This window comes from Zalophus californianus, chromosome 3, assembly GCF_009762305.2.
Source record: "Zalophus californianus isolate mZalCal1 chromosome 3, mZalCal1.pri.v2, whole genome shotgun sequence".
Taxonomy (NCBI): domain Eukaryota; kingdom Metazoa; phylum Chordata; class Mammalia; order Carnivora; family Otariidae; genus Zalophus; species Zalophus californianus.
In genome coordinates this window covers 161,671,649-161,815,827 of record NC_045597.1, presented here as the reverse complement: position 1 = coordinate 161,815,827, position 144,179 = coordinate 161,671,649, and the positions used below count along the sequence as shown (strand labels likewise).

At 42.4% G+C, this 144,179-nt stretch overlaps 1 protein-coding gene across 2 annotated transcripts; it reads right to left on the bottom strand.

Moving 5' to 3' along the window:
* Positions 1-56,907: 56,907 nt before the first annotated feature.
* Positions 56,908-135,075, bottom strand: CDK15 (cyclin dependent kinase 15). Of its 2 annotated transcripts, XM_027590802.1 has the most exons (14): positions 134,947-135,075; positions 134,077-134,226; positions 133,769-133,866; positions 126,444-126,523; positions 116,883-116,977; positions 116,062-116,124; positions 110,141-110,264; positions 107,914-108,034; positions 95,938-96,031; positions 91,354-91,417; positions 76,833-76,881; positions 69,891-70,030; positions 59,443-59,585; positions 56,908-56,982 (listed from the first exon to the last, which is right to left on the bottom strand). In XM_027590802.1, exons 1-13 carry the CDS (start codon positions 135,073-135,075, stop codon positions 59,476-59,478), a joined length of 1,317 nt encoding a protein of 438 aa, XP_027446603.1. In that variant the 3' UTR covers positions 56,908-56,982; positions 59,443-59,475. The 2 variants fall into 2 exon arrangements, with proteins under 2 accessions (XP_027446603.1, XP_027446604.1); XM_027590803.1 differs by lacking the exon at positions 56,908-56,982 and having other exon boundaries at positions 59,476-59,567; positions 133,769-133,863.
* Between the last annotated feature and the right edge of the window lie 9,104 nt (positions 135,076-144,179).

The following is a 144,179-nucleotide window of genomic DNA, read 5'->3' as shown; positions in this document are numbered from 1 at the left end:
CACTCAACAGGTTAGAATGAATCACAAGAACTTTCTAGGTACAAGAATGCTGCCACTGAAATTTTAGTAAAATCAACATCTATTCCATGTAACTTGAGGGGTGAGAGTTGGTTGTGGCACTAAAACGTGATGGATTTTGTTTAAATCTTGCCTCTAACTGCATGACCTTGGGCAAGTTCCTTTCCTTTTCTGTGCTTTGAGATTATTTATATGTAGAGTTGGGGTAATAATTGTACTTAATTTATGGGTTGTGAAGATTAGGTGAGATAATCCACACAAAGTTCTTAGAATAGAATAGTATCTATAGTCAGTGCACAATACCAATTGTTATCATTTTTGAAGAGAAGGTAGTTTTGCATAGAGGGTGTTTCCTTCCTCTGGTTCAGCTGTGCTCATTGGTGGGGAAGAAGATCAGGAGAGAAGGCAAGTAGAGACTGGAGAGGTGTCCAAGTGTATGTGTGTGTGTGTGTTGAAAATGTAGACCAAAGGGGGCTACTACACTGTGTGAGTTATAAAAGGTCAGGAGGGGTGAGGAAGTGGGGAGCAGACCATGTTTAAGAGAGACAGCACCATGCTCAATGTCTTGGGAGGAGGCAGAACTGAAATGTGGTCCAGCTGTGAGTACTATACTGTAGAACAAAGGTCGTCAGTATGAAGGAGAGCATGGGGGGGGGGGGCAAAGGACTGGACAGGCTATCGACATGAAGGTTGAGGGCACCGAGGATGATAACAGGGAAAAGAGAAAATGTGCACCAGGAAGAACTGGAGACTTGGAGAAGGTGGTGTGCCCAGACGATAAGGATTTGACTGGCATGACCAATGGCACAGATGTGATGTGCTCTTCCTTCCTCTATGTGTTGAGGACTCCAGGAAGAAGAAAGGCCATGAGACGCAGCATGTTGACTAGTGTAAGCAGGTTGGGTAAGGTGAGGGAAAAATCCAGAGTAAATGGACAATGGAGTAGGATTCTATAGGGTACTGTGGAAAGGTGGGGAGTCAAGAGACCCCCTTAAGAAAAAACAAGTGGGAGATTAGACACAGCTAGTTGGGAAGGAGGATTTGTGTGGGGTGGAGGTGGGGTGGGGGTTCACACATGCAGTTAGCATGGGCAGAGGAGCTGAGACATAGTCAAGGAAGAGGTAGTTTATTATCTATTTATTAAAGATTCACCTATCTTTATTTCGGAGAGAGCGCATGCACACATACGTGTGCTTGTCGAGGGGGGAGAAGGAGAATCCTCAAGCAGACTCCCTGCTGAGTGGGGAGCCAGACATGGGGCTCCATTCCAGGACCCTGAGATCATGACCTGAGCCGAAACCCAGAGTAGGACGCTCAACCAACTGAGCCACCCAGGCGCCCCAGGAAGAGGTAGTTTAAAAGTATCTCTCCTTGGAGAGTCTATGGCTCTGCCATAATAGGCAAGAACAGCAACAAACAGAAAGAAAGAAAGACAAGAAAGAAAGAAAGAAAGGAGAGAGAGAGAGAAGGAAAGAGAGAGAGAAGGAGAGAGAGAGAGAAGGAGAGAGAGAGAGAAGGAGAGAGAGAGAGAAGGAGAGAGAGAGAGAAAGAGAGAAAGAGAGAAAGAAAGAAAGAAGAAATAAATCTGGATTATTTTCCTCCCAAAGAGGAGTGGAATGTTTTGTTCCCTGGTGGTCTGTGCAGTTGACCTGGCCTCTCCCTCCCAGGGGCCATGACCCCCCCCCCCCATGGCTTGGCTACCAGGGCTGGCATGGTGGCTTGTTGGTTCCGCGCAGGTGCTGCTGTCTGGTCACTCCCGATGTGCAGCGGAGACCCACCGGCTTGAGGGACACTCCATGGTTCTGCTAAATCCGAAGCGAGCTGAACGGCTAATGCGTTCCTGGCGCCACTAGGGACCGTGAGCTCATCATATCATTAAAGGAAGAAGAATAAACAGGAATAGGGGAGCTGAGCAAAGCGCTGGCACTCGCTGCCTCCCACACATCTTTGGAGAGGCAAAGCGGCCAGGACAGCCCACGCTTCCTGGCTTCCCCTCCGTTCTAGCCTTTCCACCTCCACAGCCCGCTCTGGGCCCGCACTTCCCGGCGAGCACTGCGCACCGAGCACGCGAGGACTGGAGAAGCGGCCCTCCTGCCGCTCTTTCTCGAGCATCTGAATCTGCTTCCGCGATGGCTTCCAGCGGCCTGTAGCCAAAGAGAAAATCGTCCTTCCTCATCTCGCTTTTCACACTTTTCATTTCTGAATCCTCCTTTTTCTCTGGCTCAATTGAACTCTTGCTCTTCGAAGACCCAGTCAGGAAAGCGTATCCTCTGCAGCTGCGTTGCTTTCTCTCACCTCTGAGTCATTGCCTGTCCTGTTCCACCTGCCGAGAATGTGCCCTGCCTTCTCCCTCTGAGGGGATGCCAGAAAGGACATCTTCAGGTGCTAGCTGATCTGTTCTGGTCCCTTCAAATCCGAATCCTCGCCTCCCTTTGCTGCTATCTCTTCAGAGACTGCCTCTCTTCTTTATTTTTTGCAGGGTCCCCCTCCTCAGTGTTTCTGGGTTTCTCTGCACCAGTCAGTGGCAAGTTATGCCCTCACTTCCAGGTTACTTTTTTAGTGAGGCATCCTACTTGTTATATAAATCAAGCCATTTACAATTTTAACTGCCCCCCCAACATTTTTATATCTTCCTGCCTTGCTTTATTATTTTTTTCTTAGCACTTTCTTCTCACATTATTTAATATACGGTGAGGCCCTTTAGCAGCACAGCCCACTTTGCTTTAATTTGAGCAGAGAGAAAATTTGGCGATTGGTTCCTGTCCTCGGTAGCAGGTTCAACCCTGATGTGTCATTAATCTCACAACCGTGTCGTTTGGACCCTAGTGTCACCTTAGGGTCTTATTTTACTACATATTTTCACTTATTGTTTATTACCTGTCTCCTCCATTGTAATACAATATCCATGTGGACAAAGATTTTGTCCATTTGGTTCTCTGTGGCACTACCAGTGTCTAGAAGAGTTCCTGGTCCTTGTAGGCTCTCAGCAAATGTTTACTGGATTTACTGGATGGATCAATGGATGGATGGATGGATGGATGGACCCACCCATCCACTCTCTCAGGGTGGAGGCCCCACCCTTGCTTGCTTAGTTTTCATCCATAGGGCCTCTTCTGGGGTTAGTGGGTTTGTAAATTTGACTCCCTAACTGGCTGGCCAACTGGGAATTTGGTGTAGAAAGGGGTCTGAGTGCCAAGAGCACTCTCATCTTCCTTCTGAGAGATGAGGAAAACCAGGCCCAGCATTAATTACTTCAGGGCAACTGCCGCTCTGAGAGAGAAACTGGGTGCAGCTAGGTTGAGGCTGTGTCCTGGGGCAAGTTTCCTCATTGAAGGAGAGCCATCAACTTGTCTGGAAGGGGCCTTTTTGTTGATGAACTGTCATGTGTTGGCTTTAATTTTTTTTAAAGATTTATTTATTTATTTATTTGAGAGAGAGAGAGAGAGAGAGAGAGTGCTGAGGGGCAGAGGGAGAGAGAGAATCTTAAGCAGACTCCCTGCTTGGCATGGACCCCCCCCCCCCCGCAACCGCCACATGAGGTTCAATCTCATGACCCTGAGATCATGACCTGAGCCAGGGGTGTTGGCTTTAACTTTAGTAACGTCCAGGGCCCAGATCTTAACTGTACTTTCATTTCAAGGGCAGATAAGATGGAGAGGGCTTGCTTCAGCTCTTTCTGACCTCTGTACCTGCTTCTGTACAGCCAGGCAGTGGAAACCCACCTGGCTCGGGCCTGGACCTTTGTAGAACCAGTGCCCGTGTGGGCCAGGCTGAGAAGGGACCAGCTGGCAAGCATGTGTACCGCAGGCTCGGGCAAGGGCTGGGGCCGGCTGGGAGCCAGATGGGACTCATTATTCAACAGTTCAGCTGAATCCAGGCATCAGGGCGGAGCAAGCAATTGACGGAGAACAGGAAAGGATGTCTCCTCACAACTGTTGGAGGGACCCTGAACTGTAGGGAAGGACAAAGTCAGCCAAGCCCTGCGACAAGTCGAAGGCCTGGTGTGAGGTGACCTGCCTGGAGGACACTGAGATTGAAGGATGAGAATTCTGGTCCCTCAGGGAATGGAGTTCCAGGCAAGGAGCCCAGTCATGGCAGACCGAGGCTGGGCTCAGTTACCAGGTAAAAAGGCACCAGAAACCCAGTTAGTGGGAACTGATAGATCAAGGCCCAACCAAGTATGCCAGCAGTGGGAGTAACGCCAGGGTCATGGAGGGATCCCGAATCCCTGCCTGCACACAGACGGCTCTCAGCCCATGTGCTGCTACAACAACCATAGGCGGGCATTACGAGGGCCAGCAGTGCTGTCTTCTGGATTTGTCCAGCAAAGGTCCACTTGTGTGGTTTACTGTAGTTGGGTGTCTCTGCAAGGGTAGACCTGGATTAGCAGAATCCTCATCATCTGGGAACTTGTTAGCAAGGCAAATTCTCAAGCCTGCTCCAGGCCTACTGAATTAGAAACTTTGGGGGTGGGGCCCAGAGTCTGTAGCTCCACAAACCTCCCAGATGATTCTGATACACTCTAGTTTGAGAATTCTCCTATAGCTGAAAAGCCCAAGCTCTTGTTTTAGAGGCTGTTTTAGGGGCTGGGGGATGGAAGAATACCATGTCTGTGCAAGACCAATAAGGCAGATGTTTATGGGCAGATGTTTATGGGAAATGTCGACCCTGCAAAACCAAGGCAAAGATTCTGGATTGAGGCTTGGAGAATCAACTTGTGGCTAGTATTTCTTCCCCCTTAAATAGCTCCGGGGGAGCTTTTCCTTAGCCCTGATTCTAAGCCTGAGGTATCATTTCTTATAGTCAGAGGGAGAAGCTTAGTATTAAAGATATCAAATAATTATTGTTTATTTTGTTGGGCATGATAATAATATTGTGGTGTATAAGAAATGTTTTTATTTTCTTTTGGAGATGCATATTGAAGTGTCTAGGACTGAAATGACATGTGATGCTAGTTTTGCTTTTTTTTTTTAAAGATTTTATTTATTTGAGAGAAAGAGAGAGCGCACCAGCAGGGGGAGCGGCAGAGGGAGAGGGAGAAGTAGACTCCCTGCTGAGCAGGGAGCCTGATTTGGGGCTCAATCCCAGGACCCTGGGATCATGACCCCAGCTGAAGGCAGACGCTTAAGCGACCAAGCCACCCAGGCATCCCTTGGATTTGCTTTAAATAAAACATTTCAGCAAAGGTGCAAAAGGAAAAAGCAAATGTGGCAAAATCCTGATAATTGTTGAATCTATGAGGTATATATTGGGGTTGATTATATTACTATCTCTACTTCTTTCCATATTTGATATTTTTTCATTTTAAAAAAGCATGAGGCTCTAATGTAAAATATGGTGACAATAGTTGATAACACTGTAATGTGTAATTGAAATTTGGGAAGAGAGTAGAACTTAAATGTTCTCATTAAACAAAGATAAATATGTGATGGGGCGCCTGGGTGGCCCAGTCGGTTAAGTGTCTGATTAAGCATCCAACTCTTGATTTCAGTTCAGATCATGATCTCAGGGTTTTAAGATCAAGCGCCTCGTAGGGCTCCACTTTCGGCGGGGAGTCCACTTGAGATTTTCTCTCTCTCTCTCCCTCTTCCTCTGCCCCTCCCCCCACTGCTTGTGCACATTCTCTCTCAAATAAATAAATAGAATATTTTTTTAAAAAGATAAATATGTGAGATGATAGATATGTAAGTTAACTAACCGGGGGAAATCTTTTCACAGTGTATATGTATATCAAATCACCACAATGTACACTCTAAATATCTTAAAATTTTGCCAGTTATACCCCAGTAAAGCTGAAATTTTTTTTAAAAACCTGAAATAAGCAGAGAAGCAAACAGTTGTTAAATGCCCAGCCGAAAGTAACCTCATATTCCTCAGCTGGCTACTGCCTTTGGGTGGGCGCACTGGAGGGGGCTGTCTTCGGGAGTGTGGTACCAGAGCAAACCTCAGCCTCTGCTGCCCACCCAGCCTCTTCAACCCAAGGAGGCACCTGCTCTGCTTATGTTCCAAATCCCTGCCTGAAGCTTTTACAGCAGTACAGAGTGGCTCAAACCTGTACACACCTGTGGGAACCAGAAATGGCCTAGTTGGAGTGCAGTATTAGGGGAAAGGGAAGTTCTGCCTCATTAAATAACATAGGCCCCAGGGAGGGGATCAAGTGTCGCAGAAGGAAAGGAAAGGGGACCTGTCTCTCAGGTCCCACCCAGCTCCGCATCCAGAGGTTGGCAAATGGGGCCTCTGCTCCAGGGAATGCTGGCTGGGCTCAGCCTGGTTTTTGGGAGTTTTCTGAGGGCCATTCTGAGCCATCTAGTACCTTTTTTTTTAAGATTTTATTGATTTATGAGAGAGAGAGAGAGCATGAGCAGGAGGGGAAGAGGGAGAGGGAGAGAGAGAATCCCAAGTAGACTCCCTGCTGAGCATGGAGCCTGACGCAGGCCTGGATCCCAGGACCCCGCGATCATGACCCGAGCAGACATCAAAGAGTCGGACGCTTAACCTACTGCGCCACCCAGGCTCTCCGAGCCATTAGTACATTTAAAATGTAGGGCTTTGTGGCTGTTGGACCATACAAAGTGGACTTCCTTATTTTCCTCCTTCGGTATTTTTTGGTGGATAATTCAGAGGCCTGGAGGTAGCTCCAGAAATTGAGCAAGAGCTCAACACTGGGTCCTCACATTAAGAATTTCTACTGTCTACTGGAAGAGTCCATTTTGTTAGTGTTGATTGGGAGAGTTCATTTCCTTTTGTTCACTGCCTGTGCTACAAGCAGAGCGTGAGGTTTACCCCAATTCTCGAAGTCCCACATGGGCACAATAACTCTCACAGAACACTCATCTTTATAGATTGACCCTAGAATCCTCCAGGCTTAAAGACCATTTTCTGTCTTGATGTCCCAGGCCGCCTCAGCATTTGCTCACGGGGTAGATCATCCATGCTGGCTTGAAGGGGGAAAGGCTCTTTATTTTCCCATTAAAAAAAAATTAAGGATCTTCTTTCATTACGGAGGTCAGGGAACAGACCACAATTAATTACATTGGCTGCATTTTTGCATTCCCTGAGCATTTTAGAGTTCCCATTGCTAATTGTCCATGATGTTTTGGTAAAATAGGCCACAGGTTCACCCCTTTGTCCCAGAAAAAGAAATAGCATGAGATTAGTCAACAGAACAAGGAGGCAAGGAGTTCTTAGGCAAGGATGCCTGGGATTCACATTCCTTGGTGTATTTGTTTGTTGGCTTGCTTATTTATTTCATATTATTATATTTAGTAATCTCTACACCCAACGTGGATCTTGAACTCACGACCCTGATATTGAGTCGCATGTTCTTCTGACTGAGCCAGCCAGGCAACCCTGTGTATTTAACACAGTTTTTATTGAATTTCCACACAAGTCAGCCCCTGTGCTAGCCCTCAAGGTACACAGGTGAGAAGATGTGGACTCTGCCCTGAAGTCTAGAGGGAAGAGAGACACCAACAGGTGCACAACACTCAGGATGCACTGTGATGGAGTGGGTGTGGAGCGGGTGGGTAGATAGGACCCTCCCCATACCTCTCTGGGAGTAGGGTAGGTGTGATACCACCTGGGCTCCGAGTTCAGCTTTTACTAGTTTCTTAATCTCTGTTTCTCCATCTGTCAACTGGGGATAAAATAATGCCTACCAGATGGGCTTGAGAGGAGGAGGAAATGACCTCATGCAGGTAAAGTGGCTTCGTATTATTATTAGCTACTTACTGTATTTACCACCCTGTGTCTGGTTCTGTATGCATGATTTAGGACCTTAGTAGTTTGTAAGCTCCTTGAAGACCACCACTCGGGTTCAATCATGTCATCCTTCTAAAAACCCTGAAGGCTCCCCCTTGCCTTCCAAATTAAGTACAAATGTCCCTCACAGACCTTTTAAATATAGTGACAATAACTAACGGTTACTGAGTACTTACTGAGTGGCAGGTGATTTTCTAAGCACTTTCACATGCTTATTTTATCCTCTTTCCCCCCCTTTTCTGTATTAAAATCTTAAATTTCCTATATGCCCCGAACTTTCCACAGAAGAAGGTTAAGGGAAAAGTATTAAACAGGGGAGTTTGAGAACCACCTTGAGCTACCCCCCCATCCCAACAATAAAGGACTGGGCTCAATTATTCTCCTGTATCCATTTGAATGGCAGTGAATACTGGAAAGAATTTGGCTTCAGTGGCCCCCTTGCCTCCAGGCGGGTTCAGATGAGAGATTATAATTGTTATGGAGCCAGCCCAGTCCCCAAGATTGAAACAGAGATAATTCTTTGCTCTTTAACATGAAGCTGGAGTCCTTTGGAGACAAACTGGAAAAAGAAGAGTGAGGTGCAGGGGAGAAGGGAGACCTGTTTAATCTCTATTTTCGGGAAAACAATCATTTTAATGATTCACCCTTTAATTTATAAAACAAACACAGCTGTGTCTTGGCGCCCTTTATCTGATTTCAAAGGTGCTAACCTTTCGGCACAGGGCTCCAGAGGGGTAGCCCAATGTGGAGACTAATAGAGGTCACATCGTGAGCTCAGCAATGCTGCCAGGAGTTGGGGGGACAGACACTGGGGAACCCAACTACCCTAATCCTGAGGCCCCTCTCACTGATAGCCGGTGAGCTGGCACACCTGTTTGCAATAGGATTCAGACTAAACACACTAGTCCTTGGTAATAAAGACTCCTCACATCTACGTAGCACAGAGCAGACAATAAGCCACTGTCCCCACAGTGTCCTCTATATGCCCATAAACCAGGACTTTTGGTTTCAGTGGCTCTCCAACACATAGGGTGGTGCCTGGTGCTTAGTAGGCCTCATGAAATCTTTCAGTCAGTCCAAAGACATGTATGTTGGGGTGCCTGCCTGGCTCATTCGGAAGTGCACAGGACTCTTGATCCTAGGGTTGTGAGTTTGAGCTCCATGTTGGGTATAGAGATTACTTAAAAATAAATAAACTAAAAAAAAACAAAACAAAACAGGCATATATGTTAAGTGCAATGTGGAGTCATGGATTGGATACTGGCACAGTAAGGGGACACTGGTGGAAAAACAGGTGGAATTTATTTATTTTTTTAAAGAAATGTCAAGTTCCTGATTTTTTTTTTTAAGATTTTATTCATTTGAGAGAGAGAGAGAAGAGAGACAGAGTGAGCACAAGTAGGGGGAGAGGGAGAGGGAGAGGGAGAAGCAGATCCCTGATGAGCTGGGAGCCCGATGTGGGTCTCGATCCCAGGACCTAGAGACCAGGACCTGAGCTGAAGGCAGACACTTAACCAACTGAGCCACCCGGGCGCCCCTCTTCCCTTTCTTTGATATATTCCTCATCAATAAGCGTTCTCCCTGTTTCAATAGCCTGACTAAAATCATCTGCTTAATTGTTCACTGCATTTTTTGGGTGCCTCTTTGAAAAATTAGAGATGTATGCAACACAGCCTGTCTCAGTGGTTGGTTCAGAAGAAGATGTTTGTTAATGTTAGTGAAAAGCATTAACAGCAACTGCTGTTAGAATCAAACTTTAGAGCTAGGAGACTTCAGATACTGTCCAGAACCACTTCTTTACAGCTGTGGAAACTGAGGGCCACAGGGCTTCGGTGAATTCACACAGCAGGTTAATAGTAGGATGGGACCCCCCAACTCAGGCCTTCCCTTACGTGGGGAAGCGTCCTTCCCTCTTTACCCCCTTATGTCATGTTCTGGGACTGGTGGTGTCCTGAGCGCAGGGACCATTGAGGCTGAGTTATTTCTCTAGGGCCCAGCAAAATGTGTGGCATGCAGGAGGCCCCTAAACAATGTGTTTTAAAATGAATATGTGATCTAAATTCTTCGCTTCTTCTAGAAGTTTGGAGAGTGATGTTTCTGAAATTCTTCAAGAGACTTATAACTAAACCCCAAACCAGCACACTTTATACTGTCTCTGGCCCATGGGTAAGAAAGTGGGCTGATACAGTTCCAGTGAATGAGTTTTCTCTGGAATTCTCAGGGGCTGGAGAGCAATACGATACCCTGCTTGGGACTCTGGGGTCTGTTTCCTCTTGCTCACATGGGATAGGGCCATCTGAGAGTTGTGTGCTGGCTGCTGGATGAGTATATAATACACGGTAGGAAACACAAACTCACAAGTCAAACTTCTGAGGTACAAGAACCACCTCTGCCACCTCACTAGCCGTGTAAGCTTGGGCAAGTTATTTATCCTCCACCAGCCTCAGTTTCCTCCTCTGTAAAATAGGGTAATGATAATATACTTACAGATGATTGTGTGTGTGTGTGTGTGTGTGTGTGTGTGTGTGTGTGTGTGTGAAGTGCTTGGAACAATACCTGACGCTTGAAAAATCTGTACAAATGTTAGCTTTTATTATCATTTTCTATGCTGGAGACAGGGCAAAGTGACCTCACCTCCCTATCTATTTGGTAACTTCTCTGGTTCCTCTTAGAAACATGCAGAGAGCCAATATAGACTTGGCTCCAGAACCAACCACCAGAGAAAATATCTTCCCTGACTTGGGATGTCTTCTACATCACAGGGGAAAAACACTTCGAAAGTTCCTCACAGACCTATCAGTATTCTTGGTCCCACTCTTCAGACCTGAGCTGGTAATCGATTAGGAGTCCCCACTGGTAAGAAGGATCACCTGTGAGGAAACTCTGCCCTCTGACCTCCTCTTTCTCTGCTGTGGCTGGGGAGCATCCACCTCCCCAAGGCCAGGCTTTCTCTCCTTTTCTCTTACAAAAGTCAGCTTGGGAAGGTTGTGCCCCTCTGGACCAACATTCCCTTTGGTTGATGTCAGCATCAGATTTGAAATCCCCAGAGGAAATTAAATAAACACAGGGACCCAGGATGTAATCCAAGGAGAGAAGTTTCTATTTTAACTAAGAGCTCCTGCCCCAAACCAAATTGCCTTCTGTGGTGAGGCCATTTATAGTTGGGACCAGGAGGGGTAGTTAACAGGCACGAGAGAAAATGTCTTAGACTTGCTTTTATTTGTGGAAGGGGTTGAGTAAGTGGCCAGAATGAGACGAGTGTCCTGTAAGGAATGATATATTTTTAGGAGGCACCCATTTGCTTCCAAAAAGGACTTCAGGATGTTTAATGTTAAAGACACATGTACAATAAAACCACATGTAGAAAGATGGTTATACATAGATACCCATAGAGCTATAGGAATGGTGATATATATATAAATAGAAGAAAAGTCAGATGTATACATATATACGGTAAATGGAGATAAAACAAATGAACTCTCTATGCTAATATAATTTGTTGTGATTGAATATTTAATATGGCTCTGGGATTTCTGGCAGCCAACACAAAGTAGGAACTACAATGGGATATGTAATTTTCATCTGGTAAAAAGAATATGTGTGAAATAATGGGATTGCCAAGATCCACAAGGCGGTATTAAGGAAAACAAATTTTCTGTGTTGCCAAATAATCCCACTAAAAGTATTCAGGTCAGAAAAACCTCTGTTTGTGCCTCCTTGTCACATTGGTTTTTGTGTTTATAGTTGATAAAGTACCAGGTATATTTTGTCTCAGAGTTAGAAGTGGCCAATGCAGGAAGTGAACAGCCTCGAAAAGGATAAAAACCTGAAGGCATCCCTCACAGGCCAGACTGTGGAGAAGTTAGCAGAAACATACCAGCATCCTAGAACAGCTTCAGCAATTTGCTCATTTAAGCAAATAATAAAGTCCTGGAGATGGTTTTGGATTCCATGAGGGATCCATTCCCGGTGACATCGATATCTTAACATAGGCTCAGAAACGCATCCTTTGCCCAAAGAGAATACAGAGTCAATGTAAAGTGCTGTTCACTCAGCTCAGCAAGCCTTAGAAGACTGATACACATTTTTCTTTCATAAAAGTGAGAAAGGACATCAAAAGGAATTCTTCTAACACACAGGTCAAGAGTGTAGCCGATCTGGAGGTCAGCCTGACTCACCTCTACACAATTCTGTCTTTTGACCTCTGCTCACCTCCTAGGTAGACCCATATCCTGCCCATGTTCTCAGGAACCCTGGTCACTGGCCACTGATACACGGCCTAAGTGCCTGCTGATGGAGGAGACCACCCCCTCTACCCAAACCCTACCCCCACCCCAGGGGCTACAGCTGCTGAGAATCTATGAAGAAAGGCCGGCTTACACACTCACCTCAGTTTGGGGTGGGGGGAGGTGATAAAGAACATTATTAGATCAATTAAAGAAAGGATTGTATCAATACTAAATTGACTGAAGTTGATAATATACTGTGGTTATGTAAGGGAATATTTTTGTTCTTAGTAAATACACACTGATGTATTTAGCGGTAAAGGGCTGTGACATAGGAATTTCCTTTCAAAAGATTCGGAAAAATGTTTTACTTAACATATGTACATTTATGTAAACACATAGATTTACATATATGCATACATATGTATAAAAGAGAAAGAGCAAATGATGAAACAAATGGGCAAAATGTTAACAATAGGTGGAACTGAGTAAAAAATAGGTCTTGTGTCCAATTTATATTCTTGCAACTTGTCTGTATATTTGAAATTATTTTCAAATAAAACTTTTTTCTAAATGTTATGTTCTTAGATTAACAACTCTTGGGGCCTTGTTACATACACTTAGGCTGCCTTCTCTCCTTTTAATCTTCAACAAACATCCTGAAAGAGGAGTCAGCGCTCCCTACCTCATTTCCCTGCCTCCAGTTCCTACCTCAACCCCGCAGGACTGTCCTCTGCCCACAACTCTCGCTTCGCTGTCACACCCCCTTCCCCCAGCCCCTGGTGTTCGCCACCTGGTAGTCTCTCAATAATCCACATCCTTATGCTTGGCCAAGTGACCTCTCTATAGCACTGTCATTGTCAACCATCCCCTTTGACTTAGATCTCTTTCCAGAGCTTCTGCTCGCCCCCCCCCCCCCCGCCCCAATCTCTGATGACCTCCTCACAATCATTCCCTGGACCCAGTTCCAGTAAATGGAGGCTGCCCCAAGATTTGGTTTTGGGTTTTCTCTTCTCTTTTCACTTTCTCTCTCTTCTTTTTCTTTTTATTTATTTATTTATTTTTTATTGTTATGTTAATCACATTTATTACATCATTAGTTTTTGATGTGTTCCATGATTCATTGTTTGTGCATAACACCCAGTGCTCCATGCAGAACGTGCCCTCCTCAATACCCATCACCAGGCTAACCCATCCCCCCACCCCCCTCCCCTCTAGAACCCTCAGTTTGTTTTTCAGAGTCCATCATCTCTCATGGTTCGTCTCCCCCTCTGACATACTCCCCTTTTCTTCCTCTCCTGTTAATCTTCTTCTTTTTCTTTTTTCTTAAAATATGTTGCGTTGTTTCAGAAGTACAGATCTGTGATTCAACAGTCTTGCACAATTCACAGCGCTCACCATAGCACATACCCTCCCCAGTGTCTGTCACCCAGCCACCCCATCCCTCCCACCCCCCACCACTCCAGTAACACTCAGTTTCTTTCCTGAGATTAAGAATTCCTCATATCAGTGAGATCATGTGATACATGTCTTTCTCTGATTGACTTATTTCACTCAGCATAACACCCTCCAGTTCCATCTCTCTCTTCTTTTTCAGCACCTGAACCAGAAGTGTGAATTCTGGCACTTCCAGAATTGTATCTTTAATCTTACCGTTCTTCCAGACTCCAGAACTCCATGTCCAACTGCCTTCATCTCAGCCCATACTCTTCCTCTTTGACTCAATCCCATTCTAATACCAGTTTGTAGATCATTCAGACTCATGACCCCAACATCTTCTCTGCATCCCCTGGCCCCATGTCCGATCTTGTTGGTCATTCTCCTCTGCGGTGAATCTCCGATCTTACCCTTCTTTTCCATAGCCACTTCTCTGACCTAGTCAGGCCCTTATCATTCCTGCTTTCACTGTTAGAACAGTCTTTAACTATTTTACTCACCTCTTATCCCTACATTTTTGTCCTGCCAGGAACCTGTATTTCTAAAACTCTGATCTGATCACTCCTATGGAGGTATCCCTTCATGGCTTCCCAATACCAACAAAATAAAATCCAAATATCTTAGCATTCAAAGTCCTCCATTATTTAAATACACCCTATCGTTCTAACCTTATCTTAATGTACCATACACTCAGTGCTGCTGGTCTGGGCACTGTGCCTTGAATCCTCTTTGCTCTTCTCTCTGCTTATAACACCCAGCTTCCTGTCATCCAAGACCAAGCTCTAATGCTGCCTGTGTTAAGAAGTTCTCTGGGGTCCTCCCAAGCTGAGTTAATCTCTCCCTCTTCTGGGTTCCCTTGTCTGTTTGTATCTCTGGTGCTTCTATTCTCCATGTGTCTCCACCACCCAAACCCACCGTTAACGGACTGCTCCCGAAGCAGGCTCCTCGCCTCTTACCTTTGGCACCTCACTCCTTGTGGAGGCATTCAGTCTATGTCTATGCTTTGTCAGAAACTCCTGCAGACTTAGAATCTAGATTTGAGAGGTAAAAACTTTCTTCAGCCTGTGGCATTTCCCCCTTGTTGATTAGAACATCTCAAGTTTGGGGATCAGATTTGCTTTTCTGGGAGCCTGGGATTTGGGAGAAGCCAGTGTAGGCACTAGTTGGGAAAACACTGGTTTGACATATTCTGTGGGACTGGGACAAGAGCAAGGAGGGAGGGGACATCTGTTGGGGAGTCAGAATAGGGCTAGGAGGAAATGGGGAGAAAGGAATAGCCCTTTAGGTGTGGGACATGCTCCTAGGTAGAAGGTTGTGTTGGTTAGTTCTTCTGGGAAGCGGATGGGAAGACAGAGTCAGGAATCTAAATTTATTTGGGGAGTGTTGTGGATGACATTGTGACCCTTCCAAATTCATATCTTGAAGCCCAAGACCCCAGTATAACTCTATTTGAAGGTAGAGACTTTAAGGAGGTAATTAAGGTCAAGTGAGATCATATAGATGGGGCCCTGATCCAATAGGATCTTATAAGAAGAGAAAGAGCGTCTCTACTTAAATAGAGGAAAGGCCATGTGAGCACAAAGTGAGAAGGTGACCATCTACCAGCCAGGAAAAGGGTCCTTACCAGAAGCCAACTCTAATGGCACCTTGATCTTATATTTCTAGCTTCCGGATCTGTAAGAAAATAAATATCTGTTGTCTAAACCACCCAGTCTGTGGTGTTTTTTTAGGACAGCCTGGACAGACTGGACAGATGAGTTCAGGGGGTAATACCTGTGAAAGATAAAATGGTGAGTAAGCAGAATTGGGTAGGGAGAGCCTCAGCACATAACGTCGATCTGACGGAGTCTCAGCCAACCAAACAGGGAGCTCTGGAGCCAAGGGTGCCCATTAGAGGAGTCCCACCTTAGCAGAGTCAGCCAAGCCCTAGTACTCCTGGCGGCTCAGTCACCGCCTGGGGCCTCCCAAGGAAGAGTTGGCCTCAGAGCTGAGGTGGGGCCTGAAGGCTCTAACATGGGGCAGCTGTTAGCTCACTGCGCTCCGTGCAGCTCAAAGGCAAGTTGTTTCTTGAGGGGGAAATCTGGAAGGCGCCCTAATGCCCTAACTACGTCATTGGTGAAGTAGGCAGACTGGCCAGTCCCAACTAGGTGTGGAGGCATTATTGTCTTGTCCTCCACCCGAGCTCCCTATTCCACTGTTTTCTAGGCTCACATGTCTTCTGAATATGGTGCTCCAGGTACTTTATGAAGAAAGTGTGGAGGGGACCACGCAGCTCCCTCATCATTGTGCTGGTGGCAAGAGTAGAGAGGAAGGAGAGGTTTTCAAATTGTGTGTGAGCTCTCTGGAAAGTATAGCCCAGGCTCGTGCCGTTTCCCGCAGGCTCCTGCCTCTGGCACTGTCCCCTAACCCCTGTTAGAGATACGGCCCCGAGTCTGGGGCTCCGGCCTGTTTGGAAATGTTTCATTCAACAGGCACGGCCTTGTCCCTTCGTCATCTGCCTGCTACCCGTGGGCTACAGCCAAGAGGCTGACGACCCCTGCCCAGCTGTCCTGTGCTGGAAATCACTGAATCCTCGCTGCTACTGTCTCCTTAAGAAAGAAAGAAATGGGAGTCTCCTCTTGCCACTCACCCTCCCCTCACCATCCCATTCTTTCTCCCAAACCCAAACTGGTGAGAAACTGCTGAGAAACAACATCCACAATTAAGTACGAGGTCACGTTTAGTTCAGCACCATTGGCTGCTTAATTGGCTGATTCTATTGCTGCTCTCCTCATCTGCCAACACAGTCTCTAACAAGCTGCTTGCAGGGCAATTAATCCTCAGGTTCCCGAGACCGGCTGATGTAAGCAGCTATTCCCTTCCTGGGCATCCATTTATCTGTGAACCTGTTGGGGGTGGCGGGGGAGTAGGTTCTCATCCAGAGGTCCTGCATGTAACTTAGTGGGGGTCCAGAGGCCCGGTCACCTCAAGGAGGAGGTGCCAGGATCCAGGAAGGAAGCTCTAGCCTTTCTTTAGGGTCCAGAAATGGCAGGCCCTGACTGTCCTTCTTAACCTGCTGGGGACCTCCCTGCAATCTGGGCAAAGGGAACAGAGAGGCAGTAAAGTTCAATGGTTAGAGAATGCACCGTCAGGCAGACCCTGGTAGTTTTAAAACATGGCCCTGTCTCTTTTGAGCCACGCGATCCTGGGAAAGTTATAGTTAACTATTCTTTTCTGGGCCTCGGATTTTTTCCGTGTAAAAAATGGGATAACAACAGCAACTATTATTATACTGTCACCTACAAATAAGGATTACATAATGTTTTATATGTAAAGTGCTCAGCACAGTGCCTGGTGTTGATGGGGTCATAACGAGACTGGAGAAGCAAATGAAATCATACAGCCCAAGACAGATGTTTTCCATCCTCAGTTGGCAGACGGAGCTGTAAATGCTGGGCAATGGGAAGATGACATGTCCCGCAGTGGGGATGAGAGGCAGCTGTGAAGTCAACCAAGTTTGAGCAGAGTCAGAACTTGGATTTTTGTGGGGCCAATTACACACATGAGGGAAGGCACCCATGGGTGCTCCAGTGTGGGGTACGCCCTCCCCACTCTCACTCACTTATTGTTTGTGGCCATTGGAAGGCAGGTATGTATGCTGACATCAAGATTGTCATTATCATTATCCACCTTTGGAGCACAGTTTGCGTACATTTCTGTGCATTAGTGCATTTGAGCCTCAGATCAACCGTGTGAGGTTTATTGACGTTCACATTTCCAGAGGAGAAAACGAAGACTCAAAGAGGTTGTCACTTGCCTCAGTTGGCCACAGAGCTGGGCACAAAAGTGGATCTGGAGTCCAGTTTTTTCTGTTTCTGAGCCTAGCACCACATTATGCTGCCATGATAACAGTCACCTCTACCTTGCCAAGGTCATGGGCTGCTGGGAGACATTGTCAATGCATGACTTAACTCTGCCATAAATGTGCCACTCACTTGGGCCACGCCCCACTGCCAGTGAAAGGAAGTGACAGCTCCGCTACAGCCCGTGTGTGTGGCGACAGAATTCATAGGTTGAAGCCTATTCCCAATATGATGGTATTTGGAGGTGGGGCCTTTGGGAGATGATTAGGTCATGAGGGTGGAGTTCTCATGATGGGATTAGTGGCCTTGTAAAAGAGACCCCAGAGAGCTCCCTTCCTCTTCTATCCTGTGAGAACATAGTGAAAAGCCAAAGGGACAACCATCTATGAACCAGGAAGTGGGCATTTGCCAGACACCAAATCTGCTGGCACCTTGACCTTGGACTTCCCAACCTCCAGAAATATGAGAAATAAATTTCTGTTGTTTATAAGCCACCAGTCTATTTTGTTATAGCAGCCGGAACTGACTAAGGCAAGTCTCTGGCTCTCATTTCCCCCACCAAGACTTACAGGCTGACTGTGGGACTATCAGTTTGGATTTGAAAACACTTACCCTGGTTTCATTACTGAACCTACTTTGAGTTAGTCTCACATCATGGTATGAAGGAGCTGGATTCTTCCTCTTCTTCTTCCTCCTCTTCTTCTTTAAATAACCTGTTTTTGTTTTTTAAGATTTATTTATTTATTCATTTTAGACAGAGAGAGAGAGAGAGAGAGCGCGTGTGTGCACACAGGGGGAGGGGCAGAGGGAAGGAATCCTCAAGCCCTCAAGCAGACTCCCTGCTGAGCAGGGAGCCCAACTCAGGACATAACCCATGAAATCACGACCTGAGCCAAAACCAAGCGTTGGACGCTCAACCAACTGAGCCACTCAGGCGCCCCAGAGATGGATCCTTCTAATAACTACCCTTATCTAGTAGCCGAATCAGAATTCTCTGTTCCACCAGGTGTAGTTAGGAGAAAGACATATCCCAAAGGGAAATGGTGTGTTTTTAGATACTGGGAAAATGTTCTTTGGAAGAATAGAAAGGATATCCTTTTTCTTTTTATTTAAATTCTGCTGAGGAGATTGAAGCCCTAGGAGGTCATCATCATTCTTGTCCAGCCTACCAGAATTAGAAGGGGTTAGTTAGATGTGAGTGGTGAGTGGTAATGGTGGCCAGGTGCTTGGTGAAGGTGATGGAGGTGCTCTGGCTAGCTGGGACGGGTGCCCAGTGGCCCCACCTCGCCCGCAACCCCCTTCACTTTGTTCACCCGACTTAGCAAGGGCTACTTTGCTTATCTGATTCCTATTCACTAGGAAACAGATGTGGGGCCTGAATTCTCAATTTGGGCAGTAGGGTTGAGTGTTACTCTTCCAACAGATCTCAAAGCAATTGTCTTGATTTAAAAAAAAAAAGTTTATTTAAAGAAGTTATTGAGATACTGGGGAAATGAGAGAACAGGAGTAGAGCTATTTGAAATGTCTGGGTGTCTAAGGAATGTGCCTTTTCTGGAGAATTCAGCTGTTTTCACTATGGAGGATGGGGGTAGAGGTGGAAGGGGCTTGGGGAAGGAGTCAATAAAATTATCACAAATCATAGAAATTCAAGATAATCTCATGCCATCATTTCTTTTCAACTTCCCCTGCAAAAAATTTTCCAAGGTCTGTTAAGTTGCTAAACTGGCTGATTTGGAGCTCTGTTTTCTTTTTCTTTTTTCTTTTCTTCTTCTTCTTTTTTTTTTTTTTTACCCTATTTTTTTCAGGCAGGCTTGTTAATGAAGAGGGGGATGGCTAAGAAGCAGGGAAGAAAAAGGAGGAGTCCTGATAATCCACAAACTAGATAATTGGCCTGTGATTAATCAAGGGCAATATTTCAGCACTGCTTCTTTTAGGGGAAGCACGGAGACCGAACAGAGGGAAGAGCTGACATCTAAAAGCCCTATAGCCTTAATGAAGAAGAAATCTGTTCATTGGAGTGTTAAGGTGTATGTGATATCATAAGTACCCAATTAAGGAAGCCCTTGCAAGATTATTCATTTCAAGGAAGTATTAAGAAGGGTAGAAAATCTGTTCATTTAAGATGAAAACAACAACAAAATGCTATCAGTTTTACAGACATTTCATAGACATTTTGGCTGGTTCCCCAGTATCTCTCCATTCTCCCCTTCCCTTCTTAATAACATCCCCAGTTTCTTGTGGGGAGTCATCCTTCCTTCCCTTCTCAGCTGTATGCACCTAGGTGATTCCACCCCCAGTCCTAGGAGGGAGTGTGTGATCTGCTTTCAACCATCAGTGAATTACATTTCTCCTGGCCTTCTTGGTTGGCTCCCAGTTGGGAACATCATCCTAGTCAGCACATTGAGGCCAACAAGACTCAGTGTGGGAGTCTTGGTGGCCATGTTGGGGGTCATGAGAAGAAAACCTCATGTAGGAATAGTCAGATGAGGACATGAAGCTGAGAAAGGAGAGGGGGAAAAAAAAGGTCTGGTTGCATTGTTGGAGGCACTAGAACAAGCCTCCCTAGAAGCCAGCCCTACTCCTAGACTTTTCAGTTAAATGGAGCCAGTAAAGTTTCTTGCTTATTTGAGTTGATTTGGATTGGATTTTCTGTTGTTTGCAACTGAAAGCATCCTCTCTGAAACAACAGCAGACCAAATGGGACACAAAGTGAGCATCATTGCTGGGCAAGGATATGAAGAGAGGAATACCTAGTACGAACTCAACAGTGCTTGTCTGTTATACCCCAGGTACAGAGCAGCTGACGTAGGTGCAAGTTTTAGGACCTGTCCTTGCCTCCCACAGAGCCAGATGTGATAGAAGTCAGTCCACGCTAAACTTTGTATCGAGTTTAGCAGAGCTGTTCCCAGCCATAGCCTGTATCCCTAAACTGGCCAAGCATTAACCAACACCCACCCTTGGTGTGCAGGGTGTGTTGGGGCCCGATGCAAACTTATTTACACCTCCAGGAAAACTCTCTGATTGCAAACCAGTGGTTTCCCCTTGGCATGAAGAATCCCAGTTCTTCCTTCTGTTCTGACAAGTCACAAAGACCAAGCTTTAGCTCCTCCTTGGTAAAATAAAATAATTTTCATTGTGGCTCTGCATGATCCTCTGTGCCAATTGTCCTTGCCTGAGGTGGGCAGTGGACTTTTTAGAGGGAAATACTCACATAACTTGTCTTGTGAATGTCTGTTCCTGGCTTGTAAGTGACCCGAGGCAGAAGGTGACCCTTTCCCACGGCACAGGACCTAACACTGGTGAATGAATGAATGGGTGAATGAATGAATGAACTCCTTGGAACTACAGCCATAGCAACTGCCTCATCCAATCTCTTACTAGGGAGGATTCCTAAGGAAGGGGTACACAAGGCAGGGTGTACAACTAAACATCCCTGGGGAATGCTGACCAACTGTGTGACCTTGAGCAAGTGACCTGAAGTCTCTGAGCTCAGTGTCTTCATCAGAAAATGAAGTGCTAGCATCTTTGCTATGAGGGTTAAATAAGATAATACGTGAACAGTGAAGCACATATAGATGCTCAACAGATGACAGTTTCCTTCCACCATCCCTGCCCTGAACACTCCCAGTGTTGACCAGAGATGCAGTGCTCAGGCTGTGGGAATATCTGCCCAGAGTTGCACTGATGCTCCTTTTTGTCATTCAGGAGTCCCTCTGCCATAAAGGGAGACCTTGCATCTGGAGCATCCCCCCTCCCCCCCCCCCACCACCACCTCCACAGGAACTTTCTGAGTTTCCTATTACCACTGACACAAATTACTACAATTTAGTGGCCTAAAACAACACAAATTTATACTCTTATGGCACTTCCTGGAGGCCAGAAGTCTGAGATCAGCTTCACTGGACTAAAGTCAAGGTGCTAGCAGGACCCGTTCCTTTAGGAGACTCTGGAGGAGAATCTCTTTGCCTTTTTCAGTTTCTCTTGGCTGCCTTGTCATCTGGCCTGTGGCCCCTTCCTCCCATCTGCTTCAGTCCTCATATCGCCTTCTCCTCTTCTGGAGTCAAATCTCTCCCTGCCTCCCTCTGATAAGGATACCTGTGATTGCATTTGGGGCCCATCCAGATAATCTAGGATAATCTCTCCATCTCAAGTTCCTTAATTTAATCACACCTGCCAAGTCCTTTTTGCCATATGAGGTAACGTTCACAGGCTTCTGGGATCAGGATCTGGATATCTTTGGGGGCCATTATTCAGCCACAGGAACCAAGCCCTGGGAGAGCCTGGTTGGTCCAGGCCACACTCCGGGGCTTGCTTCTTTCTGCCGTGGTGATGGCCATGCTACTAGGAGAGACAAAATACACTTCTCGAAGGGCTCCATGGCTGCTAAAGTTGTGTTTTCTTTGCTGGCGAACTCATTCTGCTACCCATTGTCGTTTGTCAAAGGCAACGGGCAATAAAAGTCCTGGCCACATTCATTTTGCCCTTCCTCTCCTCCCCTCCCCCCCCCTGCAGGGTGCAGCTCCATGAATGCCACTGTCCCCGCACAGCCCCACAAGATGCCTCTGAGGATGAGCAGTTGTTGCACCTGGCTGTGCTCCAGGCTGCCAGCCCATCTGTTCCTGAGGGACAGGTCAGAGCTCCTTCCAAGCCTTCAAAGACATTGTTCTCCTCATTGGGTGGGACTGGCAGTGTTTTGAGCCTATGGTAGGTGTCCAAACTCCAGGAAAGTCTTTCTCACACAGGCCTGGGCTGGGCTTCATTGAGGAAGGGCATTTATGTCCGTGAAAACAAAGTGAAGCTGCAGGCCCTGCTTGGTGGGACTTTGTTCTGCCAAATCCTTTGGGCCACATGTCTCTGCCCTAACTTCCCTCTGCTAGGACATTCTGGTGTGGCTTTGCAAGAGCAATACAGCTGGTTTCCAGGAGGTGTGAGAAATGGCTGCAGAGGACCATCCTCTCTAGAGGATAGGGTAAATGGAGAGCAAATTCTCAACCCAGAAGGTGGGAGATAGTTCTTGTCACCATCAGGATTAAATTGAGACATTGCTCTGGCTGTTATTTCTGCGTGACTATTTGGGCTAAAATATTAATTTTTAACAGCAAGAAGGATGTACATGTTGTAACCACCTCTAAATAAAACAGGCTTAGGAAAGAATAATCCCAGATGCTGGGAAACGGCATTTTTTAAAATTGTATTTCTCATGTATGAATATAAACCTGTGTGTTTTATCCAATGATTTCTGAGCAGAAATGAACATGCTTTACTAATTCAGATTAATTGGGTGGGAGGAATAAGTGAGATGTCTGAATTACTGACTATTTTTAAACAGAGATGCAGTTTTATTATTTTCAAGAGCTTTGAGTAACGAAGCTAACAAGATGTTACCTAGGAGACGTATTTACAGATTTATTCTTGAGGTTAAAAAGGCTCCAATTTAGAATTCAGCTATTGGGAGGGCAACATTGGCAAACTGAAGTTCTTACTGCAGGTGGGGATGTGTTGGTGTGTTTTGATTCACAGTAAACATTAACTTGTTTTGTGTTAATCATCCTAGACACTGGTGCTGCACATTGAGGCCCTAGCCACCAGGCACATACATACCATACTGTGTAATTCTGTACTACAGAACAGCCATGACATATTAGAGCAGAAAAGACCTCTGCAGCCATCTGGTCAACCATCATCTCTCAATCCATGGGGGGCATGAAGTCCAGAGAGGTGAGGTGACATATCCAGCAGCAGTCCACCTGGAGTGGGTGGAAGAACCAGAGCCGTATTAGGCTCCTTGCTCAGCGGGGAGTCTGCTTCTTCCTCTCCCTCTGCCTTTCCCCCCACTGCTTGTGTGCTCACTCTCTCTCTCTTACTCTGACAAATAAATAAATAAAATCTGAAAAAAAAAGAACAGCCCCATGAAGTACTATTATTAACCCCATTACATCTATGAGCAAACTGAGACACCGAGAGATTAAATAACTCAGCCAAGGTCACCAGTGACTAAGCCAGGACTCAAATCCAAGCCATCTAACCTCAGTGCCCTCTCCCACCTGGCACTGTTCTACCCTAACCATTTTGCTCTACTCTAGAGCCTCCCAATTTGTGGTATAAAATATTGGCCCTTCAGTCACTGGGTGTCTAGAGAAGGTCTGGAGTGGCTGGAGCCACCTGGTTGGTTGCAAATAACCTCATCTGTTTATCACATATTATCTTTGTGTTATCATTATATTGAATTGTCGTATCCGTGTGCCACAGGGTGAGGTGCTGGGAAGCACTGCTCTGTTCTGTAATATAGTCTTGATGGATGAATCAATCGCTTATTGTTCATGCTGTCTGGCTAGTTCAGGATGAAATAAGGTTGCAGGTTTAGCTGTGCAGGTTGGTGATTCAGTGCCCCCAGCCTCCGCTCACTCATCTGGGAGCCATCTCATAAACACAAGGGAGAGAGAGCAAGAAAGAGTATGTGTGGATCTGTGTAAACGCATCCCATCCCAGAAAGGCTGTCGAGCACATGCCTCTGGGTACAAGCCAGCACCCTCATCTGCATACATGAGGGACAGGATCTGCCCATCCAAGGAGGAGAAAGCTTCAAGGTTCAGGGTCACAGAATGTCCTCATTTCTCCATTTTTTTTTTTTAACTTCTCCTCCTGTCATATAGGGGCACCTGACTTTTGTCCTGATACTGTAATGAAATGTTCTTTGAAGAAGAACTACCTGTTCTGGAGATGTCAGGGTTAGAGGAGTTGGCAATTACGAGCTGATGAGACAATGACATGTGTGTTTAGTGTGATGGCAAATTATAACATAGAAAAGATTTTAAGATTCAGAGTGAACCATTTTCCCATATAAACTTACTGCCTCAGGGAAACTGTGGTTAAAATTATAAATTACCAGGAAACTTCAAATTTCCCCTAGAGAGCCAAAATAGAAGTACAAGAAGCAGCATTGTTGAAATCATCCCAACTTGGAAGCAATAATTATTCAATTAAAAATAAGTGTAGTTACACTTTCTGTTTATATGGTGTCTTCTAGCAGTTTTTAGCCACAAGGCTCAAAGGGAAATCTAGTAATCCTACACCTCAATCTTCTCATCTCCATGATGGGTATACTACACTACCCAGCGGGTAACCTATTTCCTACAGCTCTCCAAAGAAGTAGCTTCCTCTCCTCTTATGAATCTGCTTCAACTCCTTGTGGCCTTTGTGGTCAGAAAGTTCCTTCTAATGCTAATCCTGAATTTTCCTGCTATGATTTAAACCCACAATTTCTTGCTAGTCCTAGGGTAAATGACAGACACAGTTAACCCTTCACATCCTTAGAGAGTATAACTAGGTCAATCCCTGACCTCTCCCTCCACCTACAAAGACAGCTAGAGCTTGCTTCTCCTTGCTTCCATTTGGGAGGGAGTTGTCTCTGGGTTCTCTCCAAACCCACATCATAGTGGAGTTCCAGGGTCTACACCCGAATGCAACATGGTAGTGGACAGGGTGGTCTCTGTGGGTTCTACCAGTCTCCATGATTTACTGTTCCATCTGCAGAGTCAAGGGTTGGCCAGTGCCTAGCCTTATGGGAGGATAAACTTGTGGTTGCTTCATTCCATACACACGCAGGAAGTGCAGGGTCTGCAGGAAAGAGTGGAAGAGCCACCATTCTAAAAGGAAAAGACTGGTCCGGATACCACTGCTTGCTGGCCTGGGATCCTGGGCAACTCAGTTAAGCCTTCTGGATCTCTCAGCATCCTCACCTATGTAAGGGAAAATGGCACTTACCTCATACAACATCACAGGGTGTCGTTAAGAACAAATGAGATGTGATGTGAATGTTATTGAAAAGCTTACGGTTCCTTTAGCTCAGCCGAGAAAGGTTAAACTGGCCCCCTTTGGCCAGATCCCAGTGGCTGAGCTAGCTGGAAAAGAAAATGAGGTTACGTCTAGAACACAGAGGCCCAACCATCGGGCTATGGTCTGCTGAGTTAAAGATCACTGACAACTTTACAATTGTGTGATGCCTCCCCTTTATTTCATGTGGCCATAGCACAGTATGTGTGACAAGTCTTCTACATAGGAGGGAAAGGCAGTCATCCAGGGTGTTAATGTAATTGACCACACAAGACCTAAAACTCCCCATTATAGTAAATCCTTTGGGTCAAGGCTAGTCAACAGAAAACTACCCCCCCACCCCATCCAAATACAAATATTTTATCTGGGAGAGGTAACCCACTGACAGCTGTTTCTACATTGTCCCAGGTGAGTAAGCTAATTCCCTAGCTGATAGCTCTGGGACATGGGGCAAGGTAAATGTTTAGGGGGAGGGAAGGTGTTTATCTCCCTGCATGGGCAGACTGCTGGGGGGCAGGAAGTTTGGAGTGGGACAATGAACATTGAACTTCAGTCCCAGATCTGTCATTTGTAAATTGTGTGACCTTGGGGTACCTCAATTAACCCCTCACAGCCTTAGCTTTCTCTTCTGAAAAAAATGAAGATACACATATGCCCTACAAGGTGGTTCTGAGGATTAAATAGGGTGTGGGTGTCTGTGTTTTATAAGCCAGGAAGGGAAATGCAAATGTTGGTTGTTGTCATTACTAGGACATCCATCTGGTTTCCCAGGATCCGGGGCCAATGAGAGACAAGTGTAAATCATAAACTAGTTACTTTGCTAAGGGACGCTAGGTGTGTGGGGCAGTGTGTGTGTGCGTGTGCGTGTGTGTGTCGGGGGGGAGGTCTGTGAAGGGTGCCAGACACCAAGATCAACATGACTGTGATGGCTTTCATCATGGAGCCCCCACTGGTTGCCAGGCACTGTGCTAACCATCTATCCACATTTCTTTGAGCCCTCATAACAATCTGATATTATTAGTATTTGTGGTTTTTTGATGAGAAAACGAGCTCAGCGAGGGCAAACCATGGCCCAAGTTCACACAGCTCATGAGGCATGAAGATAAGACTCAAACTAGGGCTGGGTGACTCCAAGGCCCGTGCTCTTTGCACTCATTCCCCTATATGTCTTTTTGGATTCTGTCACCTTGAAGCAATGGAGAGCTCGCTAGTCATCTCAGCTGGTGAAATGCTGAATGGCTTCAAAACCAACTCATAACTGATGCCAAGTAAAAGCCCTGGATACCCATTAAAACATGGTATGCTTGAAGAAATAAAGTACATTTGAAACCCTCAAAAACACACAAACAGGAGACGGGCAGATCCCCAGCCATCAAACCGGTCCTCCCCAGATGTTCCCTGGGAGGGCTGGGGAATGGCAAATGAGAAGCGACCGACCCGTGTTTGATGTTACCCCAAAGTACCTGTTCCTCATTCGGGCCATTCGTGGTTGTAACAGAAGTAGTAATATTTCAACAACAGTGGTGATTAGTTATGGAAGGAGCCAAGTGGCCGCTCATGTCCATGTGACAAGCGCTGGGGGCCGCTGGGGCATCCTGGGCAGTGCTGTCCCATGTCAACAGGGTGCATGTTCCCTGCCTGGAGCCCAAGCGGCGGCAGCAAGGGTGCTTGTGACACAAGCCCCTTCAAACCCAGTGTTGTGCATCAGCCTGCAAGAGAGAGGACCACAGCCGCAAGCGAGTGGGGGTGGCAGAATCCCCCCCACAGGGAATTAATCCTTCATGCACACAGGTCTCAGCTCGTGTGGCTCCCGCTCATGACTTTCCCTACCGAGAAGGTGTAAGCAGGGAGGGGGCGAGGAGGTGGAGACGAGCGTCTGGAAGCCCACACACCTATTTTCACATCGTGGGGTCTCAGCCCAGCCTTGATTTCCCACCACCGCTTCCTTAACTCTCAGCTGCTGGGCTCGGCTGGTGTGACTGGGAAGAGGAAAGAGGGTAGGATTTGTTTCAATCACGTAATTCTTCATCCACAGGAAATGGAGGGACTGTTGGTTTCCTCTTGGGGCCCCCTGAACCAGAAGGCCAACTTTGGAGGTGTGCGCTTTCACACCCCGGGCGTCTACTGTCAGGGGACCGATGGGGCAGACGGGAAGGAAAACATCCCGCTCTTTGGCTGGGGTCGCCTCTTGCTCGTGGGAGGGTTGGGGACCAGCCAGGGCAGGGAGGGCTGTTACTGTGTGGCAGGAGCCAAGAACAAATGTGGGTGAAGAGGATGAGTTTTAATTTAGTAAGGGAAGTGCCATAACTGTCTCTTCAGTAACCACAAGGTACAAACTCTGGGCAAGATGACTGTCTGCAGCCCTTATTTAAAGATCTGTGTGTACCTGTGAGTATTAAAGTATTAATAATGCAAACAGGACTTGTTTGTTTGCTTGTTTGCTTGTTTGTTTTGGTGCCAAGATTTTTGGCCTAAAAATCACTTTCATGTTCACGATTTTTCTGAAGCTACCCAGTTGAACTCAAGATTAAAAACAACAATATTCTGCCTTCATTTTTCCAACTTCTGAGCTCTGTTTCTCTTGTCCTAAAGCTCGGATCATGCCCATGCTATAGTTTCTGTACATTTTCCCCAAGTGAAGATCTCAATCATTCAACAGTCTTTATTGGTCTAATAGAGACACCTCCAAGTTGATTGCATGTCAAAGCAGAGGGTGCCTGCATTAAAACCAAGTGATGCCTGTGCTCCAAGTGATGAGATAGAAACAAAGTATACGAGGTAAATGCTGAGATGACCCAAAGTCTGGCAAGATCCAAGCTCCCTTCTCTGCCCCCCAGGTGCTTTCTCTGTGACATCCTTAGTGACTTCCCACATTTAGCCTTATTTATGGTCTTATGTTTTATAACATTAATGCTAATTGCTAACACTATCGGGTGTTCACCTGTGCTAGGCACTACACTAAATGGAATACTCACATTTTCTCTCTGTTTTCATGTTAAGCTAGTACTCCTCTCCCATTTTTCAGATGAGGAAATAGAGGTTCAGAGGCACCAGCTGACTGGCTTGAAGGCACATGGCTCATAGTTTGGTGAGGCCTGTGCTTGATCCTCGGTGGCACCTATTCTCCAAATCCTATGCACTTTTTACTGCGCAAATACCTCTCCATGGCAACTTGGTGAAACAGGTATTGTTCATCCTGTTAGCCAATAGAGAAACTGAGGCTGAGAGAGTCCAAAGGATTGATTGTGCAAAGTTCTACTAGTAGGAAAAGGCAAAGCTGGAACTGGAACTTGGGTTTTTTGACTCCAAATTCAGTGCTCTCCCACTGACCCTTGTAGCAGCCCCGGGTCACTGGCAAATTAAGAAAGGAGAGTAGGGTGAGTTCATAATTCCTCCAGAGACCCTTGCCTTGGCCTGTCACTACTTATGCCCTGAAGTCAGGTGCCTGGGCCTTCTTAGGGCTTGGCAGAGCAAGCTAAGTCATGTGACCCTCAAAGACACCTAGCCTCAAAAACCACTTTCCAGTGCAATTTAACCACAAGCATTGACCTTGGTTTGGCTCTATTATTTATGTCTTAGGGTCCCTCTTGGGTCCTTTTCCATTAAGATTCCCCTTCAAAGTCCCACTTCTGGAGGCCTTCTTTCTCTCTTTGGCCCAGATTACTCTACTTGAAACCACCTTACCAAATTGGCTGTTTCCCCCTTCACTTTTCTGCCCTCAGTCCTGCACGAGAGTTTGTGCTGCATCCTGGACGTGACCTCCCTACACTACAAAAGCTCCCAGCACCCCCTTGAAGACCCACATCTCTGGTGAAGTAGATAAGCCAATGGCATTCTCCCCCTGCACATGCTCTGGCCTGTCCCCTACTTCTGTTGCTAGCACCTTGGGTTCACCATCCTCCTGAAAAAAGGTTTAGGGTGACGATAGAGTTAACGCAACCCAATCCTTGCCTGTGAGGGAGAGCTTGGTACTAGTTATAAACCCCATCCTTGCCAGGGCAGCCCTGTTCTCCATCATTCCCCGCTCCCTCTCCCTAATAAAATGACCCATTTAAACCAGATTTTTCTTATTAACAAGCTTCCTACTAAATGGCTTCAGCTGTGCTTGTTGATTTATAGGGCTTAGAAAGCACTGCTCGGCTGTGCCCCTCTCCGTCAGTCCAAGGGCCCGACTGAATCATCTTGTCCTGGTGACACTGTGGGAGGGCGGAAGCTGCTCTCCAAGTGGCAGCTCCAGAGGAGGCTTCTTTTTTCTTTCTTAATATTTTAATTTTGGGAATGTTCAAACACACAAAATTAGAGAGAATAATATAATGGAGTCCCTTGAACTCTCCCCTTGCCAATCTTGTTTTATCTCATCCCTGTTTCCCAAACGGCCCCCACCAGCTAGATTCTTTTAAATTAAAAAATCCAACACATTTTATCATTTCACCCATCTCAGTATATTTTTTTAAGAGATAAAGACTATCTGGTCTTTTAACATAACCACAATGCCATAGTCACATCTGAAAATATTAATAAGTCCTTAATATTATCTAATATCCATTTGGCCTTCACATTTTCTTGATTGTCCTGTAATGTTTAAATATTTGTTCATTTAAGTCAGGATCTAATCAATGTTCCAGTTGCATTTGATTAATGTGACTCTTATGTTTCTTTTTAATCCATAACAGTTCCTCTCCACTCTCTTTTGTTTTTTTCAGGGCATCTTGATGTAGATAAGTTCCCCAAATTTGTGTACACCGCGCCATCCCCGATAAGGAAATCCTGAAAGCAGAGACCTTCCTTAGACCATGGGTTAAGTTATTTATTCCCTTGGGTATGGCCCTAACCCACAGGCCTCTGCTCACTGTCCCTCAGAACATCTTAAAAAGGTTAATCATCTTATCCCAGTACTGCTTGCGATAATGGGAGCCCCAAGTGCTGAGTTGTTACCAACCTATTCACCCCAGTAATAACTCAGATTTATTAGCATGTGTTTACTACAACCCACTCGGATTGGTTCTTTACTCTCCCTATTTTCCAAATAAGGAAATAAAGGGATCGAAGAATCTGTTTATTCTTTCCGCTCAGTGGATTGGGCTTTGATGAGGCTGTCTGAAGGGTGCATCCACTTGTCCAACCATGGAGAGCCCTTGTGCGGAGATGCAAGGTTTTATTTCCCACCAGGGGTTTTTCGGGGCTTTTAGGCACCTCTCAAGCAGGGCCAGCTGTGAAAGATGAGTGATCAGTAGGATGTGCTTGCAGTTCTGGGAAAGTGTTGGGGCAGGGAGACAGTGGAAGAGGCAGGGCTGACACAGAGCTCAGGATCTTCTGTGGATTCCCTTTGTCCAAGCTGGGCTTGTGCTCATCACCATGAATTCCCGGAGGGAGGCTCTGAACAGGTCTCCCCACCTCCTCTCTTTCACAAGTCCACACAAACCCTCATTACCACACACTCTCAAGCCCACACAAATACCACATCCACATGCCCTCAGACCCACACCACTCACGTCCCAGGCCATCCCCCACAGGACTCATTCCTACAAGCACAGACTTGCCTGCACACACACCTCATTGTGCTGAGTAAACACAGGCCCTGAAGGTGGTGGGGGAGGGGAGGAGGGCTGGTTATTTCCGAGAGGCAGAGCCGGAACTGAAGGCTATCTGACTTTAGATAGAAAGGTTGCTTATTTATCTATTATCTATCTATCTATCTATCTATCTATCTATCTATCTATCTATCTATCATCTATCTACCTATCATCTATCTAGCTATCAATCATCTATCTATCATCTATCTACCTATCACCTTTATTTTTTTAAGTTTATTTATTTTTTTAGTAATCTCTAAAACCAGTGTGAGGCTTGAACTCACAACCCCAAGATCAAGATCTTCCAACTGAGCCAGCCAGGTGCCCCTCTATCTATCATCTTTAATAGGGCTTTAGTTTTGGAAAACGCAAAGGCTTTGGAGCTCCTGGTCCCTGCAAGCCCAGGGAGTATGGAAGGAGCTTAGGGGTGAGTGAAGCCAGGGTGGGGAGGCTGCAGTGGGGTGCAGAGCTGGCTGGTTAAATAGGGCTAAATCGAATTCCCCCCATCTGAAGGTGAGGAGCTCTCATCTGTGGTTCTGAGAGCTAGAAAAACACCAACTGCTAGCTAGATAATCCAATTTCCTTTCCCCCTCGCTCTGAAGGGGACTGCCCTGACCCTCCTGCTTCAGCTTCACGCTGGGGCTCAGTCTGGCTAGAACTCTTTACCCCTCCAGCAGAATTCATATCAAAGCCTCAGCCCCCCGGGGTTCATTAGGAGGCATTTATTTCTGCATATTCTTGGAGAGCAGGAGGGAGGATAACTTGATTCGCAATGCAAATTGCTTGGTCGTAATTTCAAGCTCTCCCTCCTTTCTCACAGGGAGATTTTGCAGGTCATTAAAAATCTATGATTGCCTCCCAAACAGCGGTGACAGCTGCCGTGCGGGGCAGGGCCAGGGGCTGGTGCCGGAGGGCCACCGAACCGTGTGGAAGGGATGCCCCTTCCAGCCCCTGTGCTCCAGATGGCAGGGATGGTGGCCCAGTTCTGAGGCCAATTTGGGGACCCAGACCTACTCTGTCTCCAGTTCAGTTCTGCCTTCTACCGCTGTTGGGCATCAGGTTCTTGATTTCCTCTCACCGAGCTCTTGGTTTCCTCCTCAGTAAAAATGGGGAGAAATAAGGCCCTGGACCTAGAGCAGTTGGCACATAGGTGGTAGGCAGTCAGCTCTGCAGGTTAGCCCCTTCTCACTCCAGACTTGCTGGCTGGCTCAGTGACACCTTTCTTCATCCCATCGCCCTCCCCAACCTGGGCTTCTGGGACCCAACCATCAAGCAAGTATTGCCCGGATCTTCTGCTCATGATGAAGGTCTCACTTGGTGTTTCCTTTCCTGTGTAGCTTTGGGAATTCAGAAGCCCCAAAACTATGTAGGCCTTTGCCTTCAACCTAACTGATCCCATAGACATTGGTCCAGTGTTAGAGGGAGGAAAGATCTAATGGGTGTGTGTGTTGATCAGAGCCCGTACCTCTATATAAAACCAAGAAAAGAGTTTAGGCCAGGCAGGAAGGGAACTACTTCTCCATGAGTTTGAGGCACTGACCTGGGATTTCCCCCGGGAGGATGGAGATCCCTTTAATCTTAGCCCCACTGAGTTCCATGATGCTCCAACCCTGAACTGCAGGAATAAAAGATGTCTTGCTGATAGAAAGATAAAGCTAATTTTTATACTGGAACTCTCAGAAAGGAGGCCTGCCCAGGGCTCAGCCCACATCACAAATCTAAACCTGAATCAGCCTACTCTTACAGAGAACGCTTCACTGTCAAGGAAAACTAACGCCAATCACAACCCTCCAACTCAGCTTTCACTAGCTTCCCTACCCTAGCAAATAGGACCTGCTAGCCTTATAAGGAAATTCTCGACCTCCTCCCCAGTCATGCCCTATTTCCACAATGCCTCTGTGGCTTCTAACATATGGGAAAGCTCGCTCTTGCCCAGAATCCCTCAGGAAGAGCACTCCACTGTTGTGAGGCCCTGTACTCCCCCAACCCATGGATTGTTTTCCCTTGAATAAAGGACATCAAACTCATTACTAAATTGTTCTGGTTTTGCTATTTGACAATGATAAACACATAATCCTTGAGGAGCACAGATTGCTGTGCATAATTGTGAGAGGAATGTCATATATTTTGAAGGTTTAAAGTTACCTTTAAATTCAGATCTTAAAAGGTATCTGGAAAAACAGTTTGGCAGTTCCTCAAAATGTTAAACAGAGTGAGTATATAACCCAGCAATTCTACCTCTATGTCCATGCCCTGAAGAAATGAAAACATAGGGCCACATAAAAACTTGTATATAAATGTTCATAGCAGTATTATTCATAAGAGCTAAAATGTGAAAACAACCCAAATGTCCCTCAAAGAATAAATGGATAAATAAACCTGGTGTGTCTCTCTCTCTCATGCACACACGTGCACACGTGCACACACACACACACACTCACATCCCTGCCTGCATTCATGGGTTAGTTTCAGCAGTTTGATGAAAAATCCAGGAGTATTCTTCACAGAAGGGGTCTGGAGCCGGCTCCCCCAAGGAGCCTGGGAAGAGAGGTCCCTTCTCTCAGCTTCACTTCCAGCTGCTCTTCTGATGACCCTCCTCCATATCCACCTCATGCTTCAGCGTCTTCAACTTTGCAGTTCTGGAAACCTTCTGTGCCTTTGTGCATCCTGACCATGGACTGCCTCTCTCCTGCTTCTCTGCCCATTGACTACCCACTAGCCTTCCAGAGCCTTCCTGACCCTCTCCTTCCCTGGAGGCAGTTGATCTCTGCCTCCCCCTTGGGCAGTAGGAGAGCTTGTAACCTTAATCCTGCTGGATGGAGCTCCTCAGGCACAGGAACTGGCTCACTCAACTGGAATCCTGACATAATGCAGGACCTTGAATAGATGTTCAAGCCATGATGGGAAGAAAAAAAGAAAAAGAAGGTAGAGGGACAGAAAGAAAGGAAAATCATTTTCATATTATTTCTCTTTTTATACAATCACACTTAAGAAGAAGGAAAAGGAATTAATTATAAGAGGTCTCTGAGTTCTTCAATGTAATTTTTTGCTGGTGTATAATTTAATTCATTAATAAAGTAGAAAAGGAGAAATTCAGGCATATTTCACATTCTAATGAAATTCAAATAGATTTGAGAATTTAAGGAATGGTTTTCTTTTACAGTCAATATTCATTTCTCCCCTATAGAAAAAAATCACATTTCTTCCCCAGAATGACTTTGGGGTTTGATTGATCTAAGGACTGAATATGGAGCTCCTTTTTCTTTGTTCAAGTGGAAAGCACACACACAGTCATTCCCTTTCAAATCAGAAGGAGCTCAACTTCTTTTCTTTGGTCCAAACCCATCCCCCTCTACACTCCCTGTGTACAAATGCATCAAGTTTGTGGACTTCAAAGGGCGTTCCACATGATAGCTGCAGATATGGGGGTTCAGGAGGTGGGAATGGCCCCCTCTTTATTAGCTAGCGATTACCAAGACTTCATAATCATTAACTAGTTAACCCTGATGAAGTAATTCCCACAGGCATTGATGGGAATTGTCTGAACATAGCAGGATAGAAACTGACCTGCTGACTTGGTAATCCTATTCCTGTCCCTAAACTTACCCTTTATAAGGCCCTTTACAGAACTGGGGACAGTATGGTGCAGAGGAAAAAGTACTGAACTAATTCTTGTTCTAACTCTATCATTAACCAGCTGTGTGACCCTGGCTGTAGCCCCAGCTCTAGTGTGGCTGGCTTTAATCAGGGAAAGCAAATAGGTAGCATAAGCGCCAACATGGATGCCCTCCTGTCACTGGGGCAGACATTGCTAATCAATCGCAGCCCCTTTCCTGAGCCTGGACAGAGCTCCCTAATCCCACGCACCTATAATCGATTAGACTGCCTCATGAACCGCGGCTTACTTACCATGCCTGGACTAGATGGTCCCTTTACTGACCCTTCCAAGGCGGACGTTCAATAATTTTAAGTGTTACAGCTATTCATTTTGTTGTGGCAATCACTACCAACAGACTCCATCAAACTGTGCTATTCCATTCCAAGGATCACACAGAACTTCCCTCAAAACACTCCTAAGAAACAGGAAAATAAACATTTGATTCCAACCGTCCCAGAGATGGAAGCGACCTAAAACAAAGGAGGTGGCCTGGATCCTCTAAGACAAGCTCCAAGCGGGGCTGAAAGCAAAGGCAACCACAACAAACACTTCCTACTCCTTTCCCTCGGGATGCAGGGCCAGGAGCCAGTCCTTCAATCCAAGGGGGAATTCCTATAGGAGTTAATGAGAATTTGGCGTTAAAATGAAGAGGTTCCTCTCACACACTGCTGGTGGGAATGTGAAATGGTGCCACTGCTTTGGAAAACAGTCTGGCAGTTTCTCAAAATGTGAAACATAGAGATACCATATGACCCAGCAATTCTACTCCTAAGTGTACACCCAAGAGAAATAGAAATGTATGTCCACATAAAACTTATACACGAATATTCATAGGAGCATTGTTCATAAAAGTAGAAACAATCCCACAAAGGTTTTATATATACATATATGATATTTATATAACTGTCATATGATCTTAAATCTATGTATTTAATAAATATTTCTATTTACTAATATGTATATAATAGTATTATAATACCATATAAATGTGATGATATTCCTCTATATTCTAATTTTTTTCCAGCAACTTAAAGAGTCTCGCTGTGTATTACTACTCCCTTCCCACTCAGCCCCCTAATTTGGGGACCATCGACGTAACTTAGCACAATTCCCAGAAGCAGAGCTCGTTCTCTCCACTGAAGGATGAGAAAAATAAGGCTTAGTGGGTTAAAGGAACAGCCCCAAGTCCCCACAGCTAGTAGACGACAGAGCCAGGCCCCCAATCTTCCTAAATAAAGTCTCATGCTCATTCCACCCACCCTGGCCGTAGGGGAGGGTGAGAAGAGTCTGTAAGAAGTTGGTAGGACAGCTGCAAGTTGCGCAGAGCCAGAAATGCTGTGTAAATCATTTAGGAACAAATAGGAACTGATCCTCATCCCCCCTTTGAAAAATATTAGAAGATGCTAGTGTAAGTGTTCTAGTGAAGCATCTCCGCTTCCTACAATCTCAGCGCCTGAAACCTTACATGCGGGAAGCAAGGTTTGATGGAAAAGCAGCCTTCTGTGGTGTATATAGAGAATAAGTAATGGCCCCATAAAACATGGATTTCTTTAATCTACTGAGGGAGTGCCCCTGACAAGACACCACGAGGGCACAGCTGTGTTTACTCGAGGGTCACCCAGTGTCATTTATAATAAATGCTTTCGCTTTTGCACTCTGGTGACCACCTTCTCCTTTCCAGGATATGAAGTATGTTACCACAGACCCAGACATTGTTAATGGGCCCACGCGGCTATGAACAGCCCAGCCAGTCCTCGATTTTATAGCATCCATCACAGGACACCAGGATTCTTATTAAAGAGGAGAGCTTTCACGGCTTTTTTCAGAGCGCCGTATTTTCTAGATCCAACCTGCAGGGAGAGAGCTACCATGACTGATATTGCACTGTAGGCTGTTAGATGGGGTCTGGGTCACAATGGCGAGGGAAGAAAATCACCGAATGGTATTTACGACGTGCTGTCCTATGTTGATGCAGTGCTGGGGGCTGTCTGAGGTGAGGTAGACCGACCTGATGCTTTTCCCCTAGGAGCTTCCATTCAGAAAGAGAACACTGAGGCATATGTAAAAATTATGACCTGATTCACCACGTACAGTGTGGAGCAAAAATGTAATTAACTTTGATTTACAGAGTGTAGTACAAACCTTGGTCTACTCAACCCTCTGGGCCACCAGAAGTTCTTTCTCACTTCGACCCTTGTTTAATATCTTATCATTTGGTCGCAGGCCCCTTTTCCTATTTAGGAAGCAGAGTTTACTGAACATAATCTTATCTTTCTTTGAGGGTCAAGAATCTTGCAGTGTCAGATTAATGTTTGTAAACGTTACTTCGCTTCCTGAGACCTTGCTCCATGTGGTCTGTGGTGGGCTGGAGATGAAGTGGCTTGGCTCTGATGTCAAAATCTGGCTCTGCCCCTTAATGAGCTGGATGGTCTGGGACAGGTTGCTTCACCAGGCTGGGCTTCTGAGCCTTTAGTGTTCTCATCTGTAAAATGCAACAAGTCATGGTTACTTTGCTAGGACTGGAGGGGATGCGTGCAAAGTCCTTAAGGACAGTATCTGCTACACAAGAAGCATTAAACACGTAATAGCTCTTCTTATGCATTGTATCAAGACAAAATGGAATATAGATGGATCTCAGATCTCACAGATCTGGAAATATTGCTTGCTTGCAGTGAATATCATAGTGCTTACACAGATCCCTTCCTCAGGGCTGATCTACCAGTCCCCCAGCAGCTGGGAGGGTCAGCAGCTGAGGACTCACAATTGTGTTCCTAGCTGGGCATTGCCCTCAGCCACTAGGAACGCCCTAGCCCAAGATACACAAATTTAGTCCCTTTGTCCCAATTTGGGACAATTGTGAAGGGCTGCCCCAGCTCCAGAGTTGCCTGTGGGATCTGCTAAGTGCTCAGATTCAGCTGCATTGCAGGCCAGCGTCTCCCTCTGCTGGGTCCTCACCCATTACAGGTCCATCCCCTGAGAGCTCTTCCTAAGAAACCAGGGAGTGGCTCTCAACTTTCCATGTCAGGGTCAGTTTCAAGAGAACCCCACGTAGGATCTTGCTTAAAAGTAAATTATTGAAAGTTTTCTTGAGATTTAGATTCGTCTCTTGGAAGCGATCAGCAGAAACAATGTCAGTGAATTGTATTTTCCGGTTATTTAGGTCCTAGCTAACTGTATTTTCTATCGCTGCGGTAGCAAATCACGTAATCATGAATGCAATGGCCTAAGACAACACGAGATTTTTATCTTAAATTCTGTAGTTTGTAAGTCTAAAATGGGTCTCAATGGGCTAAAATTAAAATTTTCAGCAGGATTGCATTCCATTTTGGAGGCTTTAGGGAAGAATCTGTTTCCTTGCTCTTTCCGGCTTCATAGAAGCGGCCCATTCTCCTTGGCTCATGGCCCTCTTCCTCCGTCTTCAAAGCCTGCAAGAGTGTGTCCGGTTCTCTATCACATGGCTCTGACCTCCTCTTCGGCCTCCAGCTCTACATCACATTGCTCTAAGCTCCTCTTCTGTCTCACGCTTTTGAAGACCTTGTGATCACATTAGGCCTCCCTGGATAATCCAGGATAATCTCCCTGTTTTAAGGTCAGCTAATTAGCAACCTTAGTTCCACCCATAACTTTAATTCCCATTTGCCATATAATGTGACATATTCACAGATTCCTGGATTAAGATGTAGACATCTTTGGGGGGGCACATTATTTTGGCTATCACACGAATCAAAGTTTTACTATTTAATGGATAAGACAAATGGGGGCTAGGCCAAAGTGAGGGAAGATGGACTTACTTGGACAAGTACAATGTGTATACCTTTTGTCATCTGGGATAGTTCAGGGTTGTGAACATTTGGGAAGCACAGTATGGTTTGGGGGAGGAAGTTTGTGAGAAACGGGGCAGCAGTGTAGGCCAAACTGAAATGACAAGAACTTAAAGAAACCAGAGCTTAAAGAAACCAAAGCCACCCTGACTCATCAAGGGTTGATGCCTGAGAAAGGCTGTGGAAGGACAGTCCCACGCGTCTGACATCGAACTATCAAATGGGAGGCCACGTAAAAATCACATGGAGAAATTTTGTCAAAAATGATCCAGCACCGCCCAGATCAGATGCAACACCTGGTTTCTGGCAACCGACAGGCATTTAAGTTCAGGATAGCTCCATGAATGAGAGAATTGCTGACTTCCTATCCCCAACAAAAAACAACTCTACCGATAGTTTCATTTGTCCCTTCAGAGCCCAAGAGTCTCTCTCTAGCTACCAACTGCCATTTCTGGCTTAGGGCTCAGCACCGCAGAACAGAGTCCTGGTGCCAGGTGTATGTGTGGGAGAACCCCTGTTTAGGCGGGGGGGCCTTTCCTCAATGAACGTTTTCGCTCATGTTTATAATCCACTGAATAAACGTTTAGAAGTCCAGGAAAGACACAACTGAAAAGGACTCAGTGACCTGATGAATGTTCCCTTGCCTTAATAGAATCGAGTGTCTGGGGCTTCCAGGCAACTTACTTGTGAATGTATATGAGGAAATTTAGGGTATGTTTTAAATAAACATACCAGAGCTTATGCATCCCACATGAGTCTCCCCTTCAAAGCAGTCTCCTTGGAAGACGAATCGCTTATTCCAAAAATACTGGTAAAAAACACTCTGGTTCGTTTCTTTTTTAAACCCTTAAGTGCATTCTTTGGAGTATCTCGATGGGGACAAATATTTATGCTTTAAAGGTGGATTTGATTTTTAACAACAGCCAAAATTCATTTAGATCAAAGTCTGGGGAATAAGGTGAATAATCGAGGTAAGTAATACCATGTTAGATTAAAAGATGAGGCTGATATAATTGAATAAGACTAGTTTTCTCATGAGGGTTGTGGATGGTTCTGAGGGCCAAAGAGTAGGAACAATGGCAGCATTGATGGGATAAATTGGCACCTTTCAAAGCAATTTCTTTAAAAGATTATATAGCATTGAGTGTAGCAACTTTGGGGATTTTTTTTTTTTTAAAGTGTATTAGTTCAGAAAGACCTTGTGTATCTTAGTGACCAGAAGCATAGGTTATAGAGTCAGTCCTGGAACCAAAGTTCAGCTCCAACATTTTTTTAGCTGTGTGACCTCAAGCGAGACACTCAACCTCTCTGAGCTTCATTTTCTTCATCTGAATAGAACGATTACAGTATTAACTACTTCAGAGGATGGCTACAGGGAATAAATAAGGTCGTACATATAAAACACCAGGTGATACATGTAAAGTACCTAGTCCACTGCATGACACATAGTAGTGCTCGATAATTAGTGGCTATGGTTGTTTTTCATGGGCACACGGTATACATACAAACGCACATCCTTCTTCACCCCTAGGTGGGAACAAATCTGTAATTTTGATTATATCTGTGGTGAGGTAATAATACAAGTAACCCTCATTTATTGAATACCCTTGGTGGGTCAGACCCTTCAAGCCTCACTATAACCTCCTTAGAGGTAGGTACTGTTATTGGACCTATTTTTACAGATGAGGAAATTGAAGCCTAATGGGGGTTAAAGGACTTGCCCAAAAGTATTTAGCCACAATGCTGTGAAGCCAGGCGTCTGACTCTGATACTGGCATGTGTAGGCCCTTCTCACGTGGCTGCTTACGAAGGCCAGTTGGACCGCTTCACAGGGACATGAGGACAGCGTGAGGAGGGGTTCAGGCATGGACTTTGGAACCACATGGGCTGGATTTGACTTTGAAGACAGCTTGCCTGCTTATCCCTTATCTGTCAGGTTGCCCCCCACAAGATCTTCCCCCACTATAAAGTAGGGCTAATGAAGAGATGCTGCAGGAGGAGCGTCTAGCCCAGAGTCACTGTTCGGGAAACGGGCTGTAATTAAATGTGAATGAAACTCGCAATTACTAGAACATTCTGCACAGAGTGGTTTTGGTCCCACATCCCGCTACCCTTGAGATACACACGCCTCCCAGGGGGAGAGGAGTACTGCTGTTCTGAAAGCCTCTGGTGATAGCCTAAGTATGAAAAACAGCCTTACTGATAGTGGAAAAGTCTCCTGAAAGTAGGCAAAGTGTTTCCATCAGATTACGGCCAAATTCCAGTGGGGGTGGGGGAGGTGACAGACAAAACCACTTAGTGTTCCTACGCGGCCCACAAGTTGACACTCTGATCAAACACTCTTTCTAACACGTGTTCCTGGAGAGCAGCCCCGTTATCTGGGGCTGGGGGCTGCTTGCTGACCCCCACTCCTGCCTGGGGCCACCCCCCCAATAGTGCTTTTTTACATAGCAACATTAAGAAAAACCAGAGTAGCCAGAGAAAAACAACATTGTTTGTGACGTAGTGTCTGGCTGGTGTAGAGCATTCATTCATCATTCATTCATTCATTCATTCAGTCATTCATTTATTCATTCATTCTTCTGCACGAGAGAAGTCAGCAGCCAGTCTTGCAGCTAAGAGGACCGTTATGGGTGAATTGTGTCCCCTACAAAATCCATATATTAAAGTCTTATCCCCAATACTCCAGAATGTGACTGTATTTAGAGATAAGGTTTCTAAATACGTGATTAAGTTAAATGTGGATGGGCCTTACTGTCCTTTTAATAAGAGGACATGAGGGCACAGGTCACATATACCAAGAGATGACCATGTGAGGACACGGTAAAAAGGTGTTGTCTGCACGTCAAGGAGAGGCCTCCGAAGAAATCAACGCCGCACACAACTTGATCTTGGACTGCCTGCCTCCAGAACCGTGAGAGAATAAATAAAGCCGTCCAGTCTGTGGTGTTTTGTTATGGCAACCCTAGCAGCATAATATAGGGCCTAACTTTCATTTCTGGGCTTGCACACAAGAGTTAGGGGAGAGGGTGGGGACCCCCTAGGTAGGGTATCACGTGGAGATGCTTCCTGTGGACCAGGGCACCCATGCGAGTGGCGTGGGACGTTCGTCACAAAGAGCCCCCTGGATTTTCCTGCCACATACCTGTGACCAATGCTCCTGGATGTCACCAGAGCAGGCTTCTTGACTTCCAAGGCCAGTTCCTCTGGCTCACCCAGGAAACTCCACGCTAGATTGCCCTGGAAGCTAAAAGTAGCTTTCAGACCGCTTGGGAATGACTCAGATTTGGGGGGACACATCTATCGAGGTGATTTTTGAAAAGAGGCTTATTTCTGCAATTATATCTGCTCAACACTTTTATCTGTTTTGTTGTTGCTTAAATAAACACTTGGTTAAATGACCCAGATTGTGTTTTCTGCCTGCCTTTTGAAAGAACAGAGTAACATAAATTTAAATACATATTGGGTAACAAATGCTTTATTTTATTTTATTTATTTTATTTTATTTTATAGATAGTCTGGAATCAACAATACTCAAAGATGTCACTGTGATTTCTTTTTTTGCCCCTAAAATTCTTCTCAACCTTCCAGTTTCGCATCATGTAGAAAATCAGGTGCTGTCCTAGTTACTGTTCCCTCAGCAAGTCACTGGTAGGGCCAACTTCTACAAACATGGACTTGAATTCCTACTTGGTCAGCATCAACTCATAATCCAGAAATTCTGTAATAAATATTGAAATTAAAATAGCTTTCCTCGTTGGGTATCTGCATTTCCTCACCTGCAAATAAGGAATTTTAGAGATGTTCTCTAAATATCTTTCAACTGCCAAGATTGTGGATTCTGTTTGGTAAGTTGGGCAAATATGTGAGCCTATGCTCCCCATACAGCCCCCCTTCCTTCTAACCCAAATCTTATTTATTTCATTCATTAGCTTAATAAATGCTGTTGAGAAAGTGACTGAATTAATTAATGAATGCCTACTGTGTTCCAGCCCCAGAGAGCACACAGATAAATACGACAGTTCCTGCCTCTCAGGAGCTCACACTCTGAAGGTGGAGACAGATGAATAAACACATGAGCTCCTCAGTTCAACTTTGTTTTCAGTTAGTTTTACTTGTTATGATAATAAAAATTTTAATTTATTTCGTGCCTACTCTGTCAAGCATGCTGCTGAGTGTTACATGATGAATCCTCATGCTTATTCTACAAAGCAGGAATTTTTTTTTATTTTTTATTTTTCTAGAGTTTTATTTATTTATCTGACAGAGAGAGGGGGAGAGAGAGAGAGAGAGAGAGAGAGAGAGAGAGAGAGAGCACAAGCAGGGGGAACAGTAGGCAGAGGGAGAGGGAGAAGCAGACTTCCTGCTGAGCAAAGAGCCTGACGCGGGGCTTGATCCCAGGACCCTGGGATCATGACCTGAGCTGAAGGCAGACGCTTAACCATCTGAGCCACCCAGGCTCCCCCCAAAGCAGGTATTACTGACTCTGTCTTAAAGATGAGCAAATGAAGACCAGCAAGTGACAGACCTAGGTCTGGTTGACTCCCTGTCATATATATAAATCAAGCTATATGAACTTTATTGTTTCTGGAATGAAAAGCAGGATGGTGCTATGATTTGATCTCAGTGAAAGATAGCAAGTGTTGCTGATTATGTTTTCAATTCGTGCATTTAACCAACATTTGTTGAACATCTTCTCAGTGTCTATACTAGACAATGGGGATAAAATTAGAAAGCTAAGCATTCTTCTGACCCGCTCCTGATGCAGTCAGTTTTAGTAAGGGAGGAAGAAGTGTCAACTCATAATTACAATCCTATGGGACCAATACTCAGATGTAATAGCAAAGGAATGCTCTGGGATCCCGGGGGGAGAGCAACTAACTGTAGGCTGGAGAAGTCAGGGATGGTGACTTTTGAGCTGAGTCTTGAAGATGATTAAGAATCCACTAGGCAGAAGATAGAAGGATGTTCCAAGCAGAGGGAACAGAATGTGCAAAAGTCTAGGGCTGTGAACAGAATACTGCTTTTGGGGAATGATGAGAAATTGTGTGTGACAGAGTAAAGAGACTGCAGGATGATGGAACCGGCTAGAGACGTTGAAGCGTCTCATTAAGAATTATCCTGTGACTGATGGAGATTTTCCCAGGGGGATAGTGACAGCCTAACAGGAGAACCCTGGCTCCAGTGTGGATCAGTGATTATCAGCCCTGGCCGCACACCAGAATAACATGGGGAGCTTTAAAAACCCTGATGCCTAACGCTACACACCAGATTAAACAAGAATTCCAGGCACTGGGACCCAGGTATTGGTGTTCAAAAAACCCCTCTCTAGGTGAATCCAGTTCAGCCAAAGTTGAGAACCACTGGTGTGAAGTCTCCAGAGAAGAAAGAATTGGTGGCTGGGGGGCCAGTTAGGGGACTACTGGGCAAGGTCTGGAGAATACCACCAGAGCAGTGGTTCTCAGACTTCAGTGTATCAGCATCACCTGTGAGGCTTGTTAAAATGCAGACTTTCTGGGCCCCAGCCCCCAGCTTCCAATTATGAAGATCCAGGGTGGGGCCTGAAAATTTGCATTTCTAACCATTTCCCAGGTGATGCTGATGCTACTGACGCAGGGATCTTACTTTGAGAACCATAGGTCTGTGGTCTGGCAGTGGAGATGGAGAGGAGAAAACAGATTGGAAGTTATTTTGGAGGTAGGTAGGAGGGGGATCAGGCAACTGGGTGGATGGTGATGCTGTTAACTGAAATGGGAATGGAGAAGACCTGTTTGCTTTGTTTATGATATAGGGGAGAAGACATTTGCACCTATAGGACTTGACCTGTTTGTTGGAAACGTCTAGGTGAAGGCTCCTAGTTGGCACCTGGCAATCCTTTTCTATGAGGAAGAAGTGAGGCAGATTCTGGGACAAATCAGACTTCGGATTTAGCCTAATTCAAGGTAGATATGGACTGATTACTCTGTATAGCTTGAGAATATATTTTACTTCTATCTGAGCCATTTTTTTTTTTCTGATGACAATGTTTAATCCGTGAAGGACTATGATAGTGTTTCGTTGGTCACTCCACAAAAAATGATCCACATTATACACAAGGCCTTAAACTTGGTTAAGTATATGTAGGTCCAAAGGTTTAAAAAGCTTCCACCAGTGTTTTCCATTTATTTTCACACATGAATTTGAAAAGTAAATATAACCTCTATTTATTTATTATATTGATAGTTACTATGTTTTCTTCTTATTTGTGAGAAGAGTCCAAGGCATTTGGCTGAGCCTCAGTTTCCCCAGTGGTAAAAAGGGGGGGTTGGATTTAGTCCTGCCAAGGACCCTTCCAACTCCCGCATTCCATGAGTTTACCTTTGACTCTGTGTCAGTTTTGCCAGAAGGATCTCCAGGAGCTGCTCATATTGGAAAGTTTTTTTTGCCCATTTTAACTTTTTTAGAGTACTTTTCTATCAAAAAATAGTAAGGCCCTATTGTCAAAACTATGTCTTAAAGGTATTTCCAAACTTGTTTCTTATTCCTCACTTGACAAGTCCTGTCACAGGGCTCCATCACTCCTGGACTAACAGCTACCAATAAACAGAAAATTATTTCCAACCAGCTAATATGCTGTTTACTTTCCAGAAAAATTGCACTTTCCAATCTGACAGTTGATCAAGGGGTATCCCGCTGCTGTCAGCAGGGAGAAATGTTTAAACACAGAGATGGGAGTTTAAACATTTTCTCATTATCACAGAATAAGGGAAAAAAACACACAAATAAATAAATAAGTAAAAATGGCATCCAGACTCTAACCCCCTGCTGGGATCGTAATGAAGCTGTGTCATGTGACCAAAAGGAGTGGGCTTTTATCTCTGGCCCAGTACCGTTATTCAAGTGACACCTGTCACATGACCCAACTTCAGTCTTTTATCTGCCTTCCCCAGCCACCCTTTTGGGGAATTGTCTTTTCTAGAGACGTGTGGCCCTTTACGGCCATTGTAGTGGGCTCTGTTAGTACGATTAGCCTGCCTTATGCATTTCTTGCCTCGAATCCCCTAGATCTTTCCTCAAATATTGTTTGAACATACTAAATTACAAAATACCTATAAAACTAAAAAAAAGGACAAATCTCAGAGGACAAAAAAAAATCAGTGCCATTATTTCATACAAGTTTGCAGGAATTGAAATTTGTCTGGAAATAAAAATATTTATATTTTAAAATACCTATCTTTATTTTTGAATGTTTATCAGAGCAGGAGGCTAATAAAACCCAAGTACACTTCATTATAAAAGTGCCTGCAACTGTGTGGCTCAGTTGGTTGGGTGACTGCTTTCGGCTCAGGTCATGATCTTGGAGTCCTGGAACCGAGTCCCGCATCAGGCTCCCGGCTCAGCAGGGAGCCTGCTTCTCCCTCTGACCCTCTCCCCTCTCATGCTGTTTCTCGCTGTCTCAAATAAATAAATAAATAAATAAATAAAATCTTAAAAAAAAAAAAGTGCCTGCAACTCTAGCTAGCCAGGCTCACCAGAGTGAACCATAGTCACAGCCAACCAGAACCAGGTGTGGTCACCTTCCTCCTAACCCCTAACTTCACTCTAAACCCCAACTAACTCTTTTATTCTTTAACTTGATTTCTTTTTGCCCTCCTAGACTCCTGCCTTACCTTGTTAACTAGAATCCCATGGTCTTGGCACCTTTAATTTTCCTGGTCCCTTTTTCTTCCATTTTACTATGACTACTACCACCATGTAACTACTGTCACCATCACCATCACCACAACCATGACCACCACCTCCATGATCACCACCACCACCACCACCATCACCACCACAACCATGACCACCACGTCCATGATCACCATCACCACAACCACCATCACCACCACAACAATGACCACCACGTCCATGATCACCACCACCACAACCACCATCATCACCACAACCATGACCACCACCTCCATGATCACCATCACCACAACCATGACCACCACCTCCATGATCACCACCACCACCACAACCATGACCACCACCTCCATGATCACCATCACCACAACCACCATCACCACCACAACCATGACCACCACCTCCATGAGCACCATCATCACAACCACAACCACCATCACCACCACAACCATGACCACCACCTCCATGATCACCACCGCTACTACTATTACCATCACCACCACCACCAGTACTACCACTAGCTAATTTGTATCATGCTTGCTATCTGCCAGGCACTGTTTAAAATACTCTAAGTATATTCACTCACTTAATCCTCACAAACCACTCTATGAGGTAGATACTGTTATTACCCCCATTTTACAAAGGAGACAGTCAGCACTGGATGAAAGACTTGATATGGGCAAGGGAGCTGGCTGTGTGGATGTTTGGGAGAAGGGGAGGAGCCAGGCAGAAGTCCAAGGAGCGAGCATGCCTCGTGTATTTAGACTATCCACAGATGCTTCCAACTTCTTTCTTTTTCCTTCAGCCATTCCACACTTTAGCTAGTACTCCATCTTTTCCATCCTTTCATGACAGTTTCTGAAAGATATTCTCTGCTTCTATTTTCTTACCACTCACTCTTTCACTGTAGTTTTCTATGACTACCATTCCATAGAAACTGCTCCCTTATAGGTCACTGATGACCAGTATGCACCACAATCTATGGCCTGCCTTAGTTTATTGCACCCTGACATTTTTCTTTGTAGGCCATTCAGTCTTAGAACATTCTTCTTAACTTTTGTCACCTAGAATGACTCTCATTTTTTGTTTCATCCCTCCAACCCATCAAAATCTAGCAACTAATGCTTTGTCTCCTTTGGTGCTTCTTCTCTCACCCCTGCACTTCTCTTTGTATTTGTTCTCTTGGGCAATTGCATCTTTGAGACTTCAAGGACATTATCATGTAGGTGATGCCCACATATAGCCAGTCCTCATTTCCTGGTCTCAGGTCAGCAGTTATAATTGTCTGATGCATACCTCAAACTCAAGATGTCCAAAACGAACTCATAGCCTTGTCTCTCAAACTAACTACCTGACTCTAAGTTATATAACAAGTTATCCAGTCCCCAGACTGGAAAGCTAATAGCCACTCTTCACCCCCACCCCCACCCCTGCTGCTCCCTGAACTCCAGACCCCACAATCAACTGTTTCTTGTCTGTTCAACAGTTGTTCCCACTTCTTCCTCAGTTATAAGAAAGTCGTGACTATTCAGGAATTCGCCCCTCAGGAAAGGTGATCCTAGCCTCAGATCAGGAGTAATTCCTGACCATTCTAAAGCAGTCATCTCATTACCTTTGCTAGCAATTTAGGAGTGGAGATATGACAGTCTGATCACTAAGATGTGAAGACAATGGTGCTTTCTTTGCCTGGGTGGCTCAGTCGGTTAAGCATCTGCCTTCAGCTCAGGTCATGATCCCAGGTCCTGGGATCGAGTCCCACATAGAGCTCCCTGCTGAGCAGGGAGCCTGCTTCTTCTCCCTCTCCCTCTGCCTGCCACTCCCCTTGCTTGTGCACTCTCCCTCTCTCTCTCTCTCTCTCGTTCTGTTAAATAAATAAATAAAATCTTAAAAAAACCAAACCCTTCCAAAGTGTAAGAAATTAAATCAGATAAAATTTTATAGGAATAATATTGTATTAGTTTATTGTTCATTAGCTCTTTTGGTTTTTTATTTGCTTGTTTTTAATAGATTTTGGTTTTTAGAGCAATTTTAGGTTCACAGCAATATTTAGCAGAAGTTACAGAAATTCTCCCTAAAAAAGAAGTTAGAGTCTTCCCATATACCTCCTGTTCCCACACATGCATAGCCTCCCCCTACCAGAACCTGCTTTGACACATCATTATCATCTGAATATGATAGTTTACATTAAGAGTCGTTCTTGGTCTTGTACATTCTACAGGTTTGGATAAATTTATATGACATGTATCCACCATTATAGTATCATGCTAGTTTCACTGCCTTAAAAATCCTCTGCACTCTGTCTATTCATCCCTCCCTCCTAACTCCTGGCAACCACTGATGTTTTTTCTTAAATTATTTTCTTTATTTGTGGAGGATCTTGTGCATCACATTTTTGATCAGTGAAACAGTGATTATAATCAATGACCTACAGATAGTTATAAAGTACTTAGACTCCTGTATGAAAGACACTGCGCGAACAAAGCAAAATATTTATTATAGCTATTTTCTTACACACACACACACACACACACACAAAACCATAGTAGGATCAGGACAGTAGCAAACTGAAAGATAATGGCTTATTTAAGACAAAATGAAAAATTGTTTTTGTTAACTCAGATGACGTTTTTCACTCCCCAGATAAATTGGGAGTGGCTACATCTTTGAGGGTTTTTTTTTTTTTTTGGTTTCAGAGGTACAGGTCTATGATTCATCAGTCTTATATAATACCCAGTGTTCCTTACATCACATGCCCTCCTTAATGTCCATCACCCAGTTACCCCATCCCTCAACCCTCCTCCCCTCCAGCAGCCCTCAGTTTGTTTTCTATGATAAGAGTCTCTTATGGTTTGTCTCCCTCTTTGGTTTCGTCCTGTTTCATTTTTCCCTCCTTTCCCCTATGATCCTCTGTTTTGTTTCTTAAATTCCACATATCAGGAGATCATATGGTAATTGTCTTTCTCTGATTGATTAATTTCACTTAGCATAATACCCTCTAGTTCCATCCACATCGTTGCAAATGACAAGATTTCATATTTTTGATGGCTGCATAATATTCCACTGTGTGTGATACATATATCACATCTTCTTTATCCTTTCATCTGTTGATGGACATCTGGGCTCTTTCCACAGTTTGGCTATTGTGGACATTGTTGCCATAAACATTGGGGTGCAGGTGCCCCTTCGGATCACTACATTTATATCTTTGGGGTAAATACTGAGTAGTGCAATTGCTGGGTCATAGGGTAGCTCTGTTTTCAACCTTTTTTTTTTTTTTTAAAGATTTTATTTATTTGTTTGACAGAGAGAGAGACAGCAAGAGAGGGAACACAAGCAGGGGGAGTGGGAGAGGGAGAAGCAGGCTTCCCGCTGATCAGGGAGCCCGATCATGACCCTGGGATCATGACCTGAGCTGAAGGCAGAAGCTTAACGACTGAGTCACCCAGGCGCCCCTGTTTTCAACTTTTTGAGGAACCTCCATACTGTTTTCCGGAGTGGCTGCACCAGCTTGCATTCCCACCAACAGTGTAGGAGGGTTCCCTTTCTCCACATCCTCGCCAATGTCTGTCATTTACTGACTTGATAATTTTAGCCCTTCTGACTGGTGTAGGTGGTATCTCATTATGGTTTTAATTTGGATTTCCCTGATGCCAAGTGATGTTGAGCACTTTTTCATGTGTTGGTTGGTCATTTGGATGTCTTCTTTGGAGAAATGTCTGTTCATGTCTTCTGCCTGTTTCTTGATTGGATTAGTTGTTCTTTGGGTGTTGAGTTTGATAAGTTCTTTATAGGTTTTGGATATTAGCCTTTTATCTGATATGCCATTTGCAAATATCTTTTCCCATTCTGTTGGTTGTCCTTTGGTTTTGTTGACTGTTTCCTTTGCTGTGCAAAAGCTTTTTTATCTTGATGAAGTCCTAGTAGTTCATTTTTGCCTTTGGAAACATGTCTAGCAAGAAGTTGCTACAGCCGAGGTTGATGAGGTTGCTGCCTGTGTTCTCCTCAAGGATTTTGATGGATTCCTATCTCACATTTAGGTCTTTCATTCATTTTGATTCATTTTTGTGTATGGTGTAAGGGAATGGTCCAGTTTCATTCTTCTGCATGGGGCTGTCCAATTTTCCCAACACCATTTGTTGAGGAGACTTTTTTTTTTTAAGATTTTATTTATTTATTTGACAGAGAGATAGCACAAGTAGGCAGAGTGGCAGGCAGAGGGAGACGGAGAAGCAAATTCCCCACTGAGCAGGGAGACCGATGCACAGCTCAATCCCAGGACCCTGGGATCATGACCTGAGCCGAAGGCAGACGCTTAACTGACTGAGCCACCCAGGTGCCCCGAAGAGACAGTCTTTTTTCCATTGACTATTCTTTCCTGCTTTGTCGAAGATTAGTTGACCATAGAGTTGAGGGTCCATTTCTGGGTTCTCTATTCTGTTCCATTGATCTATGTGTCTGTTTTTGTGCCAGTACCATACTGTCTTGATGATTATAGGTTTGTAATAGAGCTTGAAGTCCAGGATTGTGGTGCCACCAGCTTTGGTTTTATTTTTCAACATTCCTTTGGCTATTTGGGGTCTAGTTTCTGGTTCCATACAAATTTTAGGACTATTTGTTCCAGCTCTGTGAAAAAAGTAGATGGTATTTTGATAGGGATTGCATTAAATGTGTAGATTGCTCTAGGTAGCATAGACATTTTAACAATATTTGTTCTTTCATTCCATGAGTATTAAATATTTTTCCATTTCTTTGTGTCTTCCTCAATTTCTTTTGTGAGTATTCTATAGTTTTCTGAGGGCAGATACTTTGCTTCTTTGGTGAGGTTTATTCCTGGGTATATTATGGTTTTGGGTGCAATTGTAGATGGGATTGACTCCTCAATTTCTCTTTCTTCTGTCTCGTTGTTAGTGTATAGAAATGCAACTGATTTCTGTGCATTGATTTCATATCCTGCTACTTTGCTGAATTCCTGTAGGAGTTGTAGCAATTTTGGGGTGGACTCTTTTGGGTTTTCCACATAAAATATCATGTCATCTGCAAAGAGTGAGAGTTTGACTTCTTTGCTGATTCAGATGACTTTTATTTTTTTTGTTGTTGTTGTTGTCTGATTGCTGTGGCTAGGACTTCTAGTACTATGTTGAACAGCAGCGGTGATAATGGACATCCCTGCAGTGTTCCTGACCTTAGGGGAAATGCTCTCAGTTTTTCCCCATTAAGAATGATATTTGCTCTGGGCTTTTCATAGATGGCTTTTATGATATTGAGGTATGTTCCCTCTATCCCTATACTTTGAAGAGTTTTAATCAAGAAAGGAATGCTATACTTTGTCAAATGCTTTTTCTGCATCAGTTGAGAGGATCATATAGTTCTTGTCCTATCTTTTATTTATGTAGTGTATCACATTGATTTGTGGATGTTGAACCAACCTTGCAGCCCAGGGATAAATCCCACTTGGTTGTGGTAAATAATCCTTTTAATGTACTGTTGGATCCTATTGTCTAGTATCTTGGTGAGAATTTTTGCATTCATGTTCATCAGGGATATTGGTCTGTAATTCTCCTTTTTGGTGGGGCCTTTGTTGGGTTTTGGGAGTAAGGTAATGCTGGCCTCATAGAAGGAGTTTGGACGTTTTCCTTCCATTTCTATTTTTTGAAACAGCTTCAGAAAAATAGGTATTAATTCTTCTTTAAATGTTTGGTAGAATTCCCGTGGGAAGCCATCTGGCCCCGGGCTCTTGTTTGTTGGGAGATTTTTATTACTGCTTCAATTTCCTTGCTGGTTATGGGTCTGTTCAGGTTTTCTATTTCTTCCTGGTTCAGTTTTGGTAGTTCATAGGTTTCTAGGAATGCGTCCATTTCTTCCAGATTGCCTAATTTTTTGGCATATAGTTGCTCATAATATGTTCTTATAGTTGTATTTCTTCAGTCTCTCCTCTTTCAGTCGTGATTTTATTATTTGGGTCCTTTCTCTTTTCTTTTTGATAAGTCTGGCCAGGGGTTTATTGATCTTACTAATTTTTTTCAAAGAACCAGCTCCTAGTTTCGTTGATCTGTTCTACTGTTTTTCTGGTTTTGATTTGATTGATCTCTGCTCTAGTCTTCATTATTTCTCTTCTCCTGCTGGGTTTAGGCTTTATTTGCTGTCCTTTTTCCAGCTCCTTTAGGTGTAGGATTAGGTTGTGTATTTGAGACCTTCCTTGTTTCTTGAGAAAGGCTTGTAGTACTATATACTTCCCTCTTAGGACCACCTTTGCTGCATCCCAAAGATTTTGAATGGTTGTGTTTTCATTTTTATTTGTTTCCATGAATTTTTTAAATTCTTCTTTAATTTTCTGGTTGATCCATTCATTCTTTAGTAGGATGCTCTTTAGCCTCCATGTATTTGAGTTCTTTCCAATTTTCCACTTGTGATTGAGTTCCACTTACAAAGCATTGTGATCCAAAAATATGCAGGGAATGATCCCAATCTTTTGCTACCAGTTGAGACCTGATTTGTGACCCAGTATGTGATCTATTCTGGAGAATGTTCCATGTGCATGCAAGAAAAATGTGTATTCTGTTGCTTTGGGATGGAATGTTCTGAATATATCTGTGAAGTCCATCTGGTCCAGTGTGTCATTCAAAGCCCTTATTTCTTTGTTGATCTTCTGCTTAGATGATCTGTCCATTGCAGTGAGGGGGGTTTTAAAGTCCCCTACTATTATTGTATTATTATTGATGTGTTTCTTTAATTTTGCTATTAATTGGCTTATATAATTGGCTGCTTCTATGTTAGGGGCATAAATATTGACAATTGTTAGATCTTCCTATTGGCTGGACCCTTTAACTATGAGACAGTGTCCCTCCTCATCTCTTATTATAGTCTTTGGTTTAAAATCTAATTTGTCTGATATAAGGATTGCCACCCCAGCTTTCTTTTGATGTCCATTAGCATGATAAATGGTTTTCCACCCCCTCACTTTCAATCTAGAGGTGTCTTTGGGTCTAAAATGAGTCTCTTGCAGACAGCATATAGATGGGTCTTGCTTCTTTTTTTTTTTATCCAATCTGATACCCTGTGTCTTTTGACTGGGGCATTTAGCCCATTTACATTCAGAGTAACTGTTGAAAGATATGAATTTAGTGCCATTGTATTACCTGTAAAGTGACTGTTATTGTATATTGTCTCTGTTCCTTTCTGGTCTATGTTACTTTTGGGCTCCCTCTTTGCATAGAGGATCCCTTTTAATATTTCTTAGAGGGCTGGCTTGGTGATCACAAATTCTTTTAGTTTCTGTTTGTCCTGGAAGCCTTTTATCACTCCTTCTATTTTAAATGACATCCTAGCGGGATAAAGTATTCTTGGCTGCATATTTTTCTCATTTAGCACCCTGAATATATCATGTCAGTCCTTTCTGGCCTGCCAGGTTTCCATGGATAGGTCTACTGCCAATCTAATGTTTCTACCATTATAGATTACAGACCTCTTGTTCCAAGCTGCTTTCAGGATTTTCTCTTTGTCTCTGAGATTTGTTTTTTTTTTTTTTTAAAGATTTTATTTTTTTATTTGAGAGAGAGAATGAGAGATAGAGCACATGAGAGGGAAGAGGGTCCGAGGGAGAAGCAGACTCCCTGCCGAGCAGGGAGCCCGATGCGGGACTCGATCCCGGGACTCCAGGATCATGACCTGAGCCAAAGGCAGTCGCGTAACCAACTGAGCCACCCAGGCGCCCCTGTCTCTGAGATTTGTAAGTTTCACTATTATATGTTGGGGTGTTCACCTATTTTTATTGATTTTGAAGGGGGTTCTCTCTGCCTCCTGGATTTTGATGCCTGTTTCCTTCCTCAGATTAGGGAAGTTCTCTGCTACAATTTGCTCCAATATACCTTCTGCCCCCCTCTCTCTTTCTCCTTCTTCTAGGATCCCAATTATTCTAATATGGTTTTGCTTTATGGTATCACTTATCTCTTGGATTCTCCCCTCGTGATCCAGTAGTTATTTATCTCTCTTTTTCTCAGCTTCTTTATTCTCCATCATTTGGTCTTCTATATTACTAATTCTCTCTTCTGCCCACTTATCCTAGCAGTTAGAGCCTCCATTTTTTTAAATTTTATTTTATTATGTTATGTCATCATACATCATTAGTTTTTGATGTAGTGTTCCATGATTCATTGTTTGCGTATAACACCCAGTGCTCCATTTAATACGTGCCCTCCTTAATACCCATCACCAGACTAACCCATCCCCCCGACCCCTCCCTTCTAAAATCCTCAGTTTGTTTCTCAGAGTCCATAGTCTCCCATGGTTCATCTCCCCCTCTGATTCCCCCCCTTCATTTTTCCCTTCCTACTATCTTCCTTTATTTTTTTTTAACATATAATGTATTATTTGTTCCAGAGGTGCATGTCTGTGATTCATCAGTCTTACATAATTCACAGCACTCACCATAGCACATACCCTCCCCAATGTCCATCACCCAGTCACCCCATCCCTCCCACCCCCCACCACTCCAGCAACCCTCAGTTTGTTTCCTGAGATTAAGAATTCCTCATCAGTGAGATCATATGATACTTGTCTTTCTCTGATTGACTTATTTCGCTTAGTGTAATACCCTCTAGTTCCATCCATGTCATTGCAAATGGCAAGATTTCATGTATTTTTTTTTTTAAGATTTTATTTATTTGACAGAGAGAGACACAGCGAGAGAGGGAACACAAGCAGGGGGAGTGGGAGAGGGAGAAGCAGGCTTCCCGCTGAGCAGGGAGCCCAATGCGAGGCTCGATCCCAGGACCCTGGGATCATGACCTGAGCCGAAGGCAGACACTAAACGACTGAGCCACCCAGGCGCCCCATGATTTCATGTTTTTGATGGCTGCATAATATTCCATTGTATATATATACCACATCTTCTTTATCCATTTGTCTGTTGATGGACATCTTGTAGAACCTCCATTTTTATTGCATCTCATTAAAAGCCTTTTTTATTTTGACTTGATTAGATTTTAGTTCTTTTATTTCTCCAGAAAGGGATTCTCTAGTATCTTCTATGCTTTTTTCAAGCTCAGCTGGTATCTTTATATTCATTATTCTGAACTCTAGTTCTGACATCTTACTTATGTCCATACTGATTAGGTCCCTGGCAGTCAGTACTGCCTCTTGTTCTCTTTTTTGATGTGAGTTTTTCTGTCTTGTCATTCTGTCCAGAGAAGAGTAGATGAATGAGAGAATACTAAAATGGCAACAACAACCCCAGAGAAATATACACTAAACAAATCCAAAGAGACCTGAAACTGGAAAAAAAAATAAAATAAAAATAAGATGAAGAAAAAAAAGAGAATATAATCAGACAGGTGAGCAGAATAGAGCAATAGACTGGATTCTGTGTATATTCTGGTCTGTTTTTTAGAAAACTAGACCCCAAGATTTTTAGGAAAGAAAAATTTACATATGTTCAAAAATAAAATTAAATACAATGAAAGGATAGAATGTAACCGTCAAAGTGGAAATTAAAAGACAAGAAAAAACAAAAGAGGAAAAAAAACCCCAGCAACAACAAAAAAAGAAATGGATACAAACAGACAGGTGAACAGAACAGAGCAATACACTATCTCCTGAGTGTATTTTGGTCAGTTTGTTAGAAGAGACTACATCTTAAAATTGAAAGAAAGAAAAACTTATATATACAAAAATAAAATGTGATTTTTGGAAAGATCATACACATTGGAGACAGTCAGACATGAGCTTTGTACCTTAACTCTGGTATACCACCATGGTTGAGTTATATAACTTCTTTGAGTCTCAGTTTCCTCTTTTGTAAAATGGAAGTAATAAATTAATAATAATTACTTACTTCAATGAGTTATATGAATAAATTGTGTACCTTCTCTGATTTTATTTAAGTGATTAATACAAATATGTATTAATATTTGTAGAATGGGGCTTAAGACTCTACCTTATACCATACCACAATTGGCTTTTGTCTAGGTTGAAAAACCACTTTCAAGACACACATATATTTGCCCCATAATCCAGCCCACACAGTTTCATCTTTCAGGTGTGTTTGGAGAAGTTTGGTCAAATACTAAGGTAGATTTCCTTGGGCTATTTGTATGCATTTTTCCTCTTCCCCATCTCAGACTTTGGGTGCATTAGTATTACTTTTTAATTCTTTCTTAATTAGTTCTTTCTTGTTCTTCTAAAGGATGTATAGAAGTCTCTGGTTTCTAGGCTGCTACATATCATGAGTAGATGATACCTAGGTGAAGTAATTTGAGTTTCCCTGGCTTCTTTTAGAAGGAGTCATTGTGGAAAATGATACGTGTTAGCTGAGACTGATCTCTCATTTATTTGAGGGTTGTGTGTGTGCACACGCATGTGTGTCTGATGGTGCAACAGGGCTTGAATTACATCTTTGGAACTCTTTGTTCCCATCTATTCAGTATCGCCACCATCAAATCAGAGCTTAGATTCCTCATCACTTTTTCCTATCATCACCAATAACTGGGATTCAGTAGAAGGAGATAGCCAAAAAATTTAAATCTAACCAGGATTTCAATCCAAACTTCTAAAATCTAACGGGAGTGGGGTAGTAGTGTGTTTTGATAATCCAGTTAATGAAGAAAGAAGCACCTCCTAGGAAATCTTAACAAAGCGTCTCAAGCAAGTCCTTTCGTTGACAATTTTATCCAAGAAACCATCTTCCCTGAGATTTTTCTGAACTTTAGACTAATCCTCTCCTTGCCACAGAAGTCCTTTTGTTGGGGGAAATTATAAGTGAACACAGGAGGGACAGGCCTCTGTAAGCACCAGCTCTGTCTCCAGATTCTTTTAATCATTAGCCTTTCATCTGGCCTGTAGTCCTTCTGGCCCAGGGATCTCTCAATCAAATCACAAAACAGACGAAATTATTCAGAAATCCTCTTCTCAGACTATTTCAATCTGTTGTCTAATTTTTGAGTCAATCAATGTTAAATTCTAGGCAAATGACAAGAGCAATAATCAATCATTGCTTTTTCTTCAAGTATCATGTCCGTTGCCTTGGACCTCATATTTACAATATTCCAGGTCACAGGTGATGGTATGAAAACCCTGGTCCATTGTGCAGTTAGATTTGAAGCTTCTTAGTAAGGCAAAGCAAATTAAAACTGAAACAGCAGTAATGTAGCCCTGTAAGTGAATGAAGAATAAACAAAATCAAAATATACGAGTCAGATCAAGTAAGGAAAACCTGTTAAACATTTAGTGCAAAGTTATTGATGGGATTATATATATAGATGGAAAAGGTAATAATAAATTATAACAGAGACTACATCTTACCTCTGGCAATAAGAACCAAAAGGGCTTTAAAAAATAATAAAAAGCAATCTCCAGATATGCAAACTGCATTTGTACCACACCATACCCCATTGTTCACAACATGTCAAGCTTTGAAATAACATGTGTAAAGTGCCTGGCACATGATATGTACCCAGCAAATTTTAGTTCCCCTCTATATCTCCATTGCAGACATCAGTATACATTTTTTTTTTCCATTCCTGAAACTGACATCTTGAGGCTCTTATAAGAGTTTTAATTTTGAGGCATTGCTGCCAGTTACACGTCCTAATATCCCAATTTACATTTTGAATCTCCAGGAAAGTGAATATTTTAACATAAATTCAATTTAGTGGAAAAGATTTACAGGCCCCAAGTGTCCATGTGATTACCTTTAGTCTGTTTAACTCCAGCACACCCAGATTTTGCTGATCCCAAGCCATTTATTAAACAGTTTAATTGCTCTAGATTTTCCCTATTGTGGTTCCTCTCCTACGGGTTTTATCTCCTTACATTAATACCAAGGGCCTAGGGACATTATGAGGTTACTCCAATAGAAGTGAAAATTGCCTCCTCCCTTTCTCAGTTGCTGGCACAGGTGCCAAGTTTGACAGGCTGAATTTAATTGACCTTCTATGATGACCATTTTATATATACAGGTAATAATCCTTTGTGGAAAGTCACTGAAGATCAGAGAGGCAGGGTTATCTCCTTATCTTTTGATTGCTTAGTAAAATAAAATAACAACAGAACTAGAAGTAATAGTAATGCTAATGGAACACCACCGTCTGAGGCCATTTCCATCAATGTCTTTGATAATTTTATGAAGGGCAAATCCTCACTTTATAGAACATAGATAATGCACATCCTATTCTCATAACTAGCGGGTTTAAAGTGACATAATTACACAGCAAAATCTCTGCTTTAGAAAATACGGTGTTTGGGAAATACCATATTATTGTGTTGCCTGTTGTAATTCCAATAGCATATTGTCAAAATACAAACCTCATTATTGCATAAAATGCTGAGGGACAGCTATAATTCTAAACTTCCCTGACTTTTCCAGATTTCTAAATACAATGATCTTAGAAAATCCAGAAGGCAAACATCTCTGATATGTACATGCCTTGAAATATCAACAGCCAAAGAGAGATCCAAGAGGAAGTGGCAAAGAGCTGAATCCTGCCTTTTGAATGATATTACGAGGGAGCAGGTGTGGGGGGCATATCTGTGGTTACCATCCAGGCCCCAAAATTTCTTTTAGGAAGCATGGCCAAGCTGTGGTTGCCAAAGGGGTGGTCAAATCATAGTCTAATTATTGTGGCTTGGGATATAGCCAGGGTCACCTACAGGGCCCGTTGACTGGCTGGCTTTGTGCATGGGTCTCACCTTGATTCCTCTATCTGGACTACTGTCCCCTCTCCCCGCCGGAGAAGGCCCAGTATGAGAAGTGCACTTGTAACATAGAGGGGTGTCTATATTATAATGGCTTTTGGGGTTGTCCCCCCGGGCTTCCTCTGCCTACCAGAACTCCTTTCAGGGTATGGTAGTTTCAGAAAAATTCTGCATAGCACCCTTCCTCCTCAAGATTACCTTGGAAGGCTGGGCTACCCTGGGCTGAGTGAGGAGAGTAGAGGTGTCTGAGACATTGTGGATGGCTCCCCATCCGGTCCTTGTTCTCCAGACTCACCCTGAATGAGAGAAGTCCCTGTAACCAACTGTGTAGAAGGGGTGGCCTAAGAAGTCTGGAGCAGTGATGACTAGATTCTCACAAGCATCGAAAACCATCCCCTGAGCAGGGCCAGGCCCTGAACCAGTCCTTCTCTGGCATTTGGGGTCAGGCCAGGTTTTATTTGCACCAGTCTGGGGAACAAGCACCCTGGTTTACCCCAGGCTGGGCCGATTTTAGCACCGAATGTCCCACATCCCAGGACACTCCTCAGTCTTGAGCAAATGGGGATGGGTTTTGACCCCTGATTTGTCCTATCAGCTGACAGAGAGAGCTACATAATTAAGGGACTGCAACCTGCCAGTGTGGTACTTTGTTCCACCTGTATCAGTTAAAGGCCTTAGAATGCCTTGTAAGTTCTGTCTTCAGAGTCTTACTACTCCTCTGGGAGTGAGAGAGACAGGTGATGCACATTATCATCCTCCTTTTGCAGCCCGAAGAGGCTAGGCCCCCGTCCCTAGAGTGGGAATGAAGAGCCGGACACAGAACAGAGGTGCTCTGAATCTATGAACAATGTCCTCTCCCCCTGGCGGTGATGGATTTTCAATTCCGTCCATAAGAAGACTCAGAGTTGGGATCCTTACCCGAAAGGATGTTGGTGATGTCGCTCCCTCTTTTCACCAACATTTGCTAAACTGGGCTGGGTGGTGACCTTTCTGGTAAGACACCAAAAGGTCACACATTTCTGGCTTTAGCCTCACTCCCGAAACTGTAAACAAAGACTCCTCTGTAGGGAGGAAAAGAGAAAAGCACCAACGTATTATTTCCTGGAATGTTTCACGGTGTATTTTTTATGTCTGTTGTAGTATTTGTCACCTGAAAAGACATCATAACATGAGGCAGACTTACCCACCAACAATTCATACTGACTCATGGATAACTCGCTTTACTGAATCTACTAATACTTGTCAAGTGCCTCTTATTTGATTCAATTCAACACATACTTACCAAATGAGCACTTGGGTAAAGTGTTACGCTAGGTGATGAAGATCCAAAAACAGGAATAGGACTGGGGACACACACACTAACAAACAAGGGCTGAATGTGAGGTGCAAGTAAAGAATTACCATAGCTCCTCTCTCACGTTTCCACGGAGCACAGGAAAAGCACGGACAAGTGCCCTTTGAACCGTGAAGGAAGACGATACTTTCAACAGTCAAATTCCAGGGAAGATATTGCTGGCTGGAGGATCAGCATGAGCAAAGGTAAAGGGGAAGGAAAGTGTCTGAGTGAACTGCAAAGTGTTCTTGCACGGTTAGAGCAAGACAGACTGGTAGAGGAAGTCGGAAAAATGAGTTGGAACCGGATGGTAAAGGGAGTAAATATCAAGCCAAGGAGTCTGGACATTAGCCCCAGTGATGGCAGGCAATGAGCATCATGCTGGGCCTAGATGTGTTTTGGAAAATTTTAAATCCTGGTGTATTAGTTACATTAGGCAATGTATTTAAATAGACCCTATGGTACAACTTTTATAAATACAAAAATTTTTTTTGCAAAAAAAATACACACACACACACCTTTGCCCTCTGATTTATCGGGTTCGTTCAGTATGCTGGCAGTTGGCATTTTTATAAATGCCTGTGTTCAAGTGTGTGTTGTTCCTGAGTGCTTACTACACGAAAATTAGAGGTCAAGTCCTCCCAAAGTTAATGTTTTAAGGAGCTCATCTGCAAAATGGGGATAGTAAAACTTCCTGGCAGATAAACTTATAGCAGTAAGTTTAAAGGAGATAATATATTCAAAACATCTTGGGTTGTTCTTGATACGCAATATATTTTCAATAACTAGTGGCCTTTGTTTTTAAAGATTATTTATTTATTTATTTATTTATTTATTTATTTAACAGAGATAGAGAGCATAAGTAGGCAGAGCAGCAGACAGAGAAGCAGGCTCTCTGCTGAGCAGGGAGCCCGATGCGGGGCTCGATCCCAGGACCCTGGGATCAGGACCTGAGCCTGGGATCAGGACCTGAGCCTGAAGGCAGACGTTTAACCGACTGAGCCACCCAGGAGCCCCTAACTAGTGGCCTTTGTTCCAAGCCCTCAGCATGCATACCATCTGGGAAAAACAACAGCCACGTTGTCACCAAAGCAATTGTCACCACAAACCTACTCAGGACCTCTTTTCACTTGGGCATTGCTTTTCCAAGGCTCACAATCTGCATGAACCTGGAGTGCTCTAAATATTGCACAATTTAACAAAATGAGAAGCGTCTAGCTTTGGCACACCAAAAGCCCAAGATGCCTTAATAATATTGTTTGCTGGAAGCTGCTCACCCAAAGAGCAGAAATAAACCTGCAGGGCCATCTCTGCCTCCCTTGGCCTAGACATCTGCCTTGGATGCCACGAGTAGTCTGGGGCCTTGAGTCCTTGGGTTTGGAATTACACATTTGCTAGGCTATAAAGGGGAGACGTCAAGTTTTGTTGGTATGCATAATACATCTTCACACGTACATTATAATACACAATTCTGTATTCTACTTTTGTCTAGCTCATGCCATAGCATAAATAAACAGCTAAAATAAACAGTGTGTAAACTTCACAGATTACTCTCAAATCAACTCAAACCCAAACCACTTTGGGAATTTCCCTCAGGGAGAAGTGTCCTCTTGCCTTGGGGACAGTGGCATGAAGATTTCCCTCGGGCCTCCTTATCCCTCAAAAGCCAGGGAGGAAGGAGAGAGGGAGGGAGGGAGAGTGTAGGAGGTGGGGAGAGGGAAAGAGGGAGAAATTCTCTGGTGGAACAGTGTTGGGAAAGCAACCAGTTCATCAAAGGGATTCCAATTTGGCCCGGCCCCCGGGACTGCCCGACTCTAGAAAAAGAAAACAAAAACAAGGAAAAAAAAAAAAAAAAGGAAGAAAGAAAGAAAAAGAGAGAAGGGAAAAAAGCAGCAGAGCGTTTCTCCCGCAGCAGTCCCACAAAAGCAAAACCTTCCATTCGACTGACTCCTCATTAGCTTACTGAATCTGACAGCATAATTATCACAGCTGCTTCGCACTTAGAATAAATAAATACGAAAGTGGGTGTTTAAAATTTTTTTGAGAAGGGAAATTCAGTCATCTAGACAGTGAGTAGGACAAGTTTATTTAAAACTTTTAGATTCTTATGTATTTAGATCATTTAGGAAGGAGATAATGAGATAGTTGTCTTTCAGTCTAATTGAGTTCCTAAGCTCCTGGCTGTTGGTTGTCACCCCTTTCAAACTTTGCTTTAACTTTCCTTCCTTTAGAAATCCGATCCTGGTGTCTCCATTTACTCTTCCTGGACTGATAACCTGGTGAAGGCTGGGGGCACTGGAGTGCAGAAAGTGACTTAATGGGATTGAGAAGCTAAGTAACCTTTCACAGGAAACAAGATAATCAAATCTTTTTTACTTGCCTGTAATGGCTAAAAGAGAAAGCGCAAGCTGAAAAGAAAGCTTGGAAATTAAACCATCATCTCAAAATGTCTTGTAATTTCCCTGTCACGTGGTTTTTGCACTACCCTTACAGGAGGTCAATCCATCAGCTGGAGTTGCTTTGTGTATTTAATTATTCAGCGTGCACACAGCCTCGTGACTACGCGGTAATTTTAGCTCATGTGTATGTATATATAGGCTTCTATCTTCAAAGCCCAGAGGATCACACAGTACCACTTTAAGTTGAAGTTGCTAACTAACACGGAGTGCACTTAAAACTCTGACTGGGGGCACAGCACATAAGCATTTCCGATTAAAGCAGATGATCTTTCCTTTTAAAATTAATTAGTGCCTATTTATCTTTTCCTCTCCCTCCCACCTCTCATTCTCCTAGGACCACATTTATGTGAACCCTTGCATTCAGTGAGTTAAAAGATTTATAAAATAAACATTCTGTCTATCTGGGGTAAAGGAAACTAATGTTAACCCATTGTGTAGACTGAGAGATTGAGGTTTTATGAAGGCCAATAACGCATGTCCCGCTGGAAAAAAAGACAACTCAGGTCCTTTAACTCTCAGTCCAGAGCCTGGACTCCCTGTACCATTTGCCCTACCTCATTCTTTTAAACAATAAAAGCAATATGACATCAACATTAAAGAAAACGTTGAAAAAGAAAAAAGTTACCCACAATCCCCCTAAATGGCAGGAGCATTTTTATTTTTGTATGCTACCTTTCAGTTTTGTTGATATGCATAATATGTTTCACAGGTAGATTATAATATGCAATTTTGTATCCTACTTTCTTTTAGCTCACATCATAATGGCATAAATATTTCCATACTACCTCACACTCCTGTGAATTATCCTAAATGGTTATATAGTACAATATGCTGAGTCAATATAACATTATCCAATTGGTTCTCTTAGTGTTGAATATTTAGATTCTTTTATTTTTGTTTTGTAATTTTTTAAATACAATTATAGACAACACTGCAATGAACATGTTTATGCATCTAGGGTTCTTTTTTTCTTTTTCCTGTTCAATTGTTTCTTTGAATAATTTCCAGAAACCAAAGTACAGGGTTGAAGGTTGTTACCATTTTTATAGCTCCTGATATGCATGTCATAAGGCTTTGCAAAGGTTGCCCCATCTTACAACATCACCAGCAGAAAATGATTTTATCACAATCTTACTAACACTGGGAGTCATTAGGTTGAGGGGGGAAAAAGAACTACTTATCAGTTATTTGTGTTTATTTAATCACTAGTAAGACTGTCTTTTTATTCCATGTGTTGGTATACTTTTTTTGTTTTCCTTATGTAAATCGCTATTTTATGCCTTTGCCCAATTTTTTGTCGGATTCCTGAAATTACCCTAGAAAATTGAATGAATTTCAGTAAAACAAAAAAAGAACCATCATGGATGAAGAAGTCTTAAAACCCAAAGGTGACTGTGTATTACAAAACAAACCCAAAAAGCAAAAAAAGAAAGAAAAGAAAAAAAAAAGGGAACAGACACTAAGACAAGGTGACATTGAGGATTAAGGAAGAGGTCGGGGGCAACTCTATTATTAAACAACAAATTGGGGGCGCCTGGGTGGCTCAGTTGGTTGAGCATCTGACTCTTGGTTTCTGCTCAGGTCATGATCTCATGGGTCGTGGGATGGAGCCCCAGCTGGGCTCTGTGCTCAGCAGGGAGTCTGCTTGAAGATTCTCTCCCTCTGCCCCGCCCCCCACTCACGGGCTTGTGTATGTGCATGCGCTCTCTCTCTCAAATAAATGAATAAAAATAAACATGAAATTGAACCTTCTTAATTGTGAGATATCAAGCATATTACCTGGGACAAGTGGAATCTTTCTTGGGAAGGCTCTAAAATAAACATAGAGCATAAGAGAGTAGAAAGGTCAGACTGGGGGGTCTAGACCTTGGTTCTAATCCTTGTTTTGCTACTAAGTTCCCATGTGATCCTTAGTAAGCAGCAATGAGTAGTGGGAAGAGTGGTTTAGGAGCCTGACTTGAAGTCAAACCTGGGCTCCCCCACTTACCGGTTGTGTGATTTTGAACAATCTCCTTAGCCTCTCTCAGTCCCAATCTTCTAATATATAATGTGAGGATAATAACTCCAGCCTCACCAGCTAGTTTACAAACGGAATGAGAATTTGTGTGAAGCACATAGATGCCCAATAAATGGCAGCCTCTATTCTTCCCGGGGTGGTCAGGGACTCAATCTATATAATGAAGATATGGAATAGCAAGTCCCTGAGATCCTCTCCCACTCAAAGTGTCTCTAACTTTTTCCTCTCTTTCCAGGATCTTCGCTAATGTACTGGAATCCCTTGAGAACATCTTTGAGCATGGAAGGTGAGGAAGTGTGTTATGGAGGACACGTCCAAACTCCTTGTTTCTTCCTGTACTGCTTAAGTACTGAATAATGGAGGATTTAAAAGGTCTGAATGAGGTTACAAACTCCTAAAGGCAGAAAAGAGAGGCATGGCTCAGAATCTCCCTTCCCTCCCATCCCCTGAAACTTGACCTCTAGAATGGCAAAATACCCCGGTTAAATTTTGAATGGACAATAAAAGCGAGCACAGAATGGATTTGAAATCATTAGCATATAAAGAATGAATTTCACTAGTATATGGTAAGGAATGTTTAAACTGGGGCACGTGGCTGGCTTAGTCTGTGGAGCATGTGACTCTTGATCTCGGGGTTGTGAGTTTGAGCCCCACATTAGGGGCAGAGTTTACTTAAAAAAAATGTTTAAGTTATTGCGAGAAGCCATACAATAAGGAGTAAAAACCATGATATGAGTCAGGATTGTGCCACTATTATTAAAAAGAGGACAACTTCACTATGATGTTAGATGTTATTAAGAGGAGGTTGACATTCCTCTCCCTGGATGTCCTTCCTCCCCAACCATCCACACCTCATAATCTTAAAGGCCCACTCACAAAGCCATCCTGTATCCCCAGAGCTGGATTTAATCTTACCTCCTTTGAATGCCCAGAGCACTTCACACCTGAACTGTGGCTGTTTATATACTTGTCTCATTTCCTTAAGGACTATAAGCTTTTTGAGGACAGACTCTCTGACTAATTCATTTTTGTATCACTCATTGTCATACTAATGACCCTCAGTAAATCTTTAATGAATGAACTGGAACAGAACTCTCCCTCTATGTTAGAAATCTGAGTCCATGTGGGTCCAGAGTCTCAGAGATAAGCAAAATAATTGGAAGGGGTTCAGAATAGAATAATGAAACAAAAATGGTTAAAGAGTGAGAGAAACAGAATCTATATCGGGCGGAAGAGAGGTCAAAGGAATTCAGCCTAGAGAAGTGAGCTTTGGAAAGTGATATCAAGGGATCTTCAAATATATTAAAGAGATAATTAAAAGAAGGCCTGAAATTCTTTTATTGGAGCAAAACAAAAAAATTACTCAGATGTTAATGGGGCAATATGGATAAGGCCTGCTGAAGAACTTGCGGAGTATAGACACTAGGGTGCTGTGACGTATGGGAGAGGTCAATGCCATGCCTCTATGCCTGCAGTAAGAAAGCATTTGATGATGAGAAAGACTCTGGTAAGTTGTTTTTGCAAAATTACATGTGAAACAATCGTAAGCTTTCAAGTTTTAGGATTTTTTTTTTTCTAAGATGCTGAAACCTGTTTTAAAGGAGAAGGGGGATTTAGTCCAGGAAGGAATGGGAAAGACTCAAGTCTGGGATTTGGAAAGTAAAATGGGACCAACCCACAGAGAGAGACAGCCTTTGATGTCCTGATGATCAAGGACCAGGGCTTAAGGACCAGACTCTTAAATCACGTGGCATTTACTGCCCCAGATTAAAAAAAAATACTTTCGTGGATCAGTGTCTATGGTTCAAAATGGCTAGCTTCCAAAATCAGTCTTAACTTTCCAAGGGTAACATTTGGAAGTCTCCCTGCAAGAACAGAGTGGAGCCAGTTTCTAGAAAGGGCAGCTTAATGATTTTCTACTCCCCCCACCCCCAAATCATTAAGCAGTGTTCCTTTCCCAGAGCCCAAGTTCATGCTGAGGGCAAAGGGAATTAAACGAAGAAGCTGAACCTGCAGCTAAGATTAGAGAGTTGCCAAGGACCTAATTTTAGGTCCTTGCTGCCCCAGCTGACATTCTGCGCTGCTGGCTCAGACACAAGGACCACAAGTGTGGCTGCAAGCCGATGACCAAGAGGGGAGAGCACCCCCCTGGCCATCTGCAGAAGCAATTAGCTTGCTGTTGGGTGTGTTTTGAGAGAGACTACCAATAATTTCTCCATCAACAAATGTTTCTTCAGGTGTTCAAGAGTCAAGAAGGGACCATGTCAGTGCTTGGCTGAAGTTCCCACATGCTTGCCGTTCTAATAGTGATGCTTCTCCGTATAAGAGTGTGCTCCAAAAGGGAACTAATCTTGGAAACCCTGAATTTGCATGGCGAGTAACCACCTGCTTTCCTCTGGCCATGAGCTTATTGCCACAACCCAGGGAAAGTCTCAGCTTTGGAGAAATAAACATGGGTAGATGGGACAGATTCTTGCACGTTGTGGGGAATTTCTCGGAATTTAAGCCATCCCTCCACTCTTCACGTATTTCCCAGCCACAGGTTTCATGCTCAGATTGTCTTCTTCAGAGGGCAGACAATAAGAGCTGGCATCTCCCAGATCAAAGGGGAAACAGAATATATTTTAAAGTGACAACTCTGTTATCCTTGCAACCAGAATAAAGCCAGAAGAATAAAATGATATAAATATAAGCTCCTAAATGCTTCCATACTGAAATGCCACCAGAGAGCAAAATTTCCTGCATAATTATGGCAGGGAAACTCTCTTTACAAACCACTCACAAGAGCATGTCTTATTTTTGCACAATTCTTATGCCTGGGGCAGCCCACCATGGAGACGGAGATTCTGTGTCCCTGAAGGTTGGGAACCGTGATAACTGTCTGGTGCTCTCTGTCTGCAAAGGAGGCTCTTAATAAAGGCTAATTGCCCTGGGCAATGAAGAAGTAGCGTGGCACTGACAGGCTAAGGGCTTGCATCCCTCTGTAGATGTGTCCTTGGTAAGGGCCACTGTTGTCAAGGTGCGCAAGCAACCAGCCCCGGCTGCTCTCTGGCTTCCTCTTTCTCTCCTATTTCCCTGGTAGCTTTGCTTTCCCTGTCTACTTGTCCCACGTCCTATCCATCGGTCTGTCTCTAAGCCTATTTCTGCACCCCCTCCCACATGCACACACACACACACCCAGTCCCGCCACCCCCTTCCCTGTCTCTTGGCGCTGGCCCTTTCATCTTCTCCCTCGGGGATTCGAGATGTCGCTGCAGGAAGTGCTTGTCGGCCGAGGCAGCAGCAGCAGAGCCCCGTGGCTTTGACAAACCTCATTTAATTGGGAGGAAGCCAGGAGAATTTGAAAGAACTGAAACATCCACGAAACTCCTTTTATCAGGCATAATTTAAACTCTGCATGGAAAAACCCCTATATGTATAAAGAAAAGTCAACTTCCCTCCTGCTGTGAGCACTCCTCGGCTCCCCCCCAGCGCAGGCAGGCTCCTGCAAGATTCCATCTTTTCATTTTTCTAGAAGTGTCAAAGTAGATTTGGGCTCTGTGGCTGGGTGAACAGAGAAGGAATGCAGATGGGTCTCTCTCTTACACCCGCACATTGGTGTGTGTGCTCGTGTGTGAGCGTGCACATGCGCACACACACACACACAGCCCCTCTGTTGGTGGCTCTGCTTCAGATGGCCAGGAAGAATCAAAACCCAAGTTTCTAACAACACATTATTTTGAACAGTGGCTGTTTCTTGCTAATTCCTTTTTATCAGGTCAAAGCTTATGCCCAGGACATTTTCAAGGTCCCCAGTGGTTCTCAGTATGTGGAATAATAGATCCTGGAGGAGGGCCAGTGAGGGAGGTCTCGTTAAGTGGAGAGTAGGGAGCGTGAGTGTGTAAGCATGTGAGAGTGTGAGTATGCGTGTGTGCGTGCACTTCTAAATGTGTATGTTTGCCTGGAGTGCTGGTTAGAAGTCTTAGGCCCCAAGGGAAGAAAGCTGAAGAGGGACCTAGGGGCTTAGACTGGGAACAGCATATTGGGGTGGGAGTACAGGGGTACAGTGGGAGTTGAGGTACTGGAAAGGGAGTAAGAACTGTAGGTTGCCTGGGATATCTTCTGTTCCACCCATGTGCCAAATAGTGCTCCTCGGCTCCTTCCAAATTCCAACCCAGATTCATCTCCAGTCCAAACTCTCTCAGTTGCTTATTCTAGTTCCTCCAAAGAACTGCCTTTAGCACACACATATCCTCTCAACATCTGTAGCTGATTATGCGCAGACTTTAGCTGTTGAGATATGATTTGTGCTAATATGTGTACAAGGGTGCCCTGTTTCCTCTTCCTCGCCCCGTTTTCCTCCCACGCCGGAGGATCCTTGAGGTCAAGGACAAGCCTCTTTTTTCCCTCAATTTTTATAGCACTTAATATGGTCCTGACACTTAATGGCAACTTAATAAATCCTGATGACTAACTCTTCCTACGGGGTTAAGTAAGACATTAACCCCAGTTGTATGATTATGGTTATTTTTGGAGATCCTAAATAACTCATTTTAATAATATAATGCCTCAAGAAGTCCCCAAGTCAGAGCTTTGGGCAGTGGCAGGACAAGGTCCTACATACAGTGGAGTCCCGTTTGTAGACCCTGGAGGCTTTGGCCAGACTGTAGGTCTCAGCCTCTTAGGCAGCAGCTCCCCACTCTACCCTCATTTTCACCCCACATGACATCCTTGGGCCCTCTTCCCAGTCTGAGCCCCTACACCTTCCGTATTAGCTTTCTTTTCTCCTGCTTAGGGCTTCAAAAAATTGTTTTCAGTTGCATGGTGATTTTTTTCCAAAGAAACCCCACCTAAGGATGGTCCCCCCCAAACAGCCAAGCCATGACCACCCTGCCCACATCCTCTGCCTGGCCCTTCCTAGGAGGCCACATTCTGAGAAACATGAGGAGAGCTCCAGGCACATGATCCCTCAGCAGATTTCAGATCTGGAGGATGACTTCAGGCCTAGGCAGCAAGGCTGATTTCAGGGTAACTTGTGTCTCCCTGTGGGCGATGGGCCTGCGAGGATGTGCCCCTCCCCCCAGCACCCCACGGGGCACTTCCCTCAGCAGCATCAAATTACCAATCAAGACAGGCCCGCCCTCCTCTTGTGACATCTCCATGTCACCCATCATTTTACTCTCTATAGAGAGGGAAGGGGGTTGTTGCCAACTTTGGTTGTGCTTCTCCTGACAGATGCTAGGGAAAACAAACAACTCAGAGGCAACTTTCATCTCATCCAGTTTCTCAGAGTGTCAATGTGAAATGTTTGGATCGTTACAAGGAGGTCTGTGTCACCTCAACCCACCAGTGTTTTTGAGTTTTAGGGACTCTCATAGAAAACTCAGGCAAGATTGGGTCCCCTCTTGCTTCTCCCAGCTAAATTGATCCCTAAGCTCATTTCCGGTTGCAAATACTATGATTCCCCAGTGCTTGGAGAAAACACTTAGACCGCGAGACTTACACATGTGCATGTTCACACACACACACACACACACACACACACACACACACACACACACAGAGGTCCCTCACTCACCATCAGGGAGCTGGTGCAGCTGAGATGGCAAGGCACTGAAATAGTCATGAATCAGGGCCTCCTGGGCAGAGACGCGGTCTCTAGGAAAGCCTCTCAGCATTTGGGAGGCCAGGTCTTCAGCTTCAGGAACCCTGCCCAACCTGGAAAAATAGAAGAGAAAAATAGTTTCTCCAAAGGCCTCCCTTCTGAAAAATAAAGGCGGAAGAAGAAAAGTAGAGAGAAGGAGATGGCTAGAAGAGCCTCAAGTAGGATTTTCCTGGGATGAGCAAAGTTGATGGCAAGTGGAAAGATAACCCCCGCCCCTGGAACTCTTAGCTATCCTCAGTATGCTCTCATTCAGCCTCCACCTCCCCATGGGCTCCGGGTACCATGTATACATACATAAAGGACCCAGAAATATAATTACAGAAGCAGAAATGTGTAACTAAGATACTGCTTTGAGGGACAGTGCCCACCAAACAGAAAAGCCCAACTGGATATGTGATCCCAGGGCTGCAAGCGTAGCATCCTGGAGGAGAGGGAGGGAAAGAGATAATTTTGGAGGGTGAAGCTTGGGTGGAAAACACCCTTATTTACAGTGTTTCTGCAGCTCAGCCCCCAGGGTATTACCTAAGAAGCTCTCTTGGTCCCCCCTGAAATGGAGTGTACAAAGAGAGCTAAGTGCCCAGGTTACAGTGAGGACAAATCCTCAAGTTGACCTGTGCTGACCTGTAAATTTGGAGATGAGCAAATCTATTAGTTGAACAATGACCATGTGATTGTAGGTCGTTGGCTCTGGAAGACACAGGGAAGACTCTGCCTTCTGGCAGCTTAGTCTAGGGGAGGAGTCGGACACTAACCAAATTATCATAGAGACACGTAAGTACGTGTGCAGAAAAGGCCCAGATATCTGACTCAGAGTGGGAAGAGCTGATCAGGGAAGGCTTCCCTGAGGAAGAAGCATTTGAGCTGAGTGCCGAGGGCAGGGGAGAGGCAGGTAGTGCAGGCTGTATGAGCACCATACAGACCCCAGGGATGAGGGGAGAAGAGTGAGTTTAAGGAGAAGAGGAAAGGCCAGTTGGCTGGCCTGGGACCAAGGGGGAGAGGGGACAGATATGAAGCTGGGAGGGTGGCAGGGGCTGATCTGCAGGACTTGAGAGTCTTAATTTCCCTATTTACTTATAATGTTTGAAAGTCTTTGCTAATCTAGTGCCAATCATTTAAATACATCTATCTCTAGAGCCCATAGTTGGGTTTACAAGTGGGAAGCCACGAGACACAAAACTGTGCAGGAGGCAATTAACCACAGGACTGATGTCTGACATTCAGAATTAGGTTGCACGGCCACGCAAATCCCCGACTGAGCAAAAATAAATTGACAAAGAACTGATACCCTTCCCCTTCCTGGGTGCCATGATGCAGTGATGCTGGAAATTCTGGCCCAGAGATGTAAGTGGTCTAAATTTTGCATAAGATTTACCTAAGAAACTTCCAGGTATCTGATTCCCATGACATAAAACTGTTTCTACAAACAGATAACTTTACCCTCAAACTTAGTGGTCATTGCTTCATAGACTTAAGATAGAGGAAAATTTGCAAATCCCCAGTCCTTGCCAATTTCCAGGCTAGTTAAAAGGGAACATGGGGTGGAGGCCTACTCATTAGCTTGCAGCCTGAGAAAAGGCCAGAAGGTATTTTCTCCATCCAGGGTGCCCTGCCCAGGCACAGGTTTTTCGGGGCCAATGAAAGGGGGGTTTGGAATGGGGAAGGTGGTATAGATCACTAGGGCCTAATATCAATCTGGAGGGACATTCATGGAAAATCTTGTGAAAAAAATTTTATCTAGTCCACCCTAGCTATAAGGGAAGGGGTGAACCCACTCTATGAAACTCCAGGGGGTGGGTGGGTGGGTAGGTGCTGATGGTCTGGCGGGGGGCAATGCATCTATCAGCTTTCACCTCCACAATCCCACCCCAATCAATGGTTGGTTCCCTCCACACACTCCTATCCATTGGCCCACAATAATGGAATCATTACAGAATTGCTCTGTAGATGGGGCTTAGGAGCTGCAATCTCATTGGACAAGGAAGACCAGGGGACCTATTTTGAACCTGTGTTAGCATGGCACACATACTCTTTGTATTTAGCCTGTGGTTATGTCGGGTGGCTGGGAAAGCCAGGGAGGGCTGATGGAACTTCTCACAGGGGTAGTAGGGACTCATCTAAGAAGAACTGGCCATTCCCACCAGGCAAATGAAAGAAAGGAGAGTAGGCACTGATCAGCAATATGAAGACTTCTTTTTTAGGACTTTCCTTTTCAACTAACCCAACTCTTCCCTCCAGGTTATATCAAGGCTTTTAATGGTGCCAGCATTCTGTTCCAGTCTCATGGCCTCTAGTCTGTGACTGCTACCACCCATTTCTCCTGCTCCTTCCTCCCATGGGCCAAGTGCTTGTTGGTCTTCCCTGTATAAACCACGTCTGTGCCCTCCTGAATATGAGCCTTTACTAGCAGCACTTAGAGTGGGACCACCCAATCTGGCCAAGAGTCCTGATGATCTCTACCTTGTGATTGGTATATTGCACTCTCATTTGGGAACTAAGAGCCCCAGGAATACAAACGTTGCTTCTTTGGGCACAGATGTTAATTTACTTCCATGTTTGTATCATTCTGTTTCTCTCTGCCATCTATAATCTTGCTTACTGTCCACTGCCTTTATCATCACATTTCTATAATTTGTCACCTCCTCTAACTCTTGCTAGGACAATTCTTCACTGGTTATAACCACTACTTCGGAAATGAAAGTTGGCATGAAAAGTGACATTAACAAAAGTTAATTTGCCACCAGCAGCTTTCCACATAGGCTAGATGTTAATAAATATTATATGTTAGAGGGAAACAAACCATAAGAAACTCTTAATGGTAGAGAACAAACTGAGGATTGATGGAGGGAAGTGGTTGGGGGATGGGGTAACTAGGTGATGTGGATCAAGGAGGGCACTTGTTATGATGAGCACTGGGTGTTGTATGTAAGTGATGAACCACTGAATTCTACTCCTGAAAACAATATTACACTGTTAACTAACTAGAATTTAAATAAAAATTTGAAAAAAAAGCAAAAAAATATTATGTGTTAGGATTGTGATGTTAAAAAGTAAACACACCAGGAGCATCTTGCATAATTAGGAGAACCCATCCACCCAATTAATGAGAGTCTGTTAATAAAGACCAAAAAATCTTTTGATGAATCCCTCCTTCTAGTAACATTTCTAGAAGCAAAAAGTGTTCCATTGCCAACACAATACATATTTATTGTAGAACACTTACAAAATGCAGAGAAAAAAAAATTAAAACTATCCCATCACTCTGAGATAAGCCCCTTCACTCAAAGATGATCACTATTGCTTTGATGTTCAGTTTTTCTTCTTTAGTCCCTTAATTTTAAGTGGATATATTTTTTGTTTTACCAGAAAAAGGGAGATCATACTCTACATGTTGTTATAACCTACTTTTTCCACTTGACTATCTTGATCATCTTTCCAGGACTTTGAACAGCCTTCTAGGATATAATTTTAATAGCTGCATAGCATTCTGTTATGTGGGCATACCATAATTTTCATAGCCAGAACTTTATCAGAGTTGTTTCCTTTTTGTTGGGGGTTGCGAGAGGCTACCATTAAAATCATGCTGTGACATCCTCAATAAGAAATCTATTTTCTGCACCTGCACAATGATTTCCTTAGTATAAATCCTGAGAATAGAAATCCCCGGGTTGAGGGACATACAACATGTTCAAGTTTTTGATTAAGACTACTAGCCAGTTGTACCAATTTCCACTTCCACCAGCAGTCTGGGAAAGTTCCTGTCTCTGTGTCATGGAAAACAAATTTATTCCAGCAGCCCTGGATTGCCACAGACCTCGTTGCTCATAAAAGTTGCAAAAAGAATTAAAATTATAAATCAATCCTACAGGAAGTGCTGGGTGTGAAGACATCCACATTTAATTTTAGAAGTCCAGAATAGAAACACAAACAATAAGAAAAAATGAAAATCAGGCTCCGTGGTTGTGTGAAGCTCCATCCACTGGCCATCACTCGACACATCTAAAATCTGGCGGGTTCGGGCGCCTGGGTGGCTCAGTCGGATAAGCGACTGCCTTCGGCTCAGGTCATGATCCTGGAGTCCCTGGATTGAGTCCCGCATCGGGCTCCCTGCTCAGCAAGGAGCCTGCTTCTCCCTATAACCCTCCCCCCTCTCATGTACTGTCTCTCTCTCTCTCTCATTCTCACTCTCTCAAAATAAATAAATCTTAAAAAAAAATAAAATAAATCTGGTGGGTTCTCCGGGGCTTGAGGCAATAACCTTGATTTCCCGGCATAGGCTGGCTCGGAGTATAAAATTCTCCACTGCCATTTACCTTCCCAGTGGAAGAGAGTTAACTGTTGGCAGCGCAAGGCTGGTCATCATCAGTTCACCTGGGTTCTTTGTTGTTTTCCCCTAGATCCATAGAAAGAGGAAAAAGGGCACGGATAGAGTGGGCTCTAGTTTTTTCCCCAATTTTTCAATTTGTTTTTATTTTGAAGTAATTTTGGTTTGCAGAAGAATTGCAGGAATAGTCCCCAGAGTTATATGTTTACCATTTCCCCCTAATGTTAGCATTCTACATAACCATAGTCAAATGATCAAAGCTGAGTAATTCATATTGGCACAACACTGTGAACTAAGCTGCAGGCATTATTCAAATATCACTGGTTTTTTTTTTCAATAATGACCTTTTTATTGTTGTTCCAGGAGAGTAGGTACTTTTTTAATGCTGCCAGTTTAAGACGTGGTAAAGCAGGCACCCACAATACGAAATATATCCAACGCTAGGAAGAAACAACATCAAAGAAGCTGTCCATTATCTTCCAATCCATCTGACAAATGAATGTGCACTTACTAGCCCATGTCAACCGGGTCACAATCAAACCCCAGGCATTGCCTTGAGGTGTATTTATGGCCCACGCACGGTTCTTCCATACCTTGCAGAAATCTTGTGATAAAGCCAGTGATGCCTCAGCTCCTCTTTATCCATCACACTTGCAACCTGACTCAGTTGACAAAGTCACAGAGCCTGTGTACCAGATGGATCTGGGCTCCACCTTACTTAGCTTGGTGACTGTGGCCAAGTTACTTCACTTCTTAGAGCTTTAGTTTCCACCTCTTGGAACTAAGACTTTGGTTTGTGAGGAATAAATGAAATAATACATTGCAAACATTGCACCTAGTGTTAGTTCAGTGACAAAGTCCTTCTCGGTTCCACGAATTTTCTCATGGGATCATCTAGACCAGTGTTGTCCAACAGAACTTTCCATGATGATGAAAATATTCTAGTTCTGCCCCCTCCTATGTGTTAGCCACTACTCGCATGTGGCTATTGGGCCCTTGAAATGTGACTTGTGCAACGAGCAACTAAATTTAAATTTTAATTTTAATTACTTTAAATAGCCACATGTGGCTAGGGGCTACTGTATCAGTCAGCACGTCTCTAGACATTATCCTTGATTCGAAGGTGTGAGCAAAGAGAAGCCAGAAGTCTGAGCTAAGGCACAAGTGTAGCTGGGATGAGGCAATGGGCGGAGGCGGCGGGTCTTGCGTGTGGCCAGAGAAGCCAGAGGGATACTCAGGGCATCCAAGTCCGGCTCAGCCCAGGAGGAAGGGCTGGTGCGGTGATAGCAGGAGGCTCTGGCACTTTCTTTGGCTTGTGCAACAATGCCAACAGCAGCTGCTTAGGGTATTGAGGTGGTTTGCAGGTTTGCAGTTACCATTTATTTTGGAAGCCAATAGTGAACTGGAAGAAAGCCTGAGAGCAGTGCTAAAATCCAGATATCTCTAGCGGGGGCTAGGGAGCTTGACTGTGCTGGCCAGAGAAAGTTTGCACATCTTGCATGAAAGGGTAAACAGTGGTTCTGGGGAACCTGTCTCCAAAACATGGTGGGGGGGTTTCAGGTGACACAGTGAGCTTGCAGATAAGAGCGGAGAGCATAGCCCTCCTGAGGAGACCTGTCCCTCCCAACAAGAGGTCCTTGGTAGCCCACAGCTCTATGATCTGACCTCTCTGTGCTCTGATATTCACTCTACATGGAGGCTTTTTTTTTAAGCACGTAAACAGTAAGCATGAAAAAATCAAACAAAATTCGGCTGGGTTAAACCCTACCACATTTTCAGGGAAGAACAACGTTCAAACGTTCAGTTAGGATCTCTTCCCCTCTCCCCACCTGCGAGAGTGTGTTTTTCTTTGACATTTGAGCTGTTTCCCCTGTCTCTGACGTTTTCCTCACTGCCCTTTTTGCCTCCTCACTGAAGCAAAAAGAACAGAGCCTCGGCTAATTACTCTCAGATCAAATAATACTGGTTATTGTAATTGGTCATTGTCCGAAAACACTGAGTTCTTCTTAGCCCTAAGGTTGCCTGGCACGGCTTAGTTAGCTAACTATTCCGGGAATGTCTCTATTATCTGTTTTACTTTGTAAAAGAAACTAGGGATTTGTTGAAAGCTGGTAATAAAAGTCTGCCCTGGTCTGAGCCGAGGCTGCGTGGAGAGGGCCTGGGAAAGCATGACCTCCATGAATCAAGCTGCCCGCCCCCTCCCCCCAATAGCCACTCAATGATGTTATTTGGTTTCTCTGTGTTGGAGAATAATAAACCCACTAGGTTTTCTTGCAGGCCAACACTCCCTCATTCTCAGGGCCTTGGGCATGGTCGAGGGGTACAAAACAATTTTAATGACCAAACTCACTGAAAGTAAAATGGTTCATAGAGAAAAACTGACACACTCACAGGTGGCTGGCTCTCCTGGAGGCATCTTCCTGGGCCCCATGGCCCCCAGAGATCCAGGTGCTCAGGGGCTGCGTGTTCAGTGGACTGAGGTCCAGGGGACTGAGGCCCTGCTTTTAAGAGAAGCTTTCCAAGGTGGTGCTTACCTGTTCCAGACATTCTGAAGGCTTTGAGGCTTAGGCAGTGGGAACCATTCTGGAAAGCATACACAGACACATTAAAAACCAAAAAACAACCCTAAAATCCTATTGCCAAAATATTATTAAAATTCTACATGTTCTTCTCGGCTTGGGCACAGGGTTCAGGCATCAGGTAGGCAGAGTGAACACTCTGAATTTTCATGATTCTGTGGGAGGTCACTATTATGGGTTGGATTGTGTCCCCCTAAAATTGATACATCAAGGTACCTCAGAAGCTGACCTTATATGGAAATAGGTCATTGCAGTTATAATTAGTTAAGATGAGGTCATGGGCATGGGCCCTAATCCAATATGACTGGTGCCCTCATAAAAAAAGGGAAAATTTGGACAGAGACAGACACATATAAGAGAAATGACACCAAAGGTCTCAAGGAGAAGACAAGCCAAGGAGAGAGGCCCTGAACAGATGCTTCCCTCAGGGCCCTCAGAACTGAAGCATCCCACCAACACCTCAACTTTAGATCTATCTAGCCTCCAGCAAATGAGGAGGTGGTACTTTGTCATGGCAGCCCTTGCGAGCTAATAGTCACAATATTCACTGAAGTCAACACACATTTAACATCTCCTGTGTGCAGAACATGTACCAAGCACTGGAGAAAATACAAAAGAAACCAACAGAAACCTCCCCACCCTTGCAGAGCCCACAATTCATTTGAGAACAAAGCATGCATGTGTGCACACAACACGCGTGAAAAGTCAGATGATGAGCAATGGGGCTGTCTCAAAGGCTCAAAAGTGGTAAAAAGGAATGGGACTAATTTTATATGTCATTTGCAGTAAAAATGGAAGTGAATTCTGGCTTGAATAATCCAAAATGGATGATGATAAGATTTGTCATTTTCTTTGGAGCACTCTTTACAACGTTTACATGTGAACACATCTGTTTCTATTATTCTTGGTATTGACACTATTTAACCCAAAATAAAACCACCATAAAAAGGGACAATTTCTCATTCATTCAAGAAGTACTAACTGAAAACTTACTCTATGTGAGGGTGTTAAGAGGAGCTGCAGGGCTATAAGACGATGCTCCCTATCAGATTCCTCTATTTCCCGCTCCAAATCGAGAGAAGCGTGTTTTAACTCTCATTTAAAATGATGTTTCTGGGGCGCCTGGGTGACTCAGTTGGTTAAGCGACTGCCTTCGGCTCAGGTTATGATCCTGGAGTCCCTGGATCGAGTCCCGCATCGGGGTCCCTGCTCAGCAGGGAGTCTGCTTCTCCTTCTGACCCTCCCCCCTCTCATGTGCTCTCTCTCTCTCTCAAATAAATAAAAATCTTTTTAAAAAAATAAAAAATTAAAAAATTAAATGATGTTTCTGCTTTATGCTTTTCTTGGGACTGAAATGTAAGTGTTTTGTTTTTTAAAAGATCTCTTCTTCCAGCTCCTATAGGAATGGAATACACCAATGCTGTTTATCCAACAAAGAATTTAATCCTAGTTGGGTAAAAAATGATTTTTTTTAATACTGGTATATTCATGTCTGTCTATGCATTAAAAAAGACCTGGAAGACTATCCGTCTGATAGTGATAATGGTTCTGAGGTTTACCTCTTTAGTTCCTTTTTCTTAATCTATTTTTTAAAATAAAAAACCACATTATTTTGTAAAAGAAAAAACCACATTATTTTGTAACTTCAAAAGTAAGTTCAATTAAAAATAGAACTTATAGTGCCAAGACTTGTAGAGTGAAAGGAGTGATCAAAGAAAGTGATTTCAGCGGAGTTTTCAAGGTCAGGTGTCATCAAATGAGAACCACTCAGTTGGCGGTTTCATAGTCCCATGTGGGTACAAAGGGGCGGGCTTGTAATATACAGCTTCTTTACCCTCTCTTCAGATGATTGTGCCTAAATTCAAATAATCAGTAAAGATAGATGAGAATATCTGGTATCTGTTTAGAATGTTTATTTCCAAGCCACTTTCTCCTGCCTATTTACGGTTCCTGCCTGGCCAAACAAAATTAAAGTATTTCCTCATTCAGTCATAAACCAATTTCCAGTCAACGTAATGAAATCCATTTCAGTGCTCTCCCATGTTTTGTTTTTCCCTTCCTAGAGCCCGTTGCTCTGTGTTTTGGGAGCCTTTAGTATTTTAAAACTATTTCCAACTTTAGCGTTGTTCTTGTGGTACATGGATTTGGGACTGGCTGAGTCAGGGCTTGAACATTGCACCTAGGGTTTGCAACGGTGGCTGCAGCTTCTCTGAGACCTCAAGCAAGGTGGTTTAACCATCACCACCTGTTTCCTTAACCCAAGTTGGAGGTCATATTCGCCACTCGAGGACAAAGTTATTCGTTGAATTTATTGGGATTTGTGAGATAATGAATGTCAAGTGCCTGCCTCTGAGCGAGAAACAAAATAATCCTGTTCTTCCTTTTCTTCCTTGGAGAAGTGGTGGGCAATGGAAAGCTCGTGCAGTTAGGACCCTGGAGCTGGGTTTTGAGCGTGTAGTGTGGCGCTTACCCGCTGTGTAACCTGGGGGTGTTGCCTGACCCCCCAGAGCCTCAGTGTATCTCATCCCGTCTACAGAAGGCGGATGATTATAGCTCCTGCTCATTGGGCTCTTGTGAGAATCAGGACGGCAAGGGTAACGTTAGTATTTCCTCACCCTTTGCCTCTTTCCTTTCTGCCTCTTCTCTGGTCTGATGTACCATGTATTCCTCTCTCTTCTCAGGTGTTTCTGCCCTATGGTTCTCCTCCAGTAACTTGCAGTTTCATTGCAGTGAAATTCTAACATGCTCCGAGCTCTAGTTCTTACAAGCCCCACCTGATTTCTCCCGAGTCTTCAGTGTGGGCTGGAGGGGTGCTTCTTAGCTGCGTGCTAGAGTAACACGAACAGGGGCCCAGGTTCAAATCTCCCTTCTGCCACTTGTGAGCTCTGAGATTTGGGGGAAATTAACCTCTCTGGTTTAGTAACTCGGAAGTTACAAATCTGTAAAATGGGAATGCTTTTCTAGTTGCTTGGGAGGATTAGATAAAATGAAGCATTTGGTATATAGTAGGGGCTTGACAAATGTTAGTCTTAATCCTTTTTCTTTTTTTTTCCTTGTTTTCATCTCTCACTTTGAAGAGGCAGCGTGGTCTAACACAGTGGTTCTCAAGCCAAGCTGCATATTAGCATCACCTGGGAGAGTTTTGAACGGAAAGGAAGTCTTGGCCCCACCCTGCAGAGTCTGATTCGGTGAGCCTGGGGACAGCCCAGCATTAGCCTGTCTTTGTATTGTCATTATTGTTCTTAATAATCTCCAGATATTTCTGGTGTGGTGCCAAATGAGGCAGAAAGTGCTGGTCTCGCAAGGAGGGTAGGGTCGACCACTCATAAGTGACTTCCACACACTTCTCTGGGGCCCATTGCCTCAAGTGAGCTAGTTGTGAAAATTCAACCAATCAACATATATAAAAATTGCAGAACAGAGTGTCTGATGCATACTTATGTTTTCAAGGAGGTGAAGGAGGAGGCATGACAAGGGAAAGATCAGTCCTCAGGAATTCTGCCATTAAAGGGTGACCTGTAGGAGTTGTCCCAGGAGGCAGTGTAACGACATTGAACTTGGGGCTCCATGTCTTGCCAGACTGTGTCTTCCACCATCTGGTTTGTAGCTACATTAGATCAGATGGAGGGATTGATGGGCCCAGGGCAGAGTCAGGCTGCTGTTTGTGCTTGTTTGTGGTCGGCCCTCCCCCGCTCCTGCAGATAACCTGATGCCGGATGACCTTGCCTCTCTCCCATTGATTTTTCCCAGTAGTTAAGCTGCAAGTGATCAATGAGAGAAAGATCCACAGATAGGCGGTTTCCACAGCACCATTTCAAGAGGTGTTTGTTTCTCTGGCTTCAGGAGCCTCAGAGAGAACAGGGCTCTAGGTAGCTTATTTACCCCCTCTTTCCAAAAATGATGGTGAATCAATAGACCGATTTTTTCTCCATCTCCTTCTGCCTTTCTTTTTAAAAGAGTTCTCATTTGAATTCAACTGGAATTTGAGGTAGGAATAGTGAAGTTGCAAAAGGAAACTTAAAAAGCCGAACATAGTAATTTCCGAACTAAATGGAATAAAATTAAAATGAGGGCAGAAGTGTGGCTCCCATACTAAAATAATGCATTTTTTCATAAGTCTCACTTCATAAGTGAAATAAGAAAGCTCATTTACAACAGATCCAAGTCAACAGAGATTTGCTGGTTGATTGATAAAACATCACCAGAACCATCTTGAGTCTTAGCTCAAGGTAAAACATTTTCTGGTTTCTATAGTCTTACCACAATCACCCTAAGGTTATCTTATAATGCAGCCTACTGAACTACACCTCTGGAATTTCCCAAATACAATGCATTCTTGAGATACCATATATTTAAATAGTTGATAATGTTGTTAGCCTTATTTCACTATCTCAGGCAGTAACTTTAAAACTGCACTGCAAAAATTTGTAGCTCTTCTACTCCCCGCCCCCTCCCCACAACTTAACCACACTCAACGCCCTCACAGCCGTGGACTTCCTCAGTCTTTGGCTCAAGAAGTCTAAGCTTGGCTCTTCTGGTGCTTTACCAGGCTGTAGATTCTTTTTGGCTGCCATCATCAGGATGCTGAAAGCCAGTGCTCCCCCGAAGTACGCGCCTTGGCGTTTGAACCTGGCACTCCAACTCACGTTTGTAGCTTATCACTTTTCTAACCCTGCCTCAAAACTTTCTGTGGATTCTAAGAAAATATTCCATCCTCTGAAGCCTCTTTCTAAGGTAATGGTCTCTGCAGAGGAAGGGGAGGCCAGACCTTGCTCCTGGTGGGTGGAGAAGGTGAAGGGAATGGGCATAATCAGAAATCTCTCGCTTGTCTCCAGGGGGCAGGGGGTGGGGGGAGTACCATGTTTAACAATCTGTCCACCCCCACAAAGGATGTTTGAGCTATAGCTTTTTTTTTTTTAAGATTTTATGAAGTAATCTCTGCACCCAATGTGGGGCTCGAACTTATAACCCTGAGAACGAGAGTCACGCGCTCTACAAACTGAACCGGCCAGGTGCCCCGAGCTATAGCTTGATCATGCATTTGGTGTGTATGGTGTTTGATGATGCATCAGGTGACAACATTTACCACTTCCCTGTGGTCTCCACAAATATTTAAGAGCTGTCACGTGTGCTCAGCACTGGGCCGACACAGACATGGTATTGCCCGTCCCCCAACGAGCTTATGGCCATATGATATTCATGGTATTATGATTACTATCATCTCCTTGTCTTCTCCAGCCCCTCTGGCTCTTCCTTCTTAGCCTCCAAAGACCCCTTTCCCTCTGCCTGACCTTTCAGGACTGGTGCCCCAGGGTTCTAGCCTAGTCTTTTTTTTAAAATTAACTAACTAATTAATTAATTAATTTGACAGCGAGAGAGGGAGCACAAGCAGGGGGAGCAGGAGAGGGAGAAGCAGGCTCCTCACCGAGCAGGGAGCCCGATGTGGGGCTCGATCCCAGGACCCTGGGATCACGACCGGAGCTGAAGGCAGCCGCTTAGCCCACTGAGCCACCCCGGCGCCCTGATCGTAGTCTTTCTCTTCACATTCTCCCTTGGGTAACTGAATTCACACGGGGGCTTCAAATACCTCTTTAATCAGGTTACTTCCAATTTTGTATTTTTACACTGGACCCTTATAATCACGGGCTTGTATTTCTGGCTGCTTTTTACATATCTTCATTTGGTGGTCCCATAGGTATCATAGTCTCAAAATGTTCCAATCGTGTACTCCTTACTTTCCCCACAAACCTATCCTTCCCCCTTTCTTTTCTGTGCCAGTGAATGGCCCTCCCATTCACCCACCGGAGATCCATCGGTTCCTCCCGCACAACTTGAATCCCATCAGTTACAACCCCCCCTTGACTCTAACCACCTAGGTGCGGTTTAGGTCTGTCCCCTCCATTCCTTCTCCATTGCCACTGCTCTAGTTGAGACTTAGTATTTGTCTTCTAGAATCTAAATCATGGCCACATTGCTTCTGATCTCCTTGCTGCATACCTGCTGTGCATGGGGCAGATGGACTTGGGTTCGGATACACTGCCAATTTAATTCTACATATAGTATTCCCAGCAATTTTTAAATTTAAATCCTGCCATTTCACTTCCCTGTTAAAAATTTTCCAATGCCTTCTCTTTGCTTATTGGTCAAAGTCCAAATCCTTAGGATGACTACAGAGCATTTCCCAATCTGGTCCCCATCTACCCTTCCAGGTTAACCTCCAGCAATGTACCACCACAAAGCTAACATTCTGGCTTCCTTGAGCAATTTACCTGGTTGATATAATATCAAGTAAACCTGCTTTCTTGTTCCTTAGTGTCAAGTTCTTTTGTCTGGAATGTCTTCCCCCTCTTGCTCACCTGGAGAAAGCCCACTTAGTCATCTTTGAGACCCAGCTCTGTCTCTCTCAAACAGTCCCTAAATTCCCCAAACTAAGGGGGGCTTTTTTTCTTAGTGTTCCCAGAGGCCCCCAAGGGATGCTGCTATTATAATACTTTCCACGTTGTATTATTTATATTTTTCCCCTCCAGACTGCATTCTTTGAAGGCAGGTATCGATGTCTTATTTATTTTTTAATCTCCTAGTCCCCAGCACCTAGCATTCATAAATATTTGTTAAATGAATGAAAAATTGATGCTTGGATACAAAATAAAAGTGAAATAAATTTACTAAACTTTATCCTTGAAAAGTAAAAGTACCCCAAGAGAGCCTGCTTGGCGTGTCTTGCCCTGTGCCTTACAGAGGTGGGTGCAACTGGGCACTGGCTGTGAAGGTGGGGGAGGGGCCTACAGGTGGAGCCATTTCCATGATATTTGGAATCTTAAGGCTCCTTTTCTTGAACTGGAAAGGAATCTAGTAGGGTTTTACTTTATTTTTTTATTTTATCTTATTTTTTTAAGGATTTTATTTTTATTTATTTGTCAGAGAGAGAGAGAGCACAAAGCAGGGGGAGCGGCAGGCAGAGAGGGAGAAGCAGGCTCCCCACTGAGCAGGGAGCCTGATGTTGGACTTGATCCCAGGACCCTGGAATCATGACCTGAGAGGAAGGCAGATGCTTAACGACTGAGCCACCCAGGCGTCCCAGGTTTTACTTTAAAAAAGATTTTTTTTTTACCTGCTTTCACTCATTTGCAATTTTTCCTAATCTTAACTACTTTAAGATCATCTAGTCCGCCTCAATAAAAACTAATAACTGCCACCAAATAAATTAAAGATGAGAAAACTAAAAATAAATGTAGAAACTAGAAGAAACTATTAATGAAGATCAAAGTAGGCTGTGTATCTAAATGAATTGCACTGACGGATTTGGGGGACGGGTTAATAAAGATGTTAATAGTAACTCCCCAGGAGCTTTCTGCAGCCTTGCAGAAGTGCAAAAGTAATGAGCCCAATCAGGGTTCACACATTAGCTCTGGCAAGCCAGGGCTGCCAGGGTCCCAGGATGGGGACTCCCCTCACATTACATTCCAAAAACATGTCCCCAAGCTCACAGACTCTAAAACCAAGTCTAGTTAGAAGGACATAGTCATTTGGAAATGAACTTGGAGAGTTCATTTTTAGCTGCTCCCCACTCTAGGGCATTGTTTTATTACCATACTGTCATCATATTTGCTCTTCAGTAGCTGGAAAGTAAGGTGGATGCAGCTGTGAGCATCACCTTGAAATCCAACAGGTCTAGCTATTCTGGAGCACCCCCTTCCTGGCTAGGTGACCCTAGGCTTCCTGAGCATCAGTGTTCTCATCTGTAAAGTAGGGATGATAACACTGTCCCTATCTGATAGGGCTGCTGTGAATCAAAGTAAAATACTGTAGGTAAAGTGCCTAACTCAAGCTAGTGCTCAGTCGACAGGAGTTATTATTATCCAGAAATAAGGTGACTAACAACTTACATGTACTTTCTTGGCCAAGTGAGCAGAACAAGGATTATTAGAGACCTAAGACGGTGTGATTAGAAGTAGAATTGCACGTTTTCTAACTCCTGGTCACTGATTTCATTTAATAGATAGGTATTGGCTCGCTACTATGTGCCAGTTAGGGGACATGTATCAATTACTAGAAACCCTAGAAGTGGTCAAGGTTGCTCTGTAGAAATCTTTAGCACTGTTGCTACCATGCCAGGCTTGGGGTGAAATCAACAAAGATAACACTGATGTCTTCTGTGATTTAGTAGCTTTTATTGGCCACCCATTATGTAGCATGTAGACACTCTGCCAGGGAAGAGACCATGTCATAGTGGGCAGGCTTCTCACAGCATTTTAAGTGGGGCGGGGGGTGTACAGAATGGAGCCTTCATCAGAAGAGAGAGCCTTAACAGGTGCTCACACTGACTTGGGTAGAAATTGGAAAACTGAGGGTCTGCTCTTAGGGACAGTGAATTCAGGCAAAGTTTAGGCCCAAGCAAGCAAACAGAAGTCAGTTCTAGCACAGGGACATGTGCCTAACATCAAAGAATCGAGAATTCTAAGGGAGCTCAACATTAAATACAGGCATAACTTCATGGGGCGCAGTCGGTTAAGCATCCGACTGGTTTTGGCACAGGTCACAATCTCATGGGGTGGTGAGATGGAGCTCCTTGCTCAGTGGGGAATCTGCTTGAAGATTCTCTCCCTCTGCCCCTCCCCCTGCTCTCTCTTTCTCTCTCAAATAAATAAATCTTAAAAAAAAAAAACAAAACAGGCACAACTTCAATTCTCACACACCTGCCTTGAGTGGGAACCCTGGCAAGTCACCGAACCACCGAATGAACTTCCATACTGGGCGAAACAACGGGAACTAACTTACTGTGTGCACCTACTAGAAGTTAGGCACCTTGGCAGATTAAGGTTCAATGATTTCATTTATTTCTCAGAACCACCCTGCAAAATGAGACTGAGGGATGCAGCATGGCTAATGCAAGGAGAACCAGGTTTGGCCAGGCGTTGACTCCTCTCCCAGCTAGGAAATGCCTCCGGGTGGACCTGAGAGGAAACCTGCTTCCTCATGCCTAACACCGCAGGCAGTAGCAAGAAGCAGCAATTATGTGTGTTCTGTGCCTGGGGCATGGAAACACTTAAAATGACAGGATTGCTCCCATTTTGCAGATTAGGGTACTTCCTCAAGTGCCCCAGGTAGTAAAAGGTGGAGCTTCGACTTGCCATTTTGTGCGGTGCTGATGTCCATAATTAAAACCTCTCTTATCCGTTGTTTTCCCTGTTGAGCCCACCGCATACCTCCCTCGGCTAACAGCTCGTGTGACACAGGGGATGCTGATGCAGATCTTACATCGTGCTCACAGCAAACACACAAAGACACACTCAGAACCCTTTGAGCCCAAAGCGTGGTAGCTCTTTGCCACCCCAGTAGGGACAAGGATCGTTTTAGATCGCAATCATCAGCTGTCCCATAGCGGTGTCAGACGAAGTGAAGCTCTCACACTGGATCTCAGGTCAAAAGAGAACATTCCGAGTCTAAGGTGAGATTGCTATAATGTAATGTCTGTATTCCACGCCCGTTATTTCTTGCTTCCACCTGGTGGTCAAGAGTTGAAAAAGCAGGCATCCTGAAGATGACTGGGCGTCAGCAGGATCCGTTTGCCTATGGTTTCTAGTACATCGGATTCTGGGTCCCCGCAGGGCTTTTAGTGCTGCTTTTCTGCCTTTTGATTTCCACTAAGTTCCTCCAGTGGAAAATCTTTCCATGTGCAGGGTTCTTTCCCGGGGCTGAAAGAACCAGGATAATCCCGGATGCTTCCCTGCAGCTGAGCTCATGTCACAAATCAGGCATGATTTTCAGCAGATATTTCTTTAAAAGTCTGCAGGCCTCTGTGGACTCTATTCCCTTCTCAATGGGAACAAGCATCAAAGAGACAGGAATAAAATGCTTTGCACGCACATCAGGAACTAATTGCCAATTTGGCAAATGCATTGACTAATGTCATGCACTGTTATTTCTAAATCCTCTCCTGTCCTTGACCCCCAGTATCTAGATGTAAACTTGGAACCATTAGTGGAGAAGGATAAAGTCTTCTGGTGCCTCAAATGGAATTGAGAGGGATTTAAACTCAGCGCTTTTGAGCGTAGTGAAATGAACCCAGCAGTACATTAATGCTAGGATTTGAGCTCACACAGCATGAGCGCTTTCAAAACCCGTGTTTAAGGAAGCAAACAGAGCCACGGCAGACCCTTTCATTGGAGCAAAAAGAGTTGGATGAAACAATCAATGACACATTACAAACCACAACTGGGCTGCAATCCTGTGGGCACACACACACAAAAAGTTTTTCTTTATCACAGGATCTTTGCATCTAATGAGATGGTGACTGGACAACCTCCAGAGGAATAAGGGCTCCGTTTACTTTCACCGAGAAACGTCTAAATATTTAGTTGGTGCTCCTAAAAGCCTTACATGATTCTGTAGCAAACTGGTCTCTAAGGTAGGATCGTATTAGCTCTATATTGCCATTGGAAAATCTATTTAAAGGGAATTCGGAAAAGAAAAGAAGGAAGATATTACCACTGAAAGTACAAATGTTGGCTTATTTTTTTTTTCTCTTTCAAAATTAACTCTTTTTTATGTCCTCCAAATACTTAGTTTAGGACCAATACCCTGCCAGTTAATATTTTCTCTTAATTGATTCTAAATGGTTCTCCACTTCTTATATATGCTTTATTCCTGTTAGTTTTAGTTGGATTCGAAGTGCTGGAGGCTCAAAAGGGGAGGGACTCCCGAGTGCATTTTTGGGGAGGGGGGAGGCAGGAGAGGAAGCTAAGAGGGCCAGGGAACTTTGTAAAATTGTCTATAGGGGTCCACCCTTTAAATTCACACTACTGTCTTGTATGAGCAGATTTTAGCCAAGACCAATATCCAGTCTGCTTTAAGCTTCTGGGATCCTCTCTGCCATAAACCTAGCACATCCCAGATATGGCATGAGCTGGGGCTTTAACCTTTTCAGGCTTTCTGTTAGTAGAATCCCCTCCAGCATGTTGCTCTTTATTATTGCTTCCTATGGACTCTTATTAAGGATCACCAAAACGCACGCCAACAGCCCCTCCTCCCCCAGAGGCCAGCACAGCCCCAGTTCACTGCCAGTTTGATTAATGTGTCTTGGCTAATTGTGTGAGAGATGGCAGGCCTTTAGCAAGTGTGACCAGTTTATTGTTCAGCCAATCACAGGCGCCTCAGTTAGCATGTGAAAAGGAGGTGTTTTGCCTGGGGAGGGTGAGTGTTCTGGCGGCTGAGTCAAAGGCAGAGCATTTTGGGGGGTCACAGAGCAACACCCACTTCTTTGAGGGGATGTTACTATGCTCTACTAAACCTGTAAACCTCGTACTCAAAGCACTTTTTCTCTCCTCCCTCTTTTTTCAAGATCTTTTTTTCCCATGGTGCAAGCAGGCAAGCCACTGGCTACCATGCAGATGGAGTTCACGTTCCAGGGTTTTTAATATTTCACTTTTATATTTCTGTTAGAGAATGATCCTGCTGAGAGTCTGGGAATCTGTGCTCGTCAGAACCCCCTTACTGACACTTGGATATATTGCTCTGAAAGCTATCCCAGGAGAAAAGATTAAACAAAAAAAAGCCTACTTTTCAAAGCCTACTTCTCAATCTGCCCACATCAAAATAAGACAACTGGCCCTTTGAAGTAGAGGACACAGAGTTCTCAGCCAGCTTGCTTAAAGTGGGGGGGGATGGGTGGGTAGGAGGAGGGAAGGAAGGAAGGAAGGAAGGAAGGAAGGAAGGAAGGAAGGAAGGAAGAGAAAAAGAAAGAGAGAAGGAAAGGAAGCCCAGTGTCTAAAATTGTATACCTCTTTTCCCTTGCCCAGATTTAATCAGGCACAAGAGTCTGAATTGATGGCTAGAAAACCTACAACCCTGCTCATCAGTGCCCCAAGAAAACAGGTAAATTGGCCAGAGAAACCTGTCCAGGTGGGTCAGCACCAGGTGTTTTTTTAAGCCTGTACAAACAGAAACTGTGTTCCCCTCATAGACATAGTCCAGACAAGGTCTGGGAAAGGGTAGAGTAGGCATTGATGGACATTGGATGGTTTTCCCAAGTTTTCAGCTCTCGTCTCCCTCAAATTAGTATATGGCTAAATTCAAAGTTTGGGAACTCTTACTACTACTGAATGAAAAGGAAAACAATGGAAGTCTCATCCAGAATGGTGTTACTATTCTCCTCTGTGATATTTTTCTGACTCCCATCCCCTCTTCTTTTCTCTTAATCCCTGGAGTTCAAACGTTGGGGAGCAGCAGCTCAGTGATGGGGGGTGGGCGGGGGGTGGTTCAAAGGGACTTCTCGATCGACATAAGGGGATGGTCCTAGAACACAGATGATGGCCCTTTTAAAACACAGTCCTTATGATTGAGTTATCAGTAGTACTGACCCCACGCTGAAGATTTACAGATACAGAGTTAGACATCTTCCTTGTAGCTAAGGAAGAGTTACAATTCTCTTTCTTTCATAAGCTTAGCTTGGCCCACAGCTACACACTGCCCAAGCCCATGGAAGCGGGGCTCACAAATGATCCTCCCCCCCCCCCCCCCGCCGCAATAAGGAGAGCTGGTGAAAGAGTGTGGATGAATGAATACAAACCCAAGCTCTCAGACATTGAAGAATGTACCAGATCTGTCTGTGCAGACCGAATACATAATATAGCACCTGGCAGATAGTAGGTGTTCAAAATTTTTTTTACTTATTTGAATTAAATTAAATCCCTACTAGAAAAACAATGCAGAATATGAACGCTATTGATGTTGGGCCTGGAGAATTCTCTTCATAAATAAAAAATTGCACATTACTTTGAAATGACAGCAAAATGAAAAATGCAACAAATTTCTCACTGTTTTATTGGGACCCAGTTTTCTTATTTAGTGCAGAATCTGGCAGGGAAGCATTTTGACCAAGTTTCCATCATTATTGTTCTCACCAAGGCATTCCCTGTTAAGGATCACTGCTTATTCGCCTGAACCAACTTGAAACCCAAACGTTTGAAGTTTGGAGGAACAGCATATGCTCACCATAGCAGATTTGTATCAACACCATCCAAATTGTTTTCTACAGCCCATCTGTGACCCTAAACTTCTGCTTGCATCCATGGTAGGAAGCTGAGGGGTTCCATTTTCATCTGGAGAGGAAGGTGGGTAGGGAGAGGTATAGATGGGCAGGGTGGGAAAATAGAACCAGGTTCTCCTAGAGACCATGACAGCTGGAGATAAAACTATTACAGACTAGACCATGGTCTCTACAAGTGGCCTGTTCTTTTTTCTGTTTCAGACCAAAAGGAAAAGGTACTATTCCAAGCCTTGTGGCCAAAGTGGCATTTTTCTCAGGTGCTACACTCGAACAAAATAGTTAGAAATGGTAAATTATTTTAAATGACACTAAGGCCATTTAGCAATGCATATGATCTTTCATAAGGCAGCTGAAATGACTTTAGCTTGCTATTGGGTTTTCATAATCCTGGTGGGTTCAAGATGCCTGATCCCTATGTATAGCTGTTTGAGCAAAGGTATTATATGCGGGAGTAAAGAGGAAAAAAAAAAATCCCTGGCCTTTTATCTCTTTTGTTATCCTCTTTAATTGCCTTTTAAATCTTCCTACAATTTCTTGCTCTCATGAGACCCTTCTAGGATAATCTCATACCAAATTTAGTAATGACAACAATTTGGGGAAGGTCCATATTTAGTGATGGGTCAGTATGAGAACTAGAAAATCTGACTTCAGTCATAATCACCCCAATCTTGTCCTTATCTGTTCACATCTACCTCCCCTTTAATCCTGCCAGCAAGAGTCCAGCTTTGGTATGGCCATCACTTGCTCCCCCAGCCTCTGATACAGTCCTTCATCCTGTAGCTCCCTGCTTATCTCTTCTTCTGGCTCAACATCCTTGAAGTGACTACTAGGTAATCTGATCTCTCTGACATGGCCTTAGGACTATTTCTCAAAGACTTCCCCCATGGGCAACATGTCCAACATTTCCAAATCCATTCCCAGGAGCCAGTCTTGGAGGAACAAATGGGTGATGAGCATGACCAAGTGTTAGGTCCAGAGACAATGGATGGACTCTTCTGTAATCTAGAGACATCTTACTTGGCCTGTCCTAGGTCTAATGAGCCTGTACTTCCCCTCTGTTGTATCAGCTTTCTTTTTATATTTTATGAGGTACAATAACCAGCAAATAAAGTCAATAATAGTCATGGGGCTCAAAAGTCTTTTGAGCCATTTAATATTTGGAAATGGATTTGGAATCCACAGTAATAGTCATTCCAAATTCTTCTGCAGCTTTGCTATTGCTGTTGTACAGAGTTGGGGAACTGATCTAACCTCAACCATTCAGTGTCCTTCTCGTAAAAGGGTTAGCAGGGAATACACGAATCTAAAAATTCATCTAGACCTATCTTCACTGTTGAGTTAACAATAAAAGAAGGGCACCGTAACTGTGTGGCAAATGCCTTCACATTGCTAATTTTCAGAGCATTCAGAAGCTCAAGTAGATGTTACCTGGATTGTAGTTAGGTAGCTTGGAAACTCCAGGCCAGGTATCCTCTGTAGGGACTCCCAACACCTATACAAAGCCAAAGAAAGACAAAGAAAGCTGAGGCGGGAGACATGAAGGACAGATTGGGAGGAACAGGGAAGAATTCATTATACACACCACATTATGCTAGCTGATACACACATGAAAGAAACTTTAGCGTTTCCTACGTTTGTAGCTTCATGGACAAAACTGCAGTATATTCTTACAGTCCTGTGATGGTTAACTTTCTGTGCCAACTTGACTGGGAATAGAGATGCCCAGATAGCTGGTAAGATATTATTTTGGGGTGTGTCTATGGGGATGTTTCTGGAAGAGATTAGTATTTGAATCAGTAGACTGAGTAGAGAGATATGCCCTCTCCAGTGTGGGCAGGCATCACCCAATTGATTGAGGGCCCATATAGGACAAAAAGGTGGAAGAAGGGCAAATTCCCTGTCTCTCTTCTTCAGTTGGGACATCCATCTCCTGCCCTCAGACATTGGAGCTGCTGGTTCTCTGGCCTTCAGACTCTGGGACTTACACCAGCATCCCCTCAGGTCTCAGGCCTTTGGCCTCAGACTGAATTACACTGGTTCTCCGGCTTGCAGACAGCAGATCTCAGCCTCCATAATCACACGAGCCAATTCCCATAATAAATCTCCTCTTAGGTATCTCTATATATCCTACTGGTTCTGTTTCTCAGGAGGACCCAAATACAGATCCTGAGCCTGTGTCTTCACTAACTCACTTGTTATTCTGAGGCAGATCATATAGCCTTGCTTAAAGTCATAGTCTCATCACTAAATCTCTGTGGCATGGTCACCATATAACATGGTGCTATTTTGGGGGTCGGGGATATAAAGAGGTAGGGGTGACTGTCCCTCTGCCTTACATTAGATTAAATACACACACACACACACACACACACACACACAAGAACGTAGCCTGAATTATGCCTCAGCATGAGATTCAGCTGTTCCCCAATGTGCTCAAATTAAAAAGGATTCAAATTACTGACCTTTAGACAGTGGAATTTTAGCCAAAAATGATGCCAAACCTAACTCTAGTCCTTCCTACCAAATTCATCTCATCCTGTTTCTTTGGTGGCCCTGCAGCTTGGAAAATAGTATTTGGCTTTTAACTGGTGGACTGTAAAAGTAACAGCATCACTTGAGAGAGAGCTCACTTATACTGTGGATTACCAAATGGAAGCTCCAGTTTGTAATTAATATGAAAATAAAAGTCTTTTGGAGTACAAAGTCAAAACACTTCTGATCTGGAATGGTGCTTTTACTTCGAGTTCTTTTGTAGACATCATTTTACCATTCTTTTACTATAACCATAAAAGTCCAATGTCAGTTATATCTGGGAGCTAGAATAGCATGGTTTCTGTGAAATATTAGCGAAATACTAGTAGCTTTCACTACACCACTATACAATATAACTCTTCTTAGAAGCATCTCTCAACATAACTCTTTTTAGAAGTGTCTCTCATAGAAAGAATCTAATAACTGCAAAATGCTGGATATAGATGCCAGCCCAATTGTTATGGCAGGAAGTCAACTGCCCAACAATGACTAATAATAATCAATGAAGAATCCAGAATCTTTTTTTTTAAAGATTTTATTTATTTATTTGAGAGAGAGAGAGAGAGAGAGAGAAACAGCATGAGAGGGGAGAGGGTCAGAGGGAGAAGCAGGCTCCCCGCCGAGCCGGGAGCCCGATGCGGGACTCGATCCCGGGACTCCGGGATCATGACCTGAGCTGAAGGCAGTCGCTTAACCAACTGAGCCACCCAGGCGCCCCAAGAATCCAGAATCTTAATGTCTACCAGCTTGCTGACTAGGATGCTGACTGAGGGGTACATTTTGTGGTGCCCGCTAAGATTGTCCTCAAACAAAAGACCCTGAAGTACTATTTTCTCTCATACAATAAAAAAATCATGCCACCCAGGAAAATCTTTCTTTGATCCATTCCCTAAACAAACTGAAAAGCTACTGAGAGGATTATAGGCTTTTCCTGTCAACCACCCTGAGCCTGAGGGAACACTAAGAATCCTGGGATCCATTTTGAAAAACCAACTGGACTAATTCGTCTTTTGTGGGAGAGGGCCAGAGGATAGGAAGCTGATTCTTCTTTTTCAACCTACTATCTTCTGTATTTGTACAGATGTGCACGTAAACAGGGGATTCACAGGCACCCATATGTCTTCTGGTGGCTGGCGAAGCACAGTGAAAATGTAGCAAAGGTAATAAAGAAAAAGCAACAAAGGAAATAAATAGCGACCACATCCATATGTTCTCTAAGGTGATAGGTACTAGAATTATTGGTTACTTTGTATTATGTTTAAATAAAGCCAACAAAATGGATACCAAACATTTTTAAATATTATACTGAAATCTTTAAGCTTGAGATTTTTAACGTTTAAATAAAAATCCAATATCCTTTATTTGGCAATTTGATGCTCAGTTTCTATCTGGAAGTTATTGAATTCATTTTCACTTGAGAAAATTACCAAATCTCCACTTCACTATCTGGGAAACTGAAAACCAAAAATTGTTGATCTACTCTCTCCCTGAAGGCTTTTAGAAGGCAGATAGTGAGTGCTATGTTTGAAATCACAGTGGGCTGCACAGGGCTATTTTCTGCCTTTGTTGGAAAGGAAACCAAAGGCATTTTGATTAATGGATTTAAAGTCTGCATAGTTTATTTTATTCTGGTTTTAGAACTGCATCTGGGATTATTTGCTAAAAAACACTACAAGAATTAGATTTCTAAAAAATTGATCAGAAAGACGTGACAGTTATTCAGATGAAAACGCAGACACACAGACACACACACACACACACACACACACAGAGGCATTTTAGAAAGTTGGTAAAATAAAGATTCAGGATTTCTCATTATGTCTTCATTCCTAAGAGTGAGATCTCAGGATAAATGTAAATAACAGTTATGGTTAAAGGTTGGGAGAGTAGAATGGACCCATTGCTTTCAAAGAGGCAATTCCTACATCAAATATCATAGAACCCAAAATAGCTTTCCTATTTTCATCTGTGTAGAACATGTTTAATGAAACACTAATTCAGGATTGGTCTGTAATGCTGAAGTTTCTACCCTGCTTGAACTGTAATAGTATAAAAGATAACACACCGCTGAATGTAGTGACGTGCTCTCACTTTGTCCTCAGAGTTTGGAACTGTGGTTGTGTTAACAAAACTGTGTTTCTGCCTCATAATTGTAAAGGAGTTCCAGAGAAGACGAATTTCCTCACCAACACAGAAAACCCCCACTCTGGCCATATCTCCCAAGAAACCCCTTATCAGAGGCTCTTAACAAGAACGCTCCAGAAGCAAGCAAGCAAACTTGAAAGGGAGCAGGATCCAGGATAACAACAGTGTAGTTTAAAGCACTTTGACACACACTACAACATGGATGAACCTTTAAAATATAAGTGAAATAAGCCAGACACAGAGGAGGAATACTACAGAATTCCACTAATATGTGATACCAGGGATAGGCAAATTCATAGAGTCAGGGAGTTGATGAGAGCTTATCAGGGGCTGGAAGGAAGGAAGATGGGGAGTTCATATTTCATGGGTACAGAACTTCTGCTTCAGGTGATGAAAAAGTTTTGGAACTGGATGGTGGTGATGGTTGCACAACAAGGTGAATGTACTTAATGTAGCATATACTTAAAAATGGTTCGACAGTAAATTTTATGTATATTTTACCACAATGGAAAAAAATCACCAAAAAAAGTAAAATATACACATGACTGTAGTACGTGCAACATAAGCTACAAAGAGGAAGGAAAGAAGTACATCATGGCAAAAAAGAGGCAGGGATAGGGGATCCCTGGGTGGCTCGGTCCGTTAACCATCTGCCTTCAGCACAGGGTCCTGGGATCGAGCCCTGCATCCGGCTCCCTGCTCTGCGGGAAGCCTGCTTCTCCCTCTCCCACTCCCCCGGCTTGTGCTTGCTCTCTCTCTCTCTCTCTCTCTCTCTCTCTCTCTCTCTCTCTCTCTCACACACACACATAAATAAATAAAATCTTCAAATGAGGTAGGGATAGTGAGTCCAGAAAGGGAACCACACAGAAAAGCACGTTCACACCCTAGGGATGTGGTTTTGGAAGAGCATGATAAATAGTATGCTTCTCTCACACTGACACGGTAAGCCTTTGTTTAATCAGAGTTCTGTGGAAATTTAGTGTCTCATCTTCAGTTGACAAGGACCCAGGGCCAAATATATGATAGAGTTAGAGCTGAGGGTGGTGAGGCGGAGACGTGCTTGCGCAGTAACGGCAGAAATTGCCCTGGGAGGTTGAGAAAATTGTGACAGGGAGCAGGTGGATTCAGGGGCCGCTACGGGGCAACAGACGGTTTCCTGACCCCGCCTTCATTCCCAGGGTGTTTATACCTGTGGCAAATACCCCGGTTTCCGCAGCCTTAATACACAGCATAAAATCTCAAAACAGATGGACTACTTCATAGCCTCTAAAGCCAATTTGGTTCAAAGTTTGAAAAGTAGGTATTTCTTCTTCCTCAGAGGAATTCTCCTCTTACCTCCCAGATCTTCTCCAGCTGTTCAAGGATGTTGGAAACCCCAGGAAACAAAGGTTGACCCTGGAACATTTCAATAAAGATGCAGCCTGCACCCCTAGCAAAGGAAACAAGAGTCAGCCCGACAAGTTCAAGGAAACAATACATGTGAAAGTGAACCACTAGTATTTCTCCTCCCAGTAAATATTTGGGGGGGGGGGTTAAATAGGGGCCACATGCTATTAAAAGTCTTGGGAAAGAAAAAAAGAAAAAGAAAAGAACAGCCTGCAGCTTTTAGTTAAAATGATATGCAACCAGCGTTTAGGAACACAGTAAAGATAGCAAACATTTCGGCTCGTTCAAGTTCATTATCCATTTTATGAGAAGAAGCGAAAGTACTGAACCTCCAAATTGAATGCTCTCTTTCACGGAATCTAAGATGCTATCATTCATTGTAAGAGGCACCCTTAGTGTAAATAATTTATTAAGAAAAACTCCTGCAAGTTTAACCATGACACAATCAGAATGTTCCTTTTATAGCTATTGAAAGGGCTATTATAAATTTAATTAGACAGATTATTTTACCACATATCATACTTGTACATGCAACAAATGGAACATTAAGTGAAATAAATTGGTTTGGGTGCTCCCAAAATTTTTTACATTAGCATTTGACTCAGACTCTTTGATGTCTCTTTTTATCCATGGGATCATCTTCTATATCAGGAGTTTGATGATGCAGCATTTCTTAAAATAATCCATAAGAAAACTAAGAGTCATCGGTCCTGGGTTCCTAAGCTGACCTTGTATTTACGTAGAGTTAACCTACTTTTGACTCCTGCTTTAAAGAATGTTACTAAACGTGTCTGATTCACTCCCTCTCCATAACCGTTTGGTTCCTAGTTAAAAAAGAAGAAAAAAAAGCTCTCCTGTCTGCAAGACTTTCTTCCAAGTCACTGACGACCATTCTGCAACCTTTGAGGCTGGCATTTGATGTTCACACATGTGCAATGGTACCTGCAGTCCCAACAGCAGCCTGGCTGATGGCCTTGTAAAATGCTACTGATTATAAGGTGTATCCTATTTAGCAGAGAGTGGGCATCTCAAAATGGGTGAAATATAAAATTTATTTCCTCTGTGGTCGAACTGGAGTGTAATTCCTGAGGGACAGTAAGAGGTAAGATTTATTTTGCTAATAATACACACATTTTTATTCATATAAGTCTTTTGAGAGATAAAAGTGGTCCAGGTGACGGATTACCCTCATGGTCCCACCCTTTCACTCCAAATTCTTTGCACTTAAAACACATAATTTTGCAAACTCCCTTAATCATCCTGACATTTTCTTGTGTGGCATGATAAAGAAAGATAGTTAAGTAAAATACTTTATTATAGATGATCGTATTATTAAAAATTTATTACCAAGTTCATTTTAAATACGGTCTTTAATATTATTCATATGTATTTATTACATATGATAACTTTTCATTTTTTCCATCAGATTGCAGACACATGCTATTTAATTTCACTTTAAATTGCTTGTGGAGGAGAAAGCAGATTTCTTGGTAAACAAGTTTAAGAATGTGTCTGGTTTGAGGATGGAATTTATATTAAAAAGAAAATTGAGGGGCGCCTGGGTGGCTCAGTCGGTTAAGCGTCTGCCTTCGGCTCAGGTCATGATCCCAGGGTCCTGGGACTGAGCCCCGCATCGGGCTCCCTGCTCTGCGGGGAGTCTGCTTCTCCCTCTCCCTCTGCCCCGCCCCCCCAACTCATGAGTGCTCTCTCTCCCTCTTAAATAAATAAATAAATAAAATCTTAAAAAAAAAAATGAAAATTGAAATATCATTGTATCTTATGTCAAAAAGATAAAAACTGTTTTCATGACTATTTGGTTTGCATTTAAAATAACCGACTGGCTTAATTTTCAGAATTTTGCACATATGTAAATAAAAGATATCACATTATTGGCAATTTTTAAAAAGCCAATTTGGATACAGTGGCCACCATATTTACTTTTTAATTATTTTTCATGTGTTAGAGACATCTTGATATGTGATATAAGAATTTTGATCAGACAAATATAACTTAAGAATCTGGCGAATAGTATCTTGAGGTGAATTTTTAGAATTATTGCCATTGTAAATCTCCTCACTAGCTTGTATTTTAAAAATCCATTTTTTGTTTGTTTGTTTGTTTCTTGTCTTTAAAGCAACAGATATAAAAGGTAGGAGTTAAACAATATACGGAGGAGAATAAAAGTAATAGAAAACTGTCAAATGGTCAAAAACCATCCTGATTGCTAGCAATGGTCAATTATGAGATAAGCCAACTAGGAAATCGAGTTGGTGAATGCCATCAAATGGTCTCCACCCACTGCTTTCTCTGTATGTGCTTGAAAGGTCTCAAACCACTTCATTTTGAAATGAAAAAATGTGTGTGTGTGTAAAACATATATGTAATTGTATATTAACTGCTCTGAAATAGAAATGGACATGTGCTGGTTTTTGAAGACTTGATCCAACCCTCCATTCAGTACCCTAACACCTACCAGAAACACCAGGGGCTCACAAGCCACCAGAAGGCCTGATGGTATATTTTAAACAAGGTTGAAAACCAAGGTCATTACCAGGTTTAAACCTGCAGTCCACTTTTTTCCTCTCTTCAAAAGGTTTTCATTGCTTGGGAAAAACTTGTTGCTTTTTCATAGTAGTGGCCTTAGGAAACCAAGAAGGAAGTCCCTTTGTGAGCAACTTCTCAGTGTCCTTTGTCTTCTACTCCCCTAGGACAGTGTACAGAATTATGTAAAATATTGGAGACATTCAGGCCATTATGCAAGTAGTACAAGGTGTTTGTGTTGCAGAACAATACGCTAATATTTGGTTGAAATTCTCCATTTGCATGTGTATGGTTGGTGCCTTAGAAAGAGACTTTCTTTTTAAGTTCCACCTAGGGGTAGATTAAAACCTTTCTCACCTAACAAATATAGAGTCTAAGGTTACTTGTTTATATTTTTAATATTTATATACACATATATATATATATATACAGTCTGTGTGTGTCTGTGTACGCACACACACGTGGGTGCCCATGTGCTTACTTGGACACTTGCAAGACAAACAAAATTCCTAAATCAATTATATTTCAGTACCTGGAATACCCATAAGTACCATAAATATCAATGCATTGGTAAGAAAATAAATCCGTGCAATTTAAGTTTGAAAAACAAAAGAGGCTTTCTAGACGTAAGCTTTGTTCTTTAAAAACTATACAACTCGTCTTCTGATTTTTTTCATTTGTTCTTCAGAGCTATTGTATTTTTTAATTTGCTTTGTAAACAAGTTGAGTGGCTATTGTCTGTTTTGCCCACTCCCAGCCTAGCCTTAAGCAAACATTTAAAATATTGTGAACAGGGCGCCTGGGTGGCTCAGTTGGTTAAGCAACTGCCTTTGGCTCAGGTCATGATCCCGGAGTCCTGGGATCGAGTCCCACATTGGGCTCCCTGCTCGGCGGGGAGTCTGCTTCTCCCTCTGACCCTCCCCCCTCTTATGTGCACTCTCTCTCTCATTCTCTCTCTCAAATAAATAAATAAAATTTAAATAAATAAATAAATAAAATATTCTGAACATTTAGGTCCAGATAGGAAGCCAGCTCCGATTTTCTTCTACTCCTCTGCTTTGTTCTCAAATCTTCATCCTGTGGCTCTTCTTACCCCCTCTTCGTCCCCTTCCTATCTTTAGGCTGCTCAGAGGATTTCTGCTCTGTGGAGATACCCTTGGGGCAGACCGTGTAGATGAAGGGGAACTTCCTCTGCAGGGTAAAAAGACCCAATGGGGTCAACCAGTGAATCCTTCCTGAAAGGAGAGATGCACTGGGTCATTTTATTGCTCCAACTGTGTCTCTTCAGTCAAGTTAGAGGAAACAACTTATATGTTTTTTACTTCTTCTGGCTTTCTTCCTAACTTCTCCTCTATTCTGAGCATGAACAAATTCTTCCCTAAGAGAGTAAAAGATTCTTCAAATTCCTTAGGCAATCTCTGGGGAAATCAACCATCTCAGGAGTTTTAGGTTTTTCAGAGGTATAAAGAACATACAAAAATGTTGTTGGGAGAAATGGATCGGTATTTCATTTTTCACTGTTGAAATTAATTCAGAACAACATAACGTATGAGAGTGACATGACATTTCCATTTGCTTTTCCCTGGGCCACTCTTTATATTTGGAAGTTGCAGCAGGAAAAATCTGCAATCTCTCAGGCAGGAACAACTTTTCATAGTCCTAAAACCAGCAGCTGCCTGAAGTCAGTTTTGAATAGTACACGTCGTGTGCCAAAATAAATCCTTCTTTAAAACCCAGTTTACCCCAACACGGATGAATCTTGAAAACATCATGCTAAGTGAAATAAACCAGACATAGAAGAAAAATATTCTATGACTGCACTTACATGAAGTACCTAGAAGAGTTAGATTCATGGAGACAGCAGGTAGAATAGTGGCTCGCAGGGGCTGGGGGAAGGGAGTAATAGAGAGTCTTTGTTTAATGGGTACAGAGTTTTAGTTTGGGATGACAAAAAGTTTTGGAGATGGATAATGGCGATGGTTATATTACAATGTGAATGTACTTAACGCCACTGAATTGTACATTTTAAAATGCTTAAAATCGGGGTGTGTGGGTGGCTCAGCTGGTTAAGTATCTGACTCTTGATTTTGGCTCATGATTTCAGGGTCGTGGGATTGAGCCCTGTGTCAGGCTTTGTGCTCGGTGGGGAGTCTGCTTGAGGATTGTCTCCCTCTCCCCCTCCCCTCACTCATACTCTCCCTCTAAAATAAATAAATAAATCTTAAAAAAGTAAAATGGTTAAAATGGTAAATTTTATGTTGTGTGTATTTTAACACAATACAAAAAGGTAAAGAACAAAAACAAAATGGTGTAATTAGCCTAAAACATTGAAGTTGCTAATAGAATCTTTTCAGGTTTGAAAAGGTGGCAGAAAGAAAGAAGAAACGATGATGGGAGACGAGAGAGCATTGGTATTAAGTGCTGGGAATAACCAGTATGTCCTACTTGTCTGTTTTCCATAGTCTGTTTGCTCTGGGCCCCCACTGACACTGCTGTCACCTGGGTTCACTGTGAATGAGGGGCTCTGGCACTCTATGGTATCATTAGTTTCTTTAAGACGAAGGCTCTAATGCTCCCTCATGTTCATCTGCCTCTTAAAATGCACTCAGTTTGGGGCACCTGGGTGGCTCAGTCGGTTAAGTGTCCGACTCTGGATTTCGGCTCAGGTCATGATCTCAGGGTTGGGAGATTGAGCCCAGCATGGAGCCTGCTTAAGATTCTCTCTCTCTCCCTCTCCCTCTGCACCCCCCAACCAATAAATAAATAAATAAATAAAATGCACTCAGCTTGTACCCTATGGGGTTTCATGGCCTAGCACAATAGGATTTCCCCCCTTTCCTTCCTTTGTCAATTGGCAATCTTCTCCCTACTCACTTCCCCTTTTACCACTCTGAAAAGAAAAAAACATGGGGGAAGATAATCGTGGTGTAAACACCTGATACCTGACAATTATGTAGAGAGTAAACAAATAACAGTAAACTCAGTGAAAGATGCCTATTGCTCTATTTTTGTATTACTTTTTGAGTTTTACTGGGAAAACAATAATAAGAATGGAATGAATAAGCAATGACAATAATTTTAACTTAAAATTGAATTTCTATTTTGTGTTATCATTATTCATGGTTAAATTCATGAAACGCTTATCAATGAAATCATATACATTTGTGTATATCTTGTATATGTGAGGGATACGTAGCTTAAGACAGACTTAAAGGACTGGTTGGTGAACTGAAGAAATAATGCAGAAGGCAGCACAGAAAGTTAAGGAGACAGGAAATATGAAAGAGAGGATAAGAGCTGTGGATAATAGGAAAACATGGTCTGATAATCTTTCATTGGAGCTCCAGAAAGAGACGGGAATAGAGGCAACATTCAAGAAAGAAATGACCAACTAAAGACATGATTTGTAACTGGAAGAAGCACAATACATACCAAGCAGGGTAAGTAAAAGGAAACCCACACCAGACACCTTAAAGTGAAAACTCTATAATAATAATAAAGGCAAAAAAAAAAATCTTTAAAACATCTAGCTAAAATGAGAGATCACCTGTAAAAGTAAGACAATAAGGCTCAAAGCAAATTTCTCAACAGTTAGGCTAAAAGCAAACCTCACAACAGCAACAACGGAACACAAAGCAGGGGGATGATATCTTCAAAGTTCTGAGAAAAAATAAGCATCAACCTTGAATTACATCCCCAGCAAGTTTACCTTTCAACAATGAGAGTTTAAGACACAAAAGCTGAGTTTGCCACCGATAGGCCTACACTAAAGAATATTCTAAAAGATTTACTTCAAAAGAAAGGAAAATTATTCCAAAAGTAAGACTTGAAGTGCACAGTTTTAAACAGTTTTAAATTTCTAAACAGTTTTAAAGGGTTTTAAATTTATTTGCGCTTAACGAGAGTAGCTTTAAGTATATAAAGCAAAGATGAATGGAATTATGACAAATCAACAATGTAGTGAACAATTTCAACACAACTTTGATTGATAAGTTAAACAGACAGAAATGATATAAAGAAGATTTGGATAACACAATTAACCTTGAATTTTTGAATATATGTAAAAACCTGTACCCAACAATTCAGGAATCTGTATTCTTCTCAAACGCATGGGAAATATTTACAAATACCGATCACATACTAGGTCAGGGCTTCTTATGCTATCTTTGGTGGAACACCAGCTTTTTCTCAACTTTGGTGGTGACTTTTAATATTTAAATAATTTCAAACTTAAAAGTTGCAAGAATAGTAGAAAGAACTCTCTTCAAGCAGATTTACCAATTGCCAATGTTTTGCCTCTTTCATTTTTTCCTTTTTTTCTGAAGCAGTAGAGAGAGTAAGTTGCAGATCTTTAATTCTTCACCTCTACATATTCTCTCTTACATAACAACAGTGCCATTATCAAAATCAGGAAATTTAACATTGATTCAACACTACTCTCTGATCCACAGTCCAAATTTAAATTTTACCTTTTGTCCCAGTACTGTTCTTTAGGTCCATTTCCTCCAGGATCCAATCTAGGACGATGCATTGCATTTGTTGGCTTATCGCTTTGGTTTCTTTATTCTGGAACAATTCCTCAGTCTTTCTTTGCCTTTTAAAACCTTGACCCAGTAGGGGATCAAAATATGCCACCCCAAAATATGCCACTCTGGTATAAAGATTATTTTGAGCTGAAGGCAACTGAGCAAAAGCAAACATATGATGAGCTTTCTGCCTCCCCCTTTCTGCCTGAAAGTAGGGCATAAATTCCCCTTGTGAGGATGTCCATCCCACAATTTACTGTCCCTAAAGAGTCCAGAAACCCCTTTCTTTTGTCTTATCACTTCCCTACAAATTTATCATCCTTTGTCAGAATGGTATTAAAGCCTCCAAGCCTAGCTGCTTCTCTGGGGGTTTTCTCTTCTTTCTATAAAGCCCCTCCCCCATGTCACATAAAACTTTTAACATCAAATAAAATTTACATGCTTTTCTCCCATTAATCTGTTGTCAGTTTGCAGGCTCATCCACAGACTCTAAGAGGACAGAGGGAAATTTTCCCTCTCCTACAACCCTTTACAAGAGGACGGGCCAGTTATGTTGCAGAATGTCCCTCTAACAGAGTTAATTTATCTGATGTTCGGGATTTTTTTGGGCAGGAAAACCGCATAAGTGATATTGTACCCCTCTCAGTGCTTCTTATTAGGAGGCACCCTGTGTCAGTCAGTCCCATTATTGATAATATTAACTCTAATCACTTGGTGAAGGTGGTGTCTGCCAAGTTTCTCTACTATAAATTACTTTTTTTTCTTTGTAATTGATAAGTAATTTGTGGAGAGATACTTTGAGACAACGTAAATTTTTTATTCCTCATCAAACTTTTTGCTCTAGTTTAGCATTGCTAATTCTTCTTTGAGCCAATCACTACTACACTGCAAAACAGTGGTTTTCTAAGTGCATCATTTCTTCTCCAGTTATTATTTGGTGTGCTACTGTAAGGAGGTGCTTCCTTTCTTATCCAGGTAGCCAGCTAACCTTAGCATGGACTTACGCATTCTTATTTTATTCAGTGGGTTATAATCCATTACCCACATAATTTGCTTTGATTTAAGTCAAATTGTACTCAAATTGTACATCTGTGACCAGTGGACATTTCTTCAAGTTGCTTCCCCTGTCTTTTTTATATAATCCCATCATTTTTTGACTACTTTGTAAAAAAATGTTCTGGCCCACCAAGATGTTCCTGGCTCATCTTATACTTTCCCTGCCCTAGCCTTAGAATTGGCCATTTCTCCAAAATATCTGAGTTCTTTTTAGTGGGGAATGGTATCAGGAAATCAAGATCTGAGTGGCAGACCAACACTTATATAAAATACAAAAATTAATTTCTTGAAAAATAATGCACATAACAGAACCAAATGCAAATCTTCCCTTGAAATCATTCAAGACCTCAAAAATATCCCACAAATTAAATTCCAAGGCAAATTAGCATATCGCTGTCAAAAACAACTAAACACACATGGAAAAAAAGATACCATATGCAAGAACCAAAAGAAACAATAAACAGTGGAAATAGACTTACAAGGACCTTTGCTCTAGATATGTAAGAGCTTAGAGAGAAAATGATAAAACTACTAAAAGACGTTAAAGACAAACCAAACAGATGAAGAGATATACTGTGTTTAAAAATTGGAAAACAATATTATAAAGGTGTTAATTATCCTCAGAGAGTTCTATAATTTCAATGCAATTTCTAATGAAAATGCCACAAGGATTTTTTCATGAAACTTGAAACACTGAATCTAAAACGTATATGAAAAATCATGGGGCACCAGCTGGTTCAGTCGGTAGAGCATGCAACTCTTTATCTCAGGGTTGTGAGTTCAAGTCCCACAATAGGCGTAGAGATTCACAAAAATAAAATCTTCATAAATAAATAAATAAAATGTATATGAAAAATCAAAGGGGAAAAATAGCCAAGACCCTCCTGAGGAAGGAGATGAAATAGGTGGGGACACTTGTCCTACCAGATATCAAATATTATTATAAAGCTATAGCAATTAATACAGTGGGACATTGGTGCAGGGACAGAGAAATTGGCCCCCAGTGGAACAGAATAGAGTAGAGAGCCCAGACACAGACCTCTGCATTTATGGAAACTTGATTTATGAGAGATTTGGCATAGCAGATCACCAAAGAAATTGGGGTGAGACAATTGGTTGGCACAGACAAAAATCAATTTCCAGTATATTAAACATTAAAATGAAAGGACAAACTTTACAACTTTTAAAAGGATGTATTGGAAAATACCATTCTGACCTCAAGGAGGGAAGAATTTTTTAAACAAGAAACAAACGGGCTAACCATAAAAGAAAAGACTGATAAGGTCAACAATATTAAAATTAAGAACTTCTGTTCGAAAAGACAACATAAAGATATGAAAGCATAAGCCATGAACTGAGGAGGCTTCTTGCAACACGTGAACCTGATAAAAGGTTCATATTCAGAATAGAAGAACACATATACATCAATAAAGAAAGAAAGAAAGGGAAGGAGGGATGGAGGGAGACAGAGACAGAGACCAAAAGAAAATAAGCAAAAGACACAAGTAAGTATTCATAGAGGAGAAGCACAAATGGCAAATAATCCATGAAAAGGTGTCCAACCTCATTAGTAATTAGGAAAATGCAAATTTAGATCACAATATGATACCATTCTATGCACTTGATTATAAAGTTGGTGCAGCTGTGGATAAGGGGCCGTAACACATGGCTGGTGTATAAATTGTTACAACTACTTTGGAAAGCAACTGGCGCTATTTCCGGCAGTTGAACCTTCATATACCCTGTGACACTGCAAATCCACTAAGTAAGTACTATAGAGAAATCCTTAAATATGAGTACCAAGTATATTCATTACAACGAAAGCAAACAAAACAAAAAACCAAACTAACCAATTGAAACATCCATCAACAGGGAATAAAGCTACACGGGGCAACATGAATGATCTTAGACACGTTGAGTGGAAAACAGCGAGGCCCAGGAGGCTAAAAACAACATAATGCCATTTTTACAAAGACTCAAAAGCAGGTAAAACAAAACAATATCTTTAGAACACACAAAAAATGTAAAAATATGATTTTTAGAAGGGATAAGGGAATGAAGGTAAGAAAAAATTCAGGTTTGAAGCTGGCCTGGTAGAGGGGCAGGTTGTTGGGAGAGGGGCACACGGAATATGACAGTGTGTTCTAGTTGTGATACTGGGTAGTGGGTTCATGAAGTTCACTTATCATGCTTCTTAAACTACATCAGGCTTCTCAATCTTGACACTGTTGACATCTGGGGCTAGATAAATCTTCATAGTGGGGGGCTGTCCTGTGCCTTATAGGAGCATCCCAGGCCTCTACCCAGTAGATGCCAGAAGCACACCCCATCCAGCTGTGACAATAAAATATGGCTCCAGACATTGCAAAATGTCCCTGGGGAGTAAAATTTGCCCTGGTTGAGAACCACTGATGTATATATATGGTACTTACTTTTTCATGTGCGTGTTTTGTTTTGTTTTGAAGTAGGCTCCACGCCCAGCGTGAAGCCCAGTGCGGGGCTGGAACTCACAACAGTGAGATCAAGACCTGAGCTGAGACCAAGAGTCAGACATCTAGCCGACTCAGCCACCCAGGCACCCCTATATGGTCTATCTTTGGAATGTTTTCAATGTTCCATAATAAAACAAAGTTTAAAAGTGATGAGCCGAAGTTTCACTCTGTCTGTGAAGCACGACTAGGAAGTAATCATTAAGCCCTGAGAAAGCCAGAGCCCATCGCAAGCCTTTGAAGTGACAGCGCAGAGCCCTGAGAGCTGACAGTTGTGGGAGGATTTTGACTAGCTGGTGATATTTCTAGAAATGGTACTGGGTATTGGGGAATCAATGACTCCAGATACACGGGAGGGATATTTCTGCAACCTTTCTCAATTCTTTGGGAAATCCAAAAGCTTAGTTTAGACTTTTAGACTACTATTTAATTTTTAAAAAATCTATTATTGATTTTTTTTTTTAAAACAAGGCCTTTTGTTTATATAAGACCTTCTAAGGAACTGAAGGATGTCCACATATTTTGTTACCTTTGAGGGGGTGGCTATGATTGCAAAGTCACCACACATTTCACTGTGGCCCACGGATGACTGGGATATTTCCAGAAATAAGATCTGATAACATAACATTGCTGCTCAGGATGATGAGTTATCCCATACTCACTGTAGCACCCCATTAATCCAAGAGCCTCCCCAGTGATGTGGTTCTACTTGGAAACACCTATCTGATTCTTATACTATAGCCCCTCTCATGGAAAGAGTTTATCACCCTCATTTAAAAAATGGAGAAACATAGATACAAAGAGAATACCTGCTTTTCAAGATAACATAATCCAGAGTCACTAATTAGAAATAGAGTTGGTGTGAAAATCAGGTTTATTGAATCATGGTCTGTATGCCTTTTTCTCTAAGCTCGGCATGGTGCTTGGACACATGCAAGTGTTAGTGTGTAGACGTGTGTCTGTGTGTGTATCTGTGGTCAGGGAGTATGTGTGTGTGTTTCTCTGAGGACAAGGGGGAAAGACGAAGGACTGAAGAGAAGAGCTAGGAAGCGAGAGGCAGGGTAGAAAGAACATCGGATTCAGAATATGCCTTGGGCCAGATCTCTCTGAGTCTCAGTTTCTTTAACCATAAAAACTCACAAAATGATTGCAAAAGTCAAATGAGATATGTATTTAAAAGCACTTTATGTTTCTGTATATAAATGTGATTGTCATTGTTAACATTATTATTTAAAATGCAATACAGGTGATAAAGGAATCCTCATAGGTAAAATGACTCACATTTTCTTCATTTTCTTGGCACTAGCGCTTACCATATGTCCAGTTCAGAGGAATATTCAGTGGCTCCGAGCAAGGCATCAGGAGGCCGATACCAGAGGGTCACAACTTCTGAAGAGTATGTCTGGCTGGGAATGGACTTTGCCCGAGCGAGACCTGAACAAAGAAGAAAAGCACAGAACTCAATGTCCTAGGTCTTCCTGGAGAGCCAGGAAGCGAGGCATGCAACCAAGGAGTTAATAACTGGCAGAATAAACAGCATTTAAAAAATAATACACAAACTTTGGGTGCTTTTAATAGAGTCACTCAACTATCTTGACCCTCGTGGACCTCCTTATCAAGTGAATTTCTCAAATTTTTGCCTACTTTGCAGCTTGATGTGGCAACATCCAGCATGTGGTACCTTCCTGGAAGCTAAGTATAGTGAGGTGACCAACTTCTTCCCTGTTTATATGCTATAAACAGAACTGTAGTGTGAGCTTCCAGATCATGCCCTTTTGGTGGGTTTAAGCATTCTTCGCTTTTCCTCTTTCTCCAAGCTATAATCAGAAGGAGGTGGCAGCCATCTTTAAATATGTAGTTGGGGCAATACCCTAAAGATGGTGGGGCCTCAAGACAGAAGGGACATGGGTCAAGACACCACAGGGCCACCATACAAGCTCTGACTACTTAGGTTAGACTGTTATATGAGAGGGAGTTAAACTTTTTTTTAAAATGATTTATTTGTCAGAGAGAAAGATACAGAGAGAAAGAGCACAAGCAGGGGGGAGCGGAAGGCAGAGGGAGAAGCAGGCTTCCCACTGAGCAAGGACCTTGGGATCATGACCTGAGCCGAAGGCAGATGCCTAACCGACTGAGCCACCCAGGGCGTGCTGAGAAAGTTAAGCTTCTAACATGTTTACAACCTCCAGTTTGGGGTCTTGGTCATGGCAACAGAACTCAATTCACAACTAACATGGTCACCCTCCATTTTTGCAGTCCAGGAATCCCCAGTTTAGTAAAATACAGGGTGGGGACTGCTAATCCAAATTAATTAGTTTGGTAGGACTTTGGACACATCATTCTCAAGTTTTCTTCTGCAATATGAGAGTACTTTTTTTTTTTAAGAGGTGGGGAGGGGCAGAGGGAGAGGGAGAAAGAGAATCTTAAGCAGGCTCCATGCCCAGCATGGAGCCCAAAGTGGGGCTTGATTACATGACCCTAAGATGATGACCTGAGATGATGACCTGAGTTGAAATCAAGAGTCGGATGCTTAACCAACTGAGCCACCCAGGCGCCCCTATTAGTACTTTTGTCAGTTAGCTACTTATCTCACAGAATCACATGATCTAGAGCTGGGGAAAAACCTCAGTAGATGAGTCCTCTGTTGCGGGGAATTGATAAATGAATATAATTGATAAATGCTTACTTGCCCAGACGAAAGCTACTGTTAAATGCTTACTTGCCCAGACAAAAGCTACTGTTAAATGCTTTCTTGCCCAGACGAAAGCCACTGTCAGAATAAGTGCTGCAGCTACAGTGCAACCATCTGATATCTGCCAAACAGAGAAGAGTGGTTCCTCAGCTCCAATTTTTCAACAAATATTTACTGAGCACCTATGGTGGTGTCTAGCACTAGGGATACAATGATAAGCAAAATGGACTCAGGCTGCCTTCAAAATGCTTACAGTCCAGTGGAAGAGACAAAATCATCACACAAATATACATGTGTGTATAATTATAAACTGTGATAAGTGCTAAAACAGAAAGATACAGTGATACCCCAGGGAAATCCACGTCACTTTGATGGTAATAAAAACCTCAGTTACTCATACAAAGACAGCTCTATTGATAGGTGAGCAGGAGCAAGGGCCCTGGGGCCTCTATTCCAGCAGGAGTCCATCCTATAATCTGGGGTTTACGTCTTTATCCTGTCATCATGGGATCTATGTGGACAGAATTTTTCTATCCACTCACGTGTAGGAAAACCTCCCAGGTACAGTTTGCTCTATACATGTCTCTCTATAAAAAATGGCAATGGGGCGGTAGAGGTGCCCAAGTTTTTGGATCCGATTAGACTGGGGCTTGATGGAATTCTAGATGCTACCAATCTCACCCTGTTTCTTGCCTCACACTTCCTATAGGGTAGTTTGACATCCTCACAAAGCATCACATGTCACGGGCCTCCACTTTTCAAAGGCCGGGCCCAGTCAATGCTTTAAACATGTGCACACAAAAGCATCATTGTTCATAGCCCAGAAAGAGACTCGAGGGGAGACTTACCAAAATCAGCCAGTTTGAGCTCTCCCAGGTGACTGATGAGTAAGTTCTGAGGTTTCAGGTCCCTGTGAAGAACGTGTTGGTGGTGGATGTATGCCAGGCCCCGCAAAAGTTGAAACATGAAAAGCTGGAAGGAATGAACACCTTATCTAAGCAGTTTTGAGCCACTATGTGTTGATTTCTCCTCTAAATCAAAAACAGTCATCTGAAAGAATATAGTAAAAGTGTCTCTTGAGAGACAAAAAAAATATGAAGATTTTACATTCAGAGAGGGGAAAAAAAAAGACAAGGAAAGTCAAGTAAGTAGACCATGTTCTAAACAAAGGGATTCTGCCTTTTCCTGACATCTCATTTCTTTGATACTGGAGGGATTACCCTTCCTTAAAAATCTAAAGGGAAACTTTGAAGTTTCCTTTGGAACACTAGTTATTGATTTAGATGTGAAAGATTTAATTTTTTTTTCCCACCGATGAACTTGGCATATAAGATCAAAGTTGACCTGGAAATGATATTCTAAGGTTTACAACTGCTTCAGTTTTCCAGGCTCTCTGATATGAAACCCTTTTAAAAACATAACACAAGGAGACCAGACTGGGAAATATATCTTTAGATGGTAGTAGGGAATAAAGGAACCATTCTTTTTTTAAAACTATTTTTAAAGTTCAAAGTTGAAAACAAGCTTCAGTACAGCCATTTGATTAAGAGGGAAGAGAGACCCCTCCCCCCCTCAAAAAAAATTAGACCAAAAAATCTGAAGAGAATAAGGAATAAACAACAGAAAGAAGAGAGAAGAGGGAAAAACACATTCTAGGCCCAAATTTTTAAATGTTGCATGTGGTAAATAAGGCATAGAAACCGAAGACATTAGTAAGTTCTCACCAATGTAGAAGCTGAAGGAAAAAGAGAATGCTTAGGATTCCAATGTCTTTTGCTCTTTTCCAGTGCCACTGGCAATTGAGAATTGAAACACCAACATTAGTGTTTACAAAGACCTCTGCCAACTGAGAACAAGTTCTGGCAATTTAGAAGAGAAAAGCCCAGCTCTGGCATTCCTGGAGACACAGACAAAGTAGCTGATGTGGAGCTGTGCAGATAGATCCACTTTTCCCTTCAATTAGGAACTTCAGAGATGCTGGGACCTGTACTAGCCTAACAATGACTAGGAGACATTGGAGCCAAGCTGAGGGGCCGCATGGTCTGACCAGAGCAGGAGCCTGGGGGCCGTGTACTTCCATGCAGGTCCCACCTCGGGCTCACAAGCCATTTAAGAATGTGAACGATTTCTTGCTGCTCCTACTTCAAATGTTCACTGGTTCTTTGAGTTTTCCCAGTGCTTTCCCTTCTTGGTGCTTTGCATACACACACTATTTTACCATTCATCAAACCACGAAGCTACCAAAATGCGAAATTCCTATACCAACATTTAAACCTTCCAATCAGCTATAAATACAAATGTTTCTGGAAAAGACAATATGAAGAAGCAACTAAAATTTTAGGAAAAAGAGAAGATGCTATGTTGTGTGCTTACAGATATGCTTTTCAATGTGAAAATACTAAGGAAGGAGGGAGCACGAGACAATTGAGGGACAGAGACAGAAAGGAGGAAGGGAAAACATTTTATTGAACACCTCGCACCTTTTAGAATCCTCAAGGTAACCCCGTGAGGGAGAGAGTCTTGTCCCCGATTTGCAGATAAGAAAAATAAGGCTCAAGGAAACTTTAAGAACATGTCAAGAAACAGTTGGGGTCAAAACTCAAACTCAGACCTGCCTAACTCCTCTACAACATTCTGAGAAACCAGAGAAAAGAAAATTAAAACGTGACAGGGAAAGGGAGCATCAGCTGGCTGAGTCAGAGACAGGGCTTCTTTGTGGGCCAGCCTGAAATGCCTTTCATGTTGGAGTACAGACTGCTCTCACTAATGAGTCACACCCGCCTCCTACCTCCTCGCTCTTCGGGCCCTTTCCTCCCCAGCTCCATGTGTATGTCCACCAGCATTCATAAATGGTAATGCACTGCAGTATTAATGGATGGTATTTTATAGCCACACTTCCTAAAACTGCAGTCTGCCCTGATTAACCTCACCACCCACTCGCTCTTGAATCCTTTGCGACCTGGATTCTTCCTTCACACTGGCCCAAGCTTCACCGATAACACAACCCAACCCGATGGTGTTTTCTCAGTCAACAAGCCAAGTCGTGGGTGATTCTCTCCAGAGAGGCTTCCCATACCCCAGGGGTGAGTCCTGTTTTCAACACGGTGAGGCTCTTGGGGACAAAATAATTTCATTGGGCTAGTGCCATCTGGGCCAGAGGGAGCATTTGCACTGCTGCTTCTGCTGTGGGGAACTCATCCCTATCCTCCCTGGCTTTGATTGGAAAACTTCTTCCTTTGTGCTTCCACACACCCCTAAGAAATCCCTCTATTTATTAGTGTAGCTCTCACAGATCTACAACGTAGTCAAGTATGATTGCAGTCAAGTATGATTTTCAACTGTATTCCTGGTGCTAGTGGCCCTCTTGACCATGGCCTTCCCTGAAACTGTCTCTTCCCTTGACTTCCATGAGAGCGTACTTTTCTGGATCCTCTACAGTCTGAAAAGCTGCTTCCTTTTGTCTCTTGTTGTCCTGTTCCTCTTTCGACCCCTAAAGGCAAAAGTTCTATAATCAGTTCTTTTATCTTTGTGCATTTGCTCTTTTGGTTATCTGCTCTCTTGTCTTGAACTACAAACTCCCTGCGCCGATTACCCCCAAGTCTACATCTCCAGCATATAGCTTCCTCCTGGGCACTAATCTCTCTGATTGTCTGCTGCTCATTTCCCTTGGATTTCCACCTCAACTAGAAGCTCACCATGTCTAAAACAGGACTCTTCTTCCTCCTCTCCAAATCAACTTCTTCTATTTCTGTTAATAGAGTTAAAATTCTTCTGGTCAATCAAGGAGATTATGTTAGCAATCCAGAAGGTGAGGCCTCACCCTAGACTTCCTGAATCAGATGCCCATGTCATTCGTCTGCTCATTGAAGTTTGAGAAGCCCTGGGCTAGCCCACATCAATATACTCCTAACTGGAATCTCCTACTCTTTAATCCATCCCACAGACCACAGTTACATAAATTTCCTTCTGATCATGTCATTCTCTCTCAACTCAAACCCCTTTAATGACCCTACTGTCTAAGAAATATAGTCCACATCTTAGAAAATAAGGCCCTCAGCCACCTACCCAATCTATTTTTCCAGACTTACATACACCACCCATCTCACTAATATATTCTCTGTGTCGGGCCAACAGGACCAGAGATGCGGTACTGGTACTAGTGGAAAAAGATCTTAACCGAGAATCACGGTCAGCAATGGCAGAAGCTGGTTCTATAACCTCAGGCAAAATACTTGTCTTCTCAAACCTTGGATTCCAATTCTGCAAAATAAGGAAGTTAGACCAGCCCAATGTTTTTAAGGCTTTTTTTTTTCCTGCTGCAACTTACAATAAGAAATACATATGTATCCCATATTCATACACAGGTACATGTACAGTTTCAACTGGACCTAAAGTTGCACAAAATAACGCTTATTCTTGCTAGGTGTAATGTACTCTGATATTTTCTATTCTTTTGTCATCTATTCCATTTCATTTTTTAAAATGCTAGTTGCTGGGGCACCTGGGTGGCTCAGTCGTTAAGCATCTGCCTTTGGCTCAGGTCATGGTCCCGGGGTTCTGGGATCGAGCCCCGCATCAGGCTCCCTGCTCAGCGGGGAGCCCGCTTCTCCCTCTCCCACTGCCCCCGCTTGTGTTCCCTCTCTCGCTGTGTCTCTCTCTGTCAAATAAATAAATAAATCTTAAAAAAAATGCTAGTTACTAATCACCAAATTGATTTCATAACCCACGAGTGGGTCAGAATGTGAAGACTGAAGAACACGGTGGCTCCTCCGACCCTAAGGGTCCAGGACTCTGGGAGCCTGTTCCTTCAACACTTCCATACTGCTCTGCTCTGCTCTTCTGCTTCTCTGCTCTGTACCTTTGCTGAAAACATTCTTTCCTCCTGTGACATCTTCCCCCATTCTAGCCTCTTGAAATGCAATGCATCTTTTAACGTCTGGCTTCATAAAAGCCCTTGAGATGAGAAGATATCTTTTACTTTTTTGCATATCTACACTTAGGTCTTATTTCTCACTTGGTGTTATTCACAAATGTCCTGTAATAGTACTGGTGCATATTTCTTAACTCTTGTTTTTGGTTGTAAGACCCTTGACGGTAGGAATCATGTCTTCTATGTCTTTTTATCCTTCTAAGCCTTTAGCACAGTGCCTGGTATGAGAGTCACTCGAGCCTGAAAATGTTCTTTCTCCGTTATTCTTTCTCTGAGGGTTCATCACCTTAACCGATACCTCTAGTTCCTTGACTCTTCTGCTCTCCCCGAGCTATCAGCAACCTATCTTCACTTCCTTCCTTCAGATTAGACTCAGTTTAGAAGCCTGACCATCACTTGAAACTTTCTCTTGACAATCTCCTCAAATCTCTTACCCAACTATCTTTTTCTTTCACATGTCTGGCAAAATCCCAACTCTTAATCAATCCAACCGTCTACTTTTTCTATTCCTCTATCTGAATTGCTCAGCACTGCCATTAAAAAGGAAATCCCATGATCATGCAGATAATTTAATGGTTTTCATTCTCACCAAGAGTCCTCAACACACTACTAAACATTCTTCCTTGGTTTGCCTGGTTAGGTCTCTATCCCATCCCCACTAGCTATTTTAAAATATTTTCACTCTCCTCAACCCTCAAACCTTCTTTTCCCCCTTGCTTCCAAGACTGGATTAGGTCCCTTTACTATGAGTTCTCATAATATTTCTAGTTAACATGGCCATAGCCCCTGTCACTTTGCTTCTTACTACCTATTTAAGTCTGTATATCCTCCTGGGCTTTGAGCTTATTGAAAATAAGAAACACAACTATTCATTATTGAAACCTCAGAACTTAATATAATACCAAGTACTCAATCATTCTTGAATGAATAAATGAATAAAAGAATATAAGTGTTAATTAAATGAATGAGTACATCATATAGAAATTTCATATAGGTTATACCAAGGACCAATTAATTAATTAATGCCAATAAAAACCATAGGGAATGAAAAGTATGAAATGCAAATGGTTTCTAAAATTTACAGCAGACATAGAATCACAGCGAGTTGAGAGTTTATTATTAGTTCTATTCCAGTGACTGGGAAATGGAACTAGGTCCCATTTATAACAGGATCTGATAGAACAGGCAAACAAGTAACTAATTTTGACCTGACAAAGGTAGTTTGTTTGCTGATTCTGGTGAGGAACTATAAATACAACACAAACTTTATCACGGACCATAGTAGTCTGCCGTGAAGAATGTATTTATTTTATGATGGCTTAGCTTCACTTCTTTCCTTTGAATGCAATTCTTTTTAATTGCTTTGTACTTCTGAAGACACATTTTCATGATAGCAATGACTGACAAGTTTAGGCTGCCTGGAAAATGGCTAGACGTTGCTCTATATCTTGAGGGGGAACTTTTTTCTTTTTAAGATTTTATTTACTTCTTTTGAGAGAGAGAGAGAGTGCACATGTGAGAGGGGGCGGGGGGAGGGGCAGAGGTAGAAGGAGAGAATCTCAAGCAGACTCCGCCGCTGAGTGCGGAGCCTGACTTGGGGCTCAATCCCCACAACCGTGAGACCATGACATGAGTGGAAATCAAGAGTTGGATGCTTAACCGACTGAGCCACCCAGGCACCCCGAGGGGGAACCTTTTTTTTAAACTTTTCTCTAGAATACCAATGATAGGCATCTTCTTATTTAGTATCATGGGACTTTGCTTTGGGATGACAGTCTGTTTCAAAATTCTTCTGCTGAGGGCAAGCTGGAGAGGAGTCCTGACTCCCACAGTACTCACCCTGACGTTGTGAGGATGAAGCCCTCCTGGGTGCTGAGACATGTACTGGGCCAGGTCTGTGTGCTACACCAAATGGTGGAGAGAGTGACATTAGCAGAGCTTGAACAGTGTCCTAAAGCAGACCACAGACGTGACTGTCAGAGGTATTACAGACTTCAGAGTTTTTGAGAATAAGTTACAAAAGATACATAACCAGGTTTCCTGAGACCTCACTATTAAGGTCAAACACAGTGTGTCTTTCTAAATGGCTGTCCGAAGAAGGAAGCTTGTTTCTCCTCACAAAAAGATGCTCATTTTAAACGACTGCCAGTGAACACAGTGATACAGGCATTTTTCACTCTCCTTGGAGGCAAGTCAAGTATACATGCCTTAGGATTTCTTTCTGCTAATATTTTGAATGGCTTTTCCCTTTCAAAAATATGAAAGTGAGTTATTATTTAGTAAACTAGGATACAATTTTTAAAAACCTTGTGATTTATGTCTTTATTGTCAATGAAAAAATGTTGGGTTCTGCACAGATGGTGATTAAAAATAGATAAAAAATAAGCACGAAAGTTTTCTTTAGGAGGCAAACTCAACGTGCTTATTTATTATTGCCGGTGAGGCGGGGGGTGGGGGGAAGACAGCAAATAGACTGGGTAAAGAAACTGGAGCAAAAAGGAGGGTAAGAACAATAGTCTCTAGTAATCATAATAATGAAAATTTCCATGACACTTTCCACATTGTAATGAAAGTTTTATCATGCCATAAAATATTAACAGATTCATTACATGAGCACTAGGCTTTTCCCTTACGCTTTATAAAATGCTGGGGCAACTCACCATGTATTCAAAAACAAATGTCAGAGTCTCTTTGGTGTGGATTATGTCATGCAGGAGCACAATATTGGCATGTTTCAAACCCTTCAAGAGAGAAGCTAGAAAAATTAAACAAAATGTTAATTCAATCATTGATAATGAAAGTACTGCTTTAAAGATATCAAGCAGTATTTATTTTTAAAATACTTCAAATCACTTGTTCTGGTTTTTTGTTGCTGGGAAAAAACTCTTGTGAAATAATATCTGAAATTACAAAGGACCTTCATGATTTGTCCAATGGCAAGTCGTTGCATTTACATAACTTATTTTCCTTACAGGCTAGAGCAGTTGCAAAAAAAAAAATATATGTTTCCATTTATCTAATCAATTTCATCAAAGCACTCAGAGCACTTTGCAAATGCTTCCCTCTGGGAATTGGGAATCTTATCTCCGTTTCAGAGTTACGGGAGAGGAGGCCTGGAGAGATAAAGGCCCTGGGAGGAGCAGGAAATGGAGTGTTCTGCCTTCCAGAGTAGGACTTTGCAACACGTGGCCGTTCTCTAAAATTCCAAGTGTCACAGAGGGTCAGCAGGGCCCGTGGATGTGATTAGCGGAAGGCAGGGCAAGAGTGTGGGATGACGAATTGTTGGAACATGATGGAGAGGATTTCTTAAAGGGAGAATTGCAAACCTCTGTGGAAAGGAGAAAATGCAAACTTGAAAACAGGACAGAGCCAAACCTGGGGAGCCCAGGGGAGTGTGAGTGGGGAGGTCAAAGGACTGTCTCTTGCATCTTTAATGACAGATTATTATTAGGTCACTAAAGGCAGCCTTAAAAGGGAGAAGTCACTGCAAAAGGCCAGTGAGTGGCTGGGAAGGAGTCTGAAAGGCTCTCGTTAGGGGCTTCAGGGATAGGAAGACCCTCTAGCTTCACAAGGGTGGAGACCAGAAAAGGCATAATGAGGAGATGGGGAGTCTCAGCTCAGAACACCCCTGCATGAGTGAATAGTGTCCTTAAGACTTACAGGAAAGGGAAAGTTAAGTGTAAGCATTCAGATCCATGTTCTGCAGGGCATGCTTGCGTGTCATGAAGCTCCTACACCAACTCTTTCCCAGAATTCCATAAGATCAAAACCAAACTCAAATACTACCTTCAAATTTTGGAACAAATGACTTCTTTCAGGAATCTTTCCCTGTTGTAAGTATCCTCTGTTGTTTTGCCCTCCTGATAGCCACTATTCTTTCTAGTGGGGACACTCAGTCCATGCTATTCGGGTGGGGCTGACCCCCACCCTTACCCGGGACTGAGTGTGTCACCCAGGCCTGGCCCATCGGAGCACAGCACTCTTAGCCCCAGCGATCGGTTCAGAGACCGGGCACAAAACCCTCTTTTGTCGATTTCACCAGAAGCTGCTCTGGCCAGATTACCAACACCTGGTGAGAGCCTGTCTGGGACCAAAACTCAGGCAGAGAAAAACAGTGCTGAGGATGGAGAGGCATGGATTCCTGGTGACATCATCTACACCCTGCTAGCCCATAGTTATCCGAACCATCGGCCTAATGAACTCCTTCTTTACTTACCAACAGTTTGAGCTGGGAACCTCAAGTCATCAAAGAAGCCTTATTATACCCGCTAACCTTTCTTTGCTCTAATGACTAATATTCTAACTTTACTTTTTGCCCCCTGAATCCTTATGAGCTAAATTTATTATCCCACTTTTGCAAACATGTTGCTTTCTAAGTGTAGTGAACAGTTTCACAGGCATCTGTTTAATGTCCCGGGGCCCCAGACCAAGGCTCCATGGGAATAGAGGGAGTGACTTTCCCTCTCTTTTGGATGCTGCTGCACCACCTAGCACAACACTCAGCCAAGAGTAAGCACTTAATTTGTCAAATATATTTATGGAATGTCTTCACAGAGGACTGACTCTGGAGCCAGAGGCCCTAATGGGAATCTTGGCCCTGTCGCTTTCCATCCCAGGAAGCTCAGGAGAGTATCTCAACCCCAGTCTCAATTCACTCCTACTGAAAAAGAGATAAGGCCTTTTCTGACTTGACTTCACAGGGTTGATATGAGGATGGAATCAGATGTTATGCGTGGAACCCTTGGAAAAATGGAAAGCATCACATGATTGCAAATTAGAATTAATACCCCAGGCATCAGCTTCTTGCCCCTCCCTTTTACCTTGAACTCCACTAAACCCCCATTCCCAGGTTAATATCTTTAAATTTTGTTTATGATTTGTTCCTGCTAGAGTTTTCAGCACCTTCCATATTTATAACAATGACTCTGACCATCAGTTGAGAATGCTGACTTTTGGGTATATTTTTATTTATGAATTATGTTCATTTTCTCTCCCTGTACACAGACACACAGACACACACACACACACACACACACACACACACACACACACACACACATGCATTCAGGCATTACAAAGCACACACCAAAACTAGATTTTAACAGATATGGTAAAGCTGCAATTGCTAAGAATATTGTTAAGATATTTTATTTATAATACAATTTTATTCTTACTTAAGTTTGATATTAAAAACTCATGATGCTCATTTTTTTTCTTTTAAAAATTTATTTATTTATTTGGGCAGGGAGGGGCAGAGGGAGAGAGAGAGAGAGAGAGAGAATCTCAAGCAGACTCCCTGCTCGGTGTGTAGCCCAAAGTGGGGCTTGATCTCACCACCCTGAGATCATGACTTGAGCCAAAACTAAGAGTCAGATGCTTAACTGACTGAGCCACCCAGGCGCCCCTTGTGATGCTTATTTTCTAAAATCATGGTGGCATGTTTTCTTAATCATGATGGCTTCATACTCTCATTTGCTAAAAAGCTCAAGGAATAATATCTACTTAGGATGAGGCTCACGGCTAACAGTGGGTATAAAAATTTTATATAGTTTTCTTGGTAATTTCTATTTTATAGGGGTAGAAAAAGTGTCAGTTTTACAATCTGTATTGTGCACTTATATTTATATTATTAGTCTTATTTTCAATTCACAATTTCTTTGCAGAAATCTTTTTACACTCCTCTCAATTCTTTTTCTCACACCCTTATCCAATTCAGCCAATCTGTTGGCAATACATTCCAAACATGTACAGAGTCCCCCCGCTTCTTGTCAATTCTCTGCTACCATCCTGGGCCAAGCCATTCTCCTATCTTGACTGAATCAGTACACATCCCTTCTAGCTAGTCTCTCCCTGCCTCCTCCTTCCCTACCTGCAGTCTGTTGTGCACAGAACAGCCAGCCGCTGTGGTCCTCCTCAGATGGAAGTCTCTCTTGGTTCCAAACTCTCCAGTGGTCTCTCATCTCACTCAGAGTAAGACCCAAAGGCCTCACAATGGCCCGTCCAGCCCGCATTACCTCCTTGCCCTCATCAGCTCACACTCCTGTCCTTGCTCACTTGGCTCTAGCATGCTGGCCTCTTAGGTGTTCTTTGGACACTTCCAAACACATTTCCTCCCTGAGTCTTACACTTGTCCTTGTCTCTGCTTATAACCCCTTTATCTCATTCCCTGCATGTTTTCTCCCTCGCTTCCTATAGGTCTCCGCTCAAACCACACACATAAAGTCTGAGCTTCCGTGACCCTTTTCAATGAAATAGCAGCCTCCTCACCTATGACCTACACTAATGATCTTCTGTCTCTGTGCCCTGCTTTTGTTCTTCTCCATAGCACTTACCACTTACTACCCCTAACCTATGATACGTTTATTTGTTAATATTCTATCTCCACCCTTAAGCAAAGACTTCTGTCTTTTTTGCTTGTTGCTATATCTCTAGTGATATAGAATATTATATAGTGTCACTAATCACCTAATATTTCTATACCTATAATTGGTTGGCATAAGGTGTTTCTGTGAGAGACACTTTCTTTTCGTTGTCTTCCTCATTACATTATAAATGTTATGAGTGTTATTGCCATGTCGACCCGACTGCATTTTTAGCACTCCAGAACTATCAAAATACTTGTATGGACACTGTGACTTTTGGTGAGTAATAATAGGCAATTTACATGAAAGAGTAGATGATGCTTAAAGCATTTATCTCATGGTATTGATATACTGTCGGGTCCATCTACCAAAGGAATCTAAAGTGCTTACAGCCTCAGATGTGTGGGTCTCAAACCCAAGACGAAAAGGTCTTTCTTCTTGTTTCAAGGCTGCCTCATAAACTTCACAGTAGGATATGGTGTGTTCTGCAGGCTAACAAGCTGAAGGATACAAAAGCTGACTGAGAAGGGGAAAGATCCTAAAATCAGAGCATTCTGATTCCTGTAAAATTATTGTTTTTTAATTCACATATTCTAAGTATACCTATCTTTGTTTTTCTTCAAAGAAAAGACACACAGATAAATTGGGGAGTCTTTAAAGCTCCAGACAAGTGGAATCACAATGGAATTTCTTTGAGTGCTTCCAAAATACTTCGGTGATCATGGCAATGATGATGATACCTCATTGAGCATTTACCACATGCCAGGCATTGTTGTAGGAATTCTGCATATATTAACTTGGTATGGGAACACTCAGAAAGCCAAGGAGAAAATCTGAAGAAAACAACTTAATCCCAAAGATCAGATCACAACTGAACATTATTCAGTTCATTTAATGTAATTTTATTTTTTTAAAGATTTTATTTATTTATTTGACAGGAAGAGACACAGTGAGAGAGGGAACACAAGCAGGGGGAGTGGGAGAGGGAGAAGCAGGCTTCCCACAGAGCAGGGAGTCCGATGCGGGGCCCCATCCCAGGACCCTGGGATCATGACCTGAGCTGAAGGCAGGTGCTTAATGACTGAGCCACCCAGGCACCCCTATTCAGTTCACTTTAAAAATGCAAAGTATTTCTTTCTTTCTTTTAAATGTCCAACATAGTAAGACCAACTGGTTGAACATTAAATGGCATTTAGTTTGATTCTCATATATGTAAGATATTTAATAATTTTAAAAATTATTTTCATCTTGCAATGATATGAGAATATTCAGTTTCTTGGTTTTGTTAAATTTCATTGGGGTTTTGGCTTAGTAAAGTTTTAGGAACACTGGTGCTTTCCAAGTGCAGTGGGTCATGACATTTTAATGTTACTCTACTGTGTTCTGTTTTAGTTTATGTGAAAGATGACGATGACAAGGAAGAGCAAGGCTGGCTCTCAAAGTCCTACGGCACAGCTGTATGTAGTGAATGGCTGGCTGGCTGTAAACTTTTGAAGGTCTGGACTGTCCCTGTCCCTGTGTTTTTATCTCTAGCAGCTGGCATATGCTTGGCATGTGGTGCTCAGTAAGTGCTTGTAAATTAGTGAAGACCAAACTGTTGTAATTGAATTTATGTAGGAGTTAATAATGGAGTCACTTTCCACCCCCAACCTCCACTGGACATTGAATTAAAAAGAGTTTGTGGTTCCTGATGTTACATTTCTTTTGGCCCGGGTGTCACAAATCAAGTAAATGAGTCAAGTTATTCATTCCAAGAAAAGAAATCTAGATAATGTTAAATGCTAAGACAAATGTTAGATGAGTAGTCATCTGATTTCTTTGCAATTGTCATCTGATCCCATATCATTATCCTGACATCATTTTGTTTTATAAAAATGTAACTATGCATATGAAAATATGCTATGTCTGTGATGTGATTTGATTGTATCCAATGGAGGACTATCTTGTCAACCAGGCCTCCTGCAGTCTATTTGTAGTAACAGGCAAGTCAGCATTCTTATCTCTGATCGTATCCTCTACCTCACTGTATGACCTTGGGGAGGTTCCTTAGTCTATTTTTGGCTCAGTTTTCTCATGTATGGACTGGGAATAATTACTTTGTAATGTTTTCTATTAGAGAATGATCTTAAAAGATCCTCAGCTAAAACTGTTTCTAATTTAAACACTGAAATTACTGGGGCTATAAAGTACAGGATAGAATCAGAATTGACAAACATACAATATTATTTCCTTTAAAATATTTCTTCTGCATTTTGCTTAACATTTATACAAAATGTATCATAAAAACAGATTTCTATTTTTATTTTTACTTTTGCTAGAGGAGAAATGCTTGAGTTATGGATTTCTAAATTTATCATAATAAAGTAGGATGAGAGCAAAATGGATTCTAATACCTAACTATTCTGATTACTAGTTCTGAGGCCTCAGACAAGTTAACCTCTCTGAGGCTCAGATTCCTTCATCTGCACAACAAAAATAACATACTTTACCTCCTAGAGTTGATGTGTTTAAAAAAAAAAAAGATAATGAGGGGCAGGGGGAGAAAAGATTATGACATATGTCTAGTCTTCAAAAAAAATTTAATTATATGATTGCTTCCTAAACAAATGATGTTAAGGGTCTGAAAGTCCTGGGTTTGAACCAAAAGTCTGTTTTTTTGAAAGATATTTAAAATAATGCACATTATTAAGGTAATGATACACAGTTTTGTAAAACTAGGGAATGTATTCTTATATAAAAGCTGAAAATATGGGCACCTGGGTGGCTCAGTTGGTTGAACGACTGCCTTCGGCTCAGGTCATGATCCTGGAGTCCCTGGATCGAGTCCCGCATCGGGCTCCCTGCTCAGCAGGGAGTCTGCTTCTCCCTCTGACCCTCTTCCCTCTCGTGCTCTCTATCTCTCATTCTCTCTCTCTCAAATAAATAAATAAAATCTTTAAAAATAATAATAATAAAAGCTGAAAATATTCACCCGTTCAAATGAAAGTATTTTCTCCTAGTTGTAAAAATAAACAGTTAAAATATAATTCTAGAGCCAATTAGGGAAGATTTTTTTCAGGTGGTTATGAAGGCAGCTAATCTTTTTAATTAGCAAAGGAATGAGGGCAGGGAACGTGTCTATTTTGTGCACTACTATGTATCCAGCAGCCATCCGAGTGCCTAGCCATAGTAGGTGCTCAAAAAATATTTGTAGAATATCTGTAGAATATTCATAGAGAGTGTATAGATTTTTGAATCGGGGAGATTTGGTTTGAATCGCGGCTATCCATTGGAATAATAATAGCATCCATCTCCAAAGGTTGTTAAAAGGATTGAAAGAGGTAACACATGAAAAGTATCTGGCACATGTATTAAGATATGTTTCCCTTAGTGTTGTTCATACTTTTGCTAATTTCATCATATTACATGTTAAGATCAAATAGTTCTCCAAATGACCAGATTAATGAACCACCATATGTATTCTACTTATATAGAGAGAGACAATCCATGTGGTAAAATCCTACTCAGTAATTCTTTGGCTGATATCCCATCAGAGCAGCCAAACTGTTCAGGAAAAGTAATTCCTGCTTCAAGGCCTTTCTTAAAAAAATCTCCATTACTTGTTCAGTTTTTCTGCATGTGGCTTTCGGTTGCCTTTTTAGCTAGTGACCCTGGATTTTAACTAATGAACTCCAGCTGTTCTTATTTTGCCTTCCATCCCTTCTCATTTAACCTCCTGTCTCCCTAGTCTCACATCCTTAAAGTTCTTACAGGAAAAATGGGACAGTGCCAAAGTTTTCAAATGAGGCCTCATCTCTTCTTGAGGGGAGAAGGCTTCTCTAACAAGGGCTCCCAGCTTTTTCAGTGATGGAAAAAGAAACATTCATTGTTGGAAAATGGATGCCTAACAACCACCAATGTGTCAAAAATCCTCTTGCGGTTTTTAATATACAAGCAAAGCGTTCAGTAAGGTAAGTCCATAAAACAACCCAGAAAGTCCACAGTTGAATACTAAATGTAATTGCAAACACCTGGGAGGGAGAGTCAATTCCTCAGTAAATATGCAATAAAAGAAACATCTACCATACAGAACAATACAGATCCAGCTTTTCTGAACCATGCTGAGAGCCATCTGTTAGCAAAACTGGCAAAAATTTTTCATTGCTAAGTCAAATGTCAACCTGAAAAACTTGGCTGTGGGCAAAAATCTGAGCGCGGCAGGCCTGAAGTAATAGGCAAACTCGAACGCACAAAGGCAACACCATGAAAATGCAGTGAAGCTGGGCCAGAGACTCTCCCATTATATTGGTGACCTGGGGATTTCTATTATGTTCAGAAATACTATTCAACCTATCCACACATCTCTTTCTAAATCTGATCACACTTTCATGAGGACCACTAATAGGTACATTAGTAAATGCAGCTTCCATTATATTAAACACTTAAAATCTTGCTTTCCTCCAGAATGCACCTGATCCTACCAGGATGAATCCCCACCTAACCTGACAGCCATTTGGCCCCTCTACTCAAATTCAAAATGACATATTTCCCAGGGGCTATAAAAGACTTTTGAAAATGGCATCAAATTCAGTTATAAACTCATTTTCTAAATTGCTTTTTCCATGCCTCTTTGCATAACCCATCCTTCCAAGCTTGGTTCAAAATCTACTGACTCCATTAGCCACACTGAGACTCACTGGTTCTCATCTTAGTTTACATCTTTTTTTTTTTTTAACCTCCATTATAACACTTGTAACTTGAATCATCTGCTCTGTTAAAACTAAAAATGATACAGAGCCAAATCAGGGCTTTTTCTTCTCATCCTTAACAAGGCCCAGCAAAATGCTGTGCATATAGTATGTGTTCCATAAAGAGGGGAAGGTAAAGCAGTTAAAAGGGAAGAAAATAAAAGGGAAGTGACATTTGTTTGTTTTTGCTAAAATGGATAGCAATCCTATCATCATTTTATTTTAAATAGTTCATGTAAAAGGTTAATAAATTGTATTTTTAATGATTTATTTTCACTATATTGCCTTCTTGATTTTTTTTTTTAAACCTGGGGCTTGAATGAATGACCCTGAGATTAAGACCCAAGCCAAAATCAAGAGTCAGATGCTTAGCTGACTGAGCCACCCAGATGCCCCCTTCTTGATTTTTATATTATAAATTATTAGTTATCCTGATAGTGAACAAGACATCATTAAAGGAAAGAAACAAGAATGGAATAATTATAGCCAATATTTGTTGAACTCTGAAAATGTGGTAAGTGCTTTAGATACATATTCTCATACCAACTCAATAGAAGAGGTACTATTATCCTCTTTCTGCAATAAATGGGGTCTAAAACAGGTAAACTAATCTACCCACGGTCACACCATAGTAATTGGTAGATTTAGGATTCAAACCCAAGTCCGTCTGACACCAGATGCCTCACCTACTTGCATGCAGAGACAACACTAAAAATTCATGCCTTCCCAAACAGTTTCTTAAATGCTATCTAAACAACTTATGATTTCCAGGTAAATTACTTACTGAGAATTTGTGTGGGTGTATTATTTTTTCTCTTCTATATGGATTTGTCTGGGGTTATATGGTTATAGCCTTAGCACTTTAGGATGGGACCAAACACATAGAGGGTATTTAGTGAATACACATTGAGTTCATAGTCTTGGGCAACTAATAAGTGGTTTTGAATCTTAATTTCCTCAAGAATAAATAATAAAATGATAGTATAAATATACTCTGAAAACCATTAGGAAGAATACAGTTGCAATTATAATATTACTTCTAGAAATATCAAAAGCCAAATGCTGAATGGATAGACTCAATGGATTTTTTTACCAAATGGAGGACTTGTAAAACAGATCTCTTGGTTCTTACCTTCCCGAATAGCTGTAAATGGGACTCCTTCCTCTGCATTCATGCTGATGACTTTTAGAGCCACTAGTTGTCCATTTATCCTAGAAGAGTCGGGGTGGGAGGGGCACACATTTATTGAGATGGTTCACAGCAGTTCATAGCAGCAGTTTATACTAAGGACAGTGTAACAAAGTGTAACAAAAGCAGTTTTTCCTTCCAAATATATTCCAGCATATGAATCCACAATGTTCTCGAAATAAACAGTTTTAAAAAGTCATATGTATGTATACCAAAATATTTTTTCTTTTTACCAAAGTGATAGAACACTGCAAAGCACAGAACCCTGCCCCTCCCCCCACCAAATCCATCCTCATAATATATCGATGTATCATGTCCTTTCATTTCCATTTGTGCACTTTAAGCCATCCTTATTTTCCATCTGAATTGTTGTAGTGACCTCCTAACAGTTTCTCTACTCGCACGTCTGTTCCCCTACTGTCTATTGTCAACAGAGTAGCCCAGGGCATCCTTCTTAAGGGAAGGTCAGAACAAATCACTTCTCTGCTCAAAACCCACTGTTACCTTCACCTTTCACTCTGAATGAAAGCCAAATTCTTACAACCATCTCGGTGCCCCCTGATCTGCCCAGCCCTACTATTACCTCTTTCTCTTTATCTCCTCCTGCTCTCCCCTTATTCATCATTTTGTTCACCGATGTTAGTGAAGTCCTGGAGAACCGAGATTTTCATACAAAGATAAATATATTATTTTTCTTAAAGATTTCATTTATTTATTTGAGAGAGAGAGAGAGAGAGAGCGCAGGAGAGCGAGAAGCAGGCTCCCCACCAAGCAGGGAGCCTGATGCGGGGCTGGAACCCAGGACCCTGGGATCATGACCAGAGCTGAAGGCAGAAGCTCAACTGACTGAGCCACCCAGGCGCCCCTAAATATATTATTTTTAATACAGTGGGATTCATATCATGTTATTAGTAACCTGCTTTTCCTCCAACTAATTTTTCTTTTATTCATTCTTTTTTTTTTTAAAGATTTTATTTATTTATTTGACAGAGAGAGACAGCGAGAGAGGGAATACAAGCAGGGGGAGTGGGAGAGGGAGAAGCAGGCTTCCTGCTCAGCTGGGGGGCTCGATCCCAGGACCCTGGGATCATGACCTGAGCGGAAGGAAGATGCTCATTAGTGCATATAGTATGTGTTCCATAAAGAGGGGAAGATAAAGCAGTTAAAAGGGAAGAAAATAAAAGGGAAGCGACATTTGTTTGTTTGTTTTTGCTAAAATGGATAGCAATCCCATCATCATTTTATTTTAAATAGTTCATGTAAAAGGTTAATAAATTGTATTTTTAATGATCTATTTTCACTATACTGCCTTCTTGATTTTTTTTTTAAAACTGGGGCTTGAATGAACGACCCTGAGACCCCACCCAGGCTCTCCTCTTTTACTCATTCTTGTACTATGTGATATTTAATAATGAGATATTTCATCACATAAATATACTACAGTGTGTTTATGCTTAGCCACCTCCAAATGCTTTTACATTGTTTCTTTGGGCCATTATAAAAATATAGTCACGGTCATGTTTGTAGCTCAATCTTTTCACACAGCCCCTATTCTTTTCTTAGGGTAGAGTTGGAATTGATAAGTCAGGGTATGCTGTGCACAAGTTTTTATTGTTTTGAACGCATGTTCCCAAATTATGCCACAGAGTGTTCACACCACTGACTGGCCATTCCAGCACTTTCTTGCCAACACTGGGCAGGATTTTGTTTTCTTGTGTTTTTTCATTTTTTAGAGCAGTTTTAGATTTACATAAAAATTGAGATGATCATACAGAGAGCTCTCATATATCCCTCATCCAGTTTCTTCCATTGTTAATATATTAGTATGATACATTTGTTATAATTAATGAGCCAATATGGATACATTATTATTAACTAAAGCTTATAGTTTATTGAGAATTCTTTAGTTTTTTGCAGTAAAATTGTATAACTTATTATGGGTTGCATTGTACATTGGTAAAGTTTGGGAGTAGTGCAACATGATAATACACAGGAAAAGCCATAAAAGTACCAGACCCAGGAATTTTTTACAATAAACTTATTTAATAATGATTTTTAAAATTCCAAATGCATGTAAGATATTCTCTACTATGTTATAATAGAACAAAGTAGAAATAGCTGAAATGATCAACATTAGAACAATTAAAAAATGTGTGGTACATCAATATGATAGAATACTTTGAATTCATGACAAAAGCTTAAATCCAGAGACATGTAGAAAGTAGAAAATATTCATGATAAAATGAACAATAGAATACAAAATAGCAAGCATACCATGTTTGTGACTTTAAATAATTTGTGTGAATACGCAATTGCTGTGCTAGAGTGATGGATTATAGAGGATTTTTAAGTTTAAAAAATTTTATTTGCTGTTAGAAAATTCCTTTTTTTCTTTTTCTACAGCACTTATAAGTTTGTTATGGTTTTCCAATTTGATTTCAAAATGCTTTCTTTTTATCTCTTTTAAAGTAGATATCACAGTAGATATGTATACATTTAAGAAATCAATCAATTTATCTTAGTCTTTTTTTTTTTAAATTGAGTTGTAATCGACATACAGCATTTGGAGGTTAAAGGTATACAATGTATTGCTTTGATACATTTATATATTGCAGTATGACTATCAGGATTTCTTTAGTTTTTACCTAATGTCCTTTCTCTCTTTCAGGATCCCATCAAAGATACCACATTACATATAGTTGTCATGTCTCTTTAGGCTCCTCTTGGCTGTGACAGAGTCCCAGACTTTCCTTGTTTTTGATGACCTTGACAGTTTTTGAGGAGTACTGGTAAAGAATTTTGTAGGATACCTCTCTATGGGAACATTTCTAATTTTTTTTTTATGATTAGACTGGGGTTATGGTTTTTGAGAAGATAAAGTGCCATTTCATCACATCATACTAAGGGTACAGACTATTGTCAGAATTTATGACTTTTGATATTGGCCTTAATCACCAGTTGAGGTAGTGAGGTTTCTTCACTGTGATTATTCTTCCCCTAGTCCCTTTCCACAGTGTACTTTTGGAAGAATGTTACCATGAGTAACCCACACTTAAGGTGTGGGGATTTATGCTCCACTTCCTTCAGTTATTTACATAAATTATTTGAAATTCTTCTGCACAGGAAATTTGTCTCTTCTCTCTCATTTATTAATTTACTGAGCCATTTATTCATAGCAGTGTAGACTCATAGATATTTATTTCACACTTGGGGTTATAATCCAATATTAGTTTATTTTGTTACTCAAATTTTTCCAGCTTTATCCTTTGGGAGCCCTTTCAATTGGCTCCTGTGTCCCTTTGACATATCCCCATAAATATGGGGTTTGTTTTTTGGGGTCATACTTCTATCTTCATTTTTTTTTTGCCTATTTAATTTGCCTAAAAAGGATTATCACATTCTAATTTCTATTTCTTTAACTAATTGTGGACCTGAATTTTCTTAAGTTTATTGGTCTTTTCTGTTCTTTTGTGATTTGCCCACTTGCCCACCATTTTATTGAAATGTTTTGCATATACTTCTTACCAGTTTATTTTGTCTGCTTTCACATGTCTTTAAAATTTTTATGAAGTTCAGTATTTTCCAAAATGTTTTACTCAGAGCATACCTCTGTGACATTCTCCTCATCCCCCAAAACAGTTTTTTGGTCAAATATGTTTAGAAAATGCTTTATGCTTTAAAAATTTTCTTAATCTTTCTTAGACAGTTGTGGTATACATTAACATTTTAAAGATGCTGAGAGCACTTATAATAAAGAATCACATTTTTACTTTTGTTTTAGGGTTCCCTGCAATGATTTGACAATGGTAAGTGTTTCAATGAAACATCTAGTAAGGTCTCTCAGAACTAGGGCTCCTTAGAACATACATGTGTAGATGGGGCACCATGGATGCTTCTAATCTTCTCCTAAGGGTTCTGACTTCAGTATTATGTATAGATAAATCTTTCCAGCCCAAAGGTGAGATAGAATTCCTTTACCTATTCTTCTAGTTCTTTTTTTTTTTTAAGATTTTTATTTATTTATTTGTCAGAGAGAGAGAGAGCACAAGCAGGAGGAGCAGCAGAGGGAGAGGGAGAAGCAGGCTCCTCACTGAGCAAGGAGCCCGATGTGGGACTCGATCCCAGGACCCTGGATCATGACCTGAGCCGAAAGCAGACGCTTAAGGACTGAGCCACCCAGGTGCCCTATTCTTCTAGTTCTTATCTTTTCTTTTTAATTTACCTCTTTAATCTACTAGGAATTCATATCATGTATCTTCTTTTCCCTGATGATTTGACAGGTTACCATGATTATATATATATTAGATCTTACTAATACTTGGGTTTGTGACTATTCTGGACTTAAAAAAAATCATTTCTTTGATCTGTCTTTTCTTGTACTACACTATACTACACTATTTCTTACATTACACTATTTCCTTGATCTGATTTTTTTATACTACACTTTCCTTATACTACACTAGTATTGTAGCTTTTCAACACATTTATAAGATAATAAAACTTGAAATTAAAGAATCATTGACATCTTTGCACTATTAGATTTTCTAACCCAAATATTCTGTACTTGACAAGGGTCTCTGGAATAATCCACCAGACCTTATACACCTAACCTACTGCAATTGCAGCTCTTCTACCCTCCCCTCCAATGTTCTGCCCATTCCTGCCTCAGGGAGTTGTTACTGGCTACACCCTCTGCGTGAGGCTCTCTCCCACCGCTCATGCTCAGGGCTTGCGCCTCACCTTTGTCAGAGTCTGTGTTCAAGTGTTCCCTTCTCAGCCCGCTAGTTAAAATAGTCCTACCACCCCACCCTGGCGCTCCTATCCCACTTCACTGGTTTATTTATTGATTTATTCTTAAGATTTTATTTATTTATTTGACAGAGAGAGAGACAGCGAGAGAGGGAACACAAGCAGCGGGAGTGGGAGAGGGAGAAGCAGTCTTTTCCCTGAGCAGGGAGTCTGATGCAGGGCTCGATCCCCGGACCCTGGGATCATGACCTGAGCCAGAGGTAGACGCTTAACAACTGAGCCACCCACGCGCCCCTGTTTTATTTTTTTCCCAAGCACTTTTCACTCTTTGACAGACTCAGTCTTTCATTAATTTGTTTATTGCCTATCTTACCCTGACTAGTATGTACACTCCTAAGAGTAGAGAATTTTGTCTCCTTTGTTCTCCAATGACTCTTTATTGGCTGAAACAGTGCCTGGCGCATAGTAGGTGCTTAATAAATATCAGTAGAATGAGTGAATGCCTATCTGGCTAATTCTCAGGTCGAATGTCCCTTAGTAAATCTTAGCCCATTTTTTGATACTAATGATTTTTGTGGTTGATATTTAAGAGTCACTTCCCTTACTATATTTTCTATTAAATGGTTATTGCTAATACATAAGATGACTTTTGATAAGTGTATTTTAATGTTGTAACTGATCACCTTACTGTTCTAGCTTACTGCTTCTACTGGTTTCTTAGATGATTCCCTTCCCTCCCTCAGAGGAGGCAATTCTGTAATCCACAAAAATGATATTCAGTCTTTTTTTGTCATTGCATTGACTAGAATTTTTATGATAATCTTTAACAGTAAAGGATAATGAGCATTCTCACCCTATCTCTAACTTAACGGGATGTCTCTAAGTATTTAACAAAAAAAGTACGTGGATTGATGATTTGAAATATTCTACATCATAATGAGGAATTATCATTCTATTCCTATTTTGCTCAGAGTTTTAAAAACTAGGAACTGATGTTGAATTTATTTGGCATCTATCTCTATGACATTTTTAAACTTATTTTTAAATGATAAATGTAATGCCTTTGTGGTAAGGAATAAAGAGTTTGAGTAATTTCTCTTTCCCCACCACAGTTTCAACCACTAGAAATAACTACTTTTCATAATCTTGTGCATTTTTCCAGACTCCTATGCATATATAAACTTATACATGCATGGTACATTGGAATTTTTTTTTCAATGAGAATATAGGGTTTATATTATTCTAAACTTGCTTTTGTCTTTTAAAATGTTGGACATCTTTTCATATCAGTACGTCTACCTCTTACTTTAGATGGCTGCACACTATTTCACTGCACGGTGATTATTTAGCCCATCCTCCATTAGTGAGGTGACCAGGTTTTTACTTTTTCTATTACAATCTTGCTGCAATGAATATACTTGTACATATATTTCTATGCACTTAAACAAGTATTTTTTTGTTTTTAAGATTTTGTTTATTTATTTGAGAGAGAGAGAGGGAGAGGACAGAGGGAGAGTGAGAGGGAGAAGCAGACTGCCCTCTGAGCAGAGAGCCCGACAGGGGGCTTGATCCCAGGACCCTAAGATCATGACCTGAGCTGAAGGCAGATGCTTAACCAACTGAGCCACCCAGGCGCCCCTAAACAAATATTTCTAATGTGTTTTTTATCCTATTGCTCAGGTGAGTCCCTTGAAGGAAATATTTTATATTCTTAGTTCCTAAGATAGTCTGTGGAATTCAATTAAATAATATATTTAAAATGATCGTTGCCTAAAATCCTGTTTTACCGTGTAAAAATAATAACATGATTACTAGGATAAATAATAAATAGTCTTGCAGTATTTATATTACATTTTTTAAATGAACACTTAACCACTGTTGAGCCATTATTTTTCTCCACTGGAGTAACATAAATTAAAGAAATCAAACCTCTGACTGTCCCATCTTGACTAAGGCAATGAAATTCACTTATGTTTAACAAACTTCATTAGCCAAAATGGGCCCGTGCCTTCTGGATTAGCATTATTTTTATTCTCCAGCCATTTTGTATGTTTTGCAAGTGTACAAACCCCAGGGCTAATCATTTTTTGCATATATCATGCTTTGTAGAAACCAACTTCAGTTTCCTCTAAGAAGGTAAAGCAAGAATGAAGGCGCAAACTCAAGGTTCTCTTTGCAAACCTCTGTCATTGTGTTTTAGGGAGAGAGATGAAAAACCCTTTAGAGACTGCACTTGTGAAAAGTAGTACTTGTTCCTTCGGTACATAGTAGAAAGATTCTACTTTGAATTGAATAAAAGAGAGGAAAAGCTGATAAACATCTCAGTGGGCTGATTTTAATCGGGGCAAGAGAAATTCGTTTTTCTTGCAAGGCTCTTTAAATCATCATGTCTCTCCCTGTTGCCTATGATGTCTTGCACCGGTCCCGAACTTCTGCCCCGTGTCCCCCGGCTCTATAATTTCGAATCAGTGGAGTGAGATCCTCATCTGCAGAATCTCTCCCAGTTATGAGTCACTCACCTGCTAATCCCCTTGTAAACTGTAGCATAAGAACCTTCACCCAGCTTCTCCAAGTTCAAGTAAGATGAGGCTGCCCCAAAAGGGAGGCTCTTCCTCTGCTTGAGCGGAATGGGGAGGGGTGAGAGGTGGGAGAGAAAGAAAGAGCACTTTTTTTTTAAGGTTGACTTTTTTTCCCCCACAGAAATTAGACAGCATTGCCAGAGTATACTTGGAAAGGCCCTCTCCATAACTGCCCTAGAAGGAAGGGCCAACCTCCCTAGACAAGCGCATATTAAATTCTTCTTCATCCACATCAGCTGTTCACTCACCCACTGAAAACCCTGCCTCAGATCCTCTTCCTGAAAAGAATCACTGTTACTCCGTGACCTTTTACTCTTGAACTTCCGGGCACGGACAGCCTGAAGTCCCCTGGGGTGAAATGAAGTCATGGAACATGATGCTTCTTTTAGGTCTGTCAGCTAGAGAAAAAGGAAAGTACAGGAATAAAATGTATGCAAAGTCAAGACTCAGTGGCTGACAGAAACTATTTTTTCTTCATTTGTCTGATTGTCACTCTTCAGATGTTTTCTAAGCCTCCTACACCCCAAAAAGCAAGTCCTTTCCTGAAAGCCAGATCCTTAAAAAAGACCATGATGATATCAACTGCAGAAACTCTCCATTTTTTCTTCACTTAAAAAAATATGTCCTAAACATTTCGGTTAGCCTAAATCTCTTTGATGGATGGTTTCCAATTTTTCTGTTTAACTCGTCCTTTTTTTTTTTTTCTCATGTCCTCTTAATTTATCTTTTTTGGGGAATGATTTTCTCATATGTCATTGCTAACAATCACAAGCTAATCATCAAGATTTTGAATCCATAGCATACCAATACTGCAGCTTGCTTTGATGAGGCTCAGCTCTGTCATTTAATACTTCGGAGATTACAAGAAAATAACTACTTTCTCAACTTTAAGTCAACTGAGTGTTGTGCAGCCCAAAGCACACGATTGTTTTTCCCTTTTGGTTTACAAGAACATCCACAAATTTGATAACAACAGCCATAAATTCTCTGTGACTTTAATAGGATTTTCCTTTTATTGGTTTAGACCTACCACAGAAAAATCCGACCCTGCTTCAGAAACGGAGACTCTGAACTCCTTAGTTTATCAACAGAGGAAGATGCTCCTGCGAGACAAATACCTCGGTCGCAGCCTCCTCCGGCTCAGGCTCAGGCACTGTCCTCTGGCAGCTGTGTGCATCATCTCCCTCCCAACAGTGATGGCAGCGCCTTCCAGGCTGGAGAGTCTTCGTACACAGCTCTTGACCCATAATCTTCTAGGTTCAAGGAGAAAACCCGCACTTGAACCTCTCCCCTCTGCCTCTCCTGTCCTCGTTCACAACCTTTTTGCCAGAGGTCAGCAGGGCTCGAGCTTTCGTATGACTCACATGAGGGCTCTGAGTGGAGCAGCCTCATGACTTCAGCAGTTTTTCCTGATCAGTGCGAGAAATCACATCGGAAAGGTGGCCGCCTGCATTCTTCTGTGCACAACTGAAAACAGGACAGCTGATTGTGGCTGGAATCAATTTCGGCACAAAGTTCTTCTTCCAGGCGCGAATTAGTGCTCTTATTGTACACAGCTTTGATGAATTTCCATTGCTTATCCGTGTGTAAATGATCATGATATTTATTAGGCTTCCCGGGTGCTAAAGTGGACGGGTTGAGGAGTATTTTCTCCCTGCCTTTCATCTGGAAGCATTTTGCTTCTCAGACTTTAAAATAAATTTGCAAGCTAGCCAACTTTTAGTAAAGAAACCAAGGAATCATAGAATAGGAAGATGCCTTCAAGCAATAGTGTACGGTATCTAATAGTCCCAGAGGCGTAGTCATTCATTCATTGATTCAAAAATGATCTAGTGAGCACCAGTGTTGTTTTTACTATACAGGTAATGATGTTACCCAATAGTGGGGAGAGAAGAGTTTGCCTGAAATATCTTCTTCTCTCCCTCTCTTCTTCCCGCTTCCCCGTCCCTTCCTGCCACATAAATGTAATTAATGGTTACCATTTTAATAGCGTGACATGTCAAGGACCTAGCGTGAGCTACTTTGTAGTCTTTGCGCAGAACTTTTTCTCTCATACGCTCCTAATATTGTTGCCGCTATAACGTACTAATCAGAGTGAGACAGAATGTAAAATACACACAACACACACAATATCAGTATCATTAAGGGAAAAAAATTAATCATGTCTATTACTACAACAATATTTATGTGTGTTTGATATCTGAACCTCAATAGTTAAAAAAAAGCCCCTTCAGAGAATTTAATGATGAGCATGTATTGAAGTTTTGTTTCAAAATTGCCATAAGAGATGTAAAACAGGCCAATTTAAAGATTCCCTTAGAGACAATTTTTTTCAAGATTTTATTTATTTATTTGACAGAGAGAGTGAGAGAGCACAAGCAGGGGGAGCGGCAGGCAGAGGGAGAAGCAGACATCCCGCTGAGCAGGGAGCCTGATGTGGGGCTTGATCCCAGGACCCTGAGATCATGACCTGAGCCAAAGGCAGACGCTTAACTGACTGAGCCACCCAGGCATCCCTACACTGTTGCTGTTGTTGTTTTTTAAGATTTTATTTATCCATTTCACGGAGAGAGACACAGCAAAAGAGGGAACACAAGCAGAGGGAGTGGGAGAGGGAGAAGAAAGCTTCCCATGGAGCAGGGAGCCCAATACCGGGCTCGATCCCAGGACCCTGGGATCACGACCTGAGCCGAAGGCAGATGCTTAATGCCCCCCTCTACACTGTCTTGAAGTGTGACCACTGTTACTGCTACCTCCCCTGTCACCAAAGAGCCCCCACACATAGAGTGACTGATAAGGAGAGACCCTCATGCCTGGCCACCAGCCTGCCAGGGACAGGCAACACAATCAAGAAATGAGGAAGTCCCACGGAGTGCATTCCACCATTTTGATACCAACCATGGCTGTTGGGGAGGTGAGGCCAGATCAGAAACATACTCCAGGGAGGCGGAGCAAGATGGCGGAGGAGTAGGAGACCTAGATTTCGTCTGGTCTCAGGAATTCAGCTGAATAGGGATCAAACCATTCTGAACACCTACGAACTCAACAGGAGATCGAACAGGAGAGTAGCAACAACTCTCTGAACAGAGAAGCGACCACTTACTGGAAGGTAGGGCTTGCGGAGAAGTGAATCCGAGGCGATATTCGGGAGGATAGACGGCGGGGGAGGGGCCTCCGCCGGCCGCTTCTGGCAAGTGCTAGAGCCGCGGAGCACAAAATCGGACCTTTTAGAAGTCGGCTCCGCTGAGGGACGTCGCTGCAGTGGCTAAACGGGGGGTGGAACCCTCGCGGGACAGTGTGGACTCAGGACCCTTGGGGTCACAGAGATACCGGGGTGCCTGAGTGCAGCAGAGCTCCCAGGTATCAGAGCAGGGAAACCGGCTGCAGATACGGAGCAGAGTCGCGGGTTCTCAGCTCGGGGTTGCCATAAACTGTGATCTGCGGCCCAGTCGGGGCACGGCTCCCCCAGCAGGGACCCAACAAGCAGCAGATCCGGGGAGACTCCCCTTCCTTCCCGGGGAGGAGCGGTGCGGGAACGCACTGCAGGGATCTGCTGGGTTTGGAGACTCCGCGCGGGGTCGGGTGCCAGAGAGAGCAACGCTCGGTCACAGGCCGGGTGAGCACGGAGTGCGGCCAGAGACCGGGGACACCGAAGTGACTGCTTTTCTCTGGGGGCACACTGAGGAGCGGGGCCCCGAGTTCTCAGCTCCTTCAAGTGGAGATTGGGAGGCCACCATTTCTGCCCTGGGCCTCCAAAGCTGTACCGAGAGCTTGCAGGGAACAAAAGCTCCTGAGAGCAAACCGGAGCAGCTTCCTTAGCCCGGACCGACAAGGGCGGGGCAATTCCGCCTCCGGCAAAGACATTTGGGAACCACGGCAACAGGCCCCTCCCCCCAGAAGATCAGCACAAACAGCCAGCAAGCCAAGACCAAGTTGATCGATCAAGGAGAATAGGAGAACTCCAGCGCTAGGGGAATACTGCACATAGATTCATGGCTTTTTCTTTTTTTTTTTTTTTTTTTTACCATGATTCATTATTTCATCAAAGTTAATTTTTGTTGACTGTTTTTTTTTATTTTTCTTTTTCCCTTTTTCAACCAACATCTTATAAATCCCTTTTTTAAAAAAAAAAAAAACATTTTTTATTTTTCATTTTTAGAGTCATATTTTATCCCTTCATAGTAGTTACCCTTATTTTTGGCATATATATATAAGTTGTTCTCTCTTTAAAATTTTGAGGTACAGTTTCTTCTAACAGATCAAAATATACCCTAAATCACTAGTGTATGGCTTTGTTCTAGTCTCCTGCCTGATCACATTCTCTCCCTTTTTCCTTTTTTTTTTTTTCTTATATCTTCTTTCTTTTTTCAAACAACTTATCTTACCAAGTCCTTTTATAAAATCTTTTATAATTTTCATCTTTACAGTCATCTTCCATCCCTTTATTGTATCAACCCTTCTTTTGTACATATATGTCTTTCTTCCTTTAAAATTTTAGGAGGCACTTTTTTCTAACAGACCAAAATACGCCCAAAATCTAGTGTGTGGCACTGATCTATGCACTAGCCTGATCATATTTGATCATATTCTGCCTTTTTTGTATTGTTTTGTTTTAGTTTTTATCTTTTTTTTTTTTTCTTTTTCTCTTTCTTTTTTCTTTCTTTCCCTTTCTTTTCCCCTGGTGTCAAGTCTTTTCTGATTTGTATACAGTATATTTGCTGGGGACGTTGTTAACCTGTTAGCATTTTGTTCTCACATTCATCTATTCTCCTCTGGACAAAATGACAAGACGAAAGAAATCACCTCAGCAAAAAGAACAAGAGGTAGTACCGTCAGCCAGGGACCTACTCAACACCGATATTAGTACGATGTCGGACCTAGAGTTCAGAATCATGATTTTAAAGATACTAGCTGGGCTTGAAAAAAGCGTGGAAGTTATTAGAGAAACCCTTTCTGGAGAAATAAAAGAACTAAAATCTAACCAAATCGAAATCAAAAAGGCTATTGATGAGGTGCAATCAAAAATGGGGGCACTAAATGCTAGGATAAATGAGGCAGAAGAGAGAATCAGCGATATAGAAGACCAAATGATGGAAAATAAAGAGGCTGAGAAAAAGAGAGAGAAACAACTACAGGATCACGAGGGCAGAATTCGAGAGATAAGTGATACGATAAGACGAAACAACATTAGAATAATTGGGATCCCAGAAGAAGAAGAGAGAGAGAGAGGGGCAGAAGGTATATTGGAGCAAATTATAGCAGAGAACTTCCCTAATGTGAGGAAGGAAACAGGCATTAAAATCCAGGAGGCACAAAGAACCCCTCTCAAAATCAATAATAATAGGTCAACACCCCGACATCTAATAGTAAAACTTACGAGTCTCAGAGACAAAGAGAAGATCCTGAAAGCAGCTCGGGAGAAGAGATATGTAACCTACAATGGTAGAAACATTAGATTGGCAACAGACCTATCCACAGAGACCTGGCAGGCCAGAAAGGACTGGCAAGATATCTTCAGAGCACTAAACGAGAAAAATATGCAGCCAAGAATACTATATCCAGCTAGGCTATCATTGAAAATAGAAGGAGAGATAAAAAGCTTCCAGAACAAACAAAAACTAAAGGAATTTGCAAACACGAAACCAGCCCTCCAAGAAATATTGAGAGGGGTCCTCTAAGCAAAGAAAGAACCTAAAAGCAGCAAAGAGCAGAAACGAACACAGACAACAGACAGTTAACAGTCACCTTACAGGTAATACAATGACACTAAATTCATACCTTTCAATAGTTACCCTGAATGTAAATGGGCTAAATGCCCCAATCAAAAGACACAGGCTATCAGATTGGATTAAAAAACAAGACCCATCCATATGCTGTCTGCAAGAGACTCATTTTAGACGCAAAGACACCCCCAGATTGAAAGTGAGGGGGTGGAAAACCATTTACCATGCTAATGGACACCAAAAGAAAGCTGGGGTGGCAATCCTTATATCAGACAAACTAGATTTTAAAACAAAGACTGTAATAAGAGATGAGGAAGGACACTATATCCTACTTAAAGGGTCTATCCAACAAGAAGATCTAACAATTGTAAATATCTATGCCCCGAACATGGGAGCAGCCAATTATATAAGGCAATTAATAACAAAAGCAAAGAAACACATTGATAACAATACAATAATAGTGGGGGACTTTAACACCCCCCTCACTGAAATGGACAGATCATCTAAGCAAAAGATCAACAAGGAAATAAAGACTTTAAATGACACACTGGACCAAATGGACTTCACAGACATATTCAGAACATTCCATCCCAAAGCAAAGGAATACACATTCTTCTCTAGTGCCCATGGAACATTCTCCAGAATTGATCACATCCTAGGTCACAAATCAGGTCTCAATCGGTACCAAAAGATTGGGATCATTCCCTGCATATTTTCAGACCACAATGCTTTGAAACTAGAACTCAACCACAAGAGGAAAGTCGGAAAGAACTCAAATACATGGAGGCTAAAGAGCATCCTACTAAAGAATGAATGGGTCAACCAAGAAATCAAAGAAGAATTAAAAAAATTCCTGGAAACCAATGAAAATGAAAACACAACTGTTCAAAATCTTTGGGATACAGCAAAGGCAGTTCTGAGAGGAAAGTATATAGCAATACAAGCCTTTCTCAAGAAACAAGAGAGGTCTCAAATACACAACCTAACCCTACACCTAAAGGAGCTGGAGAAAGAACAGCAAATAAAACCTAAACCCAGCAGGAGAAGAGAAATCATAAAGATCAGAGCAGAAATCAATGAACTAGAAACCAAAAGAACAGTAGAACAGATCAACGAAACTAGGAGCTGGTTCTTTGAAAGAATTAACAAGATTGATAAACCCCTAGCCAGACTGATCAAAAAGAAAAGAGAAATGACCCAAATCAACAAAATCATGAATGAAAGAGGAGAGATCACAACCAACACCAAAGAAATACAAACAATTATAAGAACATATTATGAGCAACTCTATGCCAACAAATTAGATAACCTGGAAGAAATGGGTGCATTCCTAGAGACGTATCAACTACCAAAATTGAACCAGGAAGAAATAGAAAACCTGAACAGACCTATAACCACTAAGGAAATTGAAACAGTCATCAAAAATCTCCCAAGAAACAAAAGCCCAGGGCCAGATGGCTTCCCAGGGGAATTCTATCAGACATTTCAAGAAGAATTAATACCTATTCTCCTGAAACTGTTCCAAAAAATAGAAATGGAAGGGAAACTTCCAAACTCATTTTATGAGGCCAGCATTACCTTGATCCCAAAACCAGACAAAGACCCCATCAAAAAAGAGAATTACAGACCAATATCCTTGATGAACATGGATGCAAAAATTCTCACCAAAATACTAGCCAATAGGATCCAACAGTACATTAAAAGGATTATTCACCAGGACCAAGTGGGATTTATTCCTGGGCTGCAAGGCTGGTTCAACATCCGCAAATCAATCAATGTGATACAATACATTAACAAAAGAAAGAGCAAGAATCATATGATCCTCTCAATAGATGCAGAAAAAGCATTTGACAAAGTACAACATCCTTTCTTGATCAAAACTCTTCAGAGTATAGGGATAGAGGGTACATACCTCAATATCATAAAAGCCATCTATGAAAAACCTACAGCGAATATCATTCTCAATGGGGAAAGGCTGAGAGCTTTTCCCCTAAGGTCAGGAACGCGGCAGGGATGTCCACTATCACCACTGCTATTCAACATAGTATTAGAAGTCCTAGCCACAGCAATCAGACAACAAAAAGAAATCAAAGGCATCCAAATCGGCAAAGAGGAAGTCAAACTCTCACTCTTTGCAGATGATATGATACTGTATGTGGAAAACCCAAAAGACTCCACCCCAAAACTGCTAGAACTCATACAGGAATTCAGTAAAGTAGCAGGATATAAAATCAATGCACAGAAATCAGTGGCATTCCTATACACCAACAACAAGACAGAAGAGAGACAAATCAAGGAGTCGATCCCATTTACAATTGCACCCAAAACCATTAGATACCTAGGAATAAATCTAACCAAAGAGGCAAAGGATCTGTACTCAGAAAACTATAAAATACTCATGAAAGAAATCGAAGAAGACACAAAGAAATGGAAAAACGTTCCATGCTCATGGATTGGGAGAATCAACATTGTGAAGATGTCAATGCTACCTAGAGCAATCTACACATTCAATGCAATCCCCATCAAAATACCATCCACTTTTTTCAAAGAAATGGAACAAATAATCCTAAAATTTGTATGGAACCAGAAGAGACCCAGAATAGCCAGAGGAATACTGAAAAAGAAAAGCAAAGCTGGCGGCATCACAATTCCGGACTTCCAGCTCTATTACAAAGCTGTCATCATCAAGACAGTATGGTACTGGCACAAAAACAGACACATAGATCAATGGAACAGAATCGAGAGCCCAGAAATGGACCCTCAACTCTATGGTCAACTTATCTTTGACAAAGCAGGAAAGAATGTCCAATGGCAAAAAAACAGTCTCTTCAACAAATGGTGTTGGGAAAATTGGACAGCCACATGCAGAAGAATGAAACTGGACCATTTCCTTACACCACACACAAAAATAGACTCCAAATGGTTGAAAGACCTAAACGTGAGACAGGAGTCCATCAAAATCCTAAAAGAGAACACAGGTAGCAACCTTTTCGACCTTAGCCGCAGCAACTTCTTCCTAGAAACATCGCCAAAGGCACGGGAAGCCAGGGCAAAAATGAACTATTGGGATTTCATCAAGATAAAAAGCTTTTGCACAGCAAAAGAAACAGTCCACAAAACCAAAAGACAACCAACAGAATGGGAGAAAATATTTGCAAATGACATATCAGATAAAGGGCTAGTATCCAAAATCTATAAAGAACTTATCAAACTCAACACCCAAAGAACAAATAATCCAATCAAGAAATGGGCAGAAGACATGAACAGACATTTCTCCAAAGAAGACATCCAAATGGCCAACAGGCACATGAAAAAGTGCTCAACATCGCTCGGCATCAGGGAAATCCAAATCAAAACCTCAATGAGATACCACCTCACACCCGTTAGAATGGCTAAAATTAACAAGTCAGGGAACGACAGATGTTGGCGGGGATGTGGAGAAAGGGGAACCCTCCTGCACTGTTGGTGGGAATGCAAGCTGGTGCAACCCCTCTGGAAAACAGTATGGAGGTTCCTCAAACAGTTGAAATTAGAGCTACCGTTCGATCCAGCAATTGCACTACTGGGTATTTACCACAAAGACACAAATGTAGGGACCCGAAGGGGTACGTGTACCCCAATGTTTATAGCGGCAATGTCCACCATAGCCAAACTGTGGAAAGAGCCAAGATGCCCATCGACAGATGAATGGATAAAGAAGCTGTGGTATATATACACAATGGAATATTATGCAGCCATCAAAAGGAATGAGATCTTGCCATTTGCAACGACATGGATGGAACTGGAGGGTGTTATGCTGAGTGAAATAAGTCAATCAGAGAAAGACATGTATCACATGACCTCACTGATATGAGGAATTCTTAATCTCAGGAAAGAAACTGAGTGTTACTGGAGTGGTTGGGGGTGGGAGGGATGGGGTGGCTGGGTGATAGATATTGGGGAGGGTATGTGCTACGGTGAGCGCTGTGAATTGTGCAAGACTGTTGAATCACAGTTCTGTACTTCTGAAACAAATAACGCAACATATTTTAAGAAAAAAGAAAAAGAAGAAGATAACAGGAGAGGAAGAAAAGGGGAGTATGTCAGAGGGGGAGACGAACCATGAGAGATGATGGACTCTGAAAAACAAACTGAGGGTTTTAGAGGGGAGGGGGGTAGGGGGGTGGGTTAGCCTGGTGATGGGTATTGAGGAGGGCACGTTCTGCATGGAGCACTGGGTGTTATGAACAAACAATGAATCATGGAACACTGCACCAAAAACTAATGATGTAATATATGGTGATTAACATAACAATAAAAAAATTAAAAAAAAAAAAAAAAAAAAAAAAAAAAGAAACATACTCCATGCACTTGCTCTCCCTCCTTCTCTGCTTTGCTTCCGTTTCCCCTCACTTCTACTTCCCTGGGATTGCATGTGATTCCTCACCCTCAAAATTATTAAGTGTTAGCATGTAAGCTTTTGGATCAGGCTCAGTTTCCAGGGAATCTGTGTTAAGACAAATCGTCACCATTTTCTAACTAGCAGTAAAATTACAGGTTATAGTCAAATTCAGACTAGATTCTTCCACCCTACATTTTTGGAGTCCTTTTTCCTTCTTACTCACTGGGAATTGAAACTAATATGTTTA

Bases quoted from the DNA above. Each gene is read 5' to 3' on its own strand.
- CDK15 (XM_027590802.1), bottom strand. From the start codon at position 135,075: ATGGGTCAAGAGCTGTGTACGAAGACTCTCCAGCCTGGAAGGCGCTGC. The intron at 116,978-126,443 runs GTAAGAACCAAG...TAATTTTTCTAG, and splicing joins ATTTACAGCTATTCGGGAAG to CTTCTCTCTTGAAGGGTTTG. The intron at 116,125-116,882 runs GTGAGTTGCCCC...CATTTGGTGTAG, and splicing joins CATTTGTTTTTGAATACATG to CACACAGACCTGGCCCAGTA.